Here is a 143,813-nt window from a genome sequence, read left to right as displayed (position 1 = left end):
ATGTTATAGCAAGGGAGGGAAGATCAAGGAAAGGACTGAACCCCATGACCAGTGATATACCAGAGGAGAAAAGGCTGCCCTGAAGGGAAGGCCCTAAACCAGTTTTGCCTGTTGATAGACACCCAGGGCTTTCTGCCCTGGTGACTTTCTGCATCTGTCTGTTAAGTTGGTTGGCCAGTTTGTTCAGCTACCTCTCAGTTTCCCCATTCCACTTGCCAAAGAATGTTCCTAATTTCTTATTTTTACAGAGCCTGGGGGCAGCTGGATGCCTTGGACACTTTCTCTAACTTCTGTCCGAGAAAAGAAGTGTGTATCTGTAGAACATAGAAAGAAAACTTAACCTAGATCAGGGATAGGGAGGCAGGGATGGGGGAGGTACCTTTAAGTAGAGAATTAATAGGAAATAATTAAATAAATATGGGTGATAAAAATATTCTCATCAAAAAAACAAATGATGTGTTAAAACCTGAAGGCAAAAGACAGCATGGCTTATTGAGGATACTGAGACAAATATATAAACTTCTTTGTGTTTTTGTTTGTTTTTTTCTTTGTTTTGTTGTTTTTCTTTATTGATTAAATTATTACATGTGTGTCCTTATATGCAGTTTTATTGGTTCTTGAAGAAGGGATGGAGTCAACACTAAACGTGAGAAGGTAATGCCTAATTAGCATTGGAAAGGAGTAGAAAGAATGACTTGATTTAAATGGTATTTAGAAAAATATGTCAGGTGCAGTGTGGAGACTAAATTAGAGAAGGGTCAGATAGAACAGATAGATATTTCCATCCATACAAAGTCCAAAAGAGGCGGAGGTTGCTTGAGTGCTCTAGTTTTTGTCCCCATGGGTCTTAGTTCAGTGTCCAGACTTAGGGCCTTAGTTCTAGGTGCAACTTATAGCAAGTACTTCTCTAAACTCCCTTTTAATCTCTTTTCCCTCCCATTCCCCAAGTCTCCCAATTCCTTCAGGAGCAGCACTCCCGGCCTTCAGCTACATCTTCCCCTCTTGTTACCCTCAACCTCCCAGCTTGGTGAAGGAGGAGGGGAAGGAGGGAGAGGAGGAGTTAAAACTGAGAATTTCAAAATCATCTGGCCTCTATGTGGACTATTTCAAATAAAATGAGATTTAGAAGTAAAAATTAACTTCTGGTTAGAACACCTTCTACATTGTGTGGTGCCCGTGTCATGCTAAACAAGTGTGTGTGTTCTTCCACTTTCAATTTATTTTCAAGAATATCCTTTTAATTGTGTTTTCTTATTTCCTTTTCTTCTTTTTTTTTTCTTTTTTTTTCTTTTCTTTTTGTTATTCATCACTCAAAGACATTTTTCCGTTGATTTTTAGGGAAAGTGGAAGAGAGATGGAAAGACAGAAAGAAACATTGGTGTGAGAGAAACAAATAAATTGGTTGCTTCCTGCATGAGCCCTGACCAGGGCCAGGACCAGGGAGGAACCTGCAACCAAGGTACATGCCCTTAACCTGAATTGACCCTGGGTCCCTTTGGTCTGCAGGCCGATGCTCTATCCACTGAGCCAAACTGACTAGAGTAATATTTTATGTTTTTCTTCCTAATTCCTTATTTGTGTCCCAGACTGGAAGTAAAAGTGAAAGATGTGGTTGAGGAGAAAACAAATATTCTCTAGCCATGTATCAACATATTACCATGAAGTAACGTTCTTGAATAACTAATGTCCAACATTCATTATACTTTCTATTTCTATTTCAAAAGACAAAGACAGGAAAGAGAAAAAAAACTTGCATATATTACTAGGCCATGAACAAAATAATAATTTAGTTGACAATTAAAAAAAAAAAAAACTACCGATATGAGTTCTGTATTAAGTGAATGATACAAAATTCAAATCACAGAACAGGCCATTTTATTACCCGATCTATACAAACTATGTAGAGCGACCAGGAATAAGTAGCTTATGTTTGGAAAGAAAAGTTGACGGTGAAATGAGCTGCATTTGTTGGGATGCAAACTGAAAACAAGCTTTTTCCTCCCAGCGTGGCCGGGTATGGCTCAGTGGTTAAACATCTACCTATGAACCATGACAATTTCCTATCAAGGTATAGGTTGTGGACTCCATCTCCAGTAGGGAGCATGCAGAAGGAAGCCTATCAGTAATTATGATCATTGATGTTTCTATCTCTCTCTGCCTCTCTGAAATTTATATTTAATTTTCTTCTTCTCACCTCAGCCATAGAGACTTGCCTTTTGGACTTCTCTCTCCTGCTTCTGCACAACATATTGGGGAGAGGCCCCAGCCTCGCAGGCCTTGTAGATATGAGTACAACCTTTTTAGTTGTTATAATGTTGCTCCAGGTTTAATGTCATAGTTTTAATCTCTCAAAGCTTCTCCCTGTCCCAGTTTAGGCCCCGCCCATGGATTCTGCAATTTAGCATGGGGGTGAGTAGGTTGCCCCAGAGGAGCAGTCGCTGTTGTAATGTTCTTTCCCCATGACTCATACCTGGCTACCTTCCAGGCCATTGCCTCTGGCATTGGGAAATATTACACTTCTTTTACCCACCAAATTCTTAAGGATTGGCCACTCCCCTGGCTGCCACAATCTTTGCTCTGATTTCCAAGTTACTCCAACTCTGGACTTTGACTCTCCCAGGAAGAATCAAACATCGCTGTCACAACCAACCACTCATCCACAAAGCCCCTGGGATCACACACTCCCAAGTCCTTTGCCACTGTGTTTGGAGAGAGGACCTGAGTTTCTGTAGCTTTGTGAGCATTCAGCCGGGTACAGTGATGTATTTCTATGTTTCTGGCAAGCTGACAAGCACTCCATTCTCTACAAGTGACTATCTTAAATCCCTCATGTCAAGGCTTCTTATACTTTGTCCTTAGCTTTGGGGCCGGAGCCAAAACTCCCAGACAATACAGAAAAGCCTCATCTTAACATCTGGCTACAAAAAGAAGACTTATAGTAACTTTAGAAGAGCACATTTGTGATGCTGCTAATGTTTCAGAAGCTCCTTTCCACATACACAAACAGAATTGAGTTGAATTATGAAATTAGTAACTCTGCTTTGAATTCTCCCATAGGCATCTAGTCCAATTGCACAGCCAATCATTTAATCAACAGTAGAAGATCCTTATGAAATGTTGTCCAAACTCTGCTTGAATATCCCTGAAGACAAAGAAATCCCTGTATCTCAAAACTGACAAAAAGGTTTCTATATTGTTCTAATTGTTGGCAAGTTTAAATTTATAATGAGCCCAAATTAACCACTCTGTAAATTTTGCCATTTTTTTTTTTTTAATTAACCTGCTGAAAACTCACAAAATTTGACCAGTGCCTTTTAGGTTTTGTAAGAACAGTAATCATTTCTTTTTTTTTTTTTTAATATATTTTATTGATTTTTGTACTGAGAGGAAGGGAGAGAGATAGAGAGTTAGAAACATCGATGAGAGAGAGTCATCGATCAGCTGCCTCTTGCACACCCCCTACTGGGGATATGCCCGCAACCAAGGTACATGCCCTTGACCGGAATTGAACCCGGGACCTTTCAGTCCCCAAGCCGACGCTCTATCCATTGAGCCAAACAGGTCCCGGCAGTAATCATTTCTTTTATTTCCTTTTTAATATATATTTTTATTGATATCAGAGAAGAAAGAAGAGGGAGAGAGAGATAGAAACATCAATGAGGAGAGATCATCTTTGACCATCTGCCTCCTGCATGCCCCACATTGGGGATCAAGCTCAAAATCTGGCATGTGCTCTGATTGACCATGACTTGACATAACTAATTTAAGGTAAATAAGCTATTGGATTTTTTAAATTAGCTAACATTTTAGATTAGAAGAATCAAATGTAAATTAATAGGAACATTACATTTCCACAATCTGTAACATAGTATAGAATACTCATGGAAAATAAAACAAAAACAAAATCTTAGATTAGAATAGTTAGGAATATTGCTGGGTCATTCAAAGATCTTGAATATCATGATGAGGAATTTGTATATAATTCATAAGCAAAGAATCATGGGAAGTTTTGAAATTTTTACTTACACCATAAGAGTCATGTTGTGATTAACAAAGCTATGAAAAAAATGTTGCAAAAGGCAGAGACTGAGAAAAGGATACCACTAAGATGCAAAATGTATGCAATATGGCAGTGATTTTTTATTGCCATGGGAAAAAAATTGGGATGGGAATGGACAAGGGAGAAAAAGAAAGATGATCCTAAGTTTTCTAATTTATGTCAAAATCTGAATTATTTTTTCAGGGTTACTCTAACAAATGAAAATGAAGTTGCTGGACTAAAACAACAGAAATTTATTCTGCCACTGTTTTAGAGATCAGATGTCCCATATCAAGCTGTCAGCAGGTCCATGCTCCCCCTGATGGCTGTAGGGAACAGTATGAGCTTCTTCTTAGCTTCAGGTTGCTCTTGACAATTCTTGGTGTTCCATGGCTTACAGATGCATCACTCCACTATGTGCCTCTGTCTTCACATTACCTTCTTTGGATGTTGGATTTTAGGGCCCATCTTTATCTAGTTTGATCTCCTCTTGATCTTTGGGTATCTACAAAAACCTAATTGTTAAACAAGGTAACATTCTGAGGTTCCAAGTGGATAAGAATTTGGGGGAGGGGCATGATTCAACCCACTTCAGGTAACTTGGAGAAGTGTGGAATCATAAATGCAAATAAATGTTCCACCCTACCCTCTTGGAAAAGCAATTATCTGGGGAAATGGATTCAACTTAAAGTTCTGAGAGTGAGCTTTGTAAATGGCAGAGGCTGGAGTAGACTGACTCTTGACTACAAACTCTAGAGCCAAAGATAATGATGATAAAAATAAAACAGGTGGAAACCGCAGTGAAATCAAAATTAAGAAAAAAGGAAAACATTTTAAAACAAAGATTTATTTTAAATTAGTTAGCCAAAGGAACAGAAGTCAGATAAGAACTAGCAGTTTCCTGGTTGCCCAAATATTACCAACATGATCTATTGGTGAGGCAAGAGTCTGCTCTTTGCTTACTGTGTAAGGAAGAGTCACACCTTCACAGAGCTTTGGGAGTGTCTACAAGCAGGAGAAGGTAAGATCAGAGTTTATTGACAACTAGAGGCCAGATGCATAAAATTCATGCAAGAGTAGGCCTTCCTTCCCCAGCTGCCAGCAATGGCTTCCCTCTGCCACCAAAGACTCGGGCTTCCCTCACAACCCTGGCTTTGTCCAGAAGATTATCTGGAAGGACATCCGATTTAATTAGCATATTAATTAAATCAGATGTTTTAAGATGTAGCTTTCAATTCAGGGTCTTGATGAGGATTGGTAAGAATCACATGCAAACAGTCCCAGAGTGCAGATTTTTGAGCTCAAACTATTGATGATTTCCATTGAAAAGCTGATGATGCGTCTTTCAGAAAGTTGTAATGAACAGCAGATTATGTGCCTGGGTCAGAGTCTCCAGGGAAAATAAAGTAAGGCTAATAAAGACATTAAGCTAGCAAATTGCTGTTAATGTATAGTGTGGTTTATATTTTCAGTGTCCTTTCTGAATATGAGGGTAGATAGTTTCAATTCTTCACAACAACCAAATCATAGCCACTGGGTTTGGAACCAAAGAATCAGAAAAGGAAACTAGATGAATTCTATGAGATGGGAACCATAGAAGACAAGACAACTTTCTGTCCTAGTTGTTTTTTTATTTGTTTGGTTGGTTTTTGTTGTTGTTGCTTTTTGTGTGTTGTTTTTGTTTGTTTGTTTGTTTTTTGATGCCTGCAGCCTTGTCCAAGAGTTAAAAAGGAGTTCTGTGTGTATACAAATATTTATTTATTTATTTTTAAAATCCTCATCCAAGGATATTTTTCCATTGAGTTTTATGGAAAGTAGGGGAGAGAGGAAAAGACAGAGAGAACTATTGATGTGAGAGAAACATCAATTGGTTGCTTCCTGCATGAGCCCAGGCTGAGGTGGAGCCTGCAACCGAGGTACATGCCCTTGACCGGAATTGAGCCTGGGACCCTTCAATCTGCAGGCCTATGCTCTATTCACTGAGCCAAACCATCTAGGCCTGAGTGTATTCAAATTTTGAGACAGAAATAATGCAGGAAGAAAATGGTAATAAAGTTAATATAAGGCATTAGCAAAGTAGTGTCATATTGAAAAACAATCAGATTGGTTCAATTAAGTGGTATGGTAAACATTACCAAGGCCTCCCAATATCCGATTCTTCCTCTCTGAATTTGTGGAACACTATACTTACCAAAATCCCTTGCAGAGAGGCAAAGGCGTGTAATTATCTATGACCAATGAACTGTGAGCAGAAATGACTTCCATGTGTCACTTCTGGGGGCTGAGGCACAGTCTTCCAGCTTGCTCCTTCCCAACCACTGTGATTGTGCTGGCTGTGTTTGGAGATTCAACATGGAACCTGGTTAGATCCCTGACTCACTTGAAGGGACTTACCCTGGAGAGCCTCTACTAGACATACCTTCAGCAGGCAAAAAAATACAGTGTGTGTATCTGACTATTTATATGTTTGTGTGCATGTGTGTGTGTATATATATATGTGTGTGTGTGTGTGTGTGTGTGTGTGTGTGTGTGTGTATGTGTGTGAGAGAGAGAGACAGAGACAGAGACACACAAACACACAGAAACAGACACACGTGCACACACACACACAGAAAATCCACTACAGTTTAGAAATTGATTTATTCCTAAAGGTTAGCTTACCCTACTCTAGATAATGCTTGTGGTGATAATCTATGCCGAATTGTAAGTGACAAAAATTAACATCATAATAACGTGAGTGAAAAAAGGATAGATTATTTTTTGAGTAACTTAGATGATGAAGAAATGGAAAGAGGGGAGTTTTCAAGGACCTAAGAGAAAAAGTACTTTCGTGATGTTATATTTCATTTTCTAAGATTTGGATAACAGAGCAGGCTTAAAAAATTCCAAATTAACTTTTTAGATTTTTTTTTAAGTCATAAAATGAACACCCTTTTAGCAAGTAATATCACTTTTTTTACCTCTGATTTGTTTGGAAAAGCCTATCAGAATTCACACATTTTGGTGATTTGTCAAGAATTTAACTTCATTGAAACAAAGGCCTACATCAAGTGACTTTATTTTCTCCAAAAATATTCTCTCTCACTGTACCCTTTAGATTATTGAAATATATTTAGATGGCATTTGATATAAAAAAATACTTTATATTGTTTCATATTTATCATACACTATTTTCTTGGGAGATTGTTTTTATGCTTCTTCCACCAATTGCCAGTTGAGTACAATGTGTTCTCATAATTCCAGGAAGTAGTGCTATGGCTGTCAAAAATGATGTGTTGCATAATCAGCAGTAGTAAATAGGCTAATTCTTTGAAGCTATTCCTGCTGGAAGGTGTAGAAGACTATCCACTGGAAAGTGCCAAAATATACCTGCCAACAACTGAAACCCAGGAGTTGAAAGAGTTAGGGATATAAATAAGGAAATGTGCTATAACTGTCTTGAAATATTGAAATATTAGACTGGGAAGCATTGTGAAAGTACACTGTGATCCCTTGTTTTATGTGGCAAAGTGTTCTGGTGGGAAAAAACGTTACCTACTATTAACCCACTTCTGCTGCTCATCCTGAGAGTATGTCTTATAAATTTATGGCCATATAGGAAAACATTCTCTGTGCTATTCAATGGTAGGTACTCAATACCCTTTTGGTAATAAAGTGACTGAAGAATAAATTAATTTAGCCACTGGACACATTTTTTAATAATATTTTTTTTATTGATTTCAGAGAGGAAGGAAGAGGGAGAGATAGAAACATGAATGATGAGAGAGAATCATTGATCAGCTGCCTCCTGCACAACCCACACGGATTGAGCCCGAAATCTGGGCATGTGCCCTGACCGGGAATTGAACCTGTGACCTCTTGGTTCATAGGTCAACATTAACCACTCAGCACACCAGCCAGGCTGAGCAATTGTTTTGAAAAACGAAAACTTACTTTGCATGAAAATTTTAAAAGGCTTGAAAAATTAAGGTTCCAGTTTACATTGTAAAGCTTAGGTGGATAATCTCTCCTCTTGGAAAAAAGAAGGGAGCCAAAATGTTAGATTCAGGCTTGAGTAGGAACTGACTGAGTTAGGATCACGTGACTATAGGCTTCAGTGGCTGAGCCAAGATGAGGCAAGAATTTGAGTGGCAGTCTTATGAAGAAGCCAAATCAGAAGTAAGGCAGATGTCCAAAAGAATCACCAGAGTTCTTTATTGAAACAAACAAACATAAAAAAAAAAAAAATCAAGTTTAGGCAATGAAGCAGAAAGCAAGGAGAACACGGAGGGCCAGGAACTAAACAATTCTTGGAAATGAAGGGTAAAATAGCAATAACTTCTTAGAAGATAAGGCGGACGGACGTGCTGTTGCAGAGATTGCTAGCAGTATTTAGTATCTATTCTCCCTCCCTTTCTTAGTACCCGTAATAACAACCTTGATGTTTAATGACACAGTGCAGTCCAGAAAAGTCTGGCCATTCTCCATCCTTCCTTGCAACTAGTTATAGCCAAGTGATTATATTTTGGCCATTGAGCTGCAGCAAAAGAGTTGGGCTTTACGTATATATAAAATCTATTTTAAAGGACCTGGATATACCCTTCCTGGATTTTCCTCCATTCTGCTATGTGAGATTCAAGTGTGATAACTAGGGCTCCAATGGCACCATTTGTACATGCTTGTGATTTTGTAATTTCACCCGTATAGAGAGAATAGAAAAACTGTTCATTTTTTCCTGTTTCCTGGTGGGTCAAAATTTATTCTTTATATTTTTAAGAAAATAACATTGTAGAAATGTTCGTTATAGATTTTCCTCTTGTTTTGGGAAATAATGCAATTTTTTAGGATTGCAGTCATATTTCAGAAAACCTCCATCCAGTTTATTTCAAATGTGAGCTATTTGATTTTTAGGACATTTCCAGGCTTCTGGTACCATGCCTAATCTTATCCAGGATGTCCATGTCATTTCTGACAGTGCCAAATGTCTTCATGGTAGTGGCATTCTATGAACTGTGTATGTGTATATATTTTATTGTTGTTAGTGTTTCATGTTCAAAGGGCAAAGTAATTAAGATTATAATTAGTTATGACATGGGTAAACTCATTTCAGGTAAGTGTGTGAATAAAGGCATGGTCTGGCAATAGTAAGGCACCCAGTCAGAATAGCATCATTAAGTATAGACTAGCATCATTAAGGGATTTGATTAGAAGAGTGTGTTGGAGCCAGGTAGGAAGGTGGAACATTGTACCAAGTGCTGGTAAGTCATTATGAACAGACTGCATTGCCTAAAGTTAAGTAATTAAAGACCTGTTAGTAGATCACAAAGACAGCCTAAGATAATATAATGCACTGTTAAGATTATGAGAGAGTGAAGCACGGCTCTGCTGGCAGCCAGTCCATGGTGTTCCAGAATCACATAAACAATGCTCAGACAAGAAAAGTTGACTCTGCAGCCATAAAAGGGACTACACATCCCCTCTCCTCACTAACATGGGAGATGGCCGTTTCTTTAGAAAAACAATTCTAGCTCCACTCTCATCCTCTTGCCTCCTAGATAAAAAGGATTAAGATGTCTGTGGCGTCCACGATGGTGCACCACTCAGACCTCCCCACTGCAAGGTCAACAAGGTGCTGATGGCCTCCAGCTGCTCCCCCTTTGGGATACATTCATGTGAAATTTGGGATGTGGCTCTGTGACAGAAGCCATGTTCTTGCTGCTATGTTAACTTTCTTTCAAGCACAGTGATGTTGGAGTGTAAAGATAGTTGGAGCAGCTAGACTTAATATTCCAGTGTCTCATGGACCCAAAGGCAGTCAGAGTGACTTTAAGACCCAGGGCGGCATATGTGGGCCTGGTTATCAGCATCCAGTGTGTCTTTGAACTCAACAGTTCAGTAGCAACCCCATTGTCTCCTACTCCTCTCCAGCCTTTCCATCATTTTGTAAGCTTTTCATTCCCTGTGTTAAATCCCTTTCTGCCTAAAATATCTGTGCACCACACTAGCTGATACAGCCTGTTCAAAGGCAAAAAGATAAGTGTGGGGGGAGGGGTTTCATGGTCAAGGAATAGCTAGCTTGGTTGGACCCAAAGATGACAGTGATAGAAAATACAGGTGTAATCTAGTAGATTTTCTTTAAATGTTGGTTGTGTGAATTTGTATTTAATATCTTTAGAGTGTGGTCTTTGTCTTATAGGTAGTGAAGCTGGTGGTATTGAAGACTTTTGCTTAAAGGAATAACATGATGAGATAATTCTCTGTGGATAGGTAGGGAAGGAGTTGGCAGTGGCTATGCCCAGAAACGTCACTGATCAGTCTGTAGTTTATAAGGTAACTGAACACTGGTTCATAAAATTGGTCACATTTTGTGCAAAGCTTGTTATGAGATTTTTAATAGTTCAAATGTTAATAATGTCACACTTTGAGATAGTGAGAATCTGAAAAAATTAAATGTGTTTATCAAGATCACATACTTTTAAAACTATCGGGCAGTAGAAGTTGTAAACTGTGTTACCATTATTGCAACATGGCTGGTAAACAGGCGTGCCTTCCATCCACATTTAGTCAGGATCCTGGGAATTTTTATAGCCTGTGGTTGATTTGGAGACATGGGGCTATATTTTATCACATAATATTATTATGAAGGATATTTTTATGTTTTTATATTTTTGTATTCTAGAGGTCATGTGGTGTGGTGACATTGTTGCATTTGCTGAATAAAACATCCCCCCAACTTTGGAATGAAAGTCAAATGTGAAGAAAACCAAGTAGGTTAAACACAATATGAAATATCTGGCTAATTCATTTAAAAGGGGAGGATTTAAAATATTGGACCTAGGTTGAGAAAATGAAAGGGAAGTTTCAAGCAATAAGTGCTAAGATAGTTGGGAGAGTTACAATATCCAGAACATACTTCCTCTAATTTACATTAATTTTTATGGAAAAATTAATTGAATTATGTCAGCTTTAACTTAAAGTCCTTGGAAACTCCCCTATTGAATAAAATGTAATTGCTCACACAGATCTCTGCCACATCACTTACCATACTGTATTTTATGTTTTCTTATAAGTCCATATGACAGAGAAAACACTGTGTTCTTTATCAACCCATTTAATCTCTTCTTGGCCAAAAATAGAAAGATTTTTATTTACAGTTATATTAGGACCATATGATGAACATAACTAGTAGGCCTGGCTATAAAACCCTTATGCAATCTTCTATATTCTGTCTTTATTTTTCCCATTTATGGCCATTTTTGTTGTTCTTGTTGTTAATCCTCAGCGTAGGATATTTTTCCATTGATTTTTTAGAGAGAGTGTAAGAGAAAGGGGGAGACACACAGAGAGAAACAGTGATGTGTGAGAGACACAGCAATTGGTTGCCTTGACCAGAGTTGGGGATTGACCCTACAACCCATATAGGTGCCCCTGAACTTCTGGAATTGAACCCAGGACCCTTCACTCTGCAGCCAAAGAGCCAAACCAGCTAAGGCCATTTATAGGAATTCTTAAGACCACCTGTTGAAGTTGATGGAGCCATTATGGTAAAAGCCTGAATTTCTGAGTCACTGCATGGAAAATTATTCCCCTTCAGAACTTCTCCCTACCACACACACATAAATCCACATTAGCTGTGATATAAACTGGCAATTAACTTTTGCTGTGTTCAGCTGCTAAGATTTTGACATTGTTTATTATAGAATTAAACTCACTTTGTCTCATTATACTGTGTGTGCTCCCTGAGCTCAGAGGTCTTGCTTCATTTATCTCCATCTCTTTTCTACTAAAATTTCTGGGACAAAGCCCAGCATAGTAACTACTCAGTATATGTTGAACAAATAAGTGAGTGTGTATAGGCAAGAGATAATAGGTACCTTTAACTAAGACAATGGCAAAACACAGTATGAGTAACTAAAAATATCTTCAATTTAAATTATTTTTAAAAATCACATTTACTTTTTTAAATGTATGGTTCTTTAGAGAACATATTATTTTATAAAGATACAGCTTTTAAATACATAGCAAATATTGTGTCAGTATTCATACTTTTAAATGTTTTTTTCTGAATATATCTGGGATTGATATGACATAAAAAGTAATGTGTAGTGAAATTTATTATCATTTATAATGTGGGATCAGTTCAATTCATTTTAACTTGTAATGCCATATGTTATAACCTAACTAATTTTCTGCACAGCTGTGTCTTCTTAAATTAGTTTTTCTTAAATGAATGAACATTGATTTTTAGCAATTTGAAGTTTACAGAAAAAATGAATATAAAATATAATTTTCATATACCTCTTCTCTTCCCACAGTTTCCCCTATTTTAATAACTGAACATTATTGTGCAAAATGTTATCGTGTGCAAGTGTATAATTGTTTGCTATAATTGATGAGCCAATATTGATACATTATCACTAGCTAAGCTTCTCAGATTATGTTAGAGTTCACTGTGTTATACAGTAGGGTTCACTCTTGTTGTTGCCTTGCAAATATGTCCACTATTACAGTATTAGGTAAAATAATTTCACTGCCCTAAAAATTCTACCTGCTCTTCATATTTATCCCTCCCTCTCTGCTTCCTTCCGGAACCCTGACAGCCACTGGTCCTTTTGCTGACTCCATAGTTTTGCCTTTGCTCTTTGTCATATAATTGGAATGATTCAGCATGTAGCCTTCCAGATTGATTTTTTTTTTCCACTTAGCAATATGTATTTTAGGTTCTGCCATGTCTTCTAATGGCTTAATAACTAAATTCTTCTTATTGTTGAATAATATTCCATTGAATGAATGTACCACAATTTACCCATTCACTTATTAAAAGGTCTTGGTTGCTTCCCCACACTGTCAATTACAAATAAAGCTGCTTTAAATACTCATATGCAGATTTTTGTGTGGACATAAGTTATCAACTCCTTTAGGTAAATATAAGGCACAAGATTGTGGGATTATGTGTATGGGTTTAATTTTGTAAGATCCTGCCTAACTGTCTTTCAAAGTGGCTATATCGTTTTGCATGCCCATCAGAATGAATGAGGGTTCCTGTTGTTCTACACCCATGGTCAGCAAACTGCGGCTCACCAGCCACATGTGGCTTTTGGCCCCTTGAGTTTGGCTCTTCCACAAAATACCACGGCTTGGGCAAGTCTATTTTGAAGAAGTGGCATTAGAAGAAGTTTAATTTTAAAAAAATTGGCTCTCAAAAGAAACTTCAATCGTACAATTGATTTTTGGCTCTGTTGACTAATGAGTTTGCTGACTACTGTTCTACATCTTTTTTGACATTTGGTACTGTCAGTGTTTTGGATTTTAGCTATTCCGAAAGGTATGAAGTTATTCTTAAATGTTTTTTTATTTACTTCATGGTACTTACTTCTGTCATTTGTCTTTAGACAAGACCTCTCCTTCTAACATATGAAAAGTGGAATAAAATAGTAGAGAATTGGGTTTTACTTCTCACAATCCAGGCTTAATTTATTGAGGTCTTGCATCACCTTCTGGATCTTAGTCTCAACTTTGATTTATGAACAAGAGGAGACGTCAGGTGAAGGACTAATAATTAAAATTCTGTGCAGTTTATTTCATTCTTCACTCCAGTATTTTCTGGCTCCCACCCAAGAGCTGGTCAAACCGCTGTGATGAGTGAATGAAATGGCACTGTATCCCCGAAGAACCGATGGGACAATCCTAACCCTGGAACTAATGGCCCCACTGTTTGCTTTGAAAGTAGCTACACATACCGCTCCTTGTACATTTGAGCTTGCTATAAAGTGAGCAGGTGGAAAACTGACATCAGCAGCTGGTATAGAATTCCTTTAGAAGCACTGAATCTTTTCCCTTCACCCCTGCCGTTATGAGATCTGACAGATGGATAACATAATGGTCATACGATGGCTGAATACTAGGACACAAGTACAAGGCTAATGGCACAGATACAGTTGCTTACTGCTGTGTGCCAGAGATCTGTTAACATTCTGAAATGACTATCAGGTGCTGAGTGAGACTTTTAAAGGTGCCGAGAATGGATAAGCTAAATTCCTCTCGTCAGAGAAGCACATTCTGCCGTGATTCACACTTCCCTTTTGGCAGTGAGCTTCAGGATGACTGCTCTACGTTTGACCCTTGTATATAAATATTATTTGAAAGATAGAAGCTCAAAATTTATATAACTCAAAAGAATTCCAAACTCCCCACTACTGATGCTGGGAGAAGATGGAGGGTTGGTAGTGGTCATATTACAGAAAAAAAAACTTGTTTTTCTTAGTTTTCAAGTGGAAAGCCAGGGTAAACCTGGTTGACAGGCCGCCTGATAATAGTATGGTGGGTAAAAGCCAACGTATTTGCTAAATATATTTCAGTGCAGCACTCCGGTGATTTAATGATATTGAAATTTGTTCAAAAGGATGATAAATTCACTTTTATATGTTTTGACATTTTACAGCAAGAAAGTACTGTCTCTTCTCACTGATATCTTAATCATGAGTAACACATGCTGTACCAGATATAAATGTCCTGATTGCGTGCTCATTTATTTCAGGATCTGTACAGTAGAAAAGTTAGTACCCTGTTTTGATAAAGACATTTAAGGAGACTAGAAATGTCTCAGCTTGATTTCAGAATAATAACTAGTATATTTAAATTATTCTGTAAAAAACAGAAACAAGACATTTTAGCATCTAATTATTAGTTACCTAGTATGGATACTTATACATCACCTTTTCTTTTCATTGATTCACATCTTAATAAAGACAATAAAGTTCAGTAACTATGATAAATTATTCTGATTTTTTTTAAATCCTCACCTGAGGATATTTTTTCCATTGATTTCTAGAGAGAGTGGAAAGGAGGGGGTATGGGGGTTCCTGGGAGAAACACACATGTACATGAGAGACACATCTATTGGTTGCCTCTCACTATTGCCTCTATCAGGTCTGGGGAACCTGCAACCAAGATACATGCCCTTGACCAGGAATTGAACCCATGACCCTTTGGTCAGAGGGCTGATGCTCTAACCACTGAACAACTGGCCAGGGCAATTGTACTATTTTTAAACAGATATTTAATGTTCTTCTGTCTTGCCACCAAGATAAGTGCATTTTTCCATGCTACATCAATGTTGGGCTTGATCATGTAACTGGCTTTAGCTAATGGGATGTGGCAGAAGCAACATTCTGACAACTCTGAACTTTAAAAGACATTACAGTTTTCTGCCAACTTGTGGAGGACACATCTAATTCACAGCCTGAAGCTCAGCTGCAGCACAATTACTGCCAACATTGAGCCCTGTGAATAAGATGTAAGTATCTGTAATGAAAGTCATTAAGATTATGAAGTTTTGTGGTTTTTTGTTTTTTGTGTGTTTTGTTTTTGTTTTGTTTTTTTGTAATGGAGCATAATGTACTTCATGCTGACAAATATCGATGCATAGAAGTGCAGTGTTTTTCAAAACAACAAAGAAATGGATAGTTATGGCAATGGCTTGGGGCTGGTTGGTGTGTATCAAAGAAACTTATAGGAGTCAGGAAAAATGGCAGCCCATGTTATGCAATAAAAAATAATTGGCTGAACCTTTTTTTTAAGATATATTTTTATTTATTTCAGAGAGGAAGGGAGTGGGAGAGAGAGAGATAAATATCAATGATGAGAGAGAATCATGGATTAGTTGCCTCCTGTACACCCAACACTGGGGATCAAGCCCACAACTCCCTGCATTTGCTTTGATCAGGAATTGAACAATGACCTCTGGTTCATAGGTCGACACTCAACCACTGAGCCATGCTGGCTGGGCTGGATGAACTTTTGAATGAAAATACTTGAGAGGCTGAGAATATACGCGAGGCATTTGATGTTTGAGGTTGGTTGAAAAAACAAGCCCAGAAAATATCTATACTATTTGCTAGGGAACATAGAGTCTAAAGACACTGGGAAGATTGGAAAATGAAATGGTTTCTCCTTTCTAGTTAGTCAAAGAAAAAAATTGAGAAATCCCTGAACCACAAATGCTGATTAGTGCTGATGACACAGCTCAAGGCGAACACAAATTACAGATTTTCTAAAGATTTCTGATTGGCCTTCAGTTTCTTTCTGTTGGCCAAAATGGTCAAGGAACAGTGACAAAGGGTTTTGTTCCAGGGAGAGCTGATAAGCATAAAGTATTTGCAACCAAGTTTAGGGAGAGAGATGGCTCAAAAGGGATTTTGAAATGGCTACAGCCCTAGAATAAAACATGATTCAACAAACTTTCTGAAAGAGTTGTGTTACTAATGGTACAAGCCTAAACTGATATGCAGTCAGTGGTAGAGACTACTTCTCAAACAAAAGAGTGGAAAAGAATTTTTATTTGCAGCCATCTTTAACCCATCATACACCCTTCTCCCTTTATAACACAGACTTTCACTCACCCACACCAATTAATACCACATTAAAATTTACTTACACATTAAAATTCTTGCAAGCAGCAGCTCTGCCTTATCATAATTGGTCTCTGAGATTGGACCTATTGTGTGTGCTCAGTAGTAACTGTGGAATAAATTTATGAATGACATGTATACATCTTTGGATATTTACCAAGGTCCTCTTCAGTGCCTATGGTAGATTTTAGATGCTCAATAAATTTAATTTTTAACAAATTAAAGAGACATATATATTCTATATAAAAAGTCATAGTTAAAAGTTTACCAAATTAATGTAAAATGTAAATGCATAAGTACTTTTTGTCATGTGGGTAAAAGACTTTGAATTGCAACTCAGTGAAGAAAATAGTTGGAAGCTCCAGGTTTATTTCTCAGTTTTCATATACTCTTTTGGCCAAAAGAGATATTGACTTGAGTCAGTAGTGTTTCTGTCAAAGGAAAGAAAGTACCAAATATTTCAACACTTTGGAAAAATGCCTTAAAACAAAGTTTTTTGTTGTGCAGCCTGAAGTATAGGAGGAGATCTCTTAAGAAAATTCTTGATAAAAGTTAAATTATTATAATAGTTATTGAGAGTTTAGGAATTCTTTCCCCCCCAAGTTTACTTGGTTTGTGAATACATTGGCTTATTGCTCTGTTTGTATCAGTTTAAAACTCAGGGGATGTGAAATAGAATTGCCAATATTGTATCTACATATTCATGCAAATCAAATGGAGCTTGAGTCTTGTAATGTGTAACAGAACTAAAGGAAACTGAACTTGTCTCTGCCTTGCGGCTCCTGTCACCACCATAGAAGCAGCTGTAGAATGAGCAGAAAGAACTTCAGCTTCTACACTAAATTCCAGGCATTTTAGAAATTCCTTCCCTTGCTATTAATTGCATATTTTACTTTGATGTTACATACTAAATGTAGTCTCATGCAAGAGTCTGAAGATGTTAAAATCCAAAGTAGTATGTAGAATCCTTTTCAGAAGTGCCCTGGCCAGAATGGCTCAGTTGGTTGAGCGTCATCCCTTATCCTAAAAGTCCAGATTTGATTCTGATCCCATTGATGTTTCCTTCTCCTCTCCCTTCCTCTCTCTCTAAAACAAATAAATACATGTCCTTGGGTGAGAAATAAAGAAGTACTTTTTTAAGAAAGAATTCTATCCAGAGGAGAAAAGTCTGTTAGAAATGAGCATATAAAATATATATATAGAGAGAGAGTGAGAGAGAGAGAAAGAGAGAGAGAGAGAGAGAGAGAGAGAGAGAGAGAGTGAGAGAGAGAAACATTGTTTTAAATTTAAAATAATGGAAAATTTTAAAAATATTTTTTATAAGACTAAAAAAGTCTTTTCAACACAGCTCAATATTCCTTTCATTGTTATGCAGGGATTTTATTATCAAATTCCTTGGCTTTACATGTATCATTTTGTTTTATCATTTTAAAATTATATTTTCCTCTGAACCTATGTGAAAAATTAACTATTTTTCTACTATTTTTCTGATTGTAATTTATTATTACAGAATTTATCCCATTTTGTGTACTTACTTATATAATTCCATTTATATTTAAAATATATAAGTCAAATCTTCCTAATTTACAAGGAAATTAACTATTTACTCATATAATATTTGAGATATTTAAATTTGTTAGAATTCAAAGTTCAATATTCTTTTTGAATGACTCAGTAAAATACTTTCAAAATTAAAATACAATATTAATTGAAATTTCTACTTTAACAAAGAGAGAGCAGAAAGGATTGGGGGGAATTTCTAGTAAAAATAATATTTTCTGCCAGTAAGTTTAAGTAATTCATAAATTAAAGTTTTGGGGTTTTTTGCTGGAAGTTATCAAATTAGAAAATTAAAAAAAATAGAAAATCGCATCTTACTTTATAAAATACCAATTTCTAAAACTGTAAATATATTATATTTAAATGTGTTTTAAAAGGTCTGAGTGTAAAGTTGATAACTGCCCTCAAATGTGTTTAATTTGGGAAAGAGTAAATCACATGATCAATTAATAAATATTTAATGAAAATAATGACTGACTTGTATCACAATGCCATGAAAGAGTAATGGGAAGAAAGCACAGGAAGGGAAATTATGTAAGATTGCACAAGGCCCTGTGGTATATGGACATCTATACGTGTAAGAATAATAATGGTGCCAGGGAGATACATTGGAATAATTCTCTGGTTTTCCCCCAAAGCCTGCAGGCAGCTTCTGGTGTCTAATGCATTTGTATTTTTAAAGTGTTTATTGCAGATGACATTCTTGTATATATTTAATATGAACTCTGTAGTGATAGGAAAGGATACCATAATGTCCCTTGGTTTCTAAAATTTTAAAAGGAAAGCAGTATACATTTAAATGAATAAATCCAGATAATTACATAATTTCTACAATAGTAAAATGATACAGTGTTGTACATTCTTTAGGTCTATCTTAAAAGTTTTATAAGGTTAATATTGTATAACTAGATTTTGAAAGCAAGATTTAGAAATTGGCCACTGAATAGGATATTGTCTAGTTATAGTTTCCTTCAGAAAAATAAATCTGGAGTCTGAATACAGTTAGCTAAAGTTAAATAATAAATAGAAAGAGACAATTCTACCTAGCCAAAAGGTGAAGCAAAAAGGCCAGAGATTTACTTATTTCATAGAGAAAGGGAGAGGGGAGGAGAGATAGAAGCATCAATGATGAGAAAGAATCATGGATCAGCTGCTTTCTGCATGTCCCCTACTGGGGATGGAGCCCACAACCCAGGCCTGTGCCCTGATGGGGAATCGATCTGGTGACCTCTTGGTTTTTAGGAAGACACTCAACCACAAAGCCACATAGGCCAGGCAAAGCCAGAAAATTTTAAAATAATTATGAGGCTCTTCTCCTTCTAGGTTTTTTTGTATCCATGGTACTGCATTCTTTAGGCACTGACTCTTGTAATATTGTATATATTGAAATATCAGTGCCCTTCTGGAAAAACATATGCTTGAGATGACTTCAAAAGGCAGACTAACTACTATTACTGATTTATAGAGATTTGTGTATTGCACATTTGCCACACTCTGTGGCACCCATAGTTTGCTCATGGTCTACCTAAATTTTGTGATGTGGACCCATGTTAGAATGTGACACTGTTCCTAGCTGCATTGCCTACAAGCATGATTCTCTCTGCATTCCGTAGGTGCAACTAAGAATACTATTTTTCTTCTCTGTCTTCATCTCTCTAACACACATATACTCACACATCTGACAATAGGGGAAACACATTAGCAGATGTTAATTGATTTAAGTCCATAATGGTTCTATATTTTTCTAACATTTTCAAAAAGACATAAGAAAAGTGTCTCAAGTAAAAAAAAAAATAATATAAATGAAAAATAATATTTCACCATCCATCAAACTTAACTCATTTTTGCTTCATGTGCAAGACAATGGAACTTGATAATGGAGGGTAAAAAGCATTATTTCAGTGGTGAGGACACTATGCAAATTTTTTTTCTCATAATACTTCATATACTTATCAAATATCAAACCAGATTAGTTAAATCCTGATGTGGTTCCGTTAGCACATGCACTCATTACAGAGTAATTTTTGACATTATGGAGAGCAACAGCTGCATTGAAAATGAGTTACATGAATTCTGCAACAGAGCCGGCTAATGTGCAGCATTTACAGAGTGGTCTACGCACCATTAACAACTGAATCACTCCGGGTGCATATCTCAGTCCTACTAAGTCAAAATCGTTAAAGCATGAAGCTCAGAGATTTTTATTGTTAATATTCACTCTCTGGAGGGTGCTAAAGCTCACTAGTCAAAATGTGAGGGTAAAATGTAAATTACTTTTCGCAAAAAACTTCACTCTTAAAATGAAAAGAGTTAAATATGATGCAAAGCACTTTGCACATTCAAATTGCAGGTTGCAATTGCTGCACTTTTCCCCAATATATTTTTATTGATCTCAGAGAGGAAGGGAGAGGGAGAGAGAAATATAAGTGATGAGAGAGAATCATTGATCAGTTGCCTCCTGCACCTCTCCTACTGGGCATCAAGTCCACAACCCAGACAAGATCCCTGACCGGTAGTCGAACAGTGACTTTCTGGTTCATAGGTCAGTGCTTAACCACTGAGCCACACTAGTCCAGCTGTAATTGTTACATTTCAATGCATCATCTCATAGGCTACATTTAGGATGACAGTATTCTCCTCAACCAACAGAGAAGAAACCATGGCAAATGGATTTTTTTTTTCAAAAGGAGGAGCTCTAAGATTCAGATTAGAATACAATGCTCCTAAAATTTTAGTTGTCTGACCATATAATTCCTATGAAGTTTGTTTAAGCTTCTTTTTTTTTTTTTCACAGCACCATTATGTCAAGCTTCCACAATGAGGCACAGAACTGGGGTGAGTATCTAGGAGACCAATGTACTCCATCACTGCAAAGTGTCTTAGTGCTCTATTTAATTTGACTGTCACAACTAACCCAGCTGTAAAATGTCAACAAAATGTGAAAAGTCACCCAGAACCACATTGTGGAGTAGCTCAACTCAATTGTAACATGAAATGAAATAATCAAAAGCATATTTTATTATAACCATTTTTAGTAGGTTATGTAAATATGTAAGTCAGTTAGAACTTTCTCATAGGTCTGATTTTTGCTTTGCTGTTTGTCCTGGTTGAGAATCCCTGTTTCCTAATGTTGACTTCTCCTTTACTAGAGGCCCTGTACATAGATCAGCCTGGCCTGCAGAGATCAGGTCAAAACTGGCTCTCTGACACCTCCCAAGGTATCCTGGATTGCGAGAGGGCAGTTCTCTGATGATGCACCTGGAATCGGGCTCCCTCCTCTCTGACTCCAGGTGTATCACCTGAGAACTGCAGCTGCCAAGTCACCACAACTCAGCAGGTCTGCGTTGAGCATCTGCCCCCTGGTGGTCATTGTGCATCATAGCTACCAGAAAGTTGCTTAGGCTTATATATATATAGATCTTTTTGAGAAATACATCTGTATTTCTCTCCTTAATCGCCTATAGAGTATAATCAGTATTAACCAGCATTAGAATTACAATCTAATCAGATAAATCAGTTGACAACATTTTCCTTTTGGCTAATGTTACTTAGAACTATTATGTATGCAGAATCACAACTAGTTTAAATGAGTTAAATTGGTATCAGAAGGCTATGAAGAGTCCAGGGAATGGTTTTGAGTTTAAAGTGTTAGAGATTAGGGGAAATCCTCCATTCTGGCTTGCTAATATATTCGCTGGGATCATGTCCAAATCACTCTTCAGAAGAGGGATTGTTGTACCAACTCTTAACCTATGTTTTGTGTATTCAAAAGGTTGAGGGGTGACATCCGTTAGAATAGTCCTGTAATGCATTAACAACATTGAACACATTCATTCTTTTGCGTATTTTTCCCAAAATACATCTAGTCTTTGAGGGTGATCGTTTTTGTTGGCTCATTAATTCAATGTTCCTTTGTTCAATAAAATCCCCAAATTCTGATGTTGAATTTGAATACCGATGATGGAAATGGCACCTGAGAAATCATTGCTATTCTTGGCCACAGACATTTCCAGCCTGAACAATAGCTGTTTTCTTCATAGCTTTCACCAATGTCATATTTTAAGCAAGGATTTTGTGAGTTCACACATGAATGGGAAGGGCTGCAAAATATGTTGCAGAAATCTTTCCCAGGTAGTCAGGAAGTTTGGAGTAGATTATCAGAATAGGAAGAAATTTCTAGGTCAGAAGACAAAGTAAAACTGCTGAAGTGTGCTTTAAAGTGCAGTGTGATCCAGTCAGCAGCTTAGCTACTATTTTCCCAGCTGACACTGAGCCCTTTGCTATTTGGAGAATAAAAGGATGGAGGTCAGAAGATTGGGCTATTTGAAGGCTTAAAAAAGTATTAAGAATGCAAGATTCATAAGAATAGATCTTAAGGTATTTTATTTTATAATTCAGTGCAATAAAGTGCTTATCTTTTTTCATGATAATTACTTTAATCAAAATTTTCACAGATTGCAAATATCCAAACAGAGACTCAATTCTAGATTTTGACTGATATGAATGATAGAGAATTAGAGAGGATAGAAGGAACATGCTCATATTGTAGCTATCTGCCTTTCCTGGCGTTTCTATCAAAACATGAATGGGAGGTAAGACATGCAAACCCCCCAAACCCTCTAAAAAATGCACCACTATATCTAATTGTAAAAATAAAAATGCAGAGTAATAAGAAGTTTTATTAAAAAATACCAAGACCGCCAAAACCAGTTTGGCTCAGTGGTAGAGCGTCGGTCTGCGGACTGAAAGGTCCCAGGTTCGATTCCAGTCAGGGGCATGTACGTTGGTTGCGGGCACATCCCTGGTAGGGGGTGTGCAAGAGGCAGCTGGTCAATGGTTCTTTCTCATCAACGTTTCTAGCTCTCTAGCTCTCTCTCTCCTAAAAAATCAATAAAATATATATATATTTTTAAAAATACCAAGACCTAGAGAATTTTCCAAAGTTTATTCAAATCTTCATCTTTTTTTTTTTCTCTCCAAAGACGACCAACACTCCCTTTTAATCTTCTAAACCTTTCTGTTGTTTTATTTTTTCTATACTTTTTCCCCTCTTCTCTCTTTAGTAATTTCTTTATTATGTGAATCAAGATCATCTTCTCAAGACTTTTTCCTTTAGATTACCACCATTACTCCTACTCCTAGCAATCAGAAGGTACAAGTAAAATAACATTGTTACGGAATGAAAATAGTAGTGGTGGTTGGTGTGGAGGGAGCAGAAAGACAGATTACACTTTATTTTTTATCTTAATATATAAGTAAAAATTTCCTGGCCTAAGATTTCTAGCTTTCAAAACTCTTACATATACACCAAATTGACATATGCTCCTTGTTTTCCTACTGGTATGAAATTACAAAATAATTAGTGTTCCTGCTTTTAAATTTTATATGATATATGATAACTGTTGAATAAATATGCCCTGCAATTAATTTTGCCCTATGAAACAGAAATACTAAAACTGTATATGAGATTTCTGTTTAAACTAAAATTTACCTGGATGAATATCTATAGTATATCAGTGAATTATACACTTTGTAAATCATAAAATGTAATGTAAAACCTATTTATTATTTTGATTTGTGCATATTTTATGTGTTATGCAAACAAAAATCTTTGACTTTTGATTATAACTATTTCTAATTATAGATTTGGCCTTGACTGATTTGGCTCGGTGGATAGAGCATCAGCCTGCAGACTGAAAGGTCCCAAGTTTGATTCTGGTCAAGGGCATGTACCTTAGTTGCAGGCACATCCCCAGTAGGAGGTGTGCAAGAGGCAGCTGATCAATGTTTCTTATCAATGTTTCTAACTCTCCCTCTCCCTTCCTCTCTGTAAAAAATCAATAAACTATATTTTAAAAAATAATAGATTTGATGATACAGAGAACAATTTGAGTCACTTTTCATTAAAAAAATTGAGAACAAAAGAAATAGAGAATATATAAATAAGGTATATGATAAACAAAAGGCAACAGCACAGTTTTCTTCTGCTGGAATAAATAATAAACTAAGGGAACTGGGTCATGGTCATAAAGCCAACCTAACAAATTTATTAGTTGGGAAAGCCACTTTTCTGTGAATCTCAGAAGTGGCCTTTTCCATGAGAAAAATAAGGTCATAGAGATGCACCAATCCTACAGACATCTCAGTCTACACCTATCTTCACTCATTGCCTCTCATTATTGTCATAGGAAGTGGTGTCCTGAAACCCATACTTATGAGAGCCCATTACTCAACATTGTGAGATACGTTGTGAGCCCATTGTTAAACAGAGCCATAAGAAAAAACTAATTCATGTAAACTTGCAATTAAATAAACTATATTAAAACCAAATGCAACAAATCATTATAGCGCTTCATTACATGACATCATTATTTATTTTTTTGAGGGAATCTATGTCATTCTATCTGTCTGGTGGAAATAAAATAGAATCTGGCGATATCATACCTCTCTTTCCAATTCCATAATCAAAGTGTAATGTCAGACAGATAGAGGCACTATTTTATGTAAACCGGTAAATGGTGAGATCAGGCACAATTCCCCTTAGAAAGCTGGTTGTTAAATATTTTCTAGCACACCACTAATTCGGCCAGCATTCTTATCAAATCTCCTTAAGAACATGATGACAATGATCTTTGTAGAAGCAGTCACATCCTCACCTACTCCAGAAATTATTTTTCCTTACGGCCATAGTTAGGAAAATACCACTCAATCAGTTATCCAACTACAGTGAGGGGGTGGATATTTCCATATTCCTTTTCATGATGCATGAAAGCTTACACTCCTTGCCACAGCACTGCACCAACTTCAAATCCTAGTTCATTGATATTTCAACTTTATATTTCTTCCACGTGAGATTCTTAATGTGTGCTTTTGCTTGCACAGGCAGAGCATGTGGGTCTCCTAACAATTACACAAATCAAGTTTCAACACAGAGATGAGTATCATAGTACTGACCTTATTGATTCTCAAGTACATTTAAGTGTCAAAAAACGGCAACTGACTTTTCATTTTATTGTTAATGTCTCTTATGACATTTTCCCTAAGTCTATACTAATTGAATATTCTTCCTGTCCCCTTTTTGTTTCTTTAAAAGGAAAGTGAGAAACTCTCTGGAAATTTTATTAAACAAATCATATCCCACTTAGAATACTAACTTCCTCTCAGTGACAGAGAGTGAGATTATTTGGTAAGTGATTTGAAGACGTATGAAGTGAATTAATTGATTCAAATAAACGTATGATTTACCATAATTCTTTCTTTAGATTTCATTCTCAATCCTTTTTAAATATTTCCGCAGACAGCCTGTGAGCCTTGGCGCTGCCTCAGGTGCAGCCAGCCAAGGAGACCAGGGAGTGTCTGGCCCGTCTCACCCAGTCCGGCCCCACTGACCACCTTCTAATTAATTTCCTTTCAGTGTGCATGAATCCATGCACCATGCCTCTAGTTGAGTCACGATTTGCCCTTTACACAAGATAGCTGGGCTTTCACAGGAAGGCACATCAGGGCTACAAAGAAGTAATTTTTGAGTCTATCTTTCAATATTAACATCCTTGCAGATACATTGTATTAAATTGCGCCTAACTTTAAAAAAACATTATTAAATGTACCTACCTTTTGAGCTATAGAGGTAATCACTCTGAGCTTTTACTTTTTATTCAATGGCAGAACAATTTTAAAGTTGGGACAATGATAATATGTTTATGATTTTCTGAGTTGCCTTGTCTAATTAAACAAGAAAATTATTTGCTGTAATTGTTTGAACACACACGTCTTTTAAACATGGAAATTATGGCCTGACTAGCATGGCTCGGTGACTGAGCATTGACCTGTGAACCAGGAGGTCATGGGTTTAATTTCTGGTCAGGACATATGCCTGGGGACATGCAAGAGGCAGCCAATCAATGATTCTCCTTCATCATTGATGTTCTTATCTCTCTCTCTCTCTTCCTCTCTGAAATAAATTAAAAATATATTTAAAAAAATAAACGTGGAAACTATGATTATTTTATTGGGACCCTCAGAAAAGAAAAGAAATGCAGCAAAAGGAAATCATAGGCAAAGTGCTCCTTATTGTGATAGATCAATTTTTTGAATCATAAAAATACTTTGGTCAACGCCTAACAAAGACAGCTGCCTGGGAGAGAAACCAGGTATTCACACCTGTATCAGTAAAATTGGGTTTAACCCAATTTTAAAAATAAAAATAAAGCATTATCCTGTATCCACCATTACAAATGCAAACCCAAAGATATTTAATATGTTTATGAAATCCTAAAAACACAATTTGTGTTTTCAAAGCTGCAGAACCACTCCCTGTGGCCTCCTTTAAAATGAGAAAACCTTGCTTCATGTTTCTTGTATGATATCTCATCCCTTTTTACATTAATAGTACATTGTTTTATGACAATAAAAATTCTTAACATGTCCAATGTCAGAATTATTACTGTGAGTCTTCTTAGGTAGATTATTGAATATAATTATGTTCTACATATTTGTTCTTGAAGAGGAATATCCATTTCTTTACAAAAAGCCAAGATCCTAAGATAAGCAATTCTCGTAAAGATATATAAGGCTTACTTCAGGCTCTGAAGATAATTAGAAAATTTCACAAATGGGCTGGCCCTGAATTCCAACTCTTGAGATAACCAGGGATCCAAATAAAATAAGCTAATCTGGCTCAAGTTTTATAAAATCATGCCAAAATTCCATCTTTAACTGGTTAAAAATACAATATACGTAGTTTGTGGTGGCCAAACAAAAAATAATCACATTATTTTATGGTAGAGACTATCATCCATGTCTTCCTTTGAAGTGAGATTAATTTTTTTTTTCTGGCTCAGCTCCCTCAGTTAAAAGATGGCATTTTGTATACCTGAATTATTGAAGAAATTGTTCAAAGTGAAATAAAAAAAATTTCAAACTCTAAGCTCATAGACCCTCACGAATCTTTCCTCTCTCACAAGACTTTCCCCTCATACTATATCTGATAATATTTTTCAAAGCTGAAAGGCAGGATATTAAAAAGCATATCTATATATGATGAAAACTCAATGTGCCCCTTTCCCCTTGCCAATTGATTCCCAACTGGCATACTGCATTAACTAAAACTTCACTATTAGGAATTTACTACTCTATCCCAAATCACATCATCTCCAAATATCAGTTTTTTATGTTGCAAAGTCCTGGGGTAGTTTTCATTTGCATTCTACTGTATGAATCCTTTTTATCAGATTACTTACGTATCTCCGGCTATGATGGGCTGCTTGAGTTTTAAAGAATGTGACTTGGGGGGTTGTTGGATTAGATTTAAAACAAGTGAAACTCCGAAACACCTCTGAAACTGGGTCAGGGGGACTCACTAAACAGAAAAATCTTCAACATTTAGAGGAAGAGGGTAGGTTGAGAAAAATAAAAATAGGAAATCAACTCTCAGAATAAAAAGAAGGCCAAACCACCTGGTCAAAGGGGTTTTTGTTTTTGTTTTTGTGATGCTTTTTGTTGTTTTAATGTTTTTAGTAATTCAGATGCTGATTTCCTGAAAGCAATATATGAGGCCTGCAAGAAAGTGATCGTACAATTGCATCACTTTCTTTTTATTTTTGTATTACATTAGGATGCATTGTCATGCGTATTTTTGGTAGAATAAATTTTCCTTTGCTATAAAAAAAAAAGAAAAAAAAAGAATGTGACTTGGAATAAGTGGGACAGGCAGATAATGCTAGAGCCTCAAGCACTACCTATGGATGACAGGTGTGGCTATGACTCAAGAAAATAGCCTGAGCTTTTATGCCCTGATGGAGAGCAAAGTAACAGAGAGAGAAGGCCAGGGAATGGGCTCCCTGTGGATCTACTATGAGAGACTTTTAGTTGTGCTAGAGCTTTCCAATTCAATCAAGGACCCAGTATTTAAAGTCTGAAGCTTAGTGAGTTTTGTGTGTGTGTGTGTGTGTGTGTGTGTGTGTGTGTGTGTGTTTTGTTTGTTTGTTTTTTAACTCCCACCCACCCACCCTCCCACATCTTCCCTCCGAGATTCCACACTCCTTCCCATGCTAAGCTTATTAATTAAGCACACGGGACTTTAATTCAAAAGTTGGGCCAAGTGAAGTACACAAAGCAACAGAGACTTTTTATATTCCAATACAAATACTTCAAATAACCACTATTTTTTTTCTTCTTTGGATAAGTAGAAAATAGTTTTTTGGTGTGAATTATCTGCTGATAATTCTCTCAAATATCCAGTTCACTCTAACCAACCCATGGCTCATGGTAGTAGTCGGGTTATATATAATTCACATACCTCTGTGACATAATAGAATAATCATTGCAGTTTCACTAGTGAAAATATCACAGTAAGCCATTTTAATTCAAAAAGTAAATCATTAGGGGAGGCTGGGGGAAGGTTAAAAGGGGGAAAAAGGAGATATATGTACTATATGTAATACTTTAAACAATAAAAAGATTAATGAATTAAAAAAGTAAGTCAAGGAAAGGAATATATTTTAGTAACTGAAAATTATAAACTTATGCTGTTCTGATGTGCTAATAGTTTTCCAAGTTGTTTTATGTAAATGAACAACCATTTGCCATAATTGTTTTTCCTATTAATTTAGAAAAATAGTTTTTTAAAAATCTTAGAGAATACTGTGTATAAATTAATGCACAAATAATAACATGATTGAATAAACATATGAAAAGCAGAACTGAGAGTGATATAAATTCTAAGAGAAAAAAGTCTATAAAATTATTAATAAAATTACATTTATAGGAATCACAAAACTTCACCTGCATAAAATATAATTATATCTATCTACCTATATAACTATTGCATATATTAGTTTGTATATATATATATATATATATATATATATATATATATATATATGCATGCAATTGATTTTCAGAAAGGAAGGGAGAGGGAGAGAGATATATAATTGATTTTCAGAAAGGAAGGGAGAGAGAGAGAGATATATAAACATCAATGATGAGAATCAATGATCAGTTGCCTCCTGCATGCCCCCTACTGGGTATCAAGCCCACAACCTGGGCATGTGTCCTGATGGGAATCAAACCCAGGACACTTCATTCTGCAGGTTGATGCTCTATCCACTGAGCCAAATCAGCTAGGGCTATATCAGTATATTTAAGGCTAGAGAGATTCTTGTCTATAAACCTTGCACTTAAAAACCCCAACTCTCTTTCTGTATGTTTATGATATATATGTCAATATGATAACTACCTTCAAAATAGAACTGTTTTTATAAGTAGTACCAGAGTAATATTGCATCCTCATTGTAAATTCATAAAAAATTATAAGCATTTATTATATTCACTGTAGTTATTAAACTCTCCTGGGAATTCTTACAAAATACTTATGCTGTAGAAACTACATTGGTCATTTCTAGTTAGCACACAAACGTATATGCTTATATAAGCATTTTAAAATTGTCATATTTATAGATAACTAAAACTTGGCAAGTTAGCATTATATTTCTTGGATTCTAAAACTATTTACTTGGGCCCAGCCAGGGTGGCTTTCTGGTTGAGCATCGACCTAAAAACCAATAGATCAGGATTTGATTCTGTCAAGGCACGTGCCCAGACTGCAGGCTTGATCCCCAGTAGGGGATGTGCAGGAGGCAGCCAATCAATGATTCTATCCCATTATTGATGTTTCTATCTCTCCCTCTCTCCCTTCCTCTCTGAAGTCAATAGAAATATATTTAAAAACTGTTTCCTAGTGGTCACACTATCTTCCCCTCACTAGAGGTCTACTAGCCCCATCCTTCTGCTCTCGGAGCCCTCCCTGATGAGCTCAGGCTCCCCCTGGCAGAATCTGGGACAAACGGACTTGTGTGGTCTCAAAAATTAAAAACGAAACTTCCTTACGACCCAGCAATCCCAGTTCTGGGAATATATCCAAAGGAATCTGAAACACTAATTTGAAAGAATAATGCACCTCTATGTTCATTGTAGTATTATTTACAATAGCCAAGTTTTGGAAGCAGCCCAAGTGTCCATCCATACATGAGTGGATGAAAAGGCTGTGGTACATTTAAACAATGGACTACTACTTGGTGGTAAAAAAATGAAGGAAATCTTACCCTTTGTGACAGCATGAATGAACCTGGAGAGCATGATGCTGAATAAAATAAGCCAGTCAGAGAAAGACAAGTACCATAAGATGTCACTTAGATGTGGAATCTAACGAACAAAATAAACTGACAAAACAGAAACAGACTCAAAGATAGAGAACAGACTGTCAACCATCAGAGAGGAGGGGAGTTGTGGTTCTGAGTGAACAAATTGAAGGGATTAAGCAACAAACAAACAAACAAAAAACCTCAGAGATACAGACAACAGCATGAAATTTACTACCACAGAGAAAGGGGGTGGGGGTGGATAGAAGAACGTATAGGGAGGATAAATGATGATGGAAGGATATTTAACTTGGGGTGGTAAACACACAATACAATATACAAATGATGTACACCTGAAACCTACATAATTTTATCAACCATTGTCACCCCAATTCACTCCATAAAAATAAAATTAATAAAATAAGTAAGTAATACATAAAAATCTAAAGTGAAACAAATTGTGCCTTCTTGGTAAGTATGATATTGCAAGGAATACCCCTTAGTTATTTGTAAAGTCATAAACAAAAACTACTGAATAATCCATTTAGCGTATATAAAGAGATTGAGATATAGAATAACTTAGCATTTGGAAATCTTGCCATTTTTCTGAAATGTTAAAAGAAGAATCAGTGTGACATTAACACAAATATTGATTTCTAAAGTAAGATAACATTTACTAGTAATAAATGAGCCAACTAGACAAAAAATATAAAAGAAAAACCTGGAGTCTTGATGCTGAACCCAAGCCATTATGGTTCTGGAATTTATTAAAAGGAATAATTCATGGGACATTTGGAAGTAATCTTTCTGTTATATTATGCATTCACAAGCTCCTTATTAGGATATTGTGGCTACTTTCGGTCACTACACTTTTTAAAAGACGTGGACAAACTGGAAAAGATCAGGAAAGAATGAGGAAAATGTACAAAGGGATAGAAAATAGGAACTGAGGAAATGCTTGAACAATTGTGCTGCTTATACTACTAATAGAGGAGGAAAGCCCACAGGGCACTCTGATTGTTGTAATTAGATACGTGAGGTATTTCCACCAGATTATAACTGATTATTATTTTTTCTCCATACGACTGTTAGCTAGAACAAAAGAAAGGTGTGTAATTAAAGAGCATTTTATTGTATATATAATCCCCCAATTAAACGTGTGTTTATTTTTCCATTCCTTTGATGTCATGAGAGAGGAGCTGGAAAGCTACCTCAGTAATCCTTAGCGAGATCAATTTCCTTTGAGGTCTGAGACTAGAACTCCCTTTCTGAGAAAACAGAGTAGCTTCGTGGGTCCAGGAAGGGGGCAACATAGGCATCTTTTGTGTTTTGGATAATGTTGGCCCAAGATGTTTCGTCTGACCATCCTTATGAGGGTAAGTGGGTGAACTGGAAAGAAAGGGGCCCTTTGAGTTTTGGAAAGTTATTAAGGGAAGGTTCTGGGCATGTTCAGAACTGCACAGATAGGTGCTGAAAACATGTTGAAACAGTGCTCCCAGAGGTAATGGTTGAATATGGTTGAGAGAGGTGAGCGCGGAGGCTGGGTGATGCTAATCAAAGCAGTGAAGATCCTTGCTCCAAGTAATTTTCCTAGTAGAATCCTTCCTTGCCAATTCATGGATTCCACCAGTTATCAACAGAGACACCATGTGGCAGGGAGAAGCAATGGCAGGAGGAGAATAATGTGTGAAACCCAGCTTTCCCTCCAAAGATCGTGTAGATGGAACCCCACTACAGAGAACTGAGTTTTCCTTCTGATGTAGACATTTCAGGAAGTGATAGACAAGTCTGTGTATACAGCCCACCTCGGAGAAGTAGCTAAGTAGAGGAGGAGCTATTATTAACATTATATTTTTAAAGATGAAAGGAATAATGCAAAGGTATAAAGGTAAGTTGAAAGCATTTAATTATTTACAAATATTATTTCCTCATGAAAGTTGTTCTAATATGCTAAGATGAGATCAAATCTTCCCATAACCAACTCTTAATGCACCATCAACCACTCCTTAGAAATCATCAAAATTGAAATTTTATATCTATTGCTATCTTATTACCAAAAATGTTATCTCTTTTACAAGAGAAGGCTCACCATCTCACCTTTAGCCTCACAGAATCACCACTGTATCATCAACCTCCATCATAAAGTACATAGCATAGATTCAGCACATAACCTGATAACATATACTCCATAAATCAAGATTGAATATCATTCTTCAATAGTTTAAAAGCAAAAAGTGAATACATTATTACAAAAACCCTCCTCGCAGTAAAAAATCTCAGGCCCAGCCAAGCAGGTTTGGCTCACTGGATAGAGCATCGGCCTGTGGAATGAAGGGTTCTGGGTTCAATTCTGATCAAGGGCATATGCCTAGGTTGCAGGGTCAACTCTAGTGGGGGCATGCAGGAGGCAGCCAACCAATGATTCTCTCTCATCATTGATGTTTCTCTCTCTGTCTCACTCTTTCTTCTTCTCTGAAATCAATATATATATATATATATATATATATATATATATATATATATATATATATATATATTATTTATATATATATATATAAATCCCAGGCCCAGAAAGGTAGTATCTTTTCAAACATTTTAAGGAAAAAAAATGTAAATAAGAAATGACACAGGTCAGAGATAAATTATTCCAGAAAATAGGAACAAGGGAATTATCCATATGTCTATAAGAATAAAATCCAATCCTTGATTCAAAACATGTCAATGAAATTATAAGAAAGAAACATTATAGGTCAATCATGAACACTGGTGCAAAAATCCTTAATAAAATACCAGCAATTAAAATTCAGTATATTGATATATATTTATATGTAGATATAGACATATACACCAATATCAGGTGGGATTTTTCCATATGTAAAGTTAGTTTAACATTAAAAAAAAAAAACAATCAGTGCCATTTGGCACACTAAAAAAATAAAGTGAGGAGAAGGGAGAAAAAAACACATAATTGTTTTTATAGATTTAGAAAAGTCATTTGAAAAAATTCAACACTTAACTCATGATAAAAACTACGAGGATACTAGAAATAGAAAGGAAATATGTTCATCTATAAGTAATCTATAACAATATTTTTAAAACCTCACAGAAATACCTTACACAATGGTGAAATATTTAAAAGCTTTTCAAAAAAAGATTTCTTTTTTGAAATTAGGAATAAAATGGATTTCACCATCAACATTTCATTCACCATTGTGATTAAAAATGATCCAGTAAATAGGATAAGAAAAAATAATAATAAAAAAAGACATGCTGCTCAGTGGATAGAATGTTTGCCTGTGGCCAAAGACCAAAAGGTCCAGGTTTGGTTCAAAGGCGCATACCTTGGTTGCAGGCTTCTCCCCTGCCAGGGCCCTGGTAAGGGTGCTTGCAGGAGGCAACCAATAGATGTGTTTCTCTCACATCAATGTTTCTCTGTCTTTTCCTCTCTCTTCCACTCTCTCTAAAAGATCAATGGAAAACTATCTGTGGGTGAGGATTTTAAAAAAAGACATACTAATTAGAAAAGAAGAAAAAAAAATGATCATTAAGGTCATTATTCATAGATTCAAGATAATTACGTGCCTAGAAATTATAAAAAGCTTATAAGCAATTAGAATGAATAAGTAAATTTGGCAAGCTTATTAGATATGCATCCAATTTAGAAAATTTATTTGCATATCAGCAATAAAACAACAATGAAACAGAAATAATAGTATCATTATAATAACTTCAATAAATATCAAATATCTAGAAATGCATTTATCAAAAAAATGTTCGAAGTTCTTACTCTAGAAATTAAAATTCTTTTTAAGATTAAAGAAGACTAAGCGAATTAAATGATAACCACATACAATGGGAAGTACAGTATTGGAAGGCACATTATTGTAAAGATATTAATATTCCTCAAGTTATGGATTAAATGCAACCACAGCCAAACTCCAAGCAGATTTTTAAAAAATAAAAACGATAGGCTTATTCTAAAATGTATATGGAAAGGACCAACAATACCAATAGTGAAGACAAAAGCAATGCTAGACACCAAATATCAAGACCTATATTAAAGCCACAGTAATTAAAACCATGTGATATTGTGCAAGGATAGAGAAGTTGAATAACAGAACAGACTAGACAGCCCAGAAATGGTCTCCATATACTGTCATCTAAGGGTGGTAGATGCTCTGCTGTGTAGCTCCTACTAACCTTAATAAATGAAAGAAACTTTTTCAGCTGCTGCGAATGGTTGATTCTCAACTCTCAGCCTTTTATGGGAATTGGCCTTGACTGAAAACAGGGGCTCACTCAGGGCCACACTTATTTCTGGGTTTAGTCTATATCCAGTTTGATTGGCACAGAGGCAATAAGGCACAGCCTTCTTTCCCTAACTCGGAACAAGTCTGAAAGACCACCCCAGCCCCAGACCTCTCCATGGAACCACAGAAGCTTTGGTTGGGACAGCATGACAGATCAACCTCTCTCTCTGTCCAATCCTGTTTCCCCTTCTCTCTCTTCCACAGTTGTGGGTTCCCAAGAGCACTTCTTCACAAATGTCTGACAAGCTCGTCTTTAACTTAGAGTCAGCTTCATAGGGAAGCCAAACTGCAGCAGTTCATGCCAGGAATGTTCAAAAAAGCAGATGCTCATATGCGATTTCAGAGTTGGATCAGCTGCCTGACAGGATGATGACAGCAGATGACTGCAAAGTCAACCAAGACGTAAGTCCAAGTTGCAGCTGTGGGGCCAGATGTGATCTTTTCTAGACTAGAATAACAGGTGCATGGGGTATGGCCGCTGATTTAATAAATGCTTTTTCCCCCTATTTTTTTTTTTTTATCAGAAATGAGGATCATAAGGAGTTCAAGTTTACTTGGAATAGATAAGACATTCATCGACATTTAGTGTTTTGTCCTAGGCCTACATTAACTCTCTTGTGCTATGCCATGAAATGGACCAAAGGGATCTGTACCCTCTGGATGTCCCACAGACCATCACATCACTCCACTGGATGGATGTCATTATGCTATTGTAGTTGGACTGGATGAGCCAGAAGTGGCTGGTCATCTAGAGGCCTTGATAGGATCCACATGTTTCAAAGGGTGAAGGATGAAACCCACAAAGAGGTGGGGATTGATTTCAACATTGGGGTCCAGTGGTCCTTTACTCTTCAAACTAAAGGAAAGATGATTACATGTGTACCACTAAGCAGGAAGGACAAAGATACCAGATAAAGTACGCCCGTTTGTGTTATGGAGGTGCCAAGTGGCACATTTGGGAACACTGCTATGGCTTTTGTACCCAGTAACATAACCGTCAGCCATCTTTCAGTAGGCCACTTCTTGATATATTATGGTTTTTCCTCTGAAACGCCACGTTTCTTCTTTCCCTGAGTTTTAAACAAATAAAGAAAGAAAGTAAAGGAGTTAAAAATGGGGGCCAAAATGAAAATGTAACTAGACAACCAAATGGGTTTACCAACTAAATCCCAGAATTTGGCAAACAACCCACCCAGTCATGGGTACTGATAGACTGCCAGCAATTTCCTCTGAACAATGATGGCTTTCTCCTTGGCTTCCACTATAGTATGTCTCAAGTGAGTTTCTCTTGTGGTAACTCTAACCCAGAACCGTGGTAAGTGGGTTCTGGAAAATGCAATTCCAGGCTTCTCCTCTGAAATACAGGGGGGAACTTAGAAAACAGTGACAATGATTTGAATCAATATTAAACAGGGGCTGTGGGGCCAATTTCATACTGTCACCTGTTTTGTTTTATTTTGTTTTGTTTTGTTTTCTAATGTAGCCACACCCAGGAATTGCCTAAGACTGCATTCATGCTGCATTGGCAGAACTGAGTATTTGCAACAGAGATTGTATACAAAGTCTCCAACATTCACTATCTGGTCCTTTACAAGAAAAAGTTTGTCCACCCCTGAACCAGAAAACTTAGTATGGTTTTCAGTATAGTCTATAAGTATTGGTCTTCTGTTCTCTATCTTCATTTTTTATTTATTTATTTATTTATTTTTAGAAATATGTTTGTATTGATTTCAGAGAGAAAGGAAGAGAGACAGAAACATCAATGAGGAGAATCATCCATAGGCTGCTTCCTGCACGCCCACTTCTGGATAATGAGCCTGAAGCCTGGCCATGTTCCCTCACCTAGAAATGAACCTTGATTCAAACCATGACCTTCTGGTTAATAGGTTGACACTCAACCACTGAGCGACACTGGCCGGGTCTGTTTTCTGTCTTCTCAAGTTAATTGTGGTCACTATTATATTTTCCTTGAATGTCATAATTGCATCTAAATTTACTCCTTACCTTTTATATTTTATGTCTTTTTTCTCTTTACTAATAATCAATGATATTAAAAGCGTAATATGCTAATTAGACCAGACAGCTGAATGACCTTCTGGATGCCATTCCAAACCACCTTATGGACAAAGCCAGGGCTGCAATACCAAGCCCCTTGCACAAATTTCATGCATCGGGCCTCTAATATTTAATGTTTCTAATATATTTTGTTTTGATACGAAATGAGACTTTGCCAGAAGCTATTTTGCTTAATTGATATAATTTATTTGTTATATAACTTAATTTTGCTTTGATTGTATTGTTTCATTTTATATTTAAAATGCAATAATGTTCTTCTTTTTATGTAACTCCTTGGATTTAATGTTTAATCTATTTATTTAAAATATTTTGTGTTTTTTAAATGCATTTATAGTTAGTATAAATTTTCTTCTCAATACTGACTTAGTTTAAATTCATTACTTTTAAAATATAGAGATTCATAATTTCTTAAGCTCATATTTTTAGTTGTGATTTCCTTTTTAACACAAGTATTATTTAGGAATGTCTTCTTAATTTTGGAAATGGAGGGCTTTCGGTGTGTATATGTTTCCAGTCATTTTAGCTAATTTTTAGTTTATTGAATTGTAGCTTGAAAATGAATCATCACTCCAATTTTCCGTTTCACAGTGCATTGTCTTGCGAGATAAAAGCTTCTCCCTGCAGAGCCCATGTAAAAGAGACCCTTTTACAAGAGTGTGCAGTTTCCTACTTCTCCCTAAGCTGTATCCCTGGGCCCTAACCCCGCAGCCTAAGTGCTCAACACACACACACACACACACACACACACACTACCAAAAAAAAGTAAATTTTTTTTAAAAAAAGGATTCATTAGTAACATAGAAAGCTATCTTTATAAAATCTCCTTTAGTTATTAACTTTTCCATCGTTTCAAATAACAAAAATTATCTCTAGCCGGCTTGGCTCAGTGGATAGAGCATCAGCCTGAGGATCGAAGGGTCCCAGATTTGACTCCGGTCAAGGGCACATACCTGGTTGCAGGCTCTGACCGTGGTCGAGGTGCATATGGGAGCAACCAATCAACATGTCTCTCTCACATCAATGTTTTTCTCTCTGTGTCTCTCCCCCTCCCTTCCACTCTTTCTAAAAATACATGGAAAATTATCCTTTGGTGAGAATTAACAACAACATGCCTAAAGAAGGTGGAAAAATTTTAACATTTTGTCTTGTATAAGTAAAAGAGATCCTAACATTTGACTTAGCTAAAGTAAAGAAATACATGTGTATCTGTGTATTAGAAAAACTATTCAATTACTATTTTGTGTCTGCCCAACCTAAAGCACTCAAATCAATAATGCTCCATTTTCTACAACATAGTTTATCCTGAATAAATTGTGGAAATGGAGAGGCCTATTTCCTGAAGTGTATTTTTGTCTACTTGTCAATGTGGAGATAATAAAACACGTTGCCTCAAGAACAATGGAAATAATATTAAATTTACTAGGCTTTATTCACATGTTAACATTCCAGTTTCTTTTGACTTTCTTAAATTTTGGCATACTTCATCCTTCTTGGCTTTTTTCATCTTCTTCCAGATCAATTCCCATTTGGATCTACAAATTTGTTAAAAGCAGAATTTAAGTGTTCATAATGAATTCAGTGAAACTGCACTAAGTGCCATATATTGTAAATTTTAGGATACATTCTTTCACTAGCCTAATAAAACCACAGTTGCTTTTAGCTAGTTCATCAATAACTCTAACCAATTTGGCATCTGGTTGAGACTCTTCTGTCTTGGTTTTCAAATGGAAACAATCAACTCAATCAATTGTGCATAGTTTCTCTAGGAATTACTCTAACTGAAGTAGGATGGCAATAAAGGATTATTTCTGGAAATTTATATATTTCTTTTGACAACACACTAAAACATAAAGAAAAACCCATAATTTTATAAGAGGCATAGAGTTATGGATCATATTTACTTCTTTTTGTATGTTTATCTTCCTAAATATATATCATTCTATTCTATATTAGAAAAAATGTAAATAATATTTTTTATTCTTATGAAATTCAAATATGGTATTAATCTGGAAATTTTCCAGAATCCATGGATAGAGATTTATATTAAGTAGTTAATAATTCTGACCTTACTTTGTTATAGATTTCATCAAAATTTAGGTAGATGAAATATTGAATTCATAAATTCAGTGAAAAATATTCCCTAAGGATGCTTCAAATCTCCAGCCTAAGGTATAAATTACTCTCTTCCTCCTTTTTAAATATTCTCAGGACAAGCCTTCCTACTGCATGCAAATATGTAAACTCCTTCCTTTTGTACACTTGCCTTTGATACTGCTCTTGTATCAAACTTCCTATGGCTTAGCTATCCAAGGTTACTGCCACAGCGGTAGAGGAAGTTGCTTGAAAAACATTGATTTGTGTTAGAGCAGCCATTCTTGCCAGTACCATTTTTAATTTTTAAGTATAAAATTTTTAGATTGATTGGCACTAACGTTTTGTACAGAATTCATTAATGGGGTAATTTAAAATTCTTAACAAATTATAAATGACCATTTAAATCTATTATGTTGAATAAAAAACACAAAAATGGAATCAATATAGCACAATATTGAAATAACAATGCTGTGTTATTTGGGAATCACAATAAGTTAGTTTGAAAGCAATCTATTTTCAAGACAAATTCACTGCTTTGTTTGCTTAATCTATTTTAATGACATTTTTAGTATGTGGAACAATTAAAAATCAACATGGTCTTTTGCTAATCACACTTCTTAACTGTACATCTGGTCATATTTTATCTCATACTTCTGGAAGCTAGAAATCTAAACTCAAGGTGTCAGTATATAGGGGAGTTTATAATCCAAAACTCCCCTATATACGCATTTTAATGCATCAACATATTTAAAATACACCTGCAAAGCTGGTGAATATTCTAATGAAACCTTCCCTTAAGATTCTTGCCTGGAGGAAAATCCTATATAATAAAGCGATACTATGCAAATTACAATCACACCCTCACAAAATGGCTGCATATGACCAGGTCAGCAGAGGGGTTAGTGAGGGACAACCAAATGACTGAACAGCAGGCTGCATGGGGAGACCAGGCCAGCAGGGAAAGGCTATGGAGAGTGACCAGGTTGGCAGGAGGGGCAGTTGTAGGCAGCCAGACCAGCAGGGTGCAGGAGGGGGGGGGGCGCGGCAGTTAGGATGATCAGGCACCCAGAGGCAATGAGGGGCGATCAGACTGGCAGGGGGGGGCAATTAGGGGCAACCACGCAGGTAGGCAGGTGAGTGATTAGGAGCCAGTGGTCCAGGATTGTGAAGGGATGTCCAACTGTCGGACCAGCAGTCAGACATCCCCAAGGGGTCCCGGATTGGAGAGGGTGCAGGCTGAGCTAAGGGGAGCCCTCCTCCCCCATGCACAAATTTCATGCACCAGGTCTCTAGTAAAAAGATAAAAATAAATTATATTGCTAAAGTGTGTTTTTAAAATTAGGTTAGAGATATAGACTCTTTAAACTTAAGATTAAGAAGTTACTTATGAGCCTAACTTTCTTTGTGAGCTTGATTTTAAGGTCTTATTTTAAAACCTAATTATTTGATAAGCACCATGGTTTTATTTCTACAACCGATTTTTAATATTGGTAGAGCCATTATTCAGCCACTTGCTCATTCTAAAAAAAATTGCTAAAGTAGAATAATAATTTTTATTTGTAATCTCAAATGCATGTACATAAATTATAAATGGAGTTTATTGGTATGATAAATATGAAACATTTCCCAAAAAAGGTACAGAGTTAGAATCCATAGGCTGCAGGCTTGGAACTTTCAGTGAATCTGGCTTGATATTAGACAATGTAGCAGAATGAATCCTTAATATGGTTCATAAATGCTACTCCAATATTAATTATTTACCTAGGTCTTAAGGAAAAACAGAAGATAACAAAAACATCACCGTTGGCATTGTTCACAAGGTTTTAAAAGAAAGAGTTTTGGATCACTTTCTAAACCACTATCACACATCTGCTGTGAACACCAGAGGAAGAGAGCATGTTGTCTTGCACATTTCGCCTAGAAGTCCTGGCTGTTGGAAGATATGGCCTCTTCCCAGGACTGCAACAAAGCTGATTGGCAGGTTCAAAGCTTATCAAGAATTTTGACTATAACTTTGTTCAGACTCGGTCAAAATTGCAAATGCTTTTGGAAGAGATGCTGTTTGACTGGAAGATTCATGGCCCTGAGTGACTAGTCATCTGCTTCTACCACAATAACTATTACTATTGCTTTGGAGGAAATGTTTGGCTGGGAGCAGTCATGAATAGTTGACAATCACATGCCAACTATAAAATAAAAGAATAAATAATTCACACAAACAGACCTGTGGATGGCAGTTACTTTGTAGTGTCTATCTGGATGGGAATAGTTTTTGGTTAAAAATCAGTGATTTTGATGTAAATGTTATTGGACAAGCTTGTGTCATTTACCTAAAGGTGATTCGTTTTCTCTCTCTCTCTCTCTCTCTCTCTCTCTCTCTCTCTCTCTCTCTCTCTCTCTTTTTTTTTTTTCTCCTAAAGACTTGAGACATATGTCTAATTGATCAAAAAGCTGTAGAATTGAAGCCGGTTTGGCTCAGTGGATAGAGCGTTGGCCTGAGGACTGAAGGGTCCCAGGTTCAATTCTGGTCAAGGGCATGTACATTGGTTGCAGGGACATCCACAGTGGGGGTTGTGCAGGAGGCAGCTGGTCGATGTTTCTCTCTCATCCTTGTTTCTAGCTCTCTATCCCTTTTTCTTCCTCTCTGTAAAAAAAAAAAAAATCAATAATATCTATATATATATATTTTTAAAAAGCTATAGAATATCTGGTGGGTGCTTTTGCAGTGAATACTCTGAATAAAACATTAAAACTTTTATATCTATTTTGAGTCCGTGCATCTCCAATCACAGATAGTTCTTCCCCATGGGGGTAGGGGCAGAGAGTGGGTTGGCAGATGTTACAGTGTGCCTTTGGTTGTTCGGAACTATTTCCCAAAATACTCATATGCACAAATAGGAAGATCTCATTTATGTTTCTTCTCAGAATATTATCACAGTTAATGTGCAGTTTTGGTTGTGATTAATGGATTTCTGGGTATCATGAGATATTATTGAATAAGAAATTTAAAATCACACAAAGAAATATTTTAAGAGCCCAGCTTCCTGAACCAGAAAAACTTAGGTGCATAGTTATCTCAACCATTTATTAGCAAAGTGACTTTAGAGAAGTTATATGATGCTTCTGATGCTCTATCTCTAAATTGTAATAAGCATTTGAACCCATAAACTTGTGATGAGATAATAAATTTAATGTACTTTCTGTAGTATCTGGGAAATAGTATACACTTGATCAATAATTATGATAATAATTATTATTGCAATTATTATTATGTTGAACAGAAAAAAAAATTAAGTGAAACATAAGTCACATATTAGTTCATCTTTGGACCAACTTTTTGTTGGAAGTAAAGGCCTGGATCCAGTACTAGAACAGCTTCTTTGATTTCAGTTTCCTAATCTGCCGCCAGATTCTGTACAAGCCATGTCTATGTCTAAAATAAAACCTGTTTTCACTCACCCATGTGTAACTAGAACCAGAGTCTTCATGTTGTGATAGGACATTAAAGATGAAACAATCTCTTCCTTTTCCAACTTTATTATCTTGGATAAGTTAATTTCTCTTTCTTGACTTCTGGTTTCTCATTTAAAATGTGGGTATAAAATAACTTGCAAAGATATCTTGAAGGTTTTAAAGTATAATATAATGACATTTATTTCAACAAACAAATAATCAATAAAATGTGGCTAGTATTGTTTAAAATTTTGGTTTTAAGTAATTAGGATATTGGAGAATATTTTAAGGATAATATGCTGTGTCTGAAAACATATGGAAGTTATTTGGAGTTACAAAATATTATTTGCATTATTCTAATACATTAAGACTGTCTACTCATTAACATTCTCCAATATAAAGTCTGTTGTCTTAAAATGTATGGATAGTATTTAACAGATGCCAAATAACTGACCCATTACTCTAATCATCTTTGGTTGTAATCTTCTCTTTATTTATAATTACTTTCCAATTATTTATTTTTGAGACATTTTTAAAGAGGATGATTTGGGGAAAAGTACATCTAAAACAGGTAAACATGATTTAAAAAAAAATACATATTTGATGGTTATAATGGCACATGGAGTGAAGTTTCAGTGAAAAATCTCATGAATGACTATTATAATTCAGTCTATCATTAAAGAATAAATATGGTTTATATAGAGAGAAAATAGAAAAGAAGTAAATTTATAGAGTTAGAACTAATGTTTTATAGCAATATAAACAATAAGCAGCATGAGTAGTAAATACTTATATCATATGAATAAATGATTTGGTGAGACTAATCTCTCTTTTTTATGTTTGATTTCTTAATCTAACAAAGGATATTTAGGACAGTTTTTAAGTTTCACGCACAAGTAAAATAAAATTAATATATTATAGATCATGTGAAGCTGAAGTGTAAAGAAAATAGGGTTCCAATTGAATGTCTTGAGATAGGCCTACAAAATGTTTCCAGTTGCAGATGTAAATAAATGAACAAAAAAGCAGACATGTGTAAATAAATATAAATAAATAAATGAACAAAAAAGCAGAAAGAAATGTACATCAGGATCCTATTACTTAAAAATCTATAATATCATTAAGCAATTAGGGAACAATAAAATGAGAAAAAGGTAATTATTTATGGTCCCTATTCTATATAACAAATATTTAACATAAATTAACTTGTTTAGTTCTTAGAAAAAAACCTGTAAATTACGTGTTGTCATTTTCATTTTACTAATACATAAACATGAAATATAGAGAAATTAAGTAATGAAGACGAACTTTAATCCTTTATCTAACACTATTCCAGGTACTTGAACATCAACGAACAAAAACATATTTTTAATTCAGCTTACATTTTAGCCAGGAAAAAGAGAAAACAAGTACATGAATAAATTGTATAATATTTTAGAACATAAGTACTATGAAAAAAAGAAAGAAAATGCACATAAGAGGGGATCAGAAATCCTTGGATGGTGGGAGTTTGCACTTTTAAACAATATTTGCTAAATCTCCTTGAGAGGGTGACATCTTAGAAAAAAACCAAGTTAGGGAGTTAGACACGGGGCTCTGTGGGAGAGGGCATGTTAGGCAGAGGAAACAGCTGGAATGATAAGGTGGGATCCTGCCTACGTGGGCATGTTAGAGAAGCAGCAATTTGGCTGGAGCATAGGGTGCAAGAGGCAGAGTGAAGGCGGGAACAAGGCAGAGTTATTGGGAGGGGAGCATAACAATTGGGACCTTGTAGATCACTGTGAGCATTGAGTTACTAATGTTTGGGAGCAGAGTATCTGGTAGTCTCCCAATAATGATGGTTTGACTTATGGTTTTTTCCTCTTTACAATGATATAAAAGCAATATGCATTTAGCTGCAACTGTTTTTAGAATTTTGAGCTTTGAGCTTTTCTGGACTAGCAACATGCCTTATGATATTATTTATGATGCTGGACAGTAGCAATGAGCCCCAGTTCTCAGCCAGCCACAAAACCATGAGGATAAACAACCAATGTTCAACTGTTTACTGTGTTCCCAGTGTTTTTTACATGTTTTGTTTTGTGTGTTTATTTATTTGATTTTTCCTATCCCATCATGTCCACTAAACATTCATCTATGTCTCCCACTTCTGAAGAGGCAAGCAATTACTGTATACAAGCAGTGCTCCCTTCTCCCCATATGATATAGTTTGAAAATGTACTAATGCTGTTGTCGGCAAACTGCGGCTCTCAAGTGACATGTGGCTCTTTTGGCCCCTTGAGTGTGGCTCTTCCACAAAATACCATGGCCTGGGGAATAGATTTTGAAGTGGCGTTAGAAGAAGTTTAAGTTTAAAAAATTTAGCTCTCAAAAGAAATTTCAATCGTTGTACTGTTGATATTTGGCTCCGTTGACTAATGACTTTGCAGACCACTGTATCAGTGGATACATCTGTAGGTCCAGGACACAGTGCTAAGTGATGCTCACCTGAGCCCAAGCTTTCTTAATGAAAAACAAAAAAAAAACAACCATTAGGCATACAGTCAAGAGCTAATAGGAAAGCTGTTTGTTATCTAAGAACTCCATAGCCAAATGAAGGACCACTTTGGACACAACAAGCACAAGGAACCCTTGGCTAGAGAAAGCCAAAATCAGATCTGGCTCAGAAGTGTAAAATCAGACTTGGAGTCTCTGGAACATTCCATTCAAGGAAATCCCTTAAGACAGCTGAGCTTCATTTTCTTCATCTGCAAAATGGGAATGAAGACATAAAACCTGCCAAAGAATGGATGCTGTGAGGACCAAATGAGAGAACGCAGTGGACGGTTTTCGAAAAAAAAAAAACCCATCATGTTCTGTGCACCAATTAATTAGTTAACAAATGCTGAAACAGCACCTGCAAGTTATGTGGATTTAGTCATTTTGATCAATTTTAGGAAGACCAGGCTTTTGGAGATTAGAAATAAAACTCGGAGATTAGGTGAGATGCCAGGAGTCTGGGCAAGTGATGAAATCACAGAAACTAGGTTATCCCATTGGGTCCCAGAAGGTCATTTGCTCCTGGAGAGGTTGTCCTTACCCGACCCTCGCCCTCATCATCTTGATCCCTAAAACGCGCGCGCGCGCGTGTGTGTGTGTGTGTGTGTGTGTGTGTGTGTGTGTGTGTGTGTAGGGAGGGGTGGGTGGGTGGGGGGGGGGGAGCTGTATTTCTGCTCCAAAACCCTTTCCATGCCTCTGGATCGGGATACCTCTTCCCGCCCCGCCCCTCCCCCTCCGCGGCCCCCCGGCCCCGGCTCCCGGCTCCCGGTCCCTGCGGCGGCCCGGAGGCGCTGCGGGCACCGGCCCCGCGCACCACGGCGCAGGCTCCGCACGGAGCAGGCGCACCAGCGGAGCTCGGCGGCGGCGCGGGCGGCGGGACCAGCTCCCCGCTCCCCGCTCCCCGCTCCCCGCTCTGCGCCCGCGGCTCCCGGGCAGCCAGCGCCGTCTGGGCCCCGTGCCGCCGGGTCCCTGGCCTGGCGGCTGGAGGCGGGGGCGCCTTGGGTACGTGTCCGCGGGCTCCACTGCGGCAGGAAGGGCTGGGGAGGACGGGGTGGGAGGACGGAGCGGGGGGAGGTGGCGGGGGCCGGGGGACAGGGTACGAGCCTCTGCGGAAAGCCAGGGTCCAGGGCGGCGGGGCGCTGGGCACTGCGGCGGGCGGGGAGGAGCGAACGCTGGGGGCGCGGGTGGCGGGTCGCGGGCCACCGATGCGCTGTCCGCGGACTGGCTGGGGATGGAGGGATGCGGGGGGCCCGGCCCGGGTCACTAGAGAACGCACTTTGTGGGGAGGGCGCCCGGCGTGGTGTGGCTGAAGGTCCTTCAGGCACTGCAGCTGTCCCCTATGCAAGGTTGGAGGTGAAGGCGGAGAACATAGAGCTTACTGAAACCGTTAGGCGGCTCTTGGCTTCTCTTGGGGAAGGACGCGGAGGGGGCGGGCGAAGTACCTGCTGCAGTGGGCCAAGGTGTCTGCAAGTGGATGCCCTGGGAGGGTGGGGGCAGGGAGCGGCCAGTGCTGTGAGTTGACAGAGAGCCTTCTGCTCTTGCTGTTTGTTGGCCTGACAAGCACCCTCGCTTATCTTCGTTAGAAAGGACCTGGCTTGCTGTAGGGTGGTGCAATGGATAAACGTGGGGAAGTAATTATTGGGGGGAAAGAAAGGGAGGTGAAAAATATGACCTGGGAGAAGCACATTTGTAAGTGTCAGGGGGTAATTAAGTTAATGTTGAAGCTTCTGATAGGTCTCCCACTCTGCAATGAAGGTGAAACAATTCATGGTTTGGAAATGAAGAATGCAGAAGATGTTTAAATATTCCAGAAGCTTAAAGTGTTTGTTTGTTTGTTTGTTTTGCATCAGACATTGGCAAGAATATAATTCTCATTTCAGCATGGAAAATGTTGTTAAAATATGGCTAGGGAGATTATTTGGAAGAATCTAACTGAACTTGCTACTTGATTTTATATAATGTTACCTAGAATTTCTGCAGTCAGAAATCATCTTTGGGCAATATTAGTATCAAGCAAGGAGAAAAGCAAAAAAACCTAATTTAAATCCATCTACATCCTTTTAGGGGGTAGAAGCTTGCAAAAACTGCATTTAAAGGATGAAAGTCTTTAATAATAATTTTTTATTTTATCTTTGGCAATTTTTAATACTTAAAATTATCTTCCCTTTAATTAGTCTTATTTTTATGGAAAATATACGTGCAAGTTTAAAATAATATAAAAATGAAAAAAGAAAACAAAGAAAACAATTTAAACTTGATAGCATCAGATAACCATTTTAACTCCGTGTTGAACTTCCTTCCAGATATATCTGTAAGCAAGCATAGATTAATGTACTGTGCAAGTCAGTATTATTCTACAATTTTATATGATTATAGAATCAGAAATATTGCATGCTTTATATTTTATTCCTCAGCAGGATTTTATTTCCTACCATTATTTAAATTAACTTTTACTGCTAAATCAGCACAAAATATATAGTGACATATAACCACCTAGGAATGAACAATGAGAATTGATGTACAAATGTCTATTGATTAGCAATGATTTTTACTCCTTAAATAGTCAGATAGTTAATCATTTGCTTCATACATGTAAATGTTTCTTGTTCTTTCTTATAGATCCACCTCCTGAAATATAACTTTTCAGGATGAAGTTTTTACCGGCGATTGCCTTTTTTATTTTAATTTCCTTGTGGGTTGAAGAAGCCTATTCTAAAGAGAAGTCTTCAAAGAAGGGGAAAAAGAAGCAGTATCTATGCCCATCGTACGTTCTTCATGCCTTATATTCTCATATGGAGAGATGTTATTGCATTTTTTTAAAAATCCAAGTAAGGTTGTTTATTGAAACACATTATCAGCAGAACCTTTCACATCAGAACATGAACTAATTGGCCAGTGTTCCCCTGTATTTAGTTAACTCCCACCTTAGTGGTCTTGTCCAAATCTATGACTGTAAATATCATTTATTCACTGTTGACTCCTAAACCTTTGTCTGAAGAGCATCACACCCACACATTTAATATTAGAATCTGACTGTCCCTTAATGACCTCAAACTCAACTCAAACCCTGTTATCTCCTTTGGGAAGTTGTCCCAATTCTGATAGTCTGATTTAGATAAACACACTCTGTGCCTCTCTAGTACCCTAATTGCCTGTCATACTTACAATACTGTATTATAAATATAGTTTCCCTTCTAGATTGAAAGCTCTTTGAGAGCAGGGTCTTACTGACTCAGTCACTGAAGAGCAGCATTACACACATTCACACAAATGATAAAAATTTGTTTAAAGAGTAAATAACAACCTAAAGATCATTGGCTTTTACATCTGGATTGGTGAAGGCACTTGAAAATAATTTATATGACCCCTATGGACAATATTTAGAAATATGGTCCCAATAGTAAAACTAGATGAGTTAACAACTGGGTAATTAGTAGAATATCTTCAACATCGCTGATGGTGACATTTTAGCCTTATTGTGTTCAACATTTTATCAATGACTAAAATAAGAGCATACATAGGAAACTCTCATCCAGATTGAAGATAGTATGTATACCCATATATCCAGAAATGAATTTTCTGAACCATAGGGTATAAGTATATTAAACTCTAGGAGATATGAGTAGTTTTCCAGCTCTACTCCCATCATTCATGTGTGAGAGTTCCAGTTGCTCCACATAACTGTCGAAACTTGATCTTATCAGCAATCATTTGAATTTTAGCTGATATGGATATAAGATATTACATTGTGATTTTAATTTGCATCTGCCTAATGATTAACATTTCTGAGCACCTTTTTGTAAGTATATTGGAGTTTTAGTTATAAGTCTTTTGCCAAGTGCTCACTTTTTAAAATTGTTTTCCCACCTTTTAAAAAGTCTGACCATTTTTTAAAATTATTGATATGTAGAAGTTCTTTATACATTCCTGAGAGAATTCTTTGTCATATATATATATATATTACAGCTCTCTTTCCGATTTTTGGTATGCATTTTAACTTAACAGTGTCTTTTGATGAACTAAAGTACTTATTTTTAATGAAGTCTGAGTCTGATTTGATTTATTAATCTTCTTTAATGCTTTTGTGTTTTATTTAAGAAATAGCTCTCCAGGTCATGAAGATAATCTGCTTTTTCCCCCTTCAATGCTTTATTGTCTTTAGTTTCATATTTAGTTCTGTAATCCATTTCAATTTATTCTTTTGGTGTATGATGTGGAATAGGGTCAAGACTCATTTTTAAAAGCAGCACATTTATTGAAAGGCCATTGTGTCTTTCAATGGCAGTTGTGAATTTGTTATAAACCAGTTGCTTGTTTCTCCATTCTGTCCCACTGGTTTATTGCTACACACTTTGTGTCAGTAATACACTTCCTAATTACTATAGCAGAATGTCTGCATGTCCTCTAGCCTTGTTCTCTAGAAGTACCGCGGCCTTTTTAGGTCCTTTGTGTTTCCTCATGAATTTTAGAGTCAGATATTCCACTTGCATAAGTATAGACACAAAATGCTGGTATTTGTATTGACATTATTTTGTTAATCTAAAATGAGAAGTGAGAGGCACCATTGTTTATATGAGGTCACAAAAGTGCAACTTGGGGGGGGTGGGTACAGATTTAGGCAGAAACCAAAATTGTGTTCTGATTACAGAGGAAAGGACTTTTTATAAGAAAATGAAAAAGAAAGGACTGCATAAATAGAGGAAAGGAATTTCCATCGGTGTTCACACACTGAGTTACTTTTTAGCTCTCCATGACTGGTTACTGACTCTATCTTCAGGAGGAATGTCCTTGTGGTTGGGATGCCTGCATTCCTGCTATTTTACAAATAATTCTTTATAAGACAATGTTACCTTGGCCCAGTGCAAAGGGTACTTCACCTAGTTCAACCATTCCAAAGGTTCAAGGAGCAAGACTTATAAGGAATGGCTAGTCTAGTTCTATTTTTAAATGGTTCCACTTATGTCAACTTTTCATAAAATAGACTCAATTTTATTTATAATTTATATTCAAATGTATTATATATATTTCTCATTAATGTGCCTCCTGGTGTTTATTAGAATTCAAACTGTATAACACTGTTCAAAACTGTAGAATATTAGGTGTCAGTGTCTTTATTCTGCTCACTGATAGTGCAGAGAAATTATTCTTTATCACTGCTCAGCAAAATCATATATGCTTAATGCTTAATCATCACTTGTATTTTTTCATTTTATTTTTTCCAGTTTCTTTGCATTATTATAGTGTCTCTGTTACTGGTTTTTAAGAGCTTGTTGGTGACTAAAGATGTTAACCATTTCTCATGCATTGCAAAAGAAATACCATGTTTTTTGTTATTATTTTACTCTGGTGTTTTACTTTTTGGTTGTATCAAACTTGTGTCTTAAATATAATCATGTTCTGTTTTTTTAAAAAAAAGTAAATCAAAGAGTAAACAAGAAAAACAACCACACATGGGGAAAAAAAGGCAAAGCAAACAAACTAATTAGGAATGAAGATATTTACCATGACATTGGAATAACCATTTTTTCATAAATGTGGCTAGCCCTGGGATAATGTGTGTGTGTGTGTGTGTGTGCGCGCGTGTGTGTGTTATGTCTAATACAAACCATTGCACTGAGTAGAATTCTTTAAGGAATTGGAACTAAGGTGTGTGTTTTTTTTATTCTTATCCTGTGGCCAATTACTCCATGAACCAGAGGTTGAGCTCCATCGGATGCAAGTGTTTTTGTGTGTTTTATTTGCTGGTATTTTCCCAGGACCTTAAAAAAAATGCCTGGCGGTGGCAGACACTTGTTAAATATTTGTTGAATGAGTCATTGAATATTTATGGAATACTCATGTGTAGTATATTCAGAATTTGTAATTCTATTTAAGTATGAATTTTGTGAGGGGGAAATAGTTTCAACTCTTGAAAATTTACATTCAAGAAACCTCTTTTCCCCCCCGAAAAAAGAATGCTAACAAAATACAGGTGATAGACGTTATTAGTCATGTCAATCATTTGGTAAGTACTGGTTATGATATCATCATATCTTTACAAATAGATTTTAAAATTAGTCACATTTGTTTCTGGTTGCCTTTAAGGTTCTGAATTGTTTTAAAATATGGTGCAGTGAATTTTGTCTTTTATCTTCTAGGTGTTCATCTAAGAACACCTAGGTGTTCATGTAAGAACATTTTGGCAGCTATACACGAGACTTGTTCTGGATTGTTAGCTTGACACTTTTAAGGAGGACAGGGAAACTGACTCTATTTTCCATGAGGGCATATGATCCTGCCTCTATTACCATCCCCCTCTATTCCCTTTCCTCCCTAGAGTGAATGAGAGACCTCTCCGTCATCTAAGGCTGGTTTTTCACCCATCATTTAGATCTCATTGACTCCTATTTTGGGGGAGGAGAGAATCTGAAATTGGGATTCACTTTTTCTCACTCAACTGCATCTTTTGTAATCCACTCAAGTTTTACACTATGGACTACAGTAGAGAAAAATGCAGTATGTCTCTGAAACTCACCTGTCTGTAGCCATTCTTTTATCTTGCTAGTTTTCATGTTAAGGGGGTAAAAATAGATTTATTATATTAATTTGCAAAGTTGAAATTGCAAATTAATATTAATTAATTGCAAATTAATTCAAATTTAGGCGTTATATCCAATGCCAATTTGTGCTGCTGGTGTTTACTTATCTCTCAATGCCAGATTCTCCCTAGAAGAAAGCCAAAAAATTAAATTTTGTTTCCAAACAATAGCTATGTAAATAGTTCAAGGAAACAACCATTGGTTCAGCCAAAAAAAAAAAAAAAAAAAAAAAAAAGCAAACTAATTTAACTGTTTGTTTGTTTTTCTAAATGAAATTGAGCTATAAATTCACTTAAAACTCACTGTATATCTATATATACAGTATGGTTTTTCTTTTTTTGAGTATTGTCACTACATGTTGTTTTTAAATTTAAACATTTTATTGTGGTATGGATACTTAACATGAGATCTGCCCTCTTAACAGATTTTTTAAATTAGATGTCACAGTGTTGTTTTCTGTAGGTTCAATATTGTACAGAAAATCTCTAGCTCTTATTCATCTTTGCATCAGTGAAATTTCTCTGTTAATTAGCAATTCCCCATAGCCTCCTCACTCCATTAACCACCATTGTATTCTCTGCTTCTATGAGTCTGACTATTTTAGACTCTTCATATAAGTAGGATCATGCAATATTTGTGCTTCTGTGACTGATTTATTTTTCTTAGCATAAGGCCCCCAGGGTTTATCCATTTTGTTGCATATGGCAGGATTTCTTTTTTAAAGGGTAAACTAGATTCCATTGTATGCATATACCATGTTTTTTAAAAAGCCAGTTAGCTATCAATGGACTTTTAGGTTGTTTTCACATGTGAGTGGCTATTATGAATCTCATGACCATGGCCGGTGCAGACACAAGGAGGAACTGAGTTTTACATCCCAATTATGATGCACTGAGGGGTTAAGGTGGAGCTATGGTGAACTCTGCTTATTCCAACAACAGCTTGGTTCTCTGTAGTCCCCAGGGGAATGGCATATACTGGGCCCCATTGTTACTCAGGAACAGGGGAAATAAAAACCAGTATCTAGGGTAGCATCTAGAAAAGCTGTGATATTACCTATGTGTGGGGTAAGACCCTTTTCCTGCTCAGGGAGAAGCTGGGAGCTCTGGATGGTACTGGGCTGTGCTGCTATAAGGGTGGGGTTTATGGGGATATGAAAGAGTGTGTCCCCACTTTCCCTCCTAGTTTCATTGCAGCTGGTTGGGTGTAGAAGCCTCTCAATTATTTTCTGGATTTCTGAAAAGGGGAATGGTGTGTCCATGGGGTCCAGGCTTCTTATTCCATCTCTCCCAGTCAAACTTTTTAATAGGTGTCCTCTCTCTTCCAATTCCCTTTCCTACTGCTCTCTGTTCTATCGACTCCCATCTATCTGGCTTCAATCTCTTTCTCAGCTGAAAACAGCTCTCCTTTTTTCTAAACCCCACACAGAGAGTTTTCAGTCCTTATCTCAACCTCACCATGGCATTTGGTCCTGTTAACCAACCCTTGCATAGAATATCCTTTTTCCTGGAGTTCTGTTGACACTCACTCATGGATTTCCTCCTTCCTCTTAGGCAGTTTATTCTTCGTCATAATTGTTGGCATATTTTTTCCTCCCTCTGTTCATGTTTTAATTCCATGTTCTTTTCTCACTCTGAATTCTCTTTTCTAGCAAGTGACTATCTGATCACTGGAATAATCTGAGGAGCTTTTAATATCCTGATGCCTGAGCTAAACAACTTAAACTAATTAAGTCTGGAGGGCAGGGTTCGGGCTTGGCATCAGAAGTTTGCAGAGCTTCTTAGGTGAACTCAAGGCCAGCCAAAAACCAAGAATCACTAGACAGATTCATCTGAACCCACAGTTTTGAAGACCACTTTTATATCTGCATAATCAACATTTGTGTTGGATTCTTAAATGCATAACAAGCATCCAGTACCTTGTTTGGCATACATAAAAGCTCAAGAGCTTTGTTAATTGAATTCGGGAATGGCTAAAGTAAAGGAGAAATGCTGCATATTGATAGTCGTCTAAGATGCTGTTCTTTAAGGAATCTTATTATTTAGCTGATGTTGTAGATTGAGTTCTCTCAAAGACAGATTCTGAGATGAAGATTTACAGGCAGAGAGCAATTGCTTTTGGAACTACACCTACGTGGGTGAAAAGAGGGGATTCAAACCCAAGGACAATACAGCTGCATCTAAGCATCAGTTAATGCCCTAGGGCACTCTGCAGCTGGGGCACCCTCTCAAGTTGTCTCTATTAGTAGAAAGGGTTCCCTTGCATCCCCACAGCAAAGTTTTTGGATATGGGTAAGACACCTCTCTTCAGCTGAAGGTTACTCCAGAAGAGACATAGCTCAGACTCATAGCATTCCTGGCAACAGTCTCAGTTTTGTTTTGCTTTTTATATTTTTTATTGATTTTTTACAGAGAGGAAGGGAGAGGGATAGAGAGTTAGAAACATGGATGAGAGAGAAACATCCATCGGTTGCATCCTCCCCACGGGGGATGTGCCCGCAACCAAGGTACATGCCCTTGACTGGAATCGAACCTGGGACCCTTGAGTCCTCAGGCCAACAACTTACTATCCACTGAGCCAAACCGGTTAGGGCAGCAGTCTCAGTTTTGAAGGGACCATCAGGGATGCAGCACCACAGCATCCACAACAGGTAGATCCAGATTATTGAACAGGACCTTAGAGATCCCCTCACTTAAACCTTGATTTAAAGGTGAGGATACTGAAGCTCAGAGAGGGCAAGTGAATTTCCCAGTATCATGTGGGAATCTTACAGTCTGTCTGGGCTAGAACGCCAACCAGTCTGTAGACTGTTAACAGACAAGTGTTTCTTCAATTATTTCCACACTTAACTTTATTATGTGCATTAGGGTGGGTTTATCTTATTACCAGTTCTATTAGGCCAGAAGAGAAACATTTTATATCTGTGTACGCATGGAAAATTGAGAAAAAATAAGTACTTTTCCAGCTGTAGTTAGAGCAGGGTTAGAGGTGTTACTGCAGGATTTTATTTGCTGGGTCAAAATATAATCCTGTTTCTGCAAAGCACAGAAAGCAATTGCACAGTAAACGTTTGGTTTGGATTGAGGTTTACAGTTAATTACTTATGACACGAGTTTTGTATCAAATTAACAAACCAATGAGGAGTAGTGAGAATGTATAGTGTGTTACACTGTTTGAGAATCGTACCATATAAATAGAAAATACTTATAGTATTTATAGGACAAGTAATCTTACATGTGATATGAAGTTAAAAAGACCAAAGCCTCTGATGGGATTTGGAAATTGCTAGTATCTAAAAATCCAGCATCTCTCCAAATAGATGTTTCTACTTTGTAAAAAACATTTTTTTTGAGCCATGGATGATGTAAGTGCATAATTGAAGTTAGATTTGAAGACAAGATTTGAAAATGTTTCTACGAGATCCAAAAGTTCCTTAAGCCCAACTGGGGAGATAAATGAAATAAATGTTGTGGAACACTGTTCTTAATTATGATTCTTGGCCTAGAACAACATGACAGACTTTGCCACACACTTCCACATTTACCCCTAAACACATTCTTTTCAAATAAATTATAAACTAATTAAACTCAACTAATCATGTAAAAGGTATCATTCACTATAGTCATAAACCTCTGTTCACAATTTAATGTGTGGAAACAGAATGGAAAAAATACAGAAGCTGTCAAGAGAGAGAGTAATATGCTATAACTATAGATAGGAAAATAAAGAACGAATAACTCCTTAATTATCTGCATTCAAAAATAACTGTTGACTTAGTCTCTTGCCTGAGTATATAAAATATTTCACTTTATATGTCCTTTTTCTGTTCCAGATTCCCATTCAAGATATTACATTATATTGGTCTTTATGCCTGCTTAGTCTCCTCTCAGCTGTGAAGTTTCTCTGACTTTCTTGTTTTTCATGATTATGACAGCTGTGGGGTGTACTAGTCAGGTATTTTGTAAAATGCCACTCAGTTGGGATTTGTCTGATATTTTTCTCATAATTAGCACAGGGATATGTATTTTGGGGAAGCATATGTCCATATGGGTTCCTGGATTTTATTTTATAGTTTAGAATATAACCCAATACTACTTTATTGTTCAAAGCACTATAGATTTGGCCATTGGGAGCTCTTTCAGTTGGCTTCTATGTCCCTTTGCTATATTCTCTTCTGTTCCCCCCTCCCCACTCCCGAGTTTACTTCTGCCACTACAAGATACCTGATTTTATTTTTTTTAATCACCTCCTAGATGAGGATACCAGCATTTGTTTCCGTGAAGGAGCTGTTTCTTAGCTTATGGTCCACAGGTCCGGGAACACTTAGCATTGCGAACTTTGCCTGTTTTTTTTTTGTTTTGTTTTGTTTTTGTTTTTGTGGGTTTTTTTTTTTTTCCAGGGAAGGACATAGCTTTTATCAGATTCTCAGCTGTGTCTGTAACCTAAAAAGGAGGTAAAGAACCCTGTCCTGGAGTAAAGAGGAGGAATAATACAACCCACACATTTGACAACCTTGCTCCTCCTTGCTGCTTTATGCTGCTTTTATTTAGTTCATGTACAGCCAAAAGCTTTGCAGGGCCTTAAGACCAGTTTAAGCATGCTGACATAGGCCATACTGAATTCAGGCCTGAAAAGATCTTTGCCCATTGTTGTGGTAATTATAACTCTTGGAAAAACAAAGCAATCCCTTTGGGCTCAGATTCCTGGTTTGAGGGATGAGATCAAGATAATATACTCATTCACGCCATATCTGAAATGGCACTGCTTAGCGTGGTCACTAAAGGGTCATGTAGAAATATGAATGTCCTATAGTTAATGGAAAACTGAGCTTTCCCCCTTTGCAAAGAAATTTCTGGATTTTTCCTTTAGTGCTGGAAAACATTACATCGTACAGCTATATAGCCTGATACATTCCTTGCATAACTTTGCATATTAGTAACGACATTGGTTCAAGTTTAGGCAAGTGAACAAAAGAAGACTGGTTGTAAAAAAAGCTTTTGATATAAAATATTATTTTTTCTAGTCATTTGATCACATTGCCTGAATAGAGTAAGTTATTTTCTTAAATTAATATCACATTTTCATGAAATAAATCCTGTTTTGCAATAATATCATAATTGTTGATAGATTTCTTGAAATAAAACAAAATCGCATAGTCAGATGGATAAAACATTAGATTGAGATTCAGAATGTGAAGACTCTAATAGTGAAAGGCATTAAGTGTGTGACCTTGTTAAAATCATTTAACTCTTCTTATTTGTGCTTATTTTGTATAAATAGTACTGCTCCATTTCCAAATTATAAGGTTATGTATAGGCAAGTACAGATAGAGGGAAATATGCTACATGTAAATTGTTTTAGCTCTTTGGAAGAAAGTGGCATAGGTATCTAGGCACTAAAAATGTGTGTGTTTTTTTAATGTTTAGAGATGACTTTAAAGTTATTTTAGTATTGACTAAGCAAAATATATAATTTTTAGGGTATGAAAACCCCTAAATTTATGCATATGAATATAAAACTACATGAATTTCACTTAAATTTAAAAATGTTTTTGAAATGATAATATAAAGAAGGGTGAACTACTGACTAAATATTTTTATCAGGGCACTTGCATCAGAGACATGAAAATACAGTGATGAAATAAGAATAAAATGGGCTACAGTATATTTGATGTATTCCCTTTTTTAATTCAAGAGGTTGTTTTTGTCAGCCAACATTGAGTTTTTATTTTTAACACATAAGATTATTTAAAAATTTATTTTTATTGATTTCAGAGAGGAAGGGAAAGTGAGAAAAAAAAAAAAAGAGAGATAGAAACATCAATGAGGAGAGAGAATCATTGACTAGCTGCCTCCTGCACACCTCATACTGGGGATTGAGCCCACAATCCAGACATATGCCCTGACCAAGAATCAATCATTGACCTCCTGGTTCATAGGTTGACACTCAACCACTGAGCAACATTAGTTGTTGTTATTCACTTTGGAGAAAAATGCAAGCATTTGGAGATAGCTAGGTAAAAGAGTGACACTTTTTCCAGGACTAAATAATTTTAAAAACTAGTAAGACTAGTAGAATTTAGGGTTTATATAATAGAGATTATTGTCCTAAATAAAGCAATATAAAACAATATATGGATGAATGATAATAAGAAGATAGATAATATTTCTTTTCTACGATGGCAGGCTTATTGTCAAATAATAACTAGAAATCTGGATTATCAGGTTTCATTCTTGACTCTACCACTTTAGAAAACTGTCTTAATTTTACTATGTCTTCATTTCCACGTACTAGTATTACCATATACTCTATTGCTTCATTTACTCACCTACCACTCACTTTCCTATGAATCTGGCTTTTCTCTTTCACTTCACTAAATAAATGGTTCTCTGTGTGGCTAATATATCTCTTATTTAAGCAATTAGTAGGGATTAGATACAAGAGTGTAATGGACAAGATGGTTGATTTTCCAATATCTATTTCATACCAGACTATAACCCGAGCCAATTATGATTGTTTCTTCCTCATGGCCAGTGATTGGTTCAGCAATGTTCAATGCTAGAAGTTTTCTGAGAGAGAAAGAAAAAAAAAAAAAGAAAAAAAAAAAGAGTCTTCTAAGAGGACATGAGGACACCACAAGAATAAACGCTCTTCCTCATCTGGAAATGATGAGTGTAACTGCTACTGCTACAGCACATGCAGCTATCTTGAGTCTAAAGTCTAGTTACAGACCTGGCAGATGTAAAGGACTTGAACCCAATGTATATTTGATACGATATAAGCTGTACAGGGTTATTATAAAAATGCAGAAGCCATTATTTCCTCAAGTATTATACTCTCTGTGTTGTCTCATTGGTAATATATAATACATGTAGTTAAGAAAAACTATAGCCTGGCTGGTGTAGCTCAGTGGTTGAGCACTGACCCATGAACCAGGAAGTTCCTGATTGGATTCCTGGTCTGGGCACATGCCTGGGTTGCAGGCTCGATCCCCGGTAGGGAGTGTAAGGGAGACAGCTGATGGATGTTTCTTTCTCTCTATCCCTTTCCCTTCCTCACACGCTAAAATCAATAACTACAAATTAATTGGCAATGCATATTTATCAGTTTGTCCTCATTAGAGTAAGGTGAGATGATTGATGCAAGATTTTAGAAAGTCAATCTTGAAAAATGGTTTGGCTTTAGATTAATACAGTAAGAGGTTGAAATTACAATATTCCAGGAAGGGGAATTTATTCTGAGCCAGTGAATAAAGGAAGGACAAAATTTGCTAGTGAATTAGAATAGCTAGAAAATGAGTTTGATTGACACAGCTTACAGTTTATAGTTGGGTCTATTAAGTAAATTGTAAATAGGCAGATTAGGAAAAGAAAAGGTATTCAAACTTAATTTTTACTATTATATGCACAAGGACATTACAACAACAACAAAAGTGAATACCCCCCAAAATAGTGAGATTTGAGAGTTTATATATAATCTTTTTTTAAAAAATATATTTTTATTTTTTAAATATATTTTTATTGATTTCAGAAAAGTAGGAAGAGGGAGAGAGAGATAGAAACATCAATGATGAGAGAGTATCATTGATCAGCTGCCTCCTGCATGCCCCACACTGGGGATCAAACCCACAATCCATGCATATCCCTGACTGGGAATTGAGCCATGTCTTTCTGGTTCATAGGTCAGTGCTCAACCACTGAGCTATGCCGCCGACTGGCTTATATATCATCTTAACAGGGGGGGGGGGGGGGGGGGGGACACGTGGGCAATGCAGTCCACTTAAGGGAGAATAAATGATCTCTAGGAAAGATGAACTGGCTATTTTAAAAAAATAGAAAAGTATGATACTTTATTACAAAGTTTGTCTGGTGTGCTGTCCACTTCTCTCCCCCGCTGTGATAAAAGTCAGTCTTTCCTAGTTGAAATTTTTTTTTGGTGGGGGGGTCTATGATTACTTAATTCATTTTGGAAGGTCTGTTTATTGGCATATAAGGAGAGTTCAGAGAAGGCCTCTCACTTCATTTGCTGTTTTCCAAGTATCTTTAGCTCAAAATAATCCTTATGACAAAGGGGTTTATTGTAGGGTGGCATATTCTGCCAGTTTTCACAGCTGGAAGAAAAAAAATCAGGCTGGAAAGTTCTATACTACAAAAACTAGTGTTAATTGTCTTTATGCTGTCTAGTCATTTCATTGTTTAGAAGAAAGATAAGAAAGATTTTATATCAAGAGGCACAATAATAGCACTATTTAATTGAACCAATATGTGTATTTTGTAATTGATCAATTATCTTCTCATCTTATGAATAGAAATCTTGTGAGTTTGAACACTAATTTGCATCCTAATATCCCATGCCTTCCTTCTCTTTAGAGTTTTCTTTGATAAGGGGTGACAGTTGGCTATAAAGAGGTTACAATTTCACCTGCAATGAAATGAAATCTTATTACCAGTTCCAATTCTCTGCAACTTTGATCTAATAAGACCATGAGAAACAATTTTAAAGTATTTTATAATCTCCTGCAATTTGGAGAGATTTAACTAATTTGATTTTCACTTTTTAAAAATATTTTGGACTCTGTCTGATAGCTACTTGGAAAAGGTTTGTCAATTTGTATTATTGTTAGATTTTTCATAAATTTTTTAATATTGATCACATCTTACCTCTAGTGGTTGAATCTTAGCAGCAGACTGTAATGATAATTGACTCAGAACAGAATTGCCTGATAGATAAGAGCTGGGATTTCAAAACAAATCCCTGGCCAATACATCCAAGTTTGATTCATATAAATGAATATCATTTATGAAATTGACATTTTACCATATCAATAATGAATGGACAGTGCTAGATGCTCCAAATATAATTTTAATTTTCCTTGCGATTCTCATGGATTTTTTTTGTATTGGGAAAATGATTATATGATAAGAGTTCATGGGTGTTAAAACAAACCCAAACAAATAATAACTGAACATTTTCCATTCGTTTCCAATGTGTGTGTGTTTTTAAAGTATTGTCAGTGTGTGTGTGTGTTTAAATTATTGTCAAGCAACTACCAATTTAATCAAGATTCATTGTTCAAAGTTAATTCAAAGAGAAACATATGGCAGTATTTTCCTCTTTTTAATCATTGACAGTAAACACATAAAATAGAAAGAGATAGTTGTGTCTTGTAGCTCTGTATTTTCCCTGTTTAACTGATCTGATAATGGAGGATGGACTGTCATCTTCAAAAATAAAAACAGCCAGTTGTTTTATTGGCAGTTGAGTGTATTTGGGAATAGCAGAAAGTTGCAATTTGGGACAGGCGAACCGTAGGCAAGTACAAAGAGACAAAGGGAATGTTAGCTCTTATTAGGTTTTAGGAGGAAATTGGGGAGGGTTGTTCATGGGAAAGCAAGAGTTCAAGGTGCTGGTGGTTTTTCATAGATCTGCAAGGGGTGGTTAATGTGCTGCTGCTGGGGCAAGGAGATCTTCCTTTTTATAAAAGCAGAAGATAGAACCCGAAGTGGAAAAGGTCCTCCCTTCTTGCTGGTTTTTTTGGCTGCAAGAAGTGGTACTTGCATGAGAGCTCCCCCTTCAGGGCTTTTAAACTCCATTTTAAATGCGGCTTCCTTTAGCAGTATATTTATTTTCACACCCTCTTCCAACATATTTAACTGGAGAACATTATTGTGTATTTCTTGGAAAACATCATTTCATAAATATCAGCATGATTTTTTAAAATTCTTAGATTATCTTTGTGGCCCTCTTATGGTATCCACATACTCCCTTGCTTGTGCATGCAGAACGTTAATATTGTACTACATTATTAAAAACAAACAAACAAACAAAAAAAAAGACACATCTTTTGCTGTTATCTCATTGTCTGCACTCCCTTGGTGCTCATCTAGATTTTGATTGAGGCTTGCTTCAGGACAAGTAAGATGTCTGCTTAATTTTACTTAAAAGAAAGTTGGAGTATTTAGGACAGTGTTTCACTCATTTGGTAAAAATCATGCCTAAAGTCCTTTATTATTGGTTTTATTTCTCATGGCACATATATTTCAGCCTACTGACAATGTCTACTACTTTTCATTTAACTTCTCTTTGGAAACTCCAGGCCGTAATTGTAGATTTGTCTCAAGAAGCCAAGTCTTTTCTTCACTGAAAATTACCCCTTCCTCTTGATTGCCGTTTCTAAATACTTATCAGGATTTCGTTTTGTTCTTTTCTCTTACAGCCAGCAGTCACCAGAGGACCTTGCCCGAGTCCCTGCCAACTCCACTAGCAATATCTTGAATAGGCTACTAGTCAGTTATGATCCCAGGATAAGACCAAATTTCAAAGGTTTGTTTTCCCCCCCCTCAAATATCTACTTCTTTGTAATTTAAAAATTAATTTTATAGTATGAAATAATTTAGCTGTGATGTTAAAAACAAGATTGCAAATTGGTATGCATGTTCGAAAATAGGCAAAATAATAATCTAATAGTTTTATATGCTCCCCAGTTTGTATAAAAAGGTATATTGTGAATTAACAGGCTAGCCTCTGTAATGGGTTTTTAAGTACTTAGTATTCTTAACCTTATGATTCAAAATTTAGGCTCTGGTTGCAGAACTGGCTTTCATTCACAGGCATCAAAGTTATAGTTTGTAGGAAAGTGGCCATATACTCATGAGAAATAGAGAAAAGTTCTGATTTCTATTTCTATTATTTTTTTTTACATTTTCTAGCCTTTCATACTGATAAAACATTTTTTTCTTCTGCTCTTTTGCTGAAAAAAGAGGGGGAAAAGAGATGGCCACATGTGTGAATAATAGTGAAGCATGTATTTAGCCTCTGAAGTACTTAAAAGACTGTTTTCTACAACATGGATTGATTTTATTCCAACAAAATACTACTCTTTATCACACCTGCCAAGAACAAAATCCCTACTTGCTATGAAAGTCATGAGAAGACTATATAAGGGAGCAAACTTTTTTTCTTTTCTTTTTCTTGCTTTAATTTTTACTTGTTTGTTCTCTTGATGAGTTAGGAAAGCAATATGAAAAAAAAAAATCTCCTCTCAAAAACTATAATCCTAAGAAGAGGTATTAATGTAGATCAGATTAACAGTATAAAGCTTGATTTTTTTTTTCCTTCACAGGAAAAAAAAAAAGTCTGCAGCTGCTTCTAGTCAACTGAAGTTATACAACTATGTTGTAAAAACAGGGTTTTTTGTTCATTACCAGAACCTATTCAGTTACTTTCAACAACAGCCATGGCCTGGATTGTCACATGCCTAGCATATATTGATTCACCACCTGTTTTCCATCAGCCAGTGGTTATGTGGCTGAAAGGCTAAATTCACATTTTCCCTTTGTTAGCCCAACCAGCAGCCCACAACGAGTAAGGAAAAAAGAAAGCAAGAAAGAAATTTGCAACATTATACCTTAGTTCTCACTCCATGAACTTTCAAATTACTTTCTAAAAGGTCAGGCAAAAATCTTTATAATGACTCTTATATGTCTGATTAATTTTGCAATTGCATGAATTAGAAAGAAAAGGATAGTATGTATATATGTAAGTGAAATCTACTGAATATTACTTACCAATGCAAGTAAGAACTTCTAATGATTATACACATTTTAAAAGAGGAAACAATATTTTTAAATGATGATTTGTAAAGGATGATTTACATTTTCTTAAGTAAATGCATCAACCAAATTTAGAAAATTTTGAAAGGTAAATAAATGTATTTTCTCAGAGTCTCTACAATTTAATAGGTAACTATCTCTGAAAAAAAATAACATTATAAAATACAACTTAACTCATTTTTTATTTGTGTTATGATCCCTATTTAGAAAAATAAGTTAGTAGTAATTGTAAACATGGTATACTGAGAACGCTAATTTATAATTTACATCATATGTGAGTTAGGAAAAATATAAAAGAAAATGCATAGACTATGAAATATGTAGATTCTGACCAAGTTTTTTTACAGCTACTAAATATATGTTTAATTTTATTTACAGGTATTCCTGTTGATGTAGTAGTAAACATTTTTATCAACAGTTTTGGATCCATTCAAGAGACAACAATGGTAATAGTACAGTTAATTTAACTTTTTAATTATCAAAATTTAAACTAGAGCATAGTGAAAGTAATATTAAAACTGAAAAATATTGAGTAACCCTGAGGAAAAATGCATACTTTCTCCTGGTATAAAGTAATCCAGTTCCAAGGTTTTGTTAAGTTAGTGATTTCAGTATCTATGATACTTTGCAATTCAAATTTAGCCTTAATACTACATTAAAAAGCATAGACTTGGAAAAATTACCATACTCACTCTGAACAATTAATTGGATACTACATGGGAGAAAAAGGATTTATGCAATTAATACCATGAGATAACATTTCCCCCCAATATTCAAAGATGTATGAGCATTCAAAAATATTTGATTGTTGACAGGTTTTTTTTTTTTTTTTCCTTCCAGTTTCTTGGGGAAAATCTCTGTTCTCTCTGTTGTGCTAATTTTGTGATGTGTGGAACAGAAAATTATAAAAAGCAAATATGGCCATGGAGCTCCCTGAAAAGACTGTCACCTGGCAAAGAGGGAGATGAGTGGGAAGGAGGGAGAGGCAGGATCCTGTCTTAAGGAACAAGAAAGAAAGATATCGGGGATTAGCTACTATTCCTGATGAATTAAACTTTAGAGACAAAGACAGCTATTCAATAAGATTAGATTTCCTGAGTGATGTATGATGTGATTAGCCCTCAGCTTCTCTAAACATATTCAATAAAGTTTGCGTGCTTTTTGATGTTTTAGAATATAGATTTGTGCTTTTTTGAAAAACTACATGCTAAAATTATACTTCAGGTTGGAGAAAGAAGGCCCAAGTTTGTGTGTGTGTGTGTGTGTGTGTGTGTGTGTGTGTTGAGATACTTAAATTTTTCTGAATTCATAATATAAGGTGTGGATTAAAAGCCTAATAATAATGGTTACAGCACAGTGTAATTACTCAGGGAATATCTCAGATTAGAGAATGAATAATTTGAAACTGTTCCTTTATTCCTAGTAGCAGCTTGGTGTGTTTCAAAAGGAATTGTATATTGCATTTACATTACAATGCCTATTTTTATCTCTAATTGTGATGAGAATGCCATGTATTCTTTTTTATAGAAGCATGTATTTAGCCTCTGAATAATTGATTTTCTTAGACATTGTGTAAATATTTTTAGAGAAGTATTTAAAAGACAATTTTGGAATAGAGTTCAAAATTGACTTTCAGTGACTTTTTAGTTCACCTAAATGACATAGACATACAGTACAGATCAGTAGACGACAGCTTTGAAATATAATGTACACTACCACACATCACTCAGGAGACAAGTATAGCACTCATTAATTCAACATACATTTAGTCTATCAAAGCACTTCACTCTTCAAGAGCAAGAGCTGTCATTTTTCTCACAGGGAAACTTCTTAAGGGGAGCTATTTGGTCTCCATACCCTTCTCTGTTCAGTTTTACAATATTTTTCACTTGTGTCCTAGTGCACGAATTTGTGCACATTAAAAGGAAATGAATTAGAAATATTTTAATATTGTTATTCTCCCTTTCTCTATAATAGAAGTGTCAACCAAATTCATGATCAACAATGACAGATTGATACACATGCATGTGGCACCAGCGTGAGCTTTATATGTATCATGCATGCATGAGTCAACTTTGCCTTTTCTCTATGTAGAATAAACTTGCTTAATTAGACCTGCCTTCTGATGTAGCTAAACTTTTTCCAGCCCAGGAAAGCACCCCAACTTCTCTTTCAGGTAATTGTCAGAAACACAGCAGTAAATAACAACATGAAGCAGATTATTATTGTAGGTTACACATGGAGAACAAAGGATAAAATATTTAACTGCAGCAGTGTTTGACTATATTCTGTGCAGTGAGAAAACCTGAAGTCATTTTCAAGGTCCACCATTTTTTACTTCTTTTCAGTAGGGTCGAGTTTCTAAACTTTCTAAACCTCTGTTTTCTGGCTAATGAAAAGAAAATAGGATTCTACTCCAGGACTTCTGTGAGGATCAAATCATATGAGGCATGGGAAAATGCTTCACAGACATTTGGTTAAAGTGTAAAATGTTTGCACCTGGATATAAAGCAAATTGTGTTCCTGGGCTGAAGAAACTGCAAGGAGGCTAGTTGCCAGGAAAAGGAAGCTGGGCACTGCTACGTGGCATCACTACCTGGTGCTCACAGTGACCGTTTCTGGGCTGAGCTGGGCTGTGTTCTGCATTTTGTGCCATGGGGTCTCAGCAGTGTTGCTGTGGTTTGGTGGGCTATTGCTCCAGGGTGGTGGTGGGGCCTGTGTCCCACTTAGGGGAAGCCAAGTGTTGCTTTGTGGGCACAAAGTCTGCGGTGGCGTTTATTTTTAAATGGCCAATGCACGTCATGGCAGCTCCTACATTGAGTGTCTGCCCCTGGTGGTCAGTGCAAGTCACCTACTGGGCAAACAGACAGACACATCAATAGATGGCCCCATTACACTCACTCTAAAACACCACTATCAAGATGTTACAGCTGGCAGAAAACATCCCCAACTCTGTTTTGCACTTGAGGACAACTAATGCAAGGATGTTTTTTCTCATTTGCATAAAGGCTAAACGTGTCATAGATTAGTACAGTGGTCAGCAAACTCATTAGTCAACAGAGCCAAATATCAACAGTATGACTGAGATTTCTTTTGAAAGCCAAATTTTTTAAACTTAAACTTCTTCTAACGCCAATTCTTCAAAATAGACTTGCCTAGGCCATAGTATTTTGTGGAAGAGCCAAACTCAAGGGGCCAAAGAACCGCATGTGGCTCGTGAGCCTCAGTTTGCCAACAACGAGATTAATACATATCATTAATGTATCTGTTATTTAATAGGTATTATGTGCCTTCCAAATATAAGACACCTAGACTTCTCTAGGCTGTATCAGCAGTTATTTGATTCTATCAAGTTGAAAACATCTAGGAGAAAAGAATGTTAGAAAAGGGACTTTTTTTTACAGATCACTTGAGGATTAAAATAATAATATTATATTTTTATAGTAATATTATAACTAATAATATTTCATAATTTCTAAGATATCTAATTTTGTCCCTTGCATAGACTCATCACAGTAGCTAGCCCAAAGTATTTATTGCTGGGACCAGATTCAAGCAATTCTCCTATGGAGTCTTTGTTGCTGCTATTTAACCCTGATCTCCATCTATCTTCTAATTAGAGTCTTTTATAGCTACTCTGACTCACTTTGTGCCCTCTTTTCAATCCAAGTCTTTCATTTCTAGTATTTATTTGTTAGTGAAATCTGATAGCTTCTTTTTGTGTGTGTATTCTTTTTATTCTCTACTGGACTACAAAGCTCTTAAAGTCAGAAATAATGCATTCTACTTCATTTTCCATAAGATACAGATGACAATAGTCAATAAATAGTAAACACATAGATAAAATATCTTGTACTAGCTAATGTTGATTGAATAGTCGGATAAATAAATTCTGCTATTTGCCTAGCACCGAGTGAATTTATGTAGCGATAAAACAATTGACAGAAAAAAATTTTAAACAATAGCTCCATGTAGAACATTTGTTTGGTTAAATATCAGACCAAATAATGTTATTATATTATAATGTTAATTTTGGAAATTTTAGAGACCTTTATCTAGGGAACAAAATTATTTGTTTTTGTTATTTCTTTTGCTAAAATAATCTAGATGAAAACCAATCTGCCTTTCAATTTATGTTGTGTAGACTAAAGGTTCAGAATGAGAACCATCCTCATCAAGTAGATTTATTTTACCATAATTATTTTTTGCTTTTAGCAATGTCTATTTCAGACATCCCTACAAAAAAACAGTGTTATATAGAGATGTCTTTTTTTAAGTATATTTTTATCGATTTCAGAAAGGAAGTGGGAGAGAGAGAGAGAAAGAAAGAGAGAGAGAGAAACTTCAATAAGCACTTAGAAGAATTGATTGGCTACCTCCTGCACACCACACACTGGGGATAGAGCCGGAAACCTGGACATGAGCCCTGACCTGGAATTGAATCGTGACTTCCTGGTTCATAAGTCCATACTTAATCACTGAGCCACACCAGCTGGCCTATAGAGATGTTTTTGAGGCTGTCATATTTTATAGATTTGCTCAATCTTTTAAAAAGCAAATGGTCTGACATTTGTTGCTTAATAGTTAGGAAAGGCATAACCTATTATATAGATACTAGAGGCCCTTTCGCAGTCCAGGAGCCCTTGGGGGATGTCTGACTGTGGCATGGCCCACTCCCCCCAGGCCTTAGCCACAGTTGGACATCCTTAACACTGCTGCAGAGTAGGGCTGCTGCTCTCTCCAGTGGTCAGAAAGGCTTGTGGCAGAGCAGCGCGCCCCCTGTGGGAGTACACTGACCACCAGAGGGCAGCTCCAGTGTTGAGTGCCCCCTGGTGGTCATTGCGCATCATAGCAACCAGTTCTTCCTAGTTATCATTAAGATATCTTCTAAGGAGAAAAAAATGAACCTAAGATAAAAATTCATCATTACCTGCTACAAACACTTATCAATAGAGATGGCTTAAGAGGGTAACTAAAAGGTTATAAATAAATGGAGAAGTTATATTATTAGAGGATATTCACTTTCTTCCAATTACCTGGGATGAGCTTACTTTCTTCTTTTTCTTTCTTTATTTTTAGTTTTTGATGTATAGTTAAATAAAATATTTAAAGTGTACATGATGATTTAATGTACATCTAAATTGTGAAATGATTCCTCCTCCCATCATATCAACACATCCATCATACATGTGAGGCCATTAAGTTCTTCTCTCTCAGCAAATTTTAACTTTCTCAGCAAATTTTAATTATACAATACAGTGTTATCAATTGTAGTTACCATGTCATATTCAGATCTTATTTATTTTATAACTGAAAGTTTATACATTTTATCAAGCTCTCCATATTCCCCACATCTCTAAGACCCTTTGCAACAGCATGGATGGACCTGGAGAATATTATGCCAAGTGAAATAAGCCAGTCAGAGAAAGACAAATACTAGTTATGATTTTACTTATATGTGGCATCTAATGAAGAAAATAAACTAACAACAGAATAGAAACAGACATACTAGTATAGATACATAGAACAGACTGACAGCTGTGGACCAGGGTGTGAAAGGTGAAGTGATTAAGCAAGCAAACAAACAAACAAACCAGACATAGCTAGTGTGGTTCAGTGGTCAAGTGTCGATCTATGAACCAAGATGTCATGGTTCGATTCCCAATCAGGGCACACGCCCAGGATGTGGGCTCAATCTCCAGTGGGGGGTGTACAAGAGGCAGCTAATCAAGTGATACTCTCTCATCATTGATGTTTCTATCTCTCTCCTTCTCCCTTCCTCGCTGAAGTCAATAAAAATATATTTTAAACACGACAAAACAAACACATACATCAGTGTGGTGATTGCCAGAGGGAAAGTGGGGTAAGGGAGATGGAAGAGCACAAAGTGGGGATAAATGACTGCAGAAAGAGGTAATTAGCATATGATGCAGTATGCAGAGGATACATTATAGAGTGGTGCACTTGAAATCTGTATGGTTTTATTAGCCAATGTCACCCCAATCCTATATAATAAAAGCCTAATATGCAAATTGTCCCCTCGGGCAGTCCTTCGACTAGGAGACCTAGAGTTCGATTGCTCACTATGACATGTGCTGACCACCAAGGGGCAGTGTGGAATATGGTGGGCATTGGTGACATGGCGCTAGCAGCAGGGGAAGTGCTGCCAGCCCCAATGGGCCCAACAAGAGCAGCACTGCAGCAAGATGGTGGAATAGGTGAGCAGGCAGTGCCAGACCAAAGCAGGTGCGAGCGGGGCCCAATCACCCTGCAGATGGCAACCAGTATTGGCAGCAGGAGTGGAGCCGCCACCCAGCTCCCAGGTTCTGAGGGAGTTGGGCCACGGCCTGGCCCCAGTCAATCGCCCCACAGGTGGGGTTGTAGAACCAGAGATGGGGTGGCACCTGGCCAAAGCAGGGTGCCAGGTGGGGCTGTGGGGCTGTGGGGTTGGGGGCACAAGCTGGGGCCTATCCAAGCAGGCCACCCTGAGGGACCCCACCCATGCACAGATTACTGCACCAGGCTTCTAGAAAATTCAATAAAAAAATTAAAAGAATGGTTTGTTAGAGGCTAGGTGGCATCTGCTCTCCAGTAATGTTTATATCTGTTGGTTTTTTCATTCAATTCTGACATTTGGCTTAAATCAGCAGGGTTTTTTCCTAATTGAAAATGTGAACTATTGCACTTGGGGGAAAATTGGGTATTTCGGTTCATTGTAATAATCTATACATAGGCCCTTTACCTCACTGGGCATAATAAGAGCTCTTTGCATGGAAATAAAAGTTTGTTTATATAATCCATTTCCTTTCTTTGGTCTAGGCATGCTTTGCAATTATACTCAATTATTATTGCACTACAATTCATGATCCTGTCAGACTTTTTGTGCCTTTCTGCCACATTACTTTTTTGCTTGTTTTAATAATAGATCCAACTCTTTTTGAGCTGCACAGTTGTGCCTGTCAAGAAAGAATGATCATATTTGGAATCAGCTAAAAAAAAAAGCTTTATTCTAGACCTTGGTTATTACTCATCTTTGGTATTTTTAAAACAATTTTACTTTCTATATTTTATTCTTTATAGAGATTTAAATTTATTTCCTTAAAACTTGTCTTGGGTTTATTATTCTTTGTATTTTATTGCTTTTGTTTTTAACTTTCCAGCATTATTTCATTTATTATAGAATAATAATATATATACAGGGTAGAGCAAGATTTGGTTTATAGTTTATTCTTTTATCATTATTTAGTAATTATTGTGTTATTTTTTCATAAAAACAATTGTAAAACTATTTTTGCTCCATTCTATATTTGTTCCAATTGTGTGTTGTTGTTTTTTCTATTTTGAATCATAAATACATAACCCTTAAAATGTTTTAATATTTGTTTTTTCTCATGCCATTCATCTTTAGGGTTTATGCTCTGTGGTAGGCTAAGTAATGGTCTGAGTACCAATTTTTGGAACTTGTGATGTTGTTTTATACAATAAGAAATACATTTGCATGTGATATAATTAAGGATCTTGAGATGGACGCCTCATATAATCACAAGGGACCTTATGATAGGGAATAATGGCTTCAATGCAGACAGGATGAGTTTGGATGATATGAGTTAGCAGTCACAAGTGTAGGAATGCTGGAGGCCTGGAGAAGCCGAGAAAAGCAAAGAAGTGGACTTTCCCCTCAGAGCCTCCAGAAGGAACCAGCCTAAGAATGCCTTGCCTTTAGCCCAGTAAAACTGAGTTTGATGTTCTGAACTGTAAGATAATAATGTGTGTGTGTGTGTGTGTGTGTGTGTGTGTGTGAGTGTGTGTGTGTTTTGTTTTGTTTTTAAGCCACTCAGTTTTTTGGTAACTTGGCCACAGAAGCAATAGGAAATTCATATGCATGCTGATGAACTTGTTAATTGTTAATTTTTTTTCTCCCAAAGTCTATTGGAAGATTATCTGATTACCTATAACTTCCTCCCAAATGCTGCTGGAGGGTTATCTGATTACATATATAACTTTTTCAATATATGGAAATGCCAAAATAACCATTGGCTTTTTGTTATTCAGTGATTACTGAAAATTCTCACTCTTTACAGTAAATCATAATAAGGACAATTTGAGAGAAGCTGTGTTTTTAATAGTTAAAAATATACTATATGTCTGTCTCTTTTCTTTGTCAAAGTTATTTTTTTAATGCGTCTGCCTTAAAACAAAGAATAACTTAACTTGTTGTGCATACCTTCCTTTTTTACCTTTTTTCTTCCAACTTTATTATTTCAGAAGTATTGGTAATTAAATATCATAAGAGTATTTATTGTATTAGGCAATAAGGAAAAATGAGAAATATCCAACTTTTATTTTCTCCTTCCAGTAATTTATTACTGTTATCAGTTAATATAGGAAAAATTAAATTAATGGTGTGACTAATACTAGAGAAATAGCCTAACCATCAAAATACCATAAAAGTCATCTCTTTATTCCTGCATTTAATAGAAGTATGTTTGACACTTTCTAAATAGACAATTAAGAAGACTGCTACTCTCATGCAATGTATAGTTTAATGTTTCATTCCCCTAGCAGGCACTTCTAACAAAAATGGAATATTAGCAGAGGTCTATAACATTTAAATATTCATAAGGTATTATTAAATAATATTTAATTACACATGTTAAAATTGCATATTGAGAAACAATTGCTAAAAATATAACCTAGAAATTTTTACCGGCAATTTGTTATTATGCAGTTCTTATATGAAACTTCTAACCTCACTAAGGACAACATTTAAATCCTTTTGCAACCAGGCTTATTACAATTCTGTTGACAGAACTATAATTATAATGTGAGAATTGGTTTCCTTTATTTCTTTGAATGATTTGTTTTTTAAATCAGAATATAAAGGAAACAAATGAGTTAAAGGCTGCCTATGTGAAAGTTAGGTAAAAATGACAAGTAGAGAGAACAATATAAAATACAGATAAGCTGTTTTTAATGTTAACATACCGTTAATGAAACTAAATCAGTTTTAATGTCTTGTTGTGAAATGTCATATTGCCTTGAAGAAATAGTTTCATTTGGCTGTTAATTGATACTGAACATTTTGGAGACCATCCATTTTTCAGATAATGACTAATAGTTTGTGGTTTGGAGTCAACAATGAGAAGTATTTGTCACCAAGTTCTCTGAAAACAATTAAGTAATTTTGCATTGATAAAAGGAGTCTCTGATGGGAATTTGTTCATTGCAGAATAAACAATAGAGCTATAATTATTGTGATTGAGTAATTGAAAATGAAAATAAATAGGTTTCAAAGATAGTTATCTTAATATAGAGGCATTTGAAATGCAAATAACTACCAGTCATTTAGAAATGCTCATAAAACATTAACCAAAGTATGCTAACTAATCAGCTTTTGTATTTTAATGAGAATTTAATGCAAACTATTACTTTAATTGTAAAATTTTAAAACATTCTTAAAAGATATCTAAGCTTGCTGCAACTTGTATTGAATCATAATAGTGTATACCTGCACTCCTAGTAGAAAAGCATCTTTGAGTCATTTTTATAATGCAACTAGAGGCCCAATGCAAGAATTCATGCATGGGTGGGGTCCTGCTGGACCGGCCCCAGTTGGGGACATTGGCCAGCAGCTCTACCCTGATCGGTGTGGGGGAGACGATTGGGGGAGGAGCTGGCTAGGGGGAGGGGCTTTGGGTGGATCAGGATGGTGGGGGCTGATTAGGGGTGGGGCCAGCCGTGAGGAAGGGCTGTGGGTGGTGGGCCAGCTGGCCTCACCCCCAAATGGGATGGAGGGGCTGATCAAGGGCCAGGGAGAAGGGCTGTAGGAGATTGACCAGCCCTACCCCCTATTGTGGTAGGGGGGCAATCAGGGTGTGGCCAGATGGGGGAGGGGCCACAGGAGGTTGGACAACTGGCCCTACTCCCAATAAGGCCAGTTCGCTGGCTGCAATGAGCATCATAGCAACTGTTCATTCCAGTTGTTATGGCGTTACAGTCGCTGGCTTTTTATATATATATAGATAGTGAGACATAATGATCAAAAATGACACAGCAAAGTAAGCAATTACCAATTTTTAAGTGATGCTCACTGAAATATAATTCTGGAGTTATAAAAGATAAATTTCTTAAAGGATTACAGTAGGGACTCAGAGCTTACATGGTATATTCAGTTTACACTAGTGTGCTGAAAGCAAGAATAATTCAGGAGATGCTCAAAAACAATACTTTAGAACTGTTTTAAGAATTGTGACCTAGGCCGGGACTGGTTTGGCTCAGTGGATAGAGCATCAGCCTGCGGACTGAAAGGTCCCGGGTTCGATTCCGGTCAAGGGCATGTACCTTGGTTGCGGGCACAACCCCAGTGGGGGGTGTGTAAGAGGCAGCTGATCAATGTTTCTCTCTCATCGACATTTCTAACTGTCCCTCTCAATTCCTCTCTGTGTAAAAGCAATAAAATATATATTTTTTTAAAAAAGAATTGTGACCTAGGAGTAGATAACTGTTAGGAATAACTATAGGCAAATTTGCATAGCCCAGAGCAAACCAAAAGAGTATACTATATGAAGATTTTTTTCTGAAGCACAGCATTTTTATCACTATTACCAACTTTAAAAAAGAATAAGAACAAAATAAAGAATACATCATAATAAGAAGAAATACATGTGTTTATTGCTTAATAAAGACTCTATAGATTATATCTCATTGACACCTTATAAAAGTCCTGTGTTACATTATTATTATCTCCCATTATTTAGGCTTGAAACTTTGTCCTCTATTCACATGTTAATTCTCTATAATATTGCCTTTTTAAATTTTATGTTTTTATTGATTTCAGAGGGAGAAAGCGATAGAAACATCAATGATAAGAGGAAATTATTTTTTAATATATTTTATTGATTTTTTACAGAGAGGAAGGGAGAGGGATAGAGAGTTAGAAACATCGATGGGAAAGAAACATTGATCAGCTGCCTCCTGCACACCTAACTGGGGATGTGCCCACAACCAAGGTACATGCCCTTGATGGAAATCGAACTTGGGACCTTTCAGTCCACAGGGTGACACTCTTTCTACTGAGCCAAACCAGTGAGGGAAAGAGGAAATTATTGATTGGCTGCCTCCTGCATGTCCCCTGCTGGGGATTGAGCCCACAACCTGCATGTTCCCTGACCAGGAAACAAACCATGACCTCCTGGTTGGTCAACACTCAGCCACTGATCCACACTGGCCAGGTTATCATATTACTTTTTATATGCCAATCTACCAAATAGTGTGCAAGTGTTTTTGGGAAAACCATTATTCATTTGGAGAAAGAGTATTCAGTTTGATTGTGTTTGGGCTTCTATGACACTTTCTGCTGTGGACCATCTTAAAGCTTTTGCCTCTTTGCTTTGGTCAAATCCCATTCCAAGGCTTTTCTTCATTTCCTCAGTCTTCTAGCCTTCTCTGGAAATGTTTGCCCTCCCCAGGGTTGTTATTATTACTAACTAAGGAGCTGGTGCAGGAAATTTGTGCATCAGGGGGTGGGGGAGAGGTGTGTCCCTCAGCCCAGCCTGTACTCTCTCCAATCTGGGATCCCTCTCACAATCCAGGACTGCTGGCTACCAACTGCTTGCCTGCCTTGCCTTGATTGCCCCTAACTGCTTCTGCCTGCCAGCCTGATCACCCCCTAACCACTCCCCTGCCAGCCTGATTGATGCCTAACTGCTCCTCTGCCAGCGCGATTGCCCCTAACTGCCCTCCCCTGCCAGCCTGGTCTCTCCCCCCCCCCAAAAAAAATCTAAGATTTCTAAATCTCCATTTTCTGGCTTATGAAAATAAAATAGAATTCCAACGAGTTTCTTATCTACCTACTCAGGGCTTCTGTAAGGATACAGTGAAATGAGGCATGGGAAAATGCTTCACAGACATTTGGTTAAAGTGTAAAATATTTGAACCTGGCTATAAAAAGCAGGTTGTGTTCCTGGGCTGAAGAAACTGCAGGGAGGCTAGTTGTTGCTAGAGAGAGGCGTAGGTGTTGCTATGTGACATCATTACCCAGCACCCACAGAGACCATTTCTGGGCTTGGCTGGGCTGTGGACTTCATTTTGCATCATGGGATTTCAGCATTGTTGGCTGTGATTTGGAGGGGTGTCACTTCAGGGTGGTGGCGGGGCCTGTGTCCCACGTAGGGGAACCTGAGTGTTGCTTTGTGGGTGTCAAGTGTGTGGTGCCATCTCTCTGTGCGCATCATGGCAGCTCCTGTGTTGAGCATCTGCCCCCTGGTAGTCATAGAAGCTTATAGGGTGGGCAGAGGGAAACTTAGCATATTAGCCTTTTATATCTATAGTAGTGGCCCAGTGTACTAATTTGTGCACCCTGAAAAGAACTGTGGGCTATGAGTTGCAGTGGGCACCAGGGTTGGTCTCTACCCATCCTCCACACCAGCCCCTTCTGCTGTGGCACCTGGTCCCCTGTCTGCTGGTAGCCCCACTCCTACCACTGCTGCTCCCATGCACTAATGGTGCCAGCCCCTCTTGCAACTGCTGATGGCGTGGAGCAATTGGGGCCATCGCAAGCAGCAGCTGCTAGCGGGGTTGGCACCATCAGCAGGTGCAAAAGGCAGCTGCTGCCCCAGTTGCCCCTCAGATAGAGAAGCACTCAAGGGTGATCAGGGCCAGCAGCCACTGAGGGTGCCAAATGATTGGGGCCAGCACTGGCTGCCGGCATCGGATGCAAGACGCAGCTCCTGCATCAGCAGTGGGTATGAGCAAGGCCAGTGCCGACAGCAGGTGCAAACACACAGCAGGACTGCGGGAGCAAAGAATTTTCAGTAACCATCAGAGGCTCGCTCCATAGATAGTGACTGGCACCCCACCATGGTCTAGCACTCCTGCTCACCTGCTCCATCATTCTGCTGCAGCCAATGCCCGCCATCTTCCACACTCTGCCACCTGCTGCTGTCACCCACCATGTTCTATTCTTGTCCCCTGGTGGTCAGCGCACATCATAGCAACAGATTTTTCAGTTTTTTGGTTGTTCCTTTTTTGGTCTATTTGTACATTAGGGATATATTAGGGATATATATATATATATATATATATATATATATATATATATATATAGTTAAGCCTAATATTTAGTTTCCCCTAGGGAGTTTGACCAACTGGGAGTTTGATCGCTTACTATGATGTGTGTTGACCACCAGGGGGTGGTGAGGAATGAAGGAAGGCCTAGGCTGGCAGCCAACAGCCACTAGGGACCCTACCCATGCACGAATTTAGGGCACTGGGCCTTTAGTATATAGATAATACTTCATTGTGTGTGTGTATATATATATACATCTTGATTATTCACTTATCTGTTAATGGATACTTGGGTTGTTTCGACCTATTTCACAATATTATGGCTATGAATATAAATGTACACGTGGAGTCTCTGCTTTCAATTCATTTGGGTATATACCTAGAAATGGAATTGCTGGATCATATGGTTATTTTATATTCAACTTTTTGAGGATAAAATATAATTCTTTTAAAAGTTATTAACAAATATAGTAGGGTATGTCATTGATTTATATAACTCATTAATGAGGGAACCAGCATAACACTAAAGCTGATTTAATGGAGGATTCAGGAGACTACATTAAAAGAAAGAATGCTGAAATTAGATTCCTAAATCTGATGCAGACTTAATGTTCCACAGGGCAATAAATGCATAATTTTTGGGATTACCCTTAGACCTGACAGAAATCATTTGCATAATTTGTGATTTATCAATCTTCTATAAGTTATATAACTTTACAGAGTCTAGGCCCTAATAAAAGAAAATGACAGTTCAAAGAACGTTACATTTTCCTGGAAAACCATTTAGCTCTTAGGTGGGCTTGTTGGAAAGTATTTTAGTAGGACTGGAAGGGCAATAGTGATCTTCTAGCCTTATCTACAATGTTTTAAATAATTTTTTCTTAACTTTGTGTTTATTGCCTTTCACTTTGTTCATAGCATATTTTGCATTCACTTTTTAACAGTAGATCTCATTTTTAAAGCAGTTTGGGGTATACAGCAGAAAAAAATTGAGCAGAAAGCACAGAATTCTCATATATACCCTGCTACTACACATGCACAGTCTCCCCCACATCAAAATCCACACCAGTGTGGTAAATTTGTTACAACTAATGCTCTCTCACCTGTCATTTTATTAATTTTCAATCCATCCCAATTTTTTGGAAATGATTTGTGGTGTTTGAAAATAACAAAATCTACAAAGAAATAGTTCTAAATGTGCATGAATCATACAATTATAGTCACACTAGGATCTGAGAGATAAATTAATCCAGTTGGCTATAGGATTTAGCTTTCAGTTCCCTAGCTGCTTGACAGAAATGAAAACATGATAAGATACTAAAAAGCATATAGGAATATCAGGAGAGCCTTTTCATAGTATAAATTGAAAAATAGTTATATTTTTGTAAAGCACTTAGGCCAAATATGCCTAATAATGGTGAATACCTATAAAATGGTATTGTAGTAATATACATATAAACAAATTAGAACTTAAATAAAAAAGAATTCATCTTGAGTATTTTCATATAATGGGCATTGACCAAAATAAGGGCCATGGCTTTAATAATAAGCTTATAAAAAAAAATACATGGGCAACCTCATGTAGTTATTTTCTTATTTTCTTAATATATATTTTTATTGATCTCAGAGAAGAAAGGAGAGGGAGAAAGAGATAGAAATGTCAATGATGAGAGAGAATCATTGATCAGCTATAATACTTTCTGCAGGCCTGGCACCTGGAATTAAGCCCGTAACCCAAGCATGTACCTTGACCAGTAATTGAACCTTGACCTCCTGGTTTATAGGTCGATGCTCAACCGCTGAGCCACACCAACTGGGCTCATCCGTTTTTTATACTGACTCTTGATAACAAGTTATCAGAATATTGTGAATGCATATTTTAAATATTATAGTTTAAAGATGTAATTTTGATGATTTTCCTTAATAAGACCAGGTACTTAGAGAGGATGATAAAAATACTTTTTAGTGTATATACTTTTAGAATACCAATCATTTTGACAAATCATCACAAATTATTCTTAGCAAATAATTTGAAATTGACTACTGTTGAGTGCTCAAAATAATGTCAAGTGGGCACCAGCCATGTGCATTTATTGAGGCAACATATTTGGTATTTTATAAGAAAACTAGAGGCCCAGTGCACGAATTCATGCACCAGTGGGGTCCCTCAGCCTGGTCTGCACCCTCTCCCAATCTGGGACCCCTCAGGGGATGTTGAATGCCGGTTTCGGCCTGAATGATGTAATAGTGGGCAAAGTGACAGGCAGCTGGGGAGGAGTCTGAGCCCTGGCCAGGTGCCACTCTGGCTCATCCCAGCCCCACTGAGCCTGCCACTCGGTATCACTGCCTCAGAGACAGAAAAGGCTCACGTTGCTGCAGCTGTGCTCGCCAGACATGAGATTGAAGACTGGCACCCATTGGTCAGCTGAGCAGCGTTCCTGCTGTGGGAGCTCCCTGACCAACAGGGGGCAGCTCCTGCATTGAGTGACTGCCACCTGGTGGTCAGTGCATGTCATAGTGACTAGTTGACAGGTCATTAGATTGTTCAGTCACTTAGGCTTTTATATATATAGACTAGAAGCTCACTGCTCGAGGTGAGGGTCCCTCAGCCTAGTCCAATCCAGGACCCCTTGGGGGGATGTCTGACTGTCAGTTTAGGCCTGATCCCTGTGGGATTGCTGGCTCCTAACCACTCACCTGCCTGCTTGCCTGATCGCCCCTAACCGCCTCTGCTTGCCTACCTAATTGCCCCTCACTGTCTCTGCCTGCCATTTTGATCACCCCCTAACTGCTTGCTCTCCTGCACTGGCCTGATCTCATCCCTAACTACTTGCTCCCCCACCAGCCTGATCGCCCCTAACTGCCTCTGCCTCAGCCCCTGCCACCATGGCTTTGTCTGGAAGGAAGTCAGACGTCTGGAATATGTCCCATCGGCCCACTCTAATTAGCATATTACCTTTTTATTAGTATAAATGATTGAATCTAATGAGTCTTCACAAGTGGTAGGCCATACATGTTTACATGACATGGATAGAAACATTTATTAGGAAGCACCATCATGTCTGCTGGAAGGCTTACTATGTGGGGGAGATAAGCCTTTGTCTTGGACATATTTGAGTTAATTTCTGTAGTTGTCACAATCCAAGTCAGATCTGAAGTAATCACTTAAGATCCATTATGAATATTAAAATATTTGTATATTTTTTGGGGGGGATTCATGTATCTGCATGGGAGGTTTCCATTTTCTAGGGTTTTAGGGTTTGTTTTTGTTTGTTTTTAATCTCTCTCTTTGATTCCATGTTCATTTAACTGGAAAATATTACTCCCTCTTCTCCCCACACCCCCCCACCCCCCCGCCAGTGGTGCAGATATGTTCAGTGTTAGTTTATATAATTCTTAATGTATTTGACTTTGGCATTCCAAAACCATCTACTTATGACTTTTTAAAATCAATTCATATGTTGAAGTTTTGATAAATATCAAGTTTAGGGTAGCTGTAAAATGTAGGCAAATTAAATATTACTTCACTATCTATAATTTGGTAAATGTTTGCTGTTATTATGTGCTTTACTCTCTCTAATTACTATACACTGTCCAAAGATCATATGAGAAAGTAAATTTTCCAAGCTTTTCTAGAGTTATTACTTATTGCTTATGCTTAATTTTATGTTATACATTTATAAAATGTGTGTATGTATGTTATATACTTTTCCATAGATGAAAATACATTAGGTCTTATTTAATTCTAGAGGCCTGGTGTACAAGGAAGGGTCCCCTCAGTCAAGCTTGCACCCTCTCCAATCTGGGACCCTTTGGGAGATATCCGACTGCCAGTTTAGGCCCAATCTCCAACTGGCAGTCAGACATCCCTATCACAATCAGGAACCACTGGCTCCTAATCACTCACCTACTTGACTGCTTGTTCACCCCTAATTTCCCCCCCCAACACACACTTGCCTGATCACCCCTCACTGCCTCTGCATGCAGGCCTGACTGCCACTAACTGCCCCCCACCCCTGCCAGCTTGGTCACCTAACTGCCCCCTGCTGCTGGCCTGGTCACCCCGAACTGTCCCCCCACCAGCCTAAAGTGTCCCTAACTGCCCCCCCCATTAGCCTGGTTGCCAGCCTAATTGCCCTCAAATGCCCCCCCCCCACTGGCCTGGTCACCCCCAACTGCACTTTCCCACCCTCAGGGGCCTGGTCACCCCTAATTGCCCTCTGTCAGCCTGGTCACTACTTACTGCCCCCACTCCCGACAGCCTGGTCACCCCCAACTTCCCCTGCTGCTGGCCTGGTCACCCCCAAATGCTCCCCCTGCTGGCCTGGTTGCCCCTCATGGCCCCCCTGCAGGCCTGGTCATCCCACACAGCCTGCTTGTAGAGTCATTTGGTCATCCCTCACTAACCCTCCTGCCAGCCTGATTGCCCCATGCAGCCTGCTTGTTCAATCATTTGGTTATCCCTCAGTAAACCCCCTGCCAACCTGGTGGTAGACAGCCATCTTGTGATGGCATGAGCATTAATTTTTCATATTACCTCTTTATTATATAGGATAAGATAAACTATCATCTCTTTCTATTTAATTATTTAGATTTGAAGTTTAAGACCTAATTCATTTTTATTATGTTAAAGGCTATGGGTAGATAGAATAGTATTTTATGAATTTTGAGTTATTTAAAATACCAGTAAGAAAGATGAAGCCCAATACAATCTATACCTAGAACATTTTTGTAGACATTCTGAGTTCACTATATAAAATTAAAATCATGCCCTGTCTAGTGTGGACTCAGTTGGTTGAGTGTTGTCCCATTACCGAAGGGTTGCCGAATGGATTCCTGGTCAGAGCACATAACCAGGTTTCTGGTTGTTCCCTGGTCGGGGTGTTTGCATGAGGCAACCAGTCATTGTTTCTCTCTCACATCAGTGTTTCTTTCTCTCTCCCTCTCCCTTTCTATTGCTTCAAAATGAAATAAAATGTATTTTTTAAAAATATATAAAAGTTAAAATCAAAAGACCTGAGTTTGATGCCTCAATGCTGAGTTTGACTGTATATACTAACAACCCAATTTGTGCCAAAATCCTATATATAATGTATTAAGTTATTAAATAGTTCCTAAGTTTACATATTCTTAAAATCTATGTGTCTTGATATAATTCAATTTTTTTATATAATTCAATTTTTACATAGTTTTAAAATTAAAGCATTTGGAGATGGGCCAAACAAACAAATAAACAAAACACACACACACACACACAAAAAAAACAAAACACAAAAAAACACAAAAACCCTAAAGTCTAATTAGCTATTACTTAGTAGATTTGAAAACAGTTTCTACCATAATTGAATATAACATAATATTTTGCATGTGCTTTTATCTGTTTTGCATAATCCAGATCTTATTTGATTATCTCATTTTCTCTGTGTAATCATTTACATGTCTGATAGTTTTTCCTTTTCCTTCTGACAAACATATATAATGTGTTTTATAATGTATATAGTCATATACATATATTATTTTTATAGTTTTCTACTAGTACTTAGTAAAAGACAAGTAGAAATATTTTCCTTTGGCTTCTTGTCTATTATTAACTAAATTTTATTACGGTTTTGGGGAATCATAATGGTTATGTTTAGCAGTTCCCATGCTTTTATGATAGCAATTCCTAACCAACTGCTATTTTGTATTTATATAAAGGTAAAGCAATTATTGGTAAAGTTATATTCTGACGTTTGAGCTAGCAAGTGCTGCGGAAATGTCTGTAGAGAGTAATTAAATAGACACAAGGGTCTTTTTGTACTGCTGATGGAGCTCTTTGCATTTAGTGACTGAGCTGTTTTAATCCTGGTTAATGTTAGGAGAGAAAAATATTTCTGCTGCTGACCATTGAAGCCTTTTTAAATCCGGCACTGAATGTATTCTTAAAATTGGCAATAAACACACTCCTGCGCACATTTTTTTTCTCCCCCTAGGACTATAGAGTTAATATTTTCCTGAGACAAAAATGGAACGATCCAAGGCTGAAGCTCCCCAGCGATTTCCGGGGCTCCGATGCCCTGACAGTGGATCCCACCATGTACAAGTGTCTGTGGAAACCTGATTTGTTTTTTGCCAATGAAAAAAGTGCCAATTTTCATGATGTAACCCAGGAGAATATCCTCCTCTTTATTTTTCGGGATGGAGATGTCCTTGTCAGCATGAGGTACTCTTTGATCTTTCATCTTCGTACATGTATATTTTCTTTTTAAAATCAGCGTATCAGGTAGAAATATGCTAAATGACTTCTATGACCTCTGTTTCTACTTTCAGGTTATCTATTACTCTTTCATGCCCGTTGGACTTGACCTTGTTCCCCATGGATACACAACGCTGCAAAATGCAACTTGAGAGCTGTATGTAGAATGAAACCCTAAATGACTATAGGAATAAAAATATTTAAAATCTCTAAGCAATGCATCCTACTAATATCTTAGATGGCAATGGTAAAAACTAAGGCTTTTGATTACAAATAGTCATTAGGATAATTTATTTAAGGAGATTATCGTTAGTCTTTTACTATATTAACTTGTACTAAAACAAATCCTTTTGGTACCACACTAATTTTGTATTACAGTTAAATTGATGTAGATGTTCACTTCTAACTTGTTCTAATTGCCATCTTCATTTGAATTAGTAAGGTAAGCATGGTCATGGAGAAAATGCTGTCCTAATAATTTTCTGATGTTAAAACCACATTTTTAGAGCAGAAAATTTGAAAAACATTAAAAAATATTATTTATATCCTACCAAACATTCATTTTTTCTATAGGTGTATAAACATTATTTTTTTACAAAATTGGATTTTCTATGTTTCTATGATCAGATATATTTCATAGCATAAAACATGAAATAGGTGCACTAATTGAAATGGTTACTTCTAAAAATATTAATTTGCCAAAGTGCTTAACTTTTGAAAATAAAACTCAAAATACTAACACTAATAGAAGGGATCTTTAACCTGATTAGTTGTTTACCATAACCTATTTCTATGGAGAATAAACAATAATAACCTTGTATGCAAGCATATCTTGTTGAATGATATGTTTTAAAATTAACGATTATTAGCTGTTTAGGTTTTTTTTAAGTTACTAAATCTGGATCTTAAATTTGAATATTTATTGCTTTCTAAGTATAAAATAAGATTTTTCAGATGTTAGTGTATATGTGCCCATGTTGGTGTATATATCATACATATGTGTGTTTGTGTATTTTCATTTAAAAATTCAACTATGTATTCATATTCCATTCTACTATATTATCAGACGAAATAAAATATTGCTTTAAAAATATATGCACTTTAGAGTTGAACTGTAGGTTATTATATGCTGTAAAAGCCCATGTGATAAATCCCTAAGTAGTAGCCACATTACTTAAGCCCAGAATGTGTGCTTCAGAATGTCATAATGATGGACACTGGGCCGGTTGCAGGGTGGGGGGTTGGGGGGGTGAAGAGATGGGATTGTTTTTTATTGCTCTCCTGTGGCAATGCAACCCCTTTAGGGAAATTTGTAGTTACTTCTTAAAAATTTTCTTTAAAAGATTTTGGTGCTTATATTTATTTTAAATTTCCCAGGCACTATATTACATGATTTGAAAGCCAGTACCACTTATTTATCACTTTTTCTTATTGATGACATTGCAGAATCCTCAAATAATGTACATGACCCTAGGATTTTATTTATAATATGCTAATTATTTTAACATGTTCTTTCTTTAAGACAACTATCTTTAACTTTTGTGTTAATATTTTTATCAGTGGCTATAGATACTACTTAATTTTAATAACAATTTTATGTCTCTTATCATTTTGGTGTGAATATTTGAATTATTAAAATACTAAGAAAGCATTAATAATTGCATTTTAAACTAATAATTTTATTTATTTTTGTTTATAGTTGGTTACACAACTGATGATTTACGATTTATCTGGCAGTCAGGGGATCCTGTTCAGTTAGAAAAAATTGCCTTGCCTCAATTTGATATTAAAAAGGAAGATATTGAATATGGTAACTGTACAAAATACTATAAAGGCACTGGTAAGTAATGATATTTCAGTTAAACAAAACTAAATTCTATTTCAAAGATTTTATTATTAATATATGCTAAGGACAAAATAGAAGAAAACTAGTTTAAAGTAAGTTAAATATTTATAAGTAGTATATCTTTAAATTATTGAATTTAAATCTCTCATAAAATTGAATTCACTAAAGTTTTTAAAAACATTTTTATTACTGGAGAATTTTGCCTTTTTTAATATAATTCTGGGTAGGAAGAGGTTTTCAATTTTTTATTTTAGTAATATGAACTTAGCCAGGTAGTGGCTTTCTTAGATATTATGAAGAAATTCTACTTCTGGCAAGATTCAATTTGGAGCCAAACACAGTGGATAGGAGCAACATAATTCATTTATACTCATTTATTGTCTGTGATCAATTTTTAGGTAGTGGTTGACCAATATTATTAGTTGTAAAAAGCATTAATCTTCATACTGTGCAAGAAGAAATAAGTGTGTGAAGTAATTGGACATAAGTCAATATTTTTGTATGTTTAATATATTTGACCTAGGTTATGGAATAGCCAATTATGAAAAGCACAACAAATTAACCTCATTCACTAATTACTTCAAGCTTTTACAGAAATAAAAATACAATAATCACTACTCAATCCTTTACAATATGATTATTCTTAACCTTTGAGTCTCTATTGATAGTTATATGTTACTGAGTGATTTTATATATTAAATATAGTGTTATTTTAACCAGCAATATAAATAAAAAGTGATTGAATTTTTATCATTACATTAATACTAATCATCAGTTTGACTTGTAAATACCACACAATTCTAATTACATTTTAGGAAGTAAATCAAGACAAAGATATTCAGGGATAGACATAGAGTTTACATTTATGGAAACATCTATGTCGACTCTTCAAAAATAACAATGTATAGTGTAATATATAGAATTCAGCAATATCAAATGTTTGAGCTAAAGTGTTGCCATCATGACATAATCAAGAATAAAATATAATTTAAAATATTTCTGTTGATATTAAAATAAAAGGTGGAGTGAACATTTGCATATTAAGAGTATTGTAATAAATGCAACACTAGACAACACTAGACAACTCAGAGGTAAAGTTAATTTAAACATCTGTTGTTGTTGGTCTTCAACTAAATGAACAGTCTTTAGGAACTATTTACATATAAATGGTGTGTAGTCAATTTTTATATAAATGTTATATATTTTTTAATTTAATAATCGAGTATTAAATAGTCTTTGGGGACTATTTACATATATTTTACATTATTTATTTACATAGAAATGTTATATAACCCGTTACTTTATTTAAAGGTCAATAACAGATGCTAAACTAACTTTGTCTACAAATTGGTTAGTGTTGCATTCATAACACTGCCAGAGGGGAGGGGAATGATGGCAGAGGTGAAAAGGTAAAGGGGAATAAGAGGTGCAAACTTATTACAACTATAAAGCCAGCAGGTCAGGAGGATGTAATGGATAGCCTAGGGAATATATTCAGCAATCTATAATAATAAAAGTGTAATATGCTAATTAGACTAGATGTCCTTCTGGATGACCTTTCCAACGAAGCTGCAGTGGTGGGGAAAGGCAGAGGCAGCTGCTGCAGAGGCAGGGGCCGAGCCACTTGCAGAAATTTTGTGCATCGGGCCTCTAGGATTATAACTTTGTACTATGACAAATGGTTACTAGACTTATCATGGTGATCACTTCATAAACTTTATAAATGTGGGGTCATTATGTTATACACCTGAAACCAAAACAATATTGACTGTCAACTATACTTGGATAATAAAAAGTAATTACCGAGTTTTTTTGAAAGGCAAAACTGACCTCTTAGAAAAGTGGTCTTGTAAGTACTCCATGAACAAATCATAGACACATAGAATTTTAAATATGGAAGGAACCAGATTGACACTGAAATAAAATAACTTAGATGTAGAGTGACTGAATGTCACCAGGAAAATCAGGATCAGCCATAGCCTAAGCATATAGTATAGTATTCCTTTTCTCTATACTCCCCATTATAATTGAGGAGACTGACTACAGTTTTTAGGGATTTTTACAACTCACCTAGTAATTATAATTAAAAAACAATCAAACTTGGAAGTCAAGAAAAATCATTTGAGATGGTTGTGAAAACACATATTCAGCAGGTGATTTTTTGAGTTCTGGCTCTATTTTGGGCTTTATTCTAACTGATTTGTAGGAATTCTATGACTTAATCCTCACAACAAAGCTCTGAGTTCATTACTTTTATTCTCCCTGTTCACACATTAGGATAATGAAGCAAAGACACTGCCCAAAGTCTTCTGCTACTAAATGATGTCCTGGGATAGTGAGTCTGACATCACTACACACCCTGTGGAGTCAGTCCTATTGGACTTTGAAAAGATTTACCCACATCCAGATTATATGCTTAACATTAAGTCTATTGTTTTGGGGGGAAAAGTAATATGTTTATCAAAGCTTTAAAATTCATCTAGAGGTGAAAATAAAACTAGTAATCTTATTTCTAATTTTATGTAATAGCATAAAATTATGGAGCAGCATTGAAACTATGGGGCTTTTAATTTTAATTTTTTTTTTTTTTACCTTTAATCCCTTCATTTAAATGTCCCCATTTGGGGATTCAACAGTGAATAAAAGAGAGAATGATATTCTTTTATAGATTCATACTCTAATATGGTACATAAATAAACAGATATAGTTTATTTTAGTTCTGAGAAGTAAATGAAAAGGTGTGCTGTGGTAGAGAATACTTGAGGAATTACTCAAGACTTATGATAAGTAAAGCATTTTGTATAATTTTTGTTATCATAAATAAGTCCCTGTTATTTCATTAGTTACAGAAAAAATAACAAAAAGAACTTAAGGTTCATATGAAAATATTTGGCACTGTGTTTCAGTAAACATGCTTTATCAGCATTTATATGAATCATATGAATACAAGTAAATCATAAATTAATCTTTGCATAACATTTAGAAATATATTTAGAAAAATAGAACATTCAAAACATATGGAATGTTCAATCAAGTAGTGAAAAGATATAGAGAACAACATATATAAAATAATGGCCTATATTTTCTTTAATGTGTACAGAAACATCAGAAATAATGAATTGGCTCTAATTGGTTAAAAATTTTTAATAATTGTAGAAATTGCAAAGGTGGAGAAGTATGTGGGAAAGCAAGTATACAAAAATACTTAAATTGGAAGCCAGAGTGAACAATAATGAAGTGAAATCCCACAGGAAATAGAAAGTAAATTGAATTTGCCAATGAACATTTATATCAATTAGCTGCCCACCTGCCTCTCATAAATGTAACAGTACCAGGAAGAGATCAAAAAAGGTCAAGAAATGTTTCTCATAAAAGTTTATGGAGCAAATCGCGATAATATCCAAGCCTGTATTTGCCAAATGCGTCCAGATCTTGGGAAGCTACCCCAGAGTTGCCTTCCTAAGGGAACGTGGTGGGAACCAGCGTTAGAGTACAGACTCATGTTGTTTGGGCTGTCACTTAACTACACATGGTGGGATGGAATGCAAAAATTTGTTTTAAAAGTGAACTCTATAGTAAATTATCATATTTGTGACTACTTGGGCTACCTAAAAGTACTTAAGCATATTGTGTCATTCCCTATTTCTCACATACTAGACGAATATAAAATTAAGTGATACATTAAAAGCCCAGGTACTTCTGAACCACTTGTGGGAAATACTGTGAGCTCTTAACCATTGCATATTGGGTTTATGAAGATTAAGTTTTGGAAAATGTGCACATGATTGTTAGTTAGAAACATATGTTCTTGTTTGTCTAGGCAGGAAGTTAAGATGAGTTGGCTGGAAATAGAAAAGGGAAGGATTTTTTTTTTTTTTATTGGTTTGCCTTTTGTATCTTTTAAACCTTGTGTCTAGTTTTCATGAAATTAAAATTTAAAAAAAAAAACAACATTCTGCATTTATTGTTTTTTGATAATATGGAAACATGTGGCATAATTAGAATTTGCTTCAGTCCAAATCAGCTATTTATTGTTCTTACATGTTAGCTCTAATCATCACAAATTTTGTTATAAGTACCATTAATGAATAAATATAATGATTGTTCTAGTGTCAGGAGTATATACATTCTTTATAACCATGAAAAAAAGATCAATATTACTTTTTAAATGTAAAATAGTAAAAAGTAATATTGTCCTTTTCCTATAATTATTTTATTTACTCATTGTCAAATTTATTTGTTTCAACATTTATAAATAACAATGTGCAGTTTAGGCTGAACACAACTGAAGATATTTTAACTTCTTGGTATTTGTACATAATCTTACTTTTGTTGAATGGTAAATGACATTTTTAGTTCACGTTAGTGCTTTAGGCATTAAATATCACATTTAAATTGCAGACTGAAAGGATTAGAACATTTAAAAATTAAACTCAAACATCTGGAAATATTCCAGTGTTAGGAGAATATTTATGTCACTTATTTTCTGTCTCAAGTCAGCAATGGTTATTATGAGGCTGCTCATAATTTGTGATTAAATTTGGGGGACTAGTTGATGTCATGGCAGCTCTAAAATTATGTTGTAAAGAAATGTCTGCATTTGTCTCAGCTTGTGAAAATAAAGTCCTTTCCCTCAGTCAGAGAATGTTTGAGGGGCAGGGAGTGGAGGAAGGGAGAATTGAGAGGAATTAGAAAGTAAATTGAATTTGCCAATGAACTTTATACAGATGCTTGTACTTTATAATATTTTATCTATATCAAATGAAAACACTTATTCTCGCTAATGTTTATTTCCAATACGTTCTTAGTTTTTAAGGCTTAAATATGCATATAAGTGTAGGAGACTGCAATGCTTTCTAGATAAGAAGTGATACATGAGGCTGAAAAATTATACTGACCACGTGTAGTTCAGGAGTGTTTCCTTCTGGACTTGTCCTGATTTGGTTTACTGCTCCCTGGATGATTCCTTGAGGTCATTTGCTCTGAGAGCAAGTGAAAAGTTTAAGTCCATTGCAAATTCTCTGAACAAAGGCTTCTAGCCAAGACAGTGATGTAAGTGGAGCCACACATTGGTATCTGTTTATCAATGTAATAATGAAGTTGTGAAAGGTCAGGTGAAACTGGCCGGACAGTGTCATTCTTATAGACCACATCACACACACACACACACACACACACACACACACACACACACACTACTTGACTTTGTAAAACTGTCTCAAATAAAAGTAACATAACTTGTAGGTACCTTACGTGATTTCTGAAGCAGATGTGAGAACCTCATGTTTTTAATACGTTTGTTTCGGAAAGGGTACTACACCTGTGTGGAAGTCATCTTCACCCTGAGGAGACAGGTTGGGTTTTACATGATGGGCGTCTATGCCCCGACCCTGCTGATCGTGGTTCTCTCCTGGCTTTCCTTCTGGATCAACCCGGACGCCAGTGCTGCCAGAGTGCCACTGGGTAAAGTGCTCCATGCTTCCCTCTTGTGTCAGGAATGTGTGATGTCTTTATTGCACTAACTATACAGTCAAATATTTTGAGATAATTAGTTTGGGAATTGATGGCAAGCTTTTTCTTTCTTTTTTTTTTTAACCTCCTTAAAATCTGCCATTAAGTTAGATTTTCTCAATATTTAGGCACTCTCTAATTAAACTAAGTTGTTTTTTTTTTTTTTTTTTTTTTTTTTGTGTGTGTGTGTGTGTGTGTGTGTGTGTGTGTCCATCCTTGGGCCATTTTCAACAGTAAATCTATCCTACTTTGACTTTCATAAAATAATTATTAATATGTGATATTCACTGATAGCTAAAGCCTAAAATACCAAATAGTGACAAACTTAGAAAAAATGACTTTTAAGAAAATCTTTCCTATACTCTTTATCAGGAATTTAAAATCCTACTTCTTTAAAAAAAAAAATGACTAAGAATCATTTTCCTACACGTCAGTTTGTATGTGCTATATCATCAGCAGTGGCTAGAAAGAGTAGGGCAGGTTATCCATACTCTCCAATTCATTATTTTTAATGTTCTGTGACATGGAAGCACCATTAGCCAGAGGTGAAAATCCTGTCAGTATAGGGATTATAAGGACTGTGCTTGGGGAGATCATCAAGAGCCTTTCTAATGAGTAAAGGGAATGAATTCCAAAATAAGGACATCGTAACGTGTTTGTTTGGAGAGTTTTAAATCTTTTCATGACTGTGTGTATATGTATGTGCATGCATGTGTGCATGTTCTGAATATTACCTAGAGTTCACATAGGTAAAAATGTGATATATTTGACTTCTCAATGAACTGACTGATGGGTTGCAGAATTTCATTATTTTTTCTTCTATCAGAAAAGCCTTGTGAAAATCTCTCTGTTCCAATTTATGGGAATAACTAAATGAATTATAGATTTTGAAAAGGAGACCAGGAAAGAAGCAATGAAAATGACAACTTTGACTGAATTAGAAATTTGGAGGTTTACATCTAATAAAAACCACAGAGACCAAATCTATGTCTTAATAACCAAACGTGTAGGAAACTTTATTCTAAGGATCACATATCAGTATTAAGACAATGATGATTGATAGATTAATTATTGTAGAGGATAAGAAATAACAAGGCAGTACAATGTTCTGGGAATAAAGCACCCAAAACTAGACTTAAATTACTAGACTTGTCAAAAACATTATGCATTCCCCCCAAATTGTCAATATTTTTTGGTTTACTAGAAATATTTTACTCTCATGCAGTAACACAGGGGTGAGCAAAAGTAGGTTGTTGTTTTTTTTGTGTGTGTGCCATTGTGGCATTCTTTTGAGTTAGCAAAGCTATTGTAATAATCATAACCTGCATGTCTTTTTCCATATGAACAACTGTAAGCCTACTTTTGCCCTTCCCTGTATAACTCAAAATGTCAGTACATATATACTATGGAATACTACTCAGCCATAAGAAAAGATAATATACTGTCACTTGTGGCAACAAAATAAGTCAGAAAAAGCTAGAACCCTATGACTTTACTCGTATGTGGGATATAAAACTGAAACTTACAGGCACAGACAACAGTATGGTGGTTACCAGAGGGAAGGGGCTGGGAGGAGTAGTAAAGGGTAAAGAGGACCAAGTATAGGGTGACAGAAGACGATTTCACTTTGAGAAGTGAGCATACAAAGCAGACTATAGATGATGTATCATGGAAATATACACTTGAAACATGTGTGATCTTAGTGCCCAGTGCCATCCCAATAAAATTAATGAAAAAATAAAATATAAGAAAATGTCTGGCTCTCAAGGGTACTTTAATATTACATATTACAGAATTTCATCCTTTCCTTTAAAACCGGAATCATTTGTTTTCTCTAAAATAATCAGGAATGTTCTCTACTTTGTCTTTTTTTATTACATTTTTTTTAAAAAAAATGTGACCCTTATCAGAAAATTGCTTTATATGTTCTATTTTTATTCTGATTTAGCTGTTCTTGGGATCAAATTCAACTCTATGACTGTCTAAAATAATGCTAAAGAAATGAAATAAGCTTTGTAGCTTCCTCAGAGATACTATAGAAGAGTTTTAGATAGCTTTAATATTTAAACCAGCTCCAAAATGTGTTTTTATATCTCGGTTTAAATTTCTATTTTTTTGTTTAAAGTACTGAGTATTTATAAACATCCCCAACCACATTTAGTAATGCTGACATAAAAAGTCTGTATGTATTATTTCTTCTACCCTTTGTGCTTTAAAGGGACCTGATGAATTGTTCATGAGTCTCTGGACAGAGATTTAGTCAAAGGGTAATGGTTGCAGGACATTTTTTTCACAGGGCTAAATAGCAACTTTAATTCCCACTTCTGTTTCTGTAGGTATCTTTTCAGTACTCAGTTTGGCCTCTGAGTGCACAACCCTTGCTGCTGAACTTCCCAAAGTCTCCTACGTGAAGGCTCTTGATGTATGGCTCATTGCTTGTCTTCTCTTTGGGTTTGCATCCCTCGTGGAGTATGCTGTTGTCCAGGTGATGCTAAATAACCCCAAACGAGTTGAAGCAGAAAAAGCCAGAATGGCTAAGGCTGAGCAAGCAGAAGGAAAAGGTGGAAATGCCATTAAAAAGAATACTGTAAATGGTACAGGGACTCCGGTTCATATTAGCACTTTGCAGGTAAGAATGAAATTATTCAATCAGATGATTTCCTCCACCATGGCTCTCTAGTGCCAGGAGAGAAATCTGTTCTGTGGGTCTAAAGGTTTGATTGAATTGGTATTCACTCATTTTTTTCCTCATTGATGAAAAGAAACTAAGCACAACATACTTTTCGGAAAACATGTAGGCCGCATACTCATTAAGGAGAAAAGTCCAACACCTTATCACATTTTTGGTGGACTTCCCACTGAGTTTAATGATGTTTCTCTGCTTTGATGGTCACCATCCCATGTGGAGGTCTTGCCAGAACTCCGGACCTCCTTACAAACATTTCTCATTTGTGAGCTTTAGTGAAAGGCCAGAAGACTCCTGGGGAAATACCAACCTTCTAGTTACAGTGAAGATTTATGGGAGCTATGCTCTTGATTAAATCTCCTACATGTTTCCCATCAATTTAGAGAGTTTCACACAGCACATGACAAGTAGGCTGCTAACTTTTTGGGTGCCCGGCCCATAGGGAAACAGGCACATAGTTTGAGATCTGTCAGCCTTAAGGTGAGTGCCTGGACAATCGGACAGGTTTAACGCTTTCATGTTATCTTGTACTTGACCATAGGTCTAGGAATAGTGGTTGATGTTTATAGGTTCAGCTTTGATAAATCCTGAAGCAACAGGCTGCTTCATGGATTAGGCTAATGTCCCCAAAGTGTCTCTAATTGATGTCCTCTGGTTGGGAAGACTTAATAAACAAGTAGATGACTTCCACTGAGCTTAGCATGGAAAATTCCTCAAAAGACTATTGGTACATTGCATCCTAAAACCTTGAAACATTTGCTTGTTTTATTTGCTGGCCCCATACTACTCAGATTGCTGACCACTTCCCTAAGTTAGACAAGTATGTTACATACATATTTTTATGTACAAAAAGCAAGCAAACAATTCTTATGTGATGCTGCCTATAGATTTTCCCTTTTTGTTCGGTAATTGAAGTCACTTTCTGAGACTACAACTAAGACTTCTGCAAATTATTAGTTGCCAAGTTGGAGGACATTTCCTCCGACCTTATAAGTCTTTAATACCCTAATCATTTTCATGGAGAATAACATTTTCATTAATGCAGAGCTATGATGGCCTTAAAGAAGTAATGTCTTTGCCCAGCTAGTGTCGCTCAGTGGTTCAGTGTCAATTCATGAATCCAGAGGCTACTGGTTCAATTTCCAGTCAGGACATATGCCCAGGTTGTGGACATGCGGCAACAGACTCATGTATCTCTCTCATCAATGTTTCAATCTCTCTATCCCTCTCCTTTCTTCTCTCTTTAAAATCAGTAAAAACATATTTTTAAAAAAAGAAGTCATGTCTTTGACATATCTTACCTGCCCATTTTCATCTCCCAATCTTACCACTTCCTCATATTTCCAACCAGTTAATCTTCCCACCCTCTACCTTGGGTCCCGGTGAAGAGATCTGGAGATAGAAAGCAAAGATGTCCTATAGAGCAGGTGCTTGGCTTCCAGGAGTGCCACAATCAGCTCCATTCTGTGGTCTGTGGTGGGGCCTCTGTAACTGCAGAAATTCTCTAGTAACACAGAACACCGATGTGCAGATGAGCTTGGAATCTTAATGCGTTCCATGAAGTGGGGTATTGAAGGAAGGAGGCACAGGAGAACCAGATTTTCAGAATACTGTAGAACATATCAAGATTATTTATGAATATAAATATGAAGAATAAATAGGATCCAGAGTATTAGACTGAGTTATATTATTTTAAATTCAGCTTTTAAGCATGAAATAATGTCCTAATGAATAAAAGTTCAATATGCTTAATAACTTCTGTATTTTAATCCTCTATGTTTTTAGTTGCTAGTAGAAACAGACCTGTCTGGATTCTAAAATTGTTATGACATTTTACTACAAAAGTGGTAGAGTGTGATGCTTAGAGAGTTTAAGCCTTGACCAGAAATTCTAATATCCAGATGTAAATGTAAACTACTCTTATTTCTTACAGGCCAAAATGCAATTTCCAAAATTAATATTGTAACTATGTAATGTTTATATCATCAGACAGGCTTCAAAATGAGAGTGTGTGTCCAAAAATAACTTAGCTTTAATGCAAGCATCAAACTTACAGTAAATGTATGTGATGAATTTGTAAGATTGTTACACACTGACACATGAAAAAAAGTATGAAAAAGGAAATTAAACAATTTTTGCCTTTTTATTTAGTGTTTTTGGTTTCAAAATCTATTTGCTCTTTTGCATTTTACTTTCGGAACATAAGCTTTTACTGAGTAATTTCAATCAGATATGTCATTTATTTTTAGACAGAATAACAATATTAATTAATGGAAACATAACAAAATTTGGATTGTAGAAAACATTGAATGCTGATTTTTAAAAATTGATTTTAGAAAGGAAAGGAGAGGGGGAGAGAAATAGAAACATCAATGATGAGAGAGAATCATTGATTGGATGCCTCCTGCATGCCCCCCACTGGAGACCAAGCCTGTAACCTGGGCACGTGCTCTGAACAGGAATCAAATTGTGATCTCCTGGTTCAGAGTTTGATGCTCCAGCACTGTGGCACACCAGCTGGGCTAATGCTGATTTTTTAATAAAGCTCTTGCTAAGAAAGATAATGATAAAAAAATGTAAGAAAGATCAATGATAATTTAACCTAGCTTTTAGTAAGAAGTTTTCATAATTTCATAATTTTGACTACATACAAAAATATACCTAAATCCTATCAAATAAAGTGAATATGCTAATTGACCCTCAAGCCATTGCAAAGATGGAGGCATCCATAGCCAATAAAGAGGGAATATGCTAATTGACTGTCACACCCTCAAAACTGGCAGCACCCACAGCCAATAAGGATGGGATATGCTAATTGCCTGCCCCAACCTCAAAGATGGCGGCATCCAGTTCCCTCAGCCTCACTGGGACAGCAGGCATGCCTGCCTCCAGAGTCCCACAGTCCCCTCAGCCCTCCAGCTGCCCAGGGCTGGCCTGAGGTGCAGGAAAGCCTCAGATGGTAGCCGCCCAGCCACCCAGGGCTGGCAGTGGCAACAGGAGAGGTGTGATGGTGGTGTTGCCTTCTCCTGATTGCTGGGTCACCTCCCGCTCCTGAGGGCTCCTAGACTGTGAGAGGGGGCAGGCCAGGCTGAGAGACAACCCCTCTCCAAGGCATGAATTTTCATGTACCAGGCCTGTAGTTCATTTATAATTGTCTAAGTTTTTCCTCCCTAAATTTTGTACTTCTTCGACTGTTCTAATATTTTGGTTACTAATTTGTTCACTCATATATTTCTTTTTTATTTAATAAGTACAGTTAAGGACCTACTTTTGTCAATATCATCTTGTTCTTAATACCTAGGATATGCTATTTACAACAAAGGTATTTTGAATAAAAGACAAAAATATTCATGTATATGGATTTGAATAAATTGTATATAAAAGTTGCTGTTCATGCATGAATAAAATAGTTGTTTCTTTATAGGAATGATGTGTTTTTAAAGTTAAATGTTGATTTAAATTTTGTGTAAAATATTGAGTTTATTCATTTTGAGCATATTTTTACCTTCTGTGGAAATAGCATTATCTATCACATTGAAATTATGCCTAAGTCTTCTGTTTAAGAAACATCTTAAAAGGTGATTTGAAATTAAATGTGCATAGACACAGACTGAAAAAGGATCAGAAGGAAAATATCAGAGGTTAAAATTTGAAGTATTAGGTAGTTTTAAATCTGTATTATTTTTTACTAGAGGCCTGGTGCATAAAAATTCATGCACTGAGAAGGGAATCCCTCAACCTGGCCTGCCCCCTCTCACAGTCCAGGAGCCCTCAGGGGCAAGTGGTAACCCAGTAATCAGGAGAACGTAATGCCCCCATCACAGCTCTGCTGCTGCCACTGCTGGTAGTGCAAGCCTCAACTGGCCCTGGTTACCTGAGCCTTGGGTGGCCCTGGCAAAGCTGGGCAAATGTCATCCAAGGCTTGCCTGCATCTCGGCCAGCCCTGGGAAGCCGGGGGGCTTAAAGGACGGGGGACTCTGGAAGCAGGCACACAAGCAGCTGGACCCGGCTAGGGGTGGGCCCAGCCATCCTGCACACCTACTGCCCCAGCAGGGCTGAGGGGATTGGTGCCACCATCTTGTGGCTTAAGTTGTCACCATATTTGAGGGTGTGGCAGTCAATTAGCATATTCCCTCTTTATTATATAGGATTTTTTTAGTTTCATTATTATACTATTTCATTTTTGCTACCAGTAATTTTGAGAAGTGACGAGGTTATATGAAAGTGAGACCCATATGAGAAAATAATGAGAAATTATAAATTGGAGATTAATATAATCAAGATCACTTTTAAGAATGTGTTAATAACTAAGGTTACTGTTTCATTTATAAGCACTTTATTGAGCCCTTCTTCATGTGATAATTGTTTAAAATAGTGTTTATATTATAAACTATTTTATACTTTTATGTACATATAAATGATACATATGTGTAGAGAGTAATTAAAAAAGAAAGTTGTCTGTTTAAAATCTCTGATTAGACAAGATTAGATCAGCCAATTTGTTAATGAATCATGAGCTATTTAAGGAACCTGAGAACTTCTCAGTAGGAAACTTAATCTTATACCTTATTTAGGTATGTCATATCAGTAAAAATTACTTCTGTAGTAGATAGAGGTTCTCTCCACCAACACATGTGTGTGAGCACACACACACACACGCACACTCAACCCCACTGATTTCAAATACATCTCTGGAAAAGGTTTTAAAAAAATAAATAGTTAAAAATTTAGTATAACCAAATTGAAGCTTTTTTTGGAGTGCTTTTCTATACTATATGTTAATATTGAAGAAAGCTTTCCTCTCTGACTGACATGTTTACTATATTTAAATAATATTTCTGAATAAATATTCTATACCTACATTTGAATAAACTATATAGATAAAATTCTAACATCAGTAAAATTGCTAGAATAATCTAAGAATGTTTATGTAAATATGTTTATGTAAATAAAAGTAATTAAAATTTTATTTTATGTAAATAAAAACAATTTGAAGTATTTTTGTGTGACAAGTCCTAATATCATAAATTTGGCTTCTTGTTTAGTTATTTACAGATACAAAAGCCACAAATAAAATATGATTTACAGTAAATGCATTTCTATAGTAAATACATGTGGCCTTTTTTTGTGAAAAATAAAAATAACTGGTAAGAAGTCACGCTTTCTAAGTCTAAAGCTAGAGATCTTCTTTTTTCTGATGAGCAGATCTAAAGTACAGTTAATACATCTAAAGCTTTTAGAGTGGAGAATTCTAAAGGGAGAAAATGTGGCATATCCATCTTGTCCCAGATTTTGAAGACTGCCTTGATAGTTTGAGGATAATGCAAAGATTTGGTATGTAGAGTCTGTTCTCAATTTGTCTTCCAGTCAAGGTAATTATGTACTCTTACAAAAACTCACTGATACATGCTGAGACCTACACATTCCTCAAACAGCCCTGGAAACCTAGACCTTTAAATGTGGTCTTCTGTCTGGAACAGAATAATCTCTGTAGCATACAATCTGGCTAAAATATGCACAATTTCTTCAGGTTCTCTGAGTGTGGTTTACTAATTTAACTGTAGCCAACAAGTTAGGAATTCCTTTCACTAATAAAGCTGTGGTTCATGATAGTGGTGACCATCTTTTAGTTCTTATTTGTGAGTGTGGTTTAGAAACAACAATCTGTCTCATTGGGATGATAAATACCTTTTTCATTTATAAACTACCCTATTTGGAAATAGTATCCGCAATTCAACGCTTTAAGTAAAGGAAGATTTCTGTAATCCATATATTGTAGTAATATGGTTTGTGTTGTGATTAAATATTGGATTTTTATTCATTGGTCTTTCAATTGAGAACTCAGAAGCCTAGGAACACCTAAGATAAAGGTTTATTTGCATCTTGATCCCTTAACATAAAATAACCCATCAAAGTTCATTCCATGACCTAAACCTTGATATACAGGCCACATTTTAGAGTTAAATGTCCAGGCACTCTGATGGTTTAATCAGTTGTCTATTATATCTGATTTTTAAAAATAACTTTTTGAAGAGATGTGTTTTATAAATAGAAAAGTATAAACACACTCTCTGCTTGATTTTTATTTCAAGGTTGGTGAGAACAGATGCAAAAAAGTTTGTACTTCTAAGTCTGACCTGAGATCTAATGACTTCAGCATTGTGGGAAGCTTACCAAGAGATTTTGAATTGTCCAATTATGACTGCTATGGGAAACCTATCGAAGTGAACAATGGACTTGGGAAATCTCAGGCGAAAAGCAACAAGAAGCCTCCCCCCGCCAAACCCGTTATTCCAACGGCAGCAAAGAGAATTGACCTTTATGCGAGAGCGTTGTTTCCTTTCTGCTTCTTGTTCTTCAATGTTATATATTGGTCTGTATATTTATGATACATTCTTCCCATTTTTTCATTGTGACCAACCTCACTCATCAATGCCAATCTATGAAAATATATTGCATTTGGATGCCATTTGATTGTTAAAAAAAACCAAAAACAAATGTGGCACCTTAATTTTGAATGGCAGCATGGTCTTGTTACATGTGCTCTGAACATGATGTATATATGTATAGCAAACATATTGCTTTAGGAATAAATGAAGGGTAAGCATACTACATAAAATAAAACTCAAATAATTCTCTGCAGTTAGTGTAAATTGCAAATACTTAAGATAATTCTGATAAAATGACATGCACGCTGAATCCTGTTATGATCACCATTCTAAGATATGTAGTATTTCAAATTTCCTTCCTTGTAACTTTCAGAGAAAGCCGTCGTATTCTTGTATAATTTTTGATGGTTTTATCACAGATTAAGCAAAATTATATTACATATTATTTAAACTTTGTAAGTAGAGGTATATCAGCTATACTTATGTGGGCTCTGTGGAGAAATAAAGTTTAGAAATTTACTAATTTGTAAAATCAGCTCATTTTAAAGTGTGTCTGTGTTGTCAAAAGGCCAGATAATGAAACACAGTAATCGTTTTTGAAGCAAAGGGATATCTGGATTTATGTAAATATACTGAATTCTGGCTTCTGATAAGATAAAAAATAAAGGATAGATACATTGATTAAATATTTCTGATAAGAGAAATTGTATTTAATCCACATTAAATTAAATTGTATTTAATTCACAGACTTCAGTTTGCTGATACAGAGTATACACAATAATTGTGCCTTACAAAGAGTGATATCTAATTTAAATTGGTATATAGCAAAGGATATGTGATTAATATCATATTTAAGAAACCAAGAGGAAAATGCCCTTTTACTGAAGTAATTTGAGTAGAGGTAGCAGGGTTGAGGGGAGCCCGTAATTATTTAAGACTTTTAACTTATTTTATTGAAATGTTTACATATTTTTAAGTAAAATTAAATTTTTTTATTCATTTATTTTTTGCATTTATTTAAATATTATTTTTAAATTTGTCACAAATAATTAAAGATTAGGTAAATATCTTTATGTATGTTATGCAGGACTTCTCTGTATGTCCTTTTTTGCTAAAAGTCTAGACTACTTAGATTTGCTTAGGTCATCTTGTTCCAACCTGAAAATAGGAACTTTGTAATCTCTAAGACTCCTATTTCCTAGTAACATCACAGTACCTCTTTATTTCTCCAAAGCTGAAATTAGAATGATCAGTAATTCACATAACATAAATATATAAGGCCAAATAAATATATTTATTTGGAGAGTTTTGTTTGTATGGTCAATTCTATAATAAAATGTACTTAAGTATTTTTATATAAATTGTGATATTATTTAATGCTATTTTATTGAAGACTTTAATAGTTGTTTCTAATGTTTTCCTTACAAACCTGTGTATTTCTTTGGGGTCCGTTGTTATTTCTCTTTCATTTCTGATTTCATTTTTTCGTGTCTTCTCTCTTTTGTTCTTAATGAGTCTGCTTCAAAGGTTTGTTCAGCATCTTTTCATAAAACCAGGTTTTGGTTTCATTGGTCATTTGTATTGTTGTTGTTTTTAGTCTATTTCATGTATTCCTTCTCTGAACTTTATTATGTCCTTTCTTCTACTCACCTTGGGCTTTGTTTGTTGTTCTTTTGCTAATTTCTTTAAACGTGAAGTTTGAGATTTTTCTTGTTTTTTGAGGTAGGCCTGTAGTGCTATGAATTTCCCTCTTAGTCTGCTTTTACTCTGTCCCACCCATTTGGGGTTGTGTTCTCATCTTCATTTATTGCAAAGTAACTTTTGATTTCTTCCTTAGTAACATGTTATTTATCCTCCTTTGTGTGTTTTTTCAGGTTTTCCCCCCCCCCCCTGTGATTGATTTCTAGTTTCATACAATTGTGGTCAGAAAAGATGCTAAATCTGACTTCACTTTTCTTAAATTCATTAAAATTTGTTTTGTGGCCTTACATGAAGTCTATCCTAGAAAATGTTCCATGTGCACTTGAAAAGAATGTATATCATAGTGTTTTGGGGTGAGATGCTCTGAAAATATCAATTAAATCTATGTGATCTAGTGTGTAATTTAAGGCTGCTGTTTCCTTGTTGCTTTTATGTCTGGAAGATCTATCCATTGATTTCAATGGAGTCGTAAAATCCCCTACTATGACTATAGAACTATTGGTTCCTCCCTTTATGTCCACCAAGGTTTGCTTACATATTTATGTGCTCTTATGTTGGGTGCTTAAATGTTTTAAGAGTTATATCCTCTTATTGGATTGCTCCCTTTATCATTACACAGTGTTATTCTTTGTCTCTTACTGTAGTCTTTGTTTTAAAGTCTATTGGTCAGATGTAAGTATTGCTATTCCAGCTTTTATTGTATTTCCTTTTGCATGAAATATCTTTTTCCATCCATTTACTTTTAGTCTGTGTGTTTCTCTCATTCTGAGGTGGGTCACTTGTAGACAGCATATATGAGTTTTGTTTTCTTATCCATTCAGCTCCCTGTGCCTTTTGATTGAAGCATTTAAGCCATTTACATTTAAAGTGATTATTGATAGGTATGTAATATTGCCATTTTACTCTTTTAACCATGTTCCCTGTTTGTTTATTTGTTTTTGTTATTATTTTCTTTTTCTTAAAGATGAACATTTAACATTTTTGTTTTGGTAGTAACAATTTCCTTTAGGTTTTTTTTGTTTGTTTGTTTGTTTTTTGACATTACTGGTTTGATGGTAAAACAAAACAAACAAACAAACAAACAAACAAAAAACTCCTTTAGCTTTTCCCTGTCTTAGAAGCTCTTAATTTCCCCTTCTATGTTATAAGATAGACTTGCAATAGCCAAGATTTGATAGCAGCCCAAGTGCCAATCAGTAGATGAGTAGATAAAAAAGCTGTGGTATATTTACACAATGTAATACTACTCAGCCATGACAAAGAAGGAAATATTACTTTTGGTGTCAGGTGGGATGGACCTGGAGAGTATTATGCTAAGTGAAATATGCCAGTCAGAGAAGGACAAATATCATATGATTTCAATATGTGGAATTTAATGAACAAAATAACCAACTAAACAAAATAGAAACAGACTGGTGGATACAGAGAACAGACTGACAGCTGTCACAGAGGGTAAAGCGGTTAGGGAGTTTGGTGAAGAATCTCAAGTGATTAAGCAAAGAAAGAAAAAACTCAGACACAGACAACAGTAGGGTGATTACCAGGGAAAAATGGCAGTGAGAAAGATAGAAGAGAGGAAAGCTGGGATTAATGGTGATAGAAGGAGTAAAAATATTTTACAGATTTACTTGTAACTAATATTAATGGACAATATGGTTGTAATATTCAAGGTTTGTTATACTCTTAGTGTGTGTAAGTATATAAAAATGATATTTTATATTTTTATACATTGTGCATTCTCTCTACATATACATATATATTATACATTTGCATACATGTTATTTTACTTTTCCCTTTACCAGCAAGAACAATGAGAAAATTAATGAATCCCATTTCAGTTGAAATTTCTATACTCCAATTAATAAGTGCATTCTTACTGCCATAATTATTTTTAAATTCTCAAATTTCACACATCACACCCAAAACAGCCCTTTGTAAGTCTTCTCAGAGTTGATTACTAAACAAAAAAATTGTTAAATCAGTAAATCCTTATTAGGTATTTAATATGTTAAAGGTTTTGTGTTAACCAAAATTATAAAGATGAATTAAATGTAAGTCTCATTCTTAAGTAACAATCAATATAGTATTTTGAATCTTTATGCTAAATATGCAAATCACTACAATATAAATCAGAATATAATGCATATTTAGAAGCATAAGAGAGAACAATCTACATCAATTATTTGTCTAAGAGAAAAACAATTGTCTTAAAGAAAAATGAAGAAGAAATACTTCAGCCCTAGCAGGCTTGGCTCAGTGGATAGAACGTCAGCCTGGGGACTGATGGGTTGTGTGTTTAATTCTGGTTAAGGGCATATGCCTGGGTTTTGGGCTGGATCCCTAATAGGGGGCGTGCAGGAGGCAGCTGGTCAGTGATTCTCTCTCATCATTGATGTTTCTATCTTTCCCTCTTCCTCTCTGAAATCAATAAAAAATAAAATTTAAAAAATTTTAAAAAGTAGCCGAGGCCGGTTTGGCTCAATGGATAGAGCGTCGGCTTGGGGACTGAAAGGTCCCGAGTTCGATTCCGGTCAGGGGCATGTACCTTGGTTGCGGGCATATCCCCAGTAGGGGGTGTGCAGGAGGCAGCTGATCGATGACTCTCTCTCATCGATGTTTCTAACTCTCTCTCTCCCTTCCTCTCTGTACAAAATCAATAAAATATATATTTTTTAAAAAATTTAAAAAAGTAATACTTCAATAAAGATAAATGAAGGTGATTTTACTATAGGTCATACAACTTGGAATCTAGATGCTAATTAAATTGGAAAAAAACACATGAATTGTAAAGAGCAGAAATATTATAATAGAAAATGTTAAAGCACTATATGAATTTCTTCCCTGGTTAATGGGGATAATGATCAGTAAAGCAAATTTTCCTTAGCTTATGATGTAAGGCATTTTACCTAATGTTTGCTTCTTAACTAAAACTTCCACCTGATTGTAATCCTATAACTTACAACAATTTTTAGTAAATCCCAAATTGCAGCCTGAGGCAACTCAGTTCAATTAATATCATTCCTAGTGAGGCAGCCAAAAGGAGGCAGAGCCCTCCATGCTGTAACAAGAATTCAGTCAAACTACAGGTCCTTTCCCAATTACCTCATCAAACAGGGATTTTATTAGTCAGTTAGCATTGCCTCACCCCATGCCATTGTGGACACATAACAGAAACAGCATTTTGTGAAATGCTAAACAAAATGAAGAGGCGAATAATTTTAGCTTTTGAAAAGCTCAGCTCAGCTTATTGTATATTCTCATGGATATTCTTCTAAATGTTTATTAGATGGAAATGTAGCAGAATGAAAATGGCATTGACCAGCGGTAAACATCCTCTGCTTCAATCTCATGCCATCTAGATTTTAGAAATCTCTTCCTTAGGACACCAATTAGGCACACAATGGCAGCATCTTATCTGCTTGCTTTACTAACAAATGTAAGCTTTAAAACAAAAAAATCTAAGTCAGAATCTACAGGCTTGTCGGCTATAAAGATGATCTTTAACTTATTAGCTGAGAGGATATTATATGGAACTCATTACGAGGGAATACCTAATAAATTCTGCCTTGGTCTATTAGAAAGCCTCTTTCTAAACACAGCTGCACTTTTCTGGTTCATTCATTTGTATAGTCAAAAGCTCTTTCATTCAAAAATCACTAGTTTCCAATCAGTCCACTGGCATTTTAGGAGCTTTCAAATTTCTAGATGAATTTAATTTACATATCCAAATACAAATGTGGAAATTCCTCAGTAATATGTGTGGTACACATATTAAATGAAAATAATCTAAGGTTCTAAAATAAATCAAAGGGCAATATTGTATGTAAACACACAGGAAGGCAGGAGAGGGTTAGTAGAAAGACCTTTGGATCAGAATAGTAGTACTTGGATTATAGTTCTGGGTTTGCTATTTACATCTTGCAAACTTTCTAAACAATCCTTTGCTCTCTTACCATATTTTAAAGAGGGAATAAAAATAATACAAGAATTACCGATTACAATTTGTAAGTCTGTCTTTCATAGTGGTTACAAGCAAGGACTTGGAAAGATAGTCTAGACTGGAGTCCATTTATAAGTGTAAATCTTGAAAAATTATTTTACATCTGTAAATCTCAATTTCCCCATTATTACATGAATAATAATGACAATCTCATAACATTACTGTGAGGATTTAATGTATTATTAAATGTAAAGTTCTTAGCAAAGTTTCTAGCACATAGTAAGTGTACAATAAATTATAATTATCATCTCATTTTACCTCTTATTACTACTACTACTATGCTATTTCTAGCACAAAAATTACTTTTAGTGATGTTTAAGTTTTTCAAAAAATTTTAAATTAATTTTCAGTGTTAGGCTAAAAAACACACTGACATTTTGACAACAGCTGCATATAACTTCTGCCCTTTAGGAATCTCAACATCCATCATCATTAACATCAATTTAGAATTTAAAGTAATTTAAAGATAGGAGCATTAACAGGAACTATAAATTGCATATTGAAATAATCTTAAAGTGAATAAAGGAGTCTTTGGTATATTTCCTGGGAGATACATAATTAAAAAATTAGGTTGCGGGGAATATATTAATGCCCCAAATTCAGAATCCACATATTTAAGGGTCATATTTTACATTTTTTCTATAAAAAGAAAACTGAATAAATGAAAATATTTCAAATTTAAAAAAAAGAATAAGAACAATTTTCTAGATGTGTAAAACATGCTGTATAAATTGAGCTCAATCTCTTATAACTCATGCATGCATAGTACTAATAAAAGATAATTAATGCTAATAATAATTACCCTGGGAAACTGTATGATTCTGAAATTCTGAAACTGAAGAAATGCTAAATTATGTTCAATGCATTTTATTATATTCTAATTCTGTGAAAATAGATAATCCAACTGCTGAACAGAATGCTTATTCTCAATTAATCAAAATACCAAAATACCCGATTCTGTATAAATAATAATGTGCATGTATGAAATACAATATGTGTGTGAATAGGTATAGCTAATATATATATATATATATATATATATATATATATATATGTGTGTGTGTGTGTGTGTGTGTGTGTGTGTGTGTGTGTGCATATATATGTGTGTGTGTATTTGCATATGTACATATATATACACATGCATATAATATAATAAAATTAATTGGTGCTTTATTTGCAATTAAGACAACTATATTTTTGCACTTTGGAAGTCCTGTAGGGTACCTATTTTATGTATATAAGGAACAGTTTCACATTAAGGTTATATTAGGAGCTCTTTGAGAGAATGCCTATTTAAAGATCAAATAAAATGTGTGTGCTAATTGATATGAACCAGATGGCCCCCAGAGAAAAACTTAGTCTCAACAGATTGTTCCATTTATTCATTTGTATGCTATTCATTGAGAAACACCCTCATTCTTGTACATAACCCAGGTTTATTCTGACCCCACCTCATAAAATGAACTACACCCTGCCTCTCCCCACCAGTCTATACATCAAGAACAACTCTTGTTTTCTGCATAACAAATGGCTGTGAAAGGAAACACACCCAGTCACCTCCTCACTCATTCAGTATAGTTCTTTTGGATTTACACATAATACAGACTAAACCTAACTCCTTCCACAAAGGCCAAGCCACTCTTGTCCTCCAGGGGGTGTTGGCAACTGCACAATATCCTATCTTAGTGCCTATTCATGAGCCATCATCCTTGATCATAGCCAAATTCCAACTCTTCCTATCTTTTCATTTTCCACTCCCATGATGCAACCCTCCCCTGGGTCCCTTCTTTCCATTTGTTTCCTCAATGCCCTCTGAAATTCCCTCACCATTATAAATGGAACTTAGCACCCTTAAGCTCTATGTACTTCATTCCTTCCCCTGCTATGCCTGTATTCAATCAGAACTCGCCAGAGATCTCTTTTCATCAGATATCAAACAGTGAAATAGATATGAACGGTATCTATTTCATGTTGCCCATGTTTATTTTTCTTCTCCCTATATGAGGTATGGGACTGCAATTAGCATTTTTCTTGCTCCCTAATAATGCTCCAAGGTTATTTCTCTTCACATGTGCCCTGGTCAGTTTGAGCTGCTTTAACAAGCTACCGAAGACTGGGTGACTTAGGCAACAAACCTTTCTTTCTCACAGTTCTGGAGGCTGTTAGTCTGAGACCAGGTGCCAGTATGACCAAGATTTCTGATGAGGGCCTTCTTCCTGGTTTACAGAGGGCCATCTTCTTGTGGTGCCTGGCATGCTGAAAAGAGAACTGGTTCTCTGGCCTCTGCCTCTTCTTGCTAGAGCACTAATCCCACTCATGAAGGCTCCATCTCCTCCTAACTCAGGGTGGCTGAGGCCTGTGACTGACTGAGTGAGTGGACAGAAGGCAGATCCCTCCCTCAGATAAAATATATGTCCTTGATCCCCAAGGCATCAGATTGAATCTGGGATGTCACGAGAAGTCATACCTTCGTGGTCTGTTCCCTTTCCCACTCTAGCTTCCCTCACTCCCTTATTACTTTCTCTTGGGGTCACTTCATAAATCACTTGCATTCGAATCCTTGGTCTAGGATCTGTTTCTAGAAAATCTGCCTTGAGACACTTAACAAATAATATCTAATTCTTGTCATCCTTCTGGGTCACTTTTATGGCTCATAAGAGAGATGGCAGATGGCTTGCATTTTGTCACCAGCCTTTCCTCTGACTTTCATTGTTGCCACTTATTACCTTCATTGCAGGTATTATGGCACCATTCCTGCTGCTCAGACGTGGCTTCAGAATTCTCTATAACACAGTTCAGAAAACTGCAGGTTATCCTTACAGGTTTTAACCTCAATATAAAACAACAACAATAAATAACAGCAGACCTGTCCTTTTTTATTTTTATTGATTTTTTTTTTTTTTTTTTTTTTTTTTTTTTTTTTTTTTTACAAAGGAGAAGGGAGAGGGATAGAAAGTTAGAAACATCAATGAGAGAGTAACACTGATCAGCTGCCTCCTGCACACCCCCTTCTGGGGATATGCCCACAATTAAGGTACATGCCCCTGATTGGAATCCAACCCAGGACGCTTCAGTCCACAAGCCAACGCTCTATCCACTGAGCCAAACCAGTCAGGGCCAGACCTGTCTTTTTAAACACTCAGTCTCCACCTACGTTCACTAGAGAATATTTTATACAAATCAGATACAATCCATGCTATATTCTCTGCTGCACAGTCTACTTATAAGTAAGTATACACTGATATTTCCTTTTCTATTCTCATCAAGGATTTTTCAAGGGATTCTGCAGCTAAAAAAGAGCATGTTATTCTTCTGTATGGCTGGTCATTGAGATATCTTGAAACAATCATGCTTTTTGAATAACACGAACACTTACATTTAATATCAAAGGAAGTGTGTTGAAGGATGTGGCTCTTCCTTCTACTCCTTCAGAAAATAGCTTCAAATCAGCTTCTCTGATGACCATTCTTCAAAAGACAGTTCTCTCTTTTTCAGAGTGCCTCTGTTTATTTTCCTTGTTACTTATCACAATCCGTAATGTTTTTTGTAAGCATGTGCTTACAAATTGCTTGTCTTCCTAATTAGAAAATATTAAGTAGAAATATCATAAAAACAGGACCGCAGCTCACCTGTTTACCACTATATTTCCTAAAGTCCGCTGCCTAGCACAGAGAGGAAACTCAGCAGATAATTGGTGACCAAGTTCATGATAAATGAAACAGTAGGGAGAAGCATGTGTGAGGACTCCTCCTGGGTGGTAGATAGCAAATGTACTTCAGAAATCGAGAATCCCATCCTATTCCTTACAACTATGATTTTATTTACATGATAGAACAGTGGATCACACAGTTTTAGGGGTTTGACTCAATATTATGTTTACATTCTTGGTCTATTACTTATTAGTTTAGAGCTACTTAAATTTCATGACCCAGTTTGTTCCTTTTTAACATTATGTCTCATAGGATTAAAATGAAGATAAAATGAGGTAAACTATTTAAATACCCAGTACCTGGCACATAGAAAGTACTCAATAAAAACAGCTATTTCAGAACTTTCAGCATATGTTTTCCATTTAATGTATTAGAAGGATAGAGTAAATTAATATTTCTCCTATACAGAATACAATTATACAACAGCTTTTAAAACCCAGCAATGTTTTTAAATTATTTTATAAGTTGCCAGGGGAACATGAATAATACATCTTGATTATTAGTCTTGAAATCATCTTGTGGCATTATGGGCTGGATGATCTCCAGTCTTTTACATCTCATTTTAGAAACAAGATTTCATTATTCAGATAAACAATTTTGTGACCATCAAAGCTCCTTGGAAATGGATACACCAAAAATACCAAATGGGAAATGAAAACACCATTTAGAGATTGGCATGGGTATGTCTGACTCATTTATATCTAGATTCTCCTCTAATCGGTGGAGAACATTGAGCTGTATAAATTTTATTCTAGTGAACCTTAGCTTTCTCCCACCTTGTCTTTACCATAACTGGGAAGCAAGCAGTTGAACTGGCTTCTGTCTATGTCTGCATTTGCAGAGAACGTTATTTGAGAAAGTCAGGTGTGTCTGTGCTCTGGCTACTTGGTTCCTACCTATTTGCTCCCTTCTTCACTCTAAACGCTGCTTGGAAGCCAGGTGTGCTAAAGGTAGCCCTTACCTGAGTCAGTGATTGTTTTTATCCGAATACAATAAATCCTGTTCTCATCTCATTGCGTTTCTACATTATAGAGGGGTGGGGTTCCTGTTTCCACAAGCATTTTAGCTGAATAATTCTTTTCCTGTCCCCTATTTAGAATTTAAGATGGAGATTATTTTAGTATTTGGAAATGCGGCAACTGAAACGAATTCTGATGATAGCAGCACTGAACAAAGGTATAAATAACAAGTAGAGCAGATGAATTCCACTCACGATTGTAAAGAAGGCCACGGTACCCTTATTTTGTTAAGTCCAATGAAAACTGACTCTATGCCCTCACTTCGCCAGGGTGGTAAGAAATTCAATTTTGTCTTTTCTTGAGGAACCCTTTGCTTTCCTGGGGTCTCATAGCAGACTAGAGAACTCAGTGATGCCTGGAAAAAGGGAGAATGAGCTATAGATAGTCTCCAGTGCATCCATTGACGTTCTGAGGCTTGTGATTTTTACATGTGAGCATGGGCACGGGACTCTTTGCCCAAACACCAAGGCCATGGCTCTAAGGATTCTCCATCTCTCTGACTCTACATACTGTTGTGGTGTAACTCCCATCTTTCAAAGAATGCCTCAAAAAAGTCGAATTGTGGAGTCGTTTATAATAGGCCAGCAGCATATGAGGGAGATAAAGCTCTCCAGACCTCGCAGCCCGGAACAGCTTGCCACGCCTGGCTTACATTGGCAGAATATCCCAAAGGGATCGGTTACAGCTCTGGATCTGGAATGAGGAACCTGTTTCTAGATTTTACAGAAGTGAAACTGAGCAAGTTAGTGATCTAAAGTATCTATGAATCACTGAATCGACAGAAACACATTATCTGGGACCACTGGGACAATTTGTCCAGATTCTGGGATCACTGAGTCAACAGGAATTCACTGTCTATAGCTACTGCCGGGACCACTGAGTCAACAGAAACTCAGTTATCTGTAGTTACTGAGATAATTTAGGCTAATTGAACTGTCTTGGATCCCAGAGGAATGTGTTTCGATGACCAGTGATATCACAATCAATGGGACATTCAAACAGTCATCAGTAGAGCATTGGGATAGCATACATAAGTTCAGAAAATCAAAATAACTTTTAAATGAGTACAGAACCCAAAACACCAAGGTTAAAATATTAAACAGCAATTTTTACCCAAGTATGGTTTCTTCCATACTTCATTACCACTCATTTTTTTTCTTCTATCAGCTCTTAAATCCTTTCGTATTTTTTCCATGTCTTGTGAAGAAGTCCATTCTCTGCAACTCTCATAAGAAATAATCAAAACTAAACAAAACACCCATCTCCATCCTTTACCTTAAAGGAGATGTCTAGGAGATTAGGCCCTTCAGAGTTAAATTTTCTAACTTTAGAAACACACCCTCCAATCTATGACAATTTAATCCGAAGCCCATTATATCTGACCCGAGGGCAAGGCATCCTGTTGCCTCTAGGACTCAAAGCCCAGCAAGATATTTTAAAAGAGGTTGGCACAGAGAAAATAGTTCTCATTCTTTAAGATTACTTTATAACAGAGGGAACAAAGCATCAATTATTTATCTCTATAAATTATCTTGCTGCTAATGGTACTGGGACTGCTTGACATTAAGATACACTCCATAATGCATCTCCATGGAAAAGAATGTTAATAGCCCATCTGAATTAAGCTTTCATGTATAATCTGACAGAAGTATTTTTCTAAAATTAATAATGAATTCTAAGATTGTGCAGATTTATAATTAACTTTCAAAACTTCAGGTGGTTGGTAAGATTTATTTGAGGCTTTCTAAAAAAAAAAAAAAAGCATTTCTATAAGTAACTTTGATCCTTAGGCGAATGCAAGTGGAATAAAATGTACCCTAACGAGAATTTTTGCTTTAATGTCACCATCTGAAACACATTTGGGGTTGCAACTTTAATGCATCCATCCAAAATCTGTCACTGATTGTATATCAGTTAGGCACTACTGCTGTTTCAATGTTGGGGTAAAGGAAGCAAGCAAACAGACAAAAACCAACTCCAACTGAATGACAACAAAAAAAAACCTGTTTTGTTATGATGTAGTAACATTTTATTTTTATTTTTTTAAACTAGCTGTTCAGTCATGACATATTTTTGCAGTCACATAAAAGAACCTAATTACTGTTACCAAGAGGGGAGAGCTGAACAAGGATGTTTGTGGGCCAAAGATTCTTTTGTGGAACTCATTAGCAGTATCAGACACAAAAATATTTATGATGTTATAAAGCTGGTGAAAACAGAGGGTGTATTCAGTGCAGTTCAGGTTTTATTTGGGCCTCAAACTGCTTTCATGGCCTTGAAATTCTCTCAAGTTGTATATGTAGTGGCAAATTGTGTTATTCCAATGGAGTTTACAGTGTTACCAGGATTTATACAATGCTCAGAAAATAGCCTTTGAAATTAGTAGAATACTGTAGTCATAGCAGATTATATCTAAGTTAGTGGTCGGCAAACTGTGGCTCACAAGCCACATGCGGCTGTTTGCCACTCTGTTGATTAATGAGTTTGCCGACTACTTACAGACTTTGGATTTCAATAATTACAGGCTGTTGCTGTTTTGCAATTAAGCCCCTATCCCAGTGATAGGCAAACTCATTAGTCAACAGAGCCGCAGTTTGCCGACCACTGATCTAAGTGATAGAATTAATTTAAAGGTTTCTAGATTAGAGTAGGCATGTTTCTGCATAAAGTCAAACCATTTTTTTCTTTATTACAATTATCCTTATTTTTATGCACATCTCCTCTAGTGCACATGCTTGTCTCTCTGCTCAGCATCCCTTTCTTCATCCTCCCCATTATTAAAAGCACCCACACAGCCGAAAACAGTTTGGTGGATAGAGCGTCAGCCTGCCGACTGAGAGGTCCCGGGATCCTCAGTCCTGGGTTCAATTCCAGTCAGGGGAATCTGATCTTGGTTGCAGGTACATCCCCAGTGGGGGATGTGCAGGAGGCAGCTGATCAATGTTCCTCTCTCATCGATGTTTCTAGCTCTCAATCCCTCTCCCTCTCTGTAAAAAAATCAATTATATATATATATATATATATATATATATATATATATATATATATATGGGCACCCACACATTCCAGTAACTCCTGACTTTCATAGTAGGTCCCAAATTCAACCACTGCATTCCTTTTCCCCTGGACATACGCATGAATTAAAGCTGACCATGTGACCTAGGAAAGCCAAGGGATAAACTTTAGAATAACTTGTTGGAATGCTGCAATCTAAGTGCTTCCTTTCCAGCTGGAGAAAACACCAGTTGCTGCAAACATAACAAGAATTAATTTTAATCTTATGCTGAAGTTGATAAAATCAATGTTGTTGGAACATCCAACTCATATAACAAGTCTGGAATTATAGTCCTATGAATTAGTAGATTTATTTCACTTTTAAAGCAAAGAAAGGAAAAAAAAAAAAAGAAAAAAAAAAAAAGCAATGCTTGGTAGAGCTTGGATTTTGCTCCAAGCTCCATATGTGTACCACATTTGGGCATAATGTTCTGACATATTTACTAATATTAACGTATAAGGCAGCCAGTTTGACCCAAGGAAATAAACTATAATGGCAAGTTCAGGCTAGATTGCAAACTGACACTTGAGTCTTGAGAATCAGCCAATGCAGTGATATGAGAAGTGCCTGGGAAAACAGTGATGTTGATATGGAGACGGTGGCAGGCTCCAGTAAGGGAATCACAGCCAAGAGTTTGAAGTGAGGCCACACTCCTTTCTCTGGCAAGTGTTTTCCATTCAGAAGTAACTTCTGACTGGCAATGGGGACCTGGTATATACTACATTTCTGTCCAGAGGATACCACAGGACTCCACAACCTGCTTTTCCCATCCTAAAGAAATGCCATGATTTGATCCATTGAAACATAAAATTGTACATGCAAAACAGTACTTATTATAAAATAGACCAGGAGGAGGGGAACAGTGAAATACAATAGAGGACTGAGGGGTTTCACTGTTCATTACAGTGCCTCTTAGTAGCCTATTGTCCAGTCAAAAGGAAACTAAAAACCCAGAAGACAAGAATGTCAGGATTTAGATCTTGCAGGAATGAGGTTTTGGGTCACATATACCAAATAAAGAATTTTAACAAGAGTGCTGACAAAAATAATGTGGATATGGGAGGAGGATTTGAAGAAAGTGGCTATGATTACCTATTTAAGTCTTTTCTTTTTTTTTTAAATCATCCATAGATTTGGAAACTGTGTAGCTATGTTTTATGCTGTCTATTTATTTCTTTTTTTTCTCCCTTTTATCCTTTTGTATATGAAAAACAACAGTGGACCAATACTTTTGACTGACAGCTTGCCTTTCTAATTTCTGCTATCACCCACTGAGTGAGAGTGAAGTGTGTTTTAAAAGAAGAAAAACACTTATGACCATCGAATTTGATATTGTTACTATATACTTTAGTCAAAATATTTTGTAAATTGATAACATGAGAAAAGAGAATTGTTGAAAACTATATTGAATGTTTCTGGAAAGAATCAGACAAAGGCAGGTAACTTGTTTTTGTTCTGTTCCAGTGAAGTACTTTTCTATAAAGTATGTTGTGGGGTCGAATCCTGGGTTCAGAATAAGACCACCAGAGGCTGATGATTAATTACAAAAAAGCAGGCAAAGAGTTTATTGAAATATCTGGCCAGGACAGATGCAAGAGCACCACACGCAGGTGGTCTTCACATGACTGCACCGTTTCAGGGGTAGGAAGTCCCTTTTAAAGGTTCAAACCACAGGAATTTTCCTTTGTTCTAAATCCTAAATCCTAAAGACTACATTCTAAAGACTGGGTCAGCCCAGCAGGGTCGTTGCTAGTCACATCCTGCTGGACATTGGAATGTGGCCCTATCTTGCAATAGCCTAAAGCAGAGCTCAGAGGTTATCTACAGTTTCTATCTCTGAAGGTTACTAAGTTAGTGGGAATTACTGTCCTGTGCTCCTGGTCCCAGGCAAGGGAAAATTGCCTTAGTTTCCAAGTCTCCACCTGAAAGCTAAGCTAAATAGTTTTATTTTTCCCCCATGTTTAATCAGGTGCAAGAGCCAAACTAGAAGGGTTAAAATTCAAATGGCAGTTTTTACCAAAGTATAGTTGCCACTATATTTCAAGTACTTGAAAAATCTTAAAATTAAAAAAAACAACTTATTGTTTATATTTTTTCACAAATATCCTTAAGTTCTTGTTCTACTCTAAAGAGATTGAAATGGAAAAACCATTTAGTAGAAACATGCTCAAGGAAACAGCTCAATTCAAATGAGTGGATAATGATTGTATCTTTACCAGTACTAAGTGAAATTAGGATTTTTAAGTGTCTTCTCTCTTTTCATTTATATATATATATATTTTAAAAAAAATATATTTTATTGATTTTTCACAGAGAGGAAGAGAGAGGGATAGAGAGTTAGAAACATCGATGAGAGAGAATCATCGATCAGCTGCCTCTTGCACACCCCCTACTGGGGATGTGCCCGCAACCAAGGTACATGCCCTTGACAGGAATCGAACCCGGGACCTTTCAGTCCGCAGGCCGACGCTCAATCCACTGAGCCAAACCAGTCCCAGCTCTCTTTTCATTTTTTTTGCTTTGAAGAAATAGTAACTCATGAAACCCCACAGGCTGATGGTCCTCAAAATTAACATTCAGATGAAGCTAATTCTCTGAGCATCAGAATCAGTGTCAAAGGCCAACACAACAGCTTGAGTGTATGTGACTCACAGGCCCTGTATACCCAACATGCCCAAAAGTGAAGATGTGACCTTACCTACGTACCTGTTTTCCTTATTCTCTAAATCTCATCCCGAGAAGAGACAACACTGTCCTGAACACTCAGCCTTCTACCCTGAGAGTAGGCTTTGTTTCTCCATGTCATTTACTGCCATCATGTGTATGAACAACTTCTACAAAATTTTCACCCTAAATATTTCGTGAAGCCAAACTTTTCTTCCTACTATACTATTATTTCCTTAATCCACATTCTCACCACCCCACCAGAAATATAGCCTCTTATCTGATCTCCCCATATTCAATATAGGTCCCCATACATATATTCTCTAGCTAGTCTCCCTCTAAAATGGAAATCTTAATATCTCACCTTTTTAAGAACTTTAAAAATGATTCCCTTTTCCTATAGGATAAACTACAGATTTATTTCTGGCTTATTCCTTTTAGTCATTGACTCACATTTCTCATTCCAGAAGAAAAAAAACAAAACTGTGCTGTTTATAATCCCTGGACTACACATGTGCCTTTCCTAAAATACCTGCTTTTAAATGAAGTATTTTGGGGTCAGATAAGATGGTGCCATAGGAGGACAAACTATACTACAAAGCTATAGTAATCAATACAGTATGGTATTGGCATTAAAAACAGACACATAGTCTTTGTAGGACAGAATATAAAGCTCAGAAATAAACCCATATAAATATAGTTAATTATTTTTCAACAAATGATACTAGCATGTACAATGAGGGAAAGATGATCTCTTAAATGAATGGTTTTGGGAAAACTGAATTACCATATGCAAAAAGAATGAAAGTAATACCGAATTTTGGGACTGGAACCTGGATTATTTGTCTACTGGAATTGAAGAATGAATCCACGAACAGAAAGTGGTATAGCAAAAGTGGAGATTTATCAAAGAACAAATACAGACTCCCACGATGGGAGAGAGGAGTCCCACAGAATGGACTCCCAGTAAGGGAGGGGGTAAGGGGTCCCCCTGGGTTCCCTTTCCCTATGGCTTATATGGGCTGCAGATCCTGGTGCCTTGATATCCCCTCTGACTGGTCACTATTCCTTTAGACTGGTTACTATAGTAACTCCTGGGCTCAAAGGTTGTTTCCTTATTGTTTCCCTATTCCCTTTGGGCTTTCTTCTTCTCTTTCTGAATGAAGGGCTTCCTTCTCTTTATTCTGTAAATATAGACCTTTCTTGGCTACTTCCAGTTCCCTTGTCTTATGGAAATATAACCGTTGCTGCCTCCTTGTCTTATGGAGATGTAACTGCACCTGGTTTCCTTGTGTTATGGAAATACACCTTCTCCCAGCCTCAGGCCCTGTGTTTTCCCCCCCCATGCACCCCAATTCAAAGAAATCCCTAAGCTTGCCTATATACCCCTAAAATTCCTGCTTCAAATGGACCCCAAAATTACACAGAAATCAATTCAAAATATATTAAAAACTTGAGTATAAGATAGGAAACCATAAAACTCTTAGAAGAAAACATAAAGGGTAAGCTACTTGACATTGGTCTTGAGAATAACTTATTTTTATTTGACACTAAAAGGAAAAAACAAACAAGTAGGTCTCCATCAAATTAAAATGCTTTTGTACAGCAAAGGAAACGGAAACAGAATTGAACTGAAACACGTGGCGTTCCTCTGGGCAGCATGATTCCTGGGTCCCTGTCTGGGTGAAGTCAAAGAATGAGACCACGGACAAAAGGTGGTATAGGAAAAGATGGAAATTTATTGAGAAACAAGCTCAGACTCCCATGTGAAGGGGGAGAGAGTCTCACTAAGTCCTTTTTCTAAGGATTATAAAGGCTGCAGTTCCTTGTGTCTTGGTATCCCCTTTGATTTGTCACTATAGCAACTTCAGAGCTCAAACCCCATGCTGAGGTTTCCCTCTTCTTCTCCCTTATAGTTTTCCTATTCTCTTTGGGTTTTCCTCTTCCCTCTCTGAACAAGGGGCTTCTTTACCTTTATGCTATAAATGTATACTGATAGATCCTTCCTTCCTCTAGTTGATGAACAGACATAAACCCCCACCTGCGGCCAGACATTCCTGAGCTCTGAACCACCAATCAGCACCTGCCAAATACCCTAAGCGCCCCCCCCCCCCATTCCTAGGTCCCTAATCACCAATCAGCATGTGCTGAGTGCCCTAAGCCCCGCCCCCTATCCTTAAAGGTGCTTGTACCCTGGCCCTCGCTCTCTTCTGCCCCTCTCTCTGTGGAAGCAGCCAGCAGGGGTACTCTTCCCTCCAATAAAGCCTGTGTGTATCCTGCCATCTGATCTCCAGCTACCTTCTCTATTTAATCTATCATATACCTTCTGCTGCTCCCACCTCCCTTATTCTATGGAAATGTGTACCTTCTGGCATTTCCCAACTTTGCAGCCATGTGGTTTTCCCAATGACTCCCTGATCCCTAAAATTTCCTAAACCTGCCTTTTTTTACCCCATAGTTTTCAAAACTATGAACAAAATAAAAAAGTAACCTATAAATAGAAGAAAATATTTGCAATTATCTTTGATAAGGGGTTAATATCCAATAGATAGAAGAAATTCATTTCTCTTAATAGTAAAAATAAATAAATAAATAAAATCCAATGAATGGGCAAATTACCTTAAGACATTTTTCCAACTGCTACATGAATAGGTGCTCAATATCACTAATCATCAGGGAAATGCAAATCAAAACCACAATGAGATATCACCTCTCAGCTTTTAGGATGACTGTTTTTAAAAATGCAAGAGATGACAAATGTTAGAGAGGATATGGAGAAAACGAACCATTATATATTGTTCATAGGGATATAAACTGGTATAGACACAATGGAGGTTTCTCAAGAAATTAAAAATAGAATTACTATATGACCCAGCAATACATCCAAAGAAAAGAAGACCATTATCTCAAAGTGATATCTGTACTCTCATCTTCATTGCAGCATTATTCATAATAGTGAACCTATTCTGTTGTAAGCTAGTTTGTATAGAAACAACCTAAGCGTCACACTGTCAATGCATGAATGGATCACAAAAATATAGTATATACGTGCAACAAAATATTATTCATTCTCAATATAGATGAATCTGGAGGGCATCATGCTAAGTGAAATAAGCCACAGAAAGACAAATACTGCATAATATCACTTATCTGTGGGAAAAGAAAAAATCAAACTCATAGAAATAGAGTGAGAAAGTGGTTGCCAGGAGCTGGAAAATGGGAGAAATAGGGAGATTGGCACAGGAGTACAAACTTTCATTTATAAGATGAATGAAAGTCTGAATATCAAGTATATAAAACACGGTGACTATAGTTGATAACACTTCTGTGTAATTAAAATTTCATAAAGGTAGAAATTAAATGTTCTCACAAGCAAAGAAAATAGGCTAAAAATGGTTGTTTTAGTTAACTGGAAAGAGGTTATCCTTTCACAATGTACTATGTGCACATAGTAAAGTAAATAACACTGTACAGTTTAAATAGCTTACTGTTTTATTTATCAATTAAACTTCAATAAAACTGAACAATCAAATTTAAAAATGAAGTCTTCTCACTAGTTACATCCCAATTCTTCACCAAGGTAGCCTCTACTTGACTAATTTCAGGTATCATCCTCTGGTGACTCTTCCTGACCTCCAAGATATATTGTGCATAATAGATTTTTCTTCTCCTCATCCTATTATCTTAATCATGTGACTGTTTTAATCCTGATTGCCTTCTCACATGGTCTTAATTGTTTGTTTCCTTGAATGAGGTTTAAGAACTTCATGAGGAAAGCTTCCATTACATTCATCATGTTATCCACTGTATTAAGTACATTACTTGTAATATAGTCCTCCCTAATAGTTTTTTTAATTAATTAATTTAAATAAAATATTTCCTAATAAATATTTCTGGTATAAGATTGCTATTTTTTAGGATAAAATTAATTAAAATTCATATAATCAAAACACCTAAAGATCAAAATTGAAAATTTACCTATATATATCCTATCTAATAAAAGGGTAATATGAAAATTAACTATCACTCTGTCACAAAGATGGCGGCACCCAGTCCCCTCAGGCTCCCTGGAGTCCCCCAGTCCTGGGGGTACTGCCACTGAGAGCAGGCAGCACGAGTGGCCTGGTGGAATGCTTGCTTCTTCGCCACGGCAATGCCCCGGCTTCGGTGGACTTCGGAGGGACAAGGGGGCCAGCTTGCAGCCTCTACAGCCGAGCACAGGCTCAGAGAGGAGACAGTGGGCCCATCCCCTGTGGAAGCGATGGGCGGTCTACTGCCCGCGATATCATGCGAAAGGCTACTAGTGTGTGTGTGTGTGTGTGTGTGTGTGTGTGTGTGTGTGTATTATATGTTTGGGTCATGCAATTGATCTTACTGAGTCAGTGATTTAAATTTTTATTGCACAAAAAATAATATTGCCTCAATCCGAATAACTATTTACATTGATATTATTCTTTATCTTAATTAAAGCACTAAAATTTCCCAGAATGAATATTTCTATTTATAGCCCTGAAAAGTCTCAGCTTTCTCTTCTATTTTTAAAATGTTCTCTTTCTTAGCCAATAGGGTTTCCATTGGGGAACCTGGGTTCCTTCTGTAGGAACTGCTAATTATGTATCCAAGCCTTTCAGATGGCCTACATTCTCACAGTTCCAGAGGATCAATAGGAAGAGAAGTGACGATCTCGCTTTGGTGAGACTCCATCACTAGGAACTGTTGTACACACTTTTATAATCCAATTTTGAAAATGAAATCAGCCAGAATTTGCTCTTCCAGTTATTTCAAAATTATCGTTCCCAGACCCACACAATGATATTCCTTTATGCACAGCTTTCTCATCATAGAACACAAATTAAAAATGTGCAGAATGAATAAACATATATATAATCCTCAAACATTTTAAAGCAGGTTTAAAGTAAAAGTTATTGTTTCCTATATTGAAACAAAGATTGAGTAAAACAGCAATTGAAATTTTACATATATTATTTATTAGCTTTAATGCTAAAATTATATTTTAACACACAAAAAACACAACAACTGTAACAAAAGCAAGCCAATCAAACAAACGATAGGGTGTATAATATTTTAATTGCTCCTTGTTTTAAATGTAATTTACACCTTGCTTCAGAAACAATACTTATATTTTAGATAATTACCAAAATTGAACAGCAGAGGGCAGAAAGTTGCAAACTGTTCCTTGATACACACTGTATTTAACAGTACTAGTGGCTTGGAAATTTTCAAAATGGATTTTATTGATGACCAATTTTACATATATTCTTGAAACAAAAAGTTTCTAAACATTCAAAATAAATGACAGCATTTAACATTTATTTTCATGACCATTATTTCAGTCAATTTAAATTTATTACATTTATATTGACAGTATTTTATGTTTGAAAAATATAAGCCATGTAAATATAATAGTGAATTTGAAAAATTTATGTGAATTATAATATTAAAATGATTATGCTGTATTGCAGGAAACATATCTAGAGATATTGTGAAACGTACATACCAAACTACCATGTGAAAGAAGCATTAATAGTACTTGATTTACAAGCAATGCCTTCTAAAATTTTTGTTTTATATATAAATTATAATTGGTCAGTAAACAGTAATGTTTACCTTGATTTTTTACATATGATTTACCAGAAAAATGCTCTATGATTCAGCAAACTCTTATTTTATACTATTTGTTTCTATAGAATGTAATTCAAGCAATTTTGAGTTCATTGTTGCCCTAGACTTTGAAATAGTTTTTGAAATGTCTTTTTTAAAAAGTAATTTACATTGAATTACACTTTAAACATCACTGTTCCTCCACCTCTAAGCTCCTATCTCTTTTTTTCTCTCATTTCTTTCATTTCAAGATATTTTGTATAAAATCAAAAGTTCTTTTATAAAAAAATTAAAAGAGAAAAACAGGAAATATCTGAAAAAGTTTTATTTTGCTCTGAGCTGTCATTCATTCATATATAGATGAATATATATGTATGAATATATATCTATATATATGGAGAGAGAGAAATTATAGGTAATCAGTTCATATCATTGTTATGCCTTACATCTCGATTATGGATTGAGTAGGTAAGATTTATTCAATTTTTCTTTCCAATTGGATAAATATTATCTCTCTTCCTATTTTTATTCTTACTTAATTTTAAAAGGCTAAATGCACTTTAATTCACAGAATCCACTTCATATACAGTGAAGTGTTTATTGACAGACTAAAATAATTTATTGGGGATAATATTGGGAGGTTTTTTGTTTTGTTTGTTTTTTTACTTGTAGGCTATAAGCTTAGTAATAAATTATAAATATTCCTGCTTGAGGAATACATATCAAAAACAAAAACAGGGAAAACCATATCTTGAAATCACATTTTCAAAATGGGAAAATTGAGACTCAGAGTGAGTAAGCAGCAGGTATTCAATAATACAGTCAACACAAGGCTGAAGGAATGATAGTCATCTGACTATTGCATTGGAAGGCTGTGGGACCGACTGACTTTCTTCACATTCCGAAATATTAGCAAGTTATCCCTTTATTATTGTGCTTTCTGATTTCCTGCCTCCTGGAAACAATCCCTTGTACTTAATCTTCCTTTATTTCTTTAAGCCACAGAAGCCATTTACTTTAATGACACATTTCTGGGGCAGCAGAGGGAATTGCCAGAGCAGGTTCCCAGCATGGGTTTGGCAAGCAATTTCACATGAAATGCTCAAATTCCGCTTGGGAAAGACCATTCTTCAATCCTCCTCACTAACTCCTCTCCCACACATGCTTAATTCCTAACTTCATCCCTCCCCCCTCACCCCCCCCCCCGCCCCCACACACACCCTCCCCAGCAGTCTGGAGCTCGTGGGTTCTGAATGATAAAAGCTTGCTTTCTGTGGGCAGTGATGTTTCCGAACTCACAGCTAAAATGCGCTGGAGCATTCGGTTTCTGTGTGTCTGGGAAAGGGTAGGCAGCTCAGAGCCCTTTCTAGACATGCTTCAGCTTCTGATCCCCGCCCCCAGGAGCCTTTCCTTTTTGAAAGGAAGGGAAGGTCTTCTGTTTTCAACCCATAATTGTAATTTAAAAGGGGCTTCCATGGAACCAAGTCTGCCTGTTTCTACCACAGGTGAAAGGCTTCAGTGAAGGCTGTTGAGAGCTCCCCTCACCCAGCTGTCTGAGCACGTTGGCATCACAGCCCAGTGGAACACAAGCTAAAAGATTAGACTCCCATGCAAAGGGATTTCAAAAGATTCAATCTCTGTACGTAGAATGTGGGATTTTTTTGTTTTTCCCTCCGGATTACGGCTATGTCATCTTTAGCTAAAGTTCACAATCGTGGAACACTTCTCCAATGGGACTTTTGTTTGCGTATTTGCGTTTTGGTTGGATCAGGTGAAGCGCATGGCAGCGTTTCGGACACATTGCTAAGTGGGTTTCACAGGTTCTCCAAATGAAGCGTCGGAATTACTTTTTAACCCAACACAGCTGGGCCTGGTGACAGACCGCTTCCCCGCCAACAACAATTAGCAGCAGCTCGGCTCCTTCTGCACACACAGCAGCCGGAAATCAGCCGTCGCTGCCTTGGGTCCAGGCTGGAGCATCTCCCGTGGCGGCAGCTGCACAGGCGACAGACACAAAGGTAGCTCCCGGGCCGGGAGCGCTGTCCTCGGTGCTGAAAGGCAGGAGCGAGCGGTGGGCGCGACAGCTCGCGAGACCCGAGGTCTCGCCGAGGGAGACCCGCTGCCGCCGGGGCTCTGAGCCGCGCTCTCCCCGCGCCGCGCACGGGCTGTGCCGGGTGCGGGTGTCGGGCGGGGGCGGGGGCGGGGGAGGTGGGCGCGCGCCGGCAGCCTGCTGCGAGCCCTCGCGCACGCGCGTCCGGGACTGCCTGCTCCTCTCTGTGACTTGCGTGTGTGTGTGCGCGCGCGCGTGTGTGCCTGTGTGTGTGTGTCTGCTGTGTGTGTGTGCGCGAGCGCGCGCGCGTGAGAGAGAGGGGAGAGAGAGAGAGAGAGAGAGAGAGAGAGAGAGAGAGAGAGAGAGAGAGAGAGAGAGAGGAGGGAGAAGAGAGCGGAGAGAGAGGGTGAGTGTGTGTGAGTGCATGGGAGGGTGCTGAATATTCCAAGGCACTGGGACCACGGCGGCAGCTCCCCTGAAAGCTGCATCCAGCCAGTCCTCTGGACTTGAGGAGCTGGGACAGGGCGCAGGGCATCAGCAGCCACCACCAGCAGCAGGAGCTGGGGAAAACAGGAATTCTTCTGCCTCCCCTTCAGGGTTGTAGCAGCCTGGTGCTAAATTTGCTGTTTCCAACATGCGGAGTATCTAATTTTGCGGAGGAGAACGGCCAAAGGAAGAGGAGGAAAAGGGGGAACCAGGGGGCTGTCTTGTGGATGCTCTACTTTTCTTGGAAATGCAAAAGATTATGCATATATCTGTCCTCCTCTCTCCTGTTTTATGGGGACTGATTTTTGGTGTCTCTTCTAACAGCATACAGATAGGTAGGTATCCTTTGTGCTCTGCTTTTTTTTTTTTTTTTTTTTTTTTGAATTGTGCATAATTTGGGACTAATCTTTGTTCACCGTGGACGGATTAATTCATGTCATGTAGACTTATGTCATCCCTTGACTGCATTCCAGATTTAAACTGCCTAGAATATACATGTTTTTGGTTTTTTTTTTTTTTTTCTCGTGGGGTGAAGCAACGGGAAAAGACGATGCCTTGATACAATAGAGGGGGTGGGGGTGAGGGGGGAAATCTCGTTTCAGCCCTCCAGGTTTTATTCATTCCGCCTTAACATCTTCCCCGTTTGCTCAGATTCTCTAGGGGTCTGAATGCAAAGCTTGTGATGAGGAGGAAAGGCAAATGTTTCTGGCCACCTGCCTTGCCCTCGGCCGCTGTGCCTTGACCCCTTGGTTACTATTTGGATGTCTGACCCCCCAGCTACCGGAGCCCCTTCCTGTGCTTATTCCGTTATTCCGTTTATTAGCGTGAATGAGAGACTCCTGGAGGGCTGTTGGGCTCCAGCGGGCTCCTCTGCTTTCCCTCCCGGGCACTGACAACGATCCCCCGCTTGGTGTTTGTTCTTTGCAGGGGGGCTCTTTCCCAGGGGCGCAGATCAAGAATACAGTGCCTTTCGGGTAGGGATGGTTCAGTTTTCCACTTCGGAGTTCCGACTCACGCCGCACATCGACAATCTGGAGGTAGCAAACAGCTTCGCAGTCACCAATGCGTGTAAGTAATGAATATTCATGCCTTCCGGGCGCCGCGCGCGGAGGGCCGGCGGGTGTGAGTGCGGGGCGGTGTGTGCGGCTTCAGTGTGTCCGTGTGTGGGTGTGCGTGGCTGCACACGCGCGTGCGTGTGACCGCGCGGGGGGAGAAGACCGTGGCTGCCATCTCGGGGACCCCCGCTGGCTGGGGGTGTGGAGGAGGCAGCGAGAGGACTGGAACCGTGTGCGCACTGGGGAGGTGGGGTGGGCGTTGGAGCTGCGGGAGGGGGGGGGGGGAGCTTCCTTAGGTTCAGGGGTTTCCAGCTGATACCCACTGCTCCTCCCTGCCCCTGCCTTCTCCACCTTGCGCGCCTGGTGGCACCCTGCCCGCCGGGGACACGTCGTTCCCCAGGGCGCGCCGCGGGGCTTTGGGTAGATCCCACAGGGGACCGCCCGAGCTTAGATGTCCAGGCCAGGTGGCAGGCCAGGTGGGGTTCCCTCTACAGACCCCGGGCGCCCCATGCTGTCCGCCTCGGCAGGACTCCTTGTGAGATGGAGCCGGAGTTGGGCTCGGGTCTGTTACATAACGCCCCCCGGAGGGGCGCGGGGCGGTGCGCGGAGAGGCTGGCGCAGGCCCGGGGGCTACCCAGCCCGGCACCCGGGGAGCGGGAGCAGGTCCCTTTCTGGCCTCCGTGCAGCCTCCGCTTTCCATGGATGGGGGCCATTCGGCCAGGGAGGCCGCGGGCAGCTCGCCGGCCCGGTGCGCTTTGTTCTCAGGTAGCCCGGCGCCGGCAAGGGCAGTGAGATTGGAAAAGGACCTCCTGAAAGCAGTTAGAACCGGCTGAGTTTGAAAATCTGGAGAAGTCCCTCTGATCAGCCATTTTAGTCTTGGCAGTTGGTTATCCATAGGAGCCCCATCACACGCGGGATGGAGCTCTCCTCTCTCAAGGCTGCAAAGTAACGGAATCCAAGCAATTGGGTCCCCAAAGGGCTGCATGGAAAGGCCGGAACTGAGCCCAGAGCTCCAACCCCCGCGCCCGCGTGGGCTGTGCGGCGATCCGCTGTGCCTTCCTGCCCCTTTCCCCGCAGCTGCCATCATTTCCTGCCGAATGGGCTGGGATGATTCCTCCCTGATCTGATGTTTGCAGTTTGTATTTCATCATGAACAGTTTAGAGGGGGCTTTGCAGATGGCGCACCTCCCATCTTGGCTACAGTGGAAAGGAGCTAGTGGAAAATTACCACAGAAAGAAAGAAAAAAAAAAAAAAGCCCAAGTGCTCTCTTCCCACAGTAGGCAAACAACTGGTGCCATCCCACATCCTCATATGAAGTCTTAATCATGTATTCGATAGTTTAGCTTGATTATCTTATCAGGGACATTATCAACTCGTTTTGAAACCGCTGTCACCCGATGATTAAAGATATGAAACAGTTTTCTTTGGCCATTAGAGCAGGGTCATTATGATACTCCTAGTAGATTAGATGCCTATGAATAAATTGTTATAAAGACCCTATTTAAGAAGGTTTCAGTGCTACAAGTTTTCTTCAAATGTTGAGACCAAGTGAGAAAAGAACCTGGGGGAGGGGGCGTGGGAAGGAGGGGTAAGGAAGGAGATAGAGAGACAGATTCTTAAAGTGGATTTGCAGCTTCAAAAAAACCTCCATAAAAATACAAGGCTATCTTGGAAAATCTCTCTCTCTCTTCTCCCTCACACCCCCCCCCCCCCCCACACACACACACGCACATACTCACATACACACGCACATATATAGTTTAGTTTTTGAAGGTTTTTATACTTGACCTATTTACCTAACAGATTTAGATTACTCATTTGATTTGAAATTAAGTTCCCAGTCTTCCCCCGCCCCCGAATTATGACTGACATACAACTGTGCTAAGTAACTAACTGTATTTCATTATATACTAGTGTGAAAATGCTTTGAAAAGTAATGAACCTACAGTAAAACTATGATTACTGGAAGGATGTAGTTTTTAAAATGAGGTGAAAGTAACTAAAATCTTTACTCTTTGAAATGGTCAATCATTGAGAAATAGCAAGAGGTGAAAATAACAACTGGTGAAAATAACAAGAGGGCTTGACTGAGCTATAATGGGTGTATGTCCACTGAACAAAATCAAAATTCCTTGACTCCAACAAATGCTGGATCACTGTATTGGATCTTTGTAAGGATTAAAGGTTATGGTTAGTTTAGGTTAGTTAACTAATTTAGGTCTACAGTCTCAATATTTTAAAATAAATTTTTTAATATAAATTTTATTGAAATAAAATATGAAATGTAAATGTATTAAACATATATATAACTCAAAGAACTTCCACAGAATGATACATCCATGTACTAAAGGACATGGATTTCATTTACACACACACAATTTGTTTGACTACAGTCCTGAGAAAAATAAATGAAAGTGACATCTTCATTTTGCACACATTTGTTTTGTTTTGATTTGCTCGGGAAATGAAGCTGAAATTAAAATGTACGTGTCTCCAGATCCCTAAATTACTCCTCCATGGATTATTATTCTAGGGTACTAAAACAAATGATGGGGAGGAACTGAATGCATTTTCAGGGTTCCCTCATGGGACTTCAGAATGATGGCATTTGCAACATCCATGTCATAAGTAATCTTACTGATTGCTATAGTGTCACTATTATAGAAGAGCTCATTGGCTAGAATTTTCTGGAGTTGACATTGATTCATTGACTATTTTTGTGGCTCAGTGTCTTTATTCTTTTAGGAATTTCAAAATCTGGAGATTGTAAAATGTTTGTATTCTTATTCTTTTTTTTTCTTTCCTTTTTTTTTGCATAAGGTAACAAAGAAATGTAAAAATAGTTTAACTCTTTTCAGAAAAAAAAAAGATGCTTATATAAAACTACAAAGTCAGCAATGAAGAAATGAATGGAAATCTCTAATATCAAATGTGTCTAGATGAGTCTTGATCATTTAAATCCTGCTCAAGGTTTTTCTCCGGGGCTTAGCTTTGTTTTCTTGCCTTATTAGTCAGGGTAGTCCATGTTTCTCTATGGAAGCAGCAGCATCAAATGTGGTGATAGCTAAAACCAAAATGACTTTCTCTCTTTTCCCCCAGGAATCAAAGGAAGTCTACTCTTAAACTCCATTATTAAAATATGTGTCATCAGTGTTCAGAAAGTAGCTTGTTCTCCTAATTAAGCCATAAAAATTACACAGGATTAAGTTTACTAATAAGAAAGTGGTGTTCTATACTTGAATTATTTAAAAGTACAAAATATATTAGTTTGCTAATTTAATTTTATTTCTGAGATGGAGGAACTTATTTGGAATTGCTGAGGTTGACAACCACTTAAGGATCCGGCAAGATCTACTGAGTGGGTTAAGGTTATGCAAATGAAATGAAGTCATTATATTCTGAAGTGGGTAAAATGACTGTGCACTGCACTGAACTCCCACATCCTTCTCTTTCACAGTCACAGCGGGATAATGCAAGTACCTATTTGTTCCCACTTGTTTCCATGGGTACCTGAAGAAATAAAGACAGACTCCAATTTCTCTCTCTCCCTTCCTGTCCCCATCCCTCACCCCCACCTGCCTCTCCTTCCCACATTTCCCTTCTTCTTCCTTCCTTTCTTTGTAGATACAGATAATTCTAAGGTTTTCAATCTTTTTCCCTGAAGGCTGTTCAAACAAAAACATTCATTCTGAGAATATGAAAACCATAAAATTAGAGAAAAAAAGAGATTAGTATTTGAGCATGGTTGTTCAACAGTTGAAACCACAGTGATGGGCCTGAAGAATTTCTTTCTCCCCACTCCCTCCCATATTTATTGAATGCTGCGTAGTTGTCAGAGAATAAATAAATGTTTTTCTTATATTAATTCTTTTTTTTTTTAACCTTTTCTCCACCATGTCCTTTTGAATAGTTTTCAAAGAGCTGCAGGCCTGTGCACTGGCCTCTGTGGTCTTTTCTAAGAACTTTAGTATGAGGATGTGAAGATGGTCTAATAGTTCTTACAGAAAGGCAGTTTATTGCAGTAATTCGGAATTGTTGTGAAAACAGTAAATATGATATTGCATATGTATTTACACCACATAGTTTATATTGTTAATAAAATCAACAGCAGATTTTAGAAAAAAACACCAAATGCTATTGTATTCTAAAAAAAAAAATTAATAAATGTTAATGCTGTTCTCATTTCAAAACCGTGTTTAAAATAAAACTGTCTAAATGGACTGTAAACATGATTGCTTGATCTCATAGGATTTTGGAATTTAAAATATTAAATATTGGATTTCTTGCTAAAATCTTCTTTTTATTTCATGGGTAACTTTGACAAATAGTTATTCATCTATTTAATAATAATTTAATAATTTTATATTTCAATTACATAAAAACAAATAATAAAATATTAAATTTTAAAGAAATAGATAAAAATCTACTTTTTCTCTAAGCCAGCAGATGGAGATGTTGGAGAAAATATTGTTCTTTCATAAAACTGTTGCGCACACAGAATACCTTTTGAAACGTTGCAAAATTTTATTTAGGAAAACAATAAAAATATACATAAATGGCACCTATTTTGAAAGAAAAACATTGAAAATGCTGTTTGAAAGATATTTTCTGATGCCTTTTAACAACAGAGTGCATTCAATTTTACTGTTAAAATGGATTATTTTAAATATTTTTGTGAACCTGAGTTACAAAACCATTCAGAAACAGCACTGATTGTAAATGCTCTTGGAAGAGAGAGAATTCTAAAATAATAAGATTTTTAGCTCTTTAGCCTTAATTCTCCAGATAGCATTTAAAAGGTGTATTTCTTATCATTGGGTTTTGGTCGTGAATCTCTGAGATTGTGTATTTGTGTTCATCTAATTAATGTCTCTTAAACCTTCACTATGCTTTTTATCAATGCAACTTCATGTGTGTTGTATAAATACAAAAATGTAATATGTGCATATGTATACTTATATCAATAATTATAGATTGTATGCAGTTGTAGATTGGCTAGATTATCAAGTTTTGCCATTTTTGTTGAGGTAATTACTAAAACCTGGAGTTACTGACTTAAAGATAAGCAAAATTTAATAAAACCAGATCCAATTTGGATGCTTTTAAGCAATAATAAGCATTCATGGTGTGAAAAAAACCATGAACACACGTACCAGTACACAATACCTTACAACACGGTGGTGTAAATATTCAGTCATATTCAATTGGAGGTTACAAGGAAAGAAAGAACTCTTTGTATGGAAGAATAATTAATTTTCACTAGATTTTTAAAATGAGTGTTCATATTTCACTTACCACAAGAGAATTTTAAGAAAATAATAGATTATATTAAATAGAAATCAAAGAATGGTGTTGGTTGAAATATTCTATTATATTTTAGGAAAAGAGAAACTGAATAAAAATTACTGTATGAAACTATAGAACCTTAACATAAAGAATCTATTCCTATGCTATTCCTTTTTGAGGTCTTGCAGGCTTTACCCTGCTGACTGGAAGTATAGAGCGTTTCCATTTCATATCAAGCCTCTAAGGTGATAGGGTCATGCACTGTGACATTACGCTGACATGGATGCTGATTCATGCCCAGATCTTAGATCTTCTTGTAATCTCTTCCAATAACACTTCAGAAATTGTAAAACTTCCACAGCCGTGAAAATTTTAAGAAAAGCTCAAAAAGAGCAGTTGCTGCCTAATTATTTTAGAATGTGTTATTGTGTAATTGAGATTTCGAAGAGTTTTCATTTGTTCCTTTCCTCTTCCTCCTCCTTTTCATTTCCCCTTAGAAAAACAACTCATAAAAGGATCTAATCTGCACAGAAAGATGCTTTTATAGAAAATTAAATCTGAATGGATATACAGAACTGTATGTGTTTTTTTAAGGGAGCAAATGGTACATTTCACAGAGCTAAAATATCAGATTTAAATATTTTATTGGGATGTTAATGTTACCAATTGATTTCTTTTTCTTAATTTTTAAAGGATTCTACAGAAGATACTCTAGATACCATTAAAATATTAGCTTTTCATTTTGGCAATTTTTAGTCACAATTTCTGAAGGTTTCTCTAATGATCTGAATAACAAAGTGACAAACCAATTATATGACTGTTTTTTCAATACAAAATGAAATTAGTTGTTGAATTCAAAAATTTCAAAATCACCTATTGATTAAAAAAATTCAAACATCAAAATGTTTTTGGAGAAAATTTTACTAATTTGCATTAAAAAAATGTGGTTCTTCCATTGGTGTTGGTTAGGAGTCCACCTCTGTTATTTTTCAGTATTGTTCAATTTAAACTATTTTGTCATTTTTTATCATTTTAGTTTATCTAATGAACACATTTTTTAAGCAAACGTGGAGAATGAAAAAATGTGACATTCTTGAAGGCAGGATCATACCATTGTTGTTTGTGTAACTTTCACAAATCCTAGCATAGTGCTCAGTGCTTTGAGGCCCTTCATGGTTATTTATCTCTTAAAGACATTACATAGTATATATTTTCGTATTATAAACTTATACTTTTTAAAGTCAGAGTTTTGCTTTTGCTCTATACCTGGATGTCCAAAGAAACTATTTGGTATCTGATTTAAGTCCTATTTAGAGGAAGGTGTTATATGTTTTACATTTTCCTCTAAAAGCTAGATATGTTCACCAAAACCGGTTTGGCTCAGTGGATAGAGTGTCGGCCTGCAGACTGAAAGGTCCCAGGTTTGATTCCTGTCAAGGGCATGTACATTGGTTGCGGGCACATTTCCCGTAGAGTGTGCAGGAGGCAGCTGGTCGATGTCTCTCTCTCATCCCTCTCCCTTACTCTCTGTAAAAAATCAATAAAATATTTTTTAAAAAGCTAGATATGTTCAAAGTTATTATTTACTTATCCCTAAAGCTACATTGCTATATGTTAAAAAGATTTGCTTAAATGTTGTTAGGATGATGCAAACGCCATGTTGCAAGTGATTAGAATATAAGAATCCATCATAAGGGACCAGAGTTTTGGGTGTGTATTCAGCTTCCATGTTAGTTTTGCATTTTCCTCAAAATGTGACTATAAATATTTTTGAATGGCAACAAAATTGTCACAGTCTTCCCCCTTCACCTGCACACTCACATCTCAGGGTATTATATATCATGATTTCCTTTGTTAATTATTTTAATGAATTTTTAAAGTACTAAATTATAATATATTTTATAGTGAATGTCTTTGAGAATTTTATGGACACAGTCTCTTAACACAAACCAATCCTTCTAATATTTGCACTAATATGTGTGATTTTTTTATATGCATGCTTTTTTTTTTTTCCTTCTATTTTTGTTCAAGCAGTTTATCTTTAGGGTTTACTTTCTAATTACTTAGTTTTGTTCTATTTAAAACTATTTTTATTGATTACAGATGGGAAGGAGAGGAAGAGGGAGAGAGAGAAACATCAATGATGAGACAGAATCATTGATTGGCTGCCTCTTACATGCCTCCTACTGAGGACTGAGCCCACAAATCAGGCATGTGCCCTTGACTGGAATCAAACCAGGGACCTTTCAGTCCACAGGCCAGCACTCTATCCACTGAGCCAAACCAGTTAGTGCAGTTTGGTCCAATTTTATTCTATTGATAAATTTGTTTCAGATAAAGTCCTAATTTGTTATTATAGTTTTGTTTTTATCCATTAATTAACATATCATAGAAAAAATATCCAGTATGCTTACTACTAATTTGTAATCTAAAATTAATTAAAATATTTAGAATATTTACCCTTATAAGTGTCTTCAATTGAATAGAACAGATAGGTTTGAGAGAAAATGGAGTTATTACAGTAAGGGGATTTATGAGTAGACAGTTTCTTAGATTGTTTGATTTTCATATGTCTTCAGATTTCTCAAATAATTGACATATATACTTCTCATAGTTTTACTATTTAGATTTGTTCTTTAGAATTTTACTTTATAGTTTTATGTAGTTTTTTTTATGGGTATGCTAATTCAGCATTTTTTCCTGATTATTTCAGTATTTAAAATATAAATACAAACTGGTTTGAATTGAGCAATGCCTAAGTTTTAGTTTATCTTTGAACAGGGCATCCTATGTTTACGGAGCTTATTTATCCTTCATGTAAAGTTAATTTTAAACCATAAATTCTATGGTATTCACTTATTTTATGGTCCCTGATTCTTTCACTCTGATTGAATTTCAGTGAACCTCAGAAGGTGCCCCTTTATGCAAATATTTTAGTCTAATCTGTCTAAATGGCCAATTATACTGAGGGAAATGATAGAAATATGTTTATATAAACTGAGTATAACATTTCACTATATTTTGTTTTAAAAATATAGGGAAGTGTTATCTGATTTTCATCCCTATAAGAAAATATGGCCTAACTTCAGTATGAATTTAATTGAAACTCAAGTTATATAATTTGCTATAAGAAAAGGTTTTCTTATTCCGTAAACCTCTTGCAGCTAATATTAAGGCTTTGCATTAAAATACTATTGCTTCAGATTTAGTATTCATTTTACAATTTCTTTAGCATTAGTGTTCAGTCTATTGCAGTAAGAATATGTCAGCAATTGAGCTATATGTTTTAAAAATTCCTTTGCAAAAATAAAAAGGTATTTTCAGGCTTAGCCAGTTTGCTCGGTGGATAGAACACTGGCCTGTGGACTGAAGGGTCCCAGGTTTGATTCTGATCAAGGGCACATGCAGGCTCCATCCCCAGTGATCCCCGGTGGGTAGGGAGTGGGTGGGAGTGTGTAGGAGGCAATCCCCAGTGGGGGGTGGGCAGGAGGCAGCTAATCGGTGATTCTCTTTTACCATTTGATGTTTCTGTCTCCCTTACTCTCTGAAACCAATAAAAATATATTTAAAAAAACAAAATAAGTATTTTCAGGTCAAAGAAAAAAAATTCTATTGCAGATTGAAATTGTCAGATTTCTTAGTGTGGGAAGGGGGCCAGGGATGTGGGAAATCTCCAAGAGGCAGGGTAACTTAGTGTTCTGTTACCAAGAACTGTTTGATAAATTCTGATAAATGAGGTTTGTCAGTAGAACACAAAAATATTTAACTTTTAGTCTTATGTTTTCCGGTGGCAATATATTCTATTTCTTCACATCTGAAATATATCTAGGGTTTTTAATAATCCTAGATATAATTAAAATATATTGTCAGGTCTTAGAAGAATATTTAAAAAATTAATGATAACTTTTGAACAATATGTAATTTTGTCATTATTAAAAATTATTAAAGGATAACTTGAGACAAATAATTTGAGACAGTGAACACTTTCAACCTGAAGAATATGGACTATAAGGTATAGGGTGATCCGTTTCATCAATATATTTGAAAAAATTGTTATATGCATTTTAATAGTTTAGATATGGAGCATTTTAGACACACTTCTCAAGGGCTTCTTCATATAAGCTGTTTATATGAGTTACATCTATTTAAAGGGACTATCTTTGTTTTGAATGATCTAGCTATGACAGAAATAGCTCTTACTATTCTAAAGTGGAAAGAGGGCTAATCTTTAGAAAAAAACAACACAAAAACAAAAACAAAATCTCATTACAAGGCTTTGGCAAATAAATTCTGCAAGTACCATCTCTAGGGGTAGTAGCAAGGGTGTATGTTTTACTAACTTTTTTGAAAGATACGTTTCAACTTTCATCATTATTTTTCTTTATTCCTGCCTTGTGTTTTCGAGGAGTAAAAAATTTCAATCTTGTTTTTAGTTTTTGTATAAAGTGGAGTTTTTGAGCTCCGTAATTCCCAAGCACCTTCAAAATTTATAACTTTATCTGTTTTACCATTAATTTTGTACTTCTAATTTACATTTGCAGAGGAACTTTTAGGAACACTGGCAGTAATTTAGAGGATTTATCGAGAAGCTTTATAGTTTTAGTTATTTGATGTGAAGGATAATAAATCCTTATCTTTATATTTCAGAACACAGACAACTCAAGGATTGTCATTTTAATGGTAAAGGCACAAATGTTTTGTGCATGAAAATATAAAACCTTGATCCATGCAGTTTACAGTTCTGATGTCGTGGGAGACAGAATAGCATTGGTTAAGAGTCTATACTTGGTACTGAATTCTAGTCCTAGAATTAAATGTGGACATTGGGTAAGATGCTTAATCTATCGAAGTCTTCAGTTGTCACCTCTGTAAAAGAAAATCATATGTGATAGGATTGTTTCAGGCTACACAGTAGCCAGGAAACACTATGTACTATGGATGGCCAATCGAAGTGCACAAAAGAGAAAAATAGTGAAATTTCATTATTACTTCTTATGTTAGGAACTTTGGATGGTTTTGATAAGCACTTGGGGTAAGAGGCAGAGAACAACAGAAAATGCATTTTTAGTTTCTTGCTGGAATCTTTTCTATTGCTTATATACCAGTATAGCCCATATGACAAAGAAGAGACTAATGCAATAACCCACATAAGCCACTTAAAATTATGTGTAGTGCCCTGAAGTATGAGAATGATCTTTTTTATTTGTTTATGTTAAAATGTATAGTAAAGTCATTGTTTCTAGATCATTTATTTTAAAAAAAAGATATTGATGGAAGATGAAAGTCATTGTGTGATATACTGACATATGGTAGACTATATTGTTGAAAAACTGGGTGGCCAAATGAGAAAGTAATGATATTAATAGTAATGTGAATTACAGTGCTTCCAAAAATAATTGTTTAAGTTTTGAATCAGATTTAGAGATGTTTTGCAGCTATTTTACTCAGGTTTTTGTTTTTCTTTTAAACTATTCATAATTTCAGTTTGTAATTTAAAAAAATACACATATTCTTGCCCTGGCTGGATGGCTTAGTTGATTGGAACATCATTTTGTAAATGAAAAGGTTGCAAGTTCAATTCCCAGTCAGAACATATAACCAAGTTGTGAGTTCCCAGACCGGGGCATGTACGGGAGGCAATCGATGGATGTTTCTTTCTCACATTGATGTTTCTCTCTCTCTCCCTTCCTATCTCTCTCAAAATCAATAAAAAAAATATCCTCTGGTGAGGATTTACAAAAATAATCCTATCTAATAAAAGAGTAATATGCAAATTGACCGTCACTCCAAGACACAAGATGGTTGTCCCCATGTGGTCAAAGATGGCTGCCCCCATGTGGACACAAGATGGCCTCCACAAGATGGCCTGCAGGGGAGGGGAATTGTGAGCAGTTAGGGGTTACCAGGCCAGCAGAGGAAGGAAGTTGGGGGTGACCAGGTCGGCAGAGGAGGGTAGTTGGGGCAGACCAGCCAGTAAGGGAGGAACCCAGGTCTGCAGGGGTGGGCAGTTGAGGAGGGAGAGGGGGACCAGTCCTGCGGTGGAGAACAGTTCAGGGGAGGGGGCAAAGCCTGCAGGGGAGGACAGTTGGGGGTGACTAGACTGGCAGGGGAGGGCAGTTAAGGGTGACCAGGCCAGCAGGGGAGGGCAGTTGGGGTGTCCAGGCCTTCAGGGGAAGACAGATAGGGGCTACCAGGCCAGCAGGGGAGAGCAGTTAGGCATCAGGCTGGGAGGGGAGTGGCTAGGGGTTGATCAGGCTGGCAGGAAGAAGTGGTTAGGGGCAATCAGGCAGAGGTAGGTGAGTGGTTTGGAGCCAGCAGTCCTGGATTGTGAGAGGGATGTCCAACTGCTCATTTAGGCCCACCCCATTGGAGTTGGGCCTAAACCGGTGGTTGGACATCCCTCAAGGGGTCCCAGATTAGAGAGGGTGCAAGCTGGGCTGAGGGACTATCCCCTGCCCCTGCACAAATTTCATGTGCCGGGTCTCTTAGTACATATATATATCCTTATATTAAGAAATTGTTTATTTTCTGCCCCAGAACTTTTGTTCCTTGCTCACAAAGGCTTTCCCACTCCAATGTATTTGAAAAAAAAAAAAACCTGCCTCTTTAATTTACTTTCCATTCTATTTTGGTTTCATGATTCAAAATGAATCTTTGATTCATCTGGATTTATTTGATATAAATACTAAAGTAGGGATACTTTAAGCTTAGTAAGTATAAAACTAAGCTTAAATTTTGTTTAGCCAAGTGTCACCATATATATATCCTATATAAGGCTAATATGCAAATAGATTGAATGGTGGAATGACTGGTCACTATGAAGCACACTGACCACCAGGGGGCAGACGCTCAATGCAGGTACTGCTCCCTAGTGGTCAGTGTTCTCCCACAGGGGGAGCGCCACTTAGCCAGAAGCACTGAGCTGGGCTCACAGCTGGCAAGTGCAGCCTCTCCCACCTGCAGGTGTAAGCTGTCAGACATCCCCTGAGGGCTCCCAGACTTCGAGAGGGCACAGGCTGGGCGGAGCCACCCCTTTTTCCTCTGGACTGCATGGATTTTGTGCACTGGGCCTCTAGTTTATATATGAAATCCATCTCTTCTCGTTGATTTAAAATGCTATCAAATTTTCTTCTTGAGTAAATAGTTCCTCAGAAAATTAAGAACAAATAGGGAATTTGCCCAAAATGTGAAATAAACAAGATTAAAACTCAATTACAGTAAAGAATATAAAGTTATGCAAGACACTTATTTTCTGAGCAGTGCTATTTTTATAAATTGTGCTTTGTGTCACTGGGGTCTCAGATCAATAAATGCAGATGCCAGATTTGAACATTAACTGAGCCCAGAGGGATAAATAAAGGATTTTGTTATGTTTTTTTGGCTATGTCACAGCACTAATATCACTTAAGTGTACTGCTAGTTTTGAGTCTTTCTTAATCTATATCAAGGTTGAAGTAATGGGTTATGATTATGACTTTGCTTTTGAATAACACTTTGAAGTTAATTCAGTGTAACAATCCGTATGTGTTCACAAAAAGAACATTAAAACTAAAGACAGCAATCTGTATGAAATGAAGATAGGTAAGGGAACTCAGATTCTCATGGTTTTATTAACTAATATATAATTTCATTCTTAACTTGTCTTAGAAAACAGTTTTGTCTTCTCTCTAAAGTCAAATATCAAGCTATTTATGGCATAAATCTAATTTAAGCTGGAATATAGAATAATAAAAGCATAATATGCTAATTAGACCGGATGTCCTTCTGGGAGTCCTTTTATCCTTCCAGATGAAGCCGGGACTGCAGAGGGAAGCCCAGATCCGGGTGACCTGAGGGAAGCGGGTGCAGGCTGCTGGGGGAAGGAAGGCCTGCTCTTGCACACATCTCATGCATCGGGCTTCTAGTACTAAATAAAATACCAAAATGTTACTTTCATCCAGAAATACTTTCAGTTTGCCTTACAATGTATGACACATACTGTGTAGTTTTTGTCAACATCCGACAAAATTCTAATTCTATGACCGGTACATTTTGTGGAACTCTGAACTTAATGTGGCCCTGAAGTGAGCTTTCTGGTACCCTGTCATACCATGAGCATTAAAAAAAAAAAAAGGTTTTATGAAATGTATTTAATCATATTTCTGCATAATTCTAGTCTTCTGTTTGTTTTAATACATCTTTGGGTGAATACAAAAAATTTACCTGCATGAAAAAAAAAATGTACATCAGTGGAACTACAGTGTCATTAACATTTTGTGCTAACACTTTTAAAAAATTTAAATATTTTTCAAATAGTGGCTTAGTCTCATTTCTCCCTCCTCTCATAAAGGCAGAAGAAAGTGAATAAGGAAAAGCCATTTGATGCCACTCTACCTAAGATGGTGCCACTAGAGGTGTGGGTAACGCAGTTAAGGTACCATAATGGAGCAGGATGAAGGTGGACTTAGGAGGCAGAACTTTCTAAATGACTTCATGGAACACAGACCCTGCTCTCTTTCAAGGGATTACTTCTACTTTCTTTTTGCCATATGGCCGCTTGTGTTTAAACAAATATTAATATATGCCACAATATTTGTTTTGGTTTAAAACTTCAAAGTTTGCGTTAGCTTTTCATTTATTTTTAATTTTCTTTGGCCAATTTAGATTTCAAAGCCTCTAAAATCACGTTTATCTCCATTTTTATTTCTAAGTTTTTTTTTCAAGGCATGTTTCTGAGGTAAATCTAATTCCAGATGTTTATTTAAATATTACTCCATAATTAATATAAAATGTCTGAAGCTATCTTAGAATACTTTTCTTTAATTATAAAAATAACATACTGAAGTAGAAAAATTAGAAAACACACACACACACACAAAAATATCACTAATTTTACCCAAGAAAAAAATCACTTGTTTCTATTCACATATGTTCTTTTTGAGCACTTTTGTATTTAATCATACCTGGAAATTTTTTGGATGCCAGTAAAGCCATTTGTAAAATTAATAGTTTTATAATATCCCCTAATTTAACTATCTCCTAAGTTTATAGATTTTGTGTGGAACCTTCTTTTATCCATTCTAAAATATTACTGCAAATGGAATCCTTAGGCATATGTACTTTGCCTCATTTCTGATAAGTGAAGTATAATTTTACTGTATCAAAGGCCATGAAGCATTTACTTAATTATTTCTGATATATACTAAGGAAATTTACCAATTTATAATTCGGACAACATTCTATGAATAGTCTAATCTCACAGATTGTCAGAACCAATGCTATCATTTTCAAAGACCTTACATAGTTGATAGCTAAAAATTCTTCTTGTTTCATTTGTTTTACAAATTTATAACACATTTATGTTTCTTATTTCACAAATTGTTGATTACAAGCTTTTGCCCAATTATCATTGCTATTTTGGTAGTTTTCCCATTGAATTGTACGAGTTGTTTATCCATCATCATTTTGCCTGGGGAGGATGGGGCTGGACAGTTGAACATCTGGAAATTAAATGCTTCTGTAAGGACAAAGACCAGGCTACTTCACTATTTCAGCTTCCATTTCATTGGTTAGAACTATTCACATGTCCACATTCAGATTCAATGGAGTGGAGACTTACTGTCCTTGTGTCCAGAATCCGAGAAGTGTATATTGCTGAATATTAGTAATATTTTCAACAGATATGATCTTGTTGCCAATAAAAACTTATTCAATTTCTTTCTAGTTTATTTTTTCTTTCAATTTTTAAGTATTGCTTCAAAGAGATTTGTTTTTTGGGGTTTCTTCCCCCTCCAGTATGTCTGTACACTTTGGCAGGCCATGAAGCATGTTCTAATAACATTAGAACAGGATGAAAACAACTTGCTTCCTTTAGCTTATCCTTACCTACCTCCAGTCTCTCTCCCTATCTATATCATTCTTCTAGTGATTAACACTGTGTTCATAACATATCTATATAATTTATTTTACATTTCTCTATTTTTATCATAATTCATATTATATACTTGAAACGATATTTCTAATTTTAATAGTTATAGATGTCTTTTGACTGTCCATCTTATGAATTGAAAACATTTTTAAGTCAGGATTGAGAACATTTCACATTCTACTCTGTAATCATATATATGAGTGTGTATATATATATATGTGTGTGTGTGTATATACATATATATAGTTTTTTTTACTTATTTTTATTGAACAGTCAAGTAATATGCTATGATTGTTTTCCCGCTTTACAACTTTTTTCCTTTCCTGGATTTTTGAAATGTCCAATCTCCACTTGCATTATGTGCCTGGAATGTATTTTTAGACTCTTATTATCATATATTTATTTCATGAATTCTAGTCTTTCTAATGACTTTCTCCCATTCTCCTTATGCAATCTAGGTTGAGTCTCCTTTGCAACTGATGTTCTGGGACAACTTGTCTTTTCCTAGTTAATCAAATGTCTCTCTAGTTTTTGATTTACACTATAATAACTGATTTTAAAAGTATTTTCTTATAATAATAAAGCTCTTCATTTCCTCTCCTCTCTTTTATGATCTCTCTATAGTTGGATGGATGGATGGATGGATAGATAGATAGATAGATAGATAGATAGATAGATAGAATGAACTTGGAAGGATCACACACTTATTTTCCATTATTACATGTTGTTGAAAAGTTAAATTGTATTCCTTTGTGCATTTATTGTTTCCTTTTGGGAAACTTTCAGTTCCTTCTTCTTTTTCTTTTCTCCTAAAATTTTACAAGAATGGGCCTACATGGACATTTCCCCCCCATCCTACTCAGCATTAAATTTGAAAACTGATCTCCCTTTAAGATCAGTAAAATTCTTAGCCATTATTACTTAAAAGATTTGCCCTCCTTTTTTTTTTTTTTATTGTTTCTTTCTTGGTAGCTGTTTAGTTGACTTTTTTCTTTCTCACTTAAAATTTATTTAATGAACACAACATTTTAAAGTAAGCCATCTACCAAATTTCTTTGTGATACTATAATTTTAAATATTAATTTTACTTATATGAAGCAATTATATTAAGTTATATAACATTTGTCTGGTGCTATAGAACATTAACCAATTATATGATTACCTTGAAAAGTTATACCCAAGTAATACTTAACCAAATACTTATTTTGTCCCTTTATACTCTTTGCATGCTGTTTGAAAATAGTTTTTGCAAACTTTTGGAACCCATAGGGGATCACTGGGACAAGAAAAATATATTTCTAAATGAGGATCAAAGTGATGCAAAAGCAAAGAGTGAATATTAGAATGTGGAAAACAGATGAGCAGGAAATGTGAGCGAAGACAAACAATAAGAGATATTTGGTTTGTGATTCTTGTTTTATTTTGGTAGCACGTACTCTCTCTTTTTGGTAATTAACTACAAGGTGTCCCCCCTCCCCCCTCTTTGCAACAGTTCTTTAAAACCTATATATTTACAACTTTCATCTTTGCCATATCATTATTTTGGGAGATTCTTCATGTTGGCCACATAATTAAATGTTTTCTTTCCTGCTATTTTACCTTAGATATATGGCTTTTGAATTTTAAATTGGATGATCATTATAAGCTTCATTTCTAGGTTCTTAACTCTATTAAATAAGCCATGTTAAGGCTTCACATATATTTTAACAGATATACCACTAAGGATCAAGTAAGAGTACTCATTAGAAAAAAAACAAGTATATTTGATAGAAGAAACAGAAGTAGAAATAAGAAACAGAGCTGGAGATTTAGGGCTTTAATTTTTTTTTTATTGTCAAAGGAAACTTATGGATAATGGAGATGAGTTCTAGTTTTAGCAAATGAAAGCACACTGAAGAGATAACCACACAAATGATACGTTACTGGCTGGCTGGTAGAAACAATATTTTTTTTTTCTGAAGAAATTCTAGAAGATTGATTTGTAACCTTCTATGAAGGAAGTGCTGGGGAGATTGCTAGTCTCATAACTCTTCAGAGGTGTCTAACACTTCTCTAAACAGGGTCTGTAGTTATTTTTCATTATTCACAGTAGTTACGTCTATAAAAATCGCTGTCAATGCTGAACTGGTGAGTATGGAAGCATTAGTCCTGAGGAAATACAGTTAGTTTCCTTGAGCCTCTGGTCAAAACCTTTTCATCAACTGATCAATACATAACCTTGTTTTATTTGTGTTCCTGTTTCAGACATTTTAATATATATTGTGGATTCACTAACATTGACCTTATGGTGATAACTCATGTCTGAACAGTGTTGATCTAACATGTGTATTTCTCTGTAAAGCACATCAGAGTCTTTTCACACTTAGGAACACTAGACAGAGCTTCAGCACTAAGCTTTGGGGTCCATTTTTACACTGCAATATCATCAACACAAAAGCACGAAAACTGTAAAAACACTTAGCACTAAATAAGCTGCAGAAAAAGACACTTGTTTATAGTATGAGAGCAAAACAAGAAGGTAGTGTTACCTTGTTCGACTTCAGGTGGCAAGGTGTGTTTCAGAAAACTGCCCTGCCCAGCAGGTTAGCAAATGACCACAGAGGTGCTGCAGGTATTGACTTGGGGGTAACGAATAAATGTTAGTGCATAAGTGAGTTTGCAAATACAAGTCCATGGATAATGAGAACAGACTATATTTGATTTGAACCAGTTTTGACAATGCAAATAGCTTTCTATTTATTTTAGTAGTTTGATAGAATTTAAAGAATTTTACCTTGCTCTGAACAATGTTATACAGTATTTTCCGGCGTATAAGACGACCCACTAATTTAACAGTTAAAACATAGGTTTAGGCCTATATTCGCTGTATAAGACTACCCCCCACTTCCGAGGCAACACCAATTCTTTTTTTAATAGACCAACTCTCTGACTCTGGCCAATCTGAGCAGGCTTTTTACTAGAACACAGTGTCGTCTTATACGCCGGAAAATACGGTAATTGTCTATGCTGATAAGAAACTGATATTTTATTGATTTTAGAGAGAGGGAAGAAGTGAGATTTGAGGGAGGGAGAGAAGGAGGTGGGGGAGAGAGAGAGATTTCTTGTTCCACTTATTTAGACATTCATTGGTTGATTCTTCTATATGCCCTGACCATGGAGTGAACCCACAACCTTGGCATATCAAAACAAAGCTCTAACCAACTAAGTAGCTGGTCAGGGCAAAGCTGGCATTACTTTAAACCAGGGGTCCTCAAACTTTTTAAAGTGGGGGCCAGATCACGGTCCCTCAGAGAGCTGGAGGGCCGGACTATATGAACTACTAATTCCTACTGTAACACCTCGGCTGCGCTCACTGCCCAAAAAACCTGGCGGGCTGGATCAGACTCCTCTGCGGGCCGCATGTGGCCCACGGGCCGTAGTTTGAAGACCCCTGCTTTAAACCTTGCGGAAGGAATGAAGGGAAAGATAATGCTTTCCATCCCTCCCACCCCCCAAATTCAAGTTTATGATGGCATAGCTGAAGGACAAAAACATTTTATTTTTTCTTTATCGAATGACCCTAAAATGAGAAAGGTCTAAAGCATTAAAGGGCATTCGTCTCCTTTGAGGTGTGGAAGCAAAACTTTTTGTGATTGTGTTGTCCTGTGTTTTTCCGCTGTTGTTTTGCCACTCTTCTCACTACCCTGTTTTCCCGAAAATAAGATGGTGTCTTATATTAATTTTTTCTCCCAAAGTTGCGCTAGGTCTTATTTTCAAGGAATGTCTTATCTTTCCATGCGCTAAGTCTTATTTTTGGAGGATGTCTTATTTTCGGGGAAACACGGTAGGAAAGTCAAAGTGCCCAAGAAGTTAAAGAGAAGCAGGGGTGGCCATTGTGTGGATCTGTGCACATTATTGTCCATGTGTTGGAAGGTTTTACACGGGCTTAGGAGAACTTGGGTATCATTCTGTCTCCTGTGCAGGATTGTCCTAAGCACTGAGGAGAGCGGTTGAGGAAGACAGAAAACAGAAAAGATATAATTATAGATTGGGACGTGTGCTTTAGGTAAATCTGCAGGGCCATATGACAGGAGAAGTAGATGGAGACACTGTGTCAGGCACACTCCTGGCAGAGGTGAGATCTGAGCAGAGATCAGGAAGATGAGAATCAGAGTGACAAATGAAGATTTGGGGAAAGAGCCTTCTAGTGGAGGGAACTGGAAGTACAAAGGGCCTGAATATAAAATCTTGGTGTGGTTACCATCAGGAAGATAGCCAGAGTGAGTACAACATAGAGCAGGAGAGTGGGCAAGGGAAGCTGGAGGGGTCAGCAGGAGGCAGAGCACAAAATGCTTTGTCAGCTACAATGAGCAACATATATTTCCATTTGTGCCTATTCAAGATTCACACACATCTCAGACTGAAAGGTAAGCAATAAAAGATCTTAACCCTCTAGTCACTTTAGCTTCATCAGAGAAAGCATCAGCAAAAATATTAAATGGGAAGAAGCAAATACTGATTTCACACCCAAAAATTCATTTTATGATGACAAGATTACCTTCATTTGATTGGATTTAGAGTCCTCCCCCCACCTTTTTTCTTTTAAGTGGGCTTCTGTTCAGTATGAATAGTTCCCTAGATATGTCTTAGGCAACAGGCAGTTTTTATGCCTACAGGGACTTAGGGTCCATTGCCTTGTGAATTGCCCTATATATATATCAGGCTATTGATAATAGTTTTATTTCAACATCTTCAAAGTT

At 36.6% G+C, this 143,813-nt stretch overlaps 2 protein-coding genes across 14 annotated transcripts in view; both read left to right on the top strand.

The window, feature by feature from the left end:
• The first annotated feature begins 45,373 nt into the window (after positions 1 to 45,373).
• GLRB (glycine receptor beta) lies at positions 45,374 to 99,821 on the top strand. Its single transcript, XM_084884337.1, has 10 exons — positions 45,374 to 45,598; positions 47,216 to 47,360; positions 61,391 to 61,497; positions 63,165 to 63,232; positions 81,824 to 82,053; positions 82,161 to 82,243; positions 83,786 to 83,926; positions 89,243 to 89,395; positions 91,780 to 92,072; positions 98,222 to 99,821. The coding sequence occupies exons 2-10, from the start codon at positions 47,245 to 47,247 to the stop codon at positions 98,516 to 98,518; spliced, it is 1,488 nt and encodes a 495-aa protein (XP_084740463.1). The 5' UTR covers positions 45,374 to 45,598; positions 47,216 to 47,244; the 3' UTR covers positions 98,519 to 99,821.
• Positions 99,822 to 122,718: 22,897 nt separating this feature from the next.
• GRIA2 (glutamate ionotropic receptor AMPA type subunit 2) overlaps positions 122,719 to 143,813 on the top strand; it is a 124,888-nt gene continuing 103,793 nt past the window's right edge. For all 13 annotated transcript variants that reach the window (XR_014795041.1, XR_014795042.1, XR_014795043.1 and 10 more), the window contains exons 1-2: positions 122,719 to 123,160; positions 123,753 to 123,893. Coding sequence is in view for 9 of the 13 variants with exons in the window: in XM_084884307.1 (XP_084740433.1) it covers positions 123,073 to 123,160; positions 123,753 to 123,893 (229 nt within the window). In the remaining 4 variants the exon portion in view is untranslated. The remainder of the gene's footprint in view (positions 123,161 to 123,752; positions 123,894 to 143,813) is intronic.

Source organism: Pipistrellus hanaki (genome assembly GCF_964339955.1).
Source record: "Pipistrellus hanaki genome assembly, chromosome: 5".
Taxonomy (NCBI): domain Eukaryota; kingdom Metazoa; phylum Chordata; class Mammalia; order Chiroptera; family Vespertilionidae; genus Pipistrellus; species Pipistrellus hanaki.
The sequence above is the reverse complement of the archived record's forward strand: the minus strand, read 5'-3'. Positions and strand labels throughout refer to the sequence as shown.

Bases quoted from the DNA above. Each gene is read 5' to 3' on its own strand.
- GLRB (XM_084884337.1), top strand. From the start codon at position 47,245: ATGAAGTTTTTACCGGCGATTGCCTTTTTTATTTTAATTTCCTTGTGG. The intron at 61,498-63,164 runs GTTTGTTTTCCC...TTTTATTTACAG, and splicing joins GATAAGACCAAATTTCAAAG to GTATTCCTGTTGATGTAGTA. The intron at 82,244-83,785 runs GTATGTAGAATG...TTTTGTTTATAG, and splicing joins CAAAATGCAACTTGAGAGCT to TTGGTTACACAACTGATGAT.